The 143,435-nt window shown below is 38.1% G+C and overlaps 8 protein-coding genes across 11 annotated transcripts; 3 read left to right on the top strand and 5 right to left on the bottom strand.

Annotated features, from left to right (window-relative positions):
- Positions 1-1,720: 1,720 nt before the first annotated feature.
- On the bottom strand, positions 1,721-7,654 carry dnal1 (dynein, axonemal, light chain 1). Its single transcript, XM_028450516.1, has 8 exons — positions 7,634-7,654; positions 7,280-7,318; positions 5,975-6,084; positions 5,648-5,703; positions 4,143-4,198; positions 3,908-4,034; positions 3,641-3,781; positions 1,721-1,755 (listed from the first exon to the last, which is right to left on the bottom strand). Exons 1-8 carry the CDS (start codon positions 7,634-7,636, stop codon positions 1,721-1,723), a joined length of 567 nt encoding a protein of 188 aa, XP_028306317.1. The 5' UTR covers positions 7,637-7,654.
- Positions 7,655-11,181: 3,527 nt separating this feature from the next.
- mapk11 (mitogen-activated protein kinase 11) lies at positions 11,182-33,266 on the bottom strand. 2 transcript variants are annotated; one of them, XM_028449259.1, is made up of 12 exons: positions 33,063-33,266; positions 21,191-21,320; positions 21,043-21,101; positions 20,702-20,813; positions 19,192-19,221; positions 17,418-17,465; positions 17,220-17,334; positions 16,637-16,708; positions 16,189-16,268; positions 15,956-16,034; positions 15,573-15,746; positions 11,182-11,806 (listed from the first exon to the last, which is right to left on the bottom strand). In XM_028449259.1, exons 1-12 carry the CDS (start codon positions 33,173-33,175, stop codon positions 11,733-11,735), a joined length of 1,086 nt encoding a protein of 361 aa, XP_028305060.1. In that variant the 5' UTR covers positions 33,176-33,266; the 3' UTR covers positions 11,182-11,732. The 2 variants fall into 2 exon arrangements, with proteins under 2 accessions (XP_028305060.1, XP_028305062.1); XM_028449261.1 differs by having other exon boundaries at positions 21,191-21,416; positions 33,063-33,180.
- Positions 33,267-42,300: 9,034 nt separating this feature from the next.
- Positions 42,301-44,026, bottom strand: LOC114464872 (E3 ubiquitin-protein ligase TRIM16-like). The gene has a single exon (XM_028449507.1). It carries the CDS (start codon positions 44,002-44,004, stop codon positions 42,337-42,339), a length of 1,668 nt encoding a protein of 555 aa, XP_028305308.1. The 5' UTR covers positions 44,005-44,026; the 3' UTR covers positions 42,301-42,336.
- A 4,933-nt stretch (positions 44,027-48,959) lies between these two features.
- LOC114466201 (FYVE, RhoGEF and PH domain-containing protein 4-like) lies at positions 48,960-61,955 on the top strand. Of its 3 annotated transcripts, none has more exons than XM_028451768.1 (16): positions 48,960-49,172; positions 53,335-53,463; positions 53,551-54,097; positions 54,206-54,635; positions 54,734-54,879; positions 55,794-55,950; positions 56,021-56,159; positions 56,258-56,316; positions 57,039-57,182; positions 58,069-58,241; positions 58,908-58,938; positions 59,026-59,109; positions 59,205-59,333; positions 59,415-59,555; positions 59,642-59,782; positions 61,339-61,951. In XM_028451768.1, exons 1-16 carry the CDS (start codon positions 49,049-49,051, stop codon positions 61,579-61,581), a joined length of 2,817 nt encoding a protein of 938 aa, XP_028307569.1. In that variant the 5' UTR covers positions 48,960-49,048; the 3' UTR covers positions 61,582-61,951. The 3 variants fall into 3 exon arrangements, with proteins under 3 accessions (XP_028307569.1, XP_028307571.1, XP_028307570.1); XM_028451769.1 differs by lacking the exon at positions 48,960-49,172 and adding an exon at positions 50,960-51,022 and having other exon boundaries at positions 61,339-61,955; XM_028451770.1 differs by lacking the exons at positions 56,021-56,159; positions 56,258-56,316.
- Positions 61,956-61,957: 2 nt separating this feature from the next.
- LOC114466202 (protein LCHN-like) lies at positions 61,958-75,331 on the bottom strand. The gene is made up of 9 exons (XM_028451772.1): positions 74,883-75,331; positions 71,642-71,741; positions 71,334-71,492; positions 66,323-66,479; positions 65,062-65,200; positions 64,821-64,952; positions 64,587-64,737; positions 63,405-63,473; positions 61,958-63,326 (listed from the first exon to the last, which is right to left on the bottom strand). Exons 1-9 carry the CDS (start codon positions 75,238-75,240, stop codon positions 63,131-63,133), a joined length of 1,461 nt encoding a protein of 486 aa, XP_028307573.1. The 5' UTR covers positions 75,241-75,331; the 3' UTR covers positions 61,958-63,130.
- A 929-nt stretch (positions 75,332-76,260) lies between these two features.
- Positions 76,261-80,986, top strand: arl1 (ADP-ribosylation factor-like 1). Its single transcript, XM_028451773.1, has 6 exons — positions 76,261-76,352; positions 77,910-78,044; positions 78,722-78,803; positions 79,018-79,129; positions 80,435-80,613; positions 80,693-80,986. The coding sequence occupies exons 1-6, from the start codon at positions 76,349-76,351 to the stop codon at positions 80,721-80,723; spliced, it is 543 nt and encodes a 180-aa protein (XP_028307574.1). The 5' UTR covers positions 76,261-76,348; the 3' UTR covers positions 80,724-80,986.
- Positions 80,987-81,149: 163 nt separating this feature from the next.
- utp20 (UTP20 small subunit processome component) lies at positions 81,150-121,778 on the bottom strand. Its single transcript, XM_028451767.1, has 61 exons — positions 121,590-121,778; positions 121,296-121,376; positions 121,134-121,200; positions 120,913-121,045; positions 119,447-119,635; positions 118,176-118,257; positions 117,941-118,078; positions 116,840-116,995; positions 116,609-116,761; positions 116,382-116,516; positions 115,509-115,586; positions 115,272-115,441; positions 115,078-115,203; positions 114,847-114,935; positions 113,564-113,669; positions 113,327-113,477; positions 113,175-113,237; positions 112,023-112,190; positions 110,525-110,601; positions 110,362-110,441; positions 108,140-108,404; positions 107,890-108,069; positions 106,051-106,141; positions 105,692-105,777; positions 105,177-105,302; positions 104,138-104,304; positions 103,771-103,979; positions 103,219-103,362; positions 101,551-101,630; positions 101,225-101,460; positions 100,997-101,141; positions 100,121-100,208; positions 99,741-99,884; positions 98,959-99,012; positions 98,650-98,802; positions 98,411-98,566; positions 98,189-98,329; positions 97,954-98,091; positions 97,728-97,867; positions 96,866-96,948; positions 96,424-96,746; positions 96,214-96,353; positions 95,985-96,141; positions 94,933-95,031; positions 94,681-94,848; positions 94,054-94,220; positions 93,811-93,958; positions 92,664-92,780; positions 92,410-92,580; positions 92,203-92,334; positions 89,509-89,619; positions 89,276-89,425; positions 87,685-87,867; positions 87,468-87,599; positions 86,491-86,623; positions 86,222-86,406; positions 84,469-84,540; positions 84,113-84,376; positions 83,913-84,039; positions 81,946-82,091; positions 81,150-81,859 (listed from the first exon to the last, which is right to left on the bottom strand). Exons 1-61 carry the CDS (start codon positions 121,638-121,640, stop codon positions 81,704-81,706), a joined length of 8,400 nt encoding a protein of 2,799 aa, XP_028307568.1. The 5' UTR covers positions 121,641-121,778; the 3' UTR covers positions 81,150-81,703.
- An 845-nt stretch (positions 121,779-122,623) lies between these two features.
- LOC114464867 (sodium-coupled monocarboxylate transporter 1-like) lies at positions 122,624-140,836 on the top strand. Its single transcript, XM_028449495.1, has 17 exons — positions 122,624-123,003; positions 123,097-123,216; positions 124,146-124,211; positions 124,306-124,357; positions 124,463-124,530; positions 124,607-124,640; positions 124,744-124,864; positions 126,113-126,253; positions 134,603-134,732; positions 135,887-135,975; positions 136,053-136,162; positions 137,334-137,401; positions 137,494-137,580; positions 137,681-137,901; positions 138,117-138,214; positions 138,301-138,389; positions 140,096-140,836. Exons 1-17 carry the CDS (start codon positions 122,734-122,736, stop codon positions 140,204-140,206), a joined length of 1,875 nt encoding a protein of 624 aa, XP_028305296.1. The 5' UTR covers positions 122,624-122,733; the 3' UTR covers positions 140,207-140,836.
- Positions 140,837-143,435: the final 2,599 nt, after the last annotated feature.

The raw sequence follows: 143,435 nt of genomic DNA, 5'->3' as shown, positions 1-143,435 counted from the left end.
AAAGCCCAACATAAAACACAATTAAGTACACAAAAACACACAGATATTACAAAAATACACACAGTGATTCACAAGACACTGCAAAAATACAGAAAGTGACCCCAAAAATGCACAAATCGACAGACAACATACACAAAATTACACTATAAACGCACAAAAACACACAAATCGGCAGCAAAATGCACGAAGTAAACAAAAAAATACATGCACACAATGACATAAACATAAAATGACAGTGAAAACAGACACAACAACCACTTAAACAAACAAAATGACTAAAAAAACACACAAAACAAGCAACACATTACAGAATAGCTCCAAGGACACACAAAAATACACAAACTGACAGGAAAATACAGAAAACAACAACAAAAATACAGAAAGTGACCCACAAAACACACAAATCGACAACAAATACTGGAGAAAATGAGAAACAAATTACACAAAATTACATTAAGAAAACAAAAAATAACAAAAACACACACAACTCCAAAAACACACAAATCGGCAGCAAAATGCACAAAGTACGCAAAAAGTACACAAAATGACTCGTGAAACATAAAATGCAAAACGTGACCCCAAAAATGCACAAATCGACAACAGAAATCCAGAAAAATACACAAAATTACACTAACCACAAAAAATAACAAAATGACAAAAAAAAACTGACAAAACATCAAAACCACATGCAGACAAAGACCAACAAAAAAAGACAAAACACTTTCCCCCCTGTATTAATGCTAAGAATAGTCATTATTAAATGCTGACATGAATATTGATCATGTGGCCCCAGGATCAGATACAACCACATGTTTGTGGCCCCTGCTGTGATAGAGTGGCCCATCCCTGCACTATGGTGTTGTCTGACACCTAAATATTCTGTCCAACTGCATTTCTTCGAGTTAAAAAAAAAAAGGTTTAAATGTATAAAAAGATGCAAAATATGTAACTAATATAGTAATTTAGTATATGCACTCACTTTATTTTTTTAATACAACCTACTATATTACCTCTATAATTTATTCTGTTAATCAAAGTGTCAAAATATCATGTGGTGTGACTGTCTGGCCATGACGCTGTTTTGAAAAAAATCATTAAAATTACTCTAAATCTATTCAAATGTATTTTCTGTCCTATTTTAGTTATATTATATTCCTGTATAAGATTTTTAAGGTATTTCTATTTTTTTATTTTTATCATTGGGCAAACTTTGACCAGTGATGACCATTTTATGAGATATCATGCAGTGCAATCGTCATTGACCCATAAACTGTTCATGCTGCACTATACCTCACAGCAACATATAGCTGATGATACACTGATATCACAATACAATATATGAAATTGGTTTTCAGGATTGATATGATATAATATTGTGCAAAAAAAAACCACCAAAAAATTATAAATTTTTTCAAAAATTTGTGTTTATTATTACAATCAAATTTATTAAATTTAAATGTATTTGACTTTGAACTCAATGAGCTTTTCAAGTTTCAAACAGAATATAAATATAAAATACACGAACATAATAATAATAATAAAAATAATACATTTGATTTATAAGTTATTTTCAAAAACTCAAAGACACTTTACAGTTGTTAAAACAAATGCACACAAGTCAAAAAGGTGTGTATATATAGTATTTATTCAAATTATACATTTACAATGAGACTTTTTCACAAAAAAATAAAATAAAAAATCCAAAGTTTAATCTTGGAAATTATTCCTCCTCTTCTTGTTTGATGACAGGAGTTCCTAAAAAATAACAGAGTTTATTTCAATAAAATACATACAGTATTTAGTTCCACTAATTAAATATCAACCATGAAACCAAAGAGCATAAAAAAAGCTATTTCTACACGTGGGATTGGACAGTAAGCGTTTATCATTTAGTAAAAAATAATATACTAGAATAAATAAATGATGCGCTGTAAACAGTCATTTCATATTTAATGTTTCCTGTTTTAATGACTAATTACTATTTTATTCAAACAGTGTTAATTTTGACAGCAAATTTGGATTCAGTTTTAGTCATAGTCTTTTGACTAAAATACAATGTAGTTTTAGTCAAAAATTAATCATCAGAACTTTTTCAGTTATAGTAAAAAAAAAAAATTAAATGCGTAAAACCACATGATCACATGAGTTCTGATTGGATTTCAACCCAAGTGACGAATTTATAGTTTTATTTTTATTAGTCCATGAAAATATAAATATGTTTTAATATGGTTTTTATTATATAGTTGTCTTTTAAATTGGACATAGTTTAGCTGTTACTTAAAAATTTAGTCAACGAAAACTTTCAGTCGACAAAATTAACACTGATTTTAAAATAAGAACGTCTTTATCCTTATTTTTGGCTGAATGTGCTGATTTGTTGATTTGCTGTGAATTTTTAATGATATTGATGATGATTTAGATCACTGTCTGTCATTAATTTAAATAGCTACAAACCCTGTTTTATTATAATTGGATAACTTGTATATAACTCAAAGATTAGTGGTATGGGGCGCCGATTGTAAAGTTGCGCATGCTAAAATAAACAGCAACTTTTTGCAACATTTAACAACAAACCACGTTTGAAAAACTTATGTTCATTTTTTAATGTTACTTTTGACCAGATTTACAGCAATATTTGGGAAATTTGTGACATTTTTTTACTCGTAAAAATATAATGTTAATGTTAAATCTAAATGTTAAATATTAAATCTAAATGTTACATTTAAATCTAAATGTTACATTTAAATCTAAATGTTAAATCTAAATCTATGCTAAATATTAAATCTAAATGTCAATGTTGAATGTAAATGTTAAATGTTAAATGTTAAATGTTAAATGTTAAATCTAAATCTAAATGCAAAATGCTAAATGTTAAATGTTAAATCTAAATGTTAACAATTAAATAAAAATGTTAAATCTAAATGCTAAATATTAAATCTAAATCTAAATAATAAATGTTATATCTAAATGCAAAATGCTAAATATTAAATCCAAATATTAAATGTTAAATCTAAAAGCGAAATGCTAAATGTTAAATGTTAAATCTAAATGCTAAATATTAAATCTAAATCTAAATAATAAATGTTATATCTAAATGCTAAATGTTAAATCTAAAAGCAAAATGCTAAATGTTAAATCTAAAAGTTAACAATTAAATAAAAATGTTACATTTAAACATAAATGTTAAATATAAATGCTAAATTTTAAATGTTTCATCGAAATTGAAATGTTAACTGTTTCATCTAAATCTAAATGTTAAATCTAAATGTTAAATCTAAATGTTAAATCTAAATGTTAAATCTAAATGTTAAATCTAAATGTTAAATCTAAATTTTAACAAGATTTTATTTTGGTACTTTCAGTGAATTTGCATATTAGCTTAATATTTAGTTTCACTCGTGACATTCCGATTTAAATTTTAACATTTAGATTTAACATTGACTTTATATTTTTACGAGAAAAAGTATCATAAATTTCACGAATATTGCTGTAAATCTGGTCATAAGTAACATTAAAAAAATTCACATCAGTTTTTTTTAAAGGTGGTTTGTTGCTAAATGTTTCAAAAAGTTGTTGTTTATTTTAGCATGTGCAGCTTTACAATGGGCGCCCCATAGAGTTTGTGTTCTTTAATACTTACCGTCTAACTTCCTCAGATTAGGGAGCCTTTTCGTGGCTTCATCCATCCACGTTCCTTCTGTTGAACACTTTTCCTCCAGAGGGTTTCCAACAAACACCAGATCTACAAGGCATGGTAGGTCAGCCAGCCTCATGAACTCACCTACACAACATGAATACAAACACACACACATTTAGTTCTCACTGCTGACAAACCAACAACACGAAACACTAGACGAGAGGTTCTCAAACGTCTCATCAGCAAAGACTGGTAACAGGAAGTCCCTACCCCAGTCTTTGACCAGATTATGGGCCATATAGAGAACTTTCAGGTTCTTCATATAATTGACTCCTTTTAGTTTCTCAATCAGGTTATAGGAGATCCACAGTTCTTCTAATGTATCTCCTACTGCCTCCTGGAAACACGCAAACACATGTACAAAAATGAGGAACATTGCAGATACACGCTGTAACCACAAAGATGATGGTCACTGGACGTATCAAAAGGTTCATGACTATCTCACCAGACCAGCTAGTGACCTGATATTATTTCTTCCCACCGACAAAATCCTCAAGTTCTCTGGACAGAAAAAGAGACACATTAAAGTTATTTAACCACATACCGTAACTCACATCTTTAAAACCGTAACTGGACGTCATCCAAAAGTTGTACTCAAAAACAAATGTTGAATGTAGAAAATTGGTGCTCGAAAGTTGTTTTTTTTCTGGACTCCATCATAAACAATCCATTTGTTGCCAAATGATCACATGACTTGGACTTGGGAAAGCTTTGTGCATTGCATTATGGGATATTGGAGTCCTGTAGAGCAGTGGTTCCCAACCTTTCTTGTCTTGTGTACCCCTTGAGTCTTTTTGTCATACCATGAGTACCCCCTCACTCATACGTGTTCATGATTCTCCAAAAGTAGAACATAACACAACTGAATATTCAACGCAAGTCATTTTATTTCATCTTCATACATTGAACAATTAATGTTCATTATCTTCTTATTTAACACAAATTAAACATAAAATGATGTTGCCTTCAAGGCAATAAAAATGATAAATATAAGAAATAATATTATAGTAATCTTGTGTATTATTAATACTGTATTATTAATACTAATATATTATGATTACATTGTTATTAAAGAAAATTAATAAAGTTGAAATTAGAAAAAAATAAATAAATAAAAAGTAATATAAATAAATAAATACAAATCAAATAATTAAACTACCTGTGTTATATATAACTTTTATGACATTTACCACAATAGGAGCTTCTTTGAATCTGTCCCCTTTAAACAGGCATTTAAACTTTAAAAACAAGTCATAGCGCACACGTACCATTTTATTGACGGACTTATGAAATGACAATATTTTTTATCTTGGAAATAAATTCTTAATTTTTCCACGTACCCCCTGCAATGTACCCCTGGTTGGGAAACACTGCTGTAGAAGAATTAAAAGTTGGCACCCAAGCGGAAAACTTCCTTTAAGTCGTGTTTTTACTTCATTCCTCATGTTTATTTCTCACCAGACAGCGATTCACTTGAAACTGTTTTTGGTCTTGCTTCGTTTATCGTGTTCAGCGTGATATGACGTCACAAAAAATCCGCCTTTGTTTCGTCAACAACTTTCAATCCATGAAAACCCCAGGAATGTCACTTTGGCAGTGCTTTTGGATCATCAGCAGTGGATGACATACAGGTACGGTTTAAAAAAAAGAAAGTGTCTATTTGTACGGTTACGGAAGTACAAGTACATAGCTTCTTAGGGTTAAGTTTAGGTTATAACCCTATATTGCAACCATTTTTAGGGTTAGGGGTTAGGTTTAGTCTTAGTCACGTGACCTAAACTGGCCAAATAGGGGCGCTGCATATGGATAGAATGTTGGTATATTGATACGGCAACCGTATGGATAACCACTGGCTTAAAAAAATGTGATTCATGCGCTTAAGCAGATTTAGGTTTATTAGATTGCAAACTTGAGGTTGTGTTCACATGCATTAATGCAGTAGGTACTCACTCAGGCCATTCAGATTGGAAATTTTCTCAATGCAGTTGGTGGACAGAGACAGTTGTCTGTGGAGGAGGGGTGCACAAATCAACTATCAGAGATGGACAGATTTCACAGTAATCTTCAATAATTCTGTGCACATATCTGAGATCACGCAATAAATTGTATAATGTAATGAATATACAGTAGTATAGAAACAGCAGCTTAAAAGCTAAAGGTGTGTGGAGAAAAAAAACTGTGTGTTAGCTCCTGTGCTCAAAGCACAGGAATCATGAAGAAGTTGTGTGTTATTTTTTCAAACGTGTTGATTCCAGATGAATCCACAGGAGGACTCACTCGCAGTTGGTGAGCGTGGACAGAGCAGCGTCCATCTTTTCCAGTGGAGGAATCTGAGCGTATATTTTCACCTCCTTGGCCTCACTGGCTTTCTCTCCTGATTGCTCCTCCTGGCAAACAAACACACCCCATGATACACATACATCAGTAACTAAACCCTTAGGTTTCGGCTGGGAATTCAAAAAATTTATTGATTGTGGGCGTGGCTCCTGAAGCGGTTAAGACACGCCCAGTCTGTACGATAAAATGTCCAAACACCAATCTATGCTATGCTATGCTAACTACCTACTTAATACTCACTATACCTCTCTATTCACAATTCTCTCAATCCAACAGATTGCAGTCCACATTTTCATAGGAGAGGCGGAGCTAACGGTGCCTGTTAGTGATGTAAGAAGCCACCAAAATGTCACAAACTACCATTCTCACCCAATAGAAACATGAGTTTGTAATAGCTGGGTTTTTACCCTTAGAGGGCAGTAACTCTCACATTATTACAACAATATATCAAATTTAAATACTTTGACTGAATATAACAGTGTCATTTACTGTCTACTGTTTGTTTAAGTAATATACTTGCACAAAGTTTGTTATTTAAATGATCTAAATGTATTATGTGGAAGGTTTGATTTTTATTTTTTTCCGACAAATGTACTATAGAGGAATAAATCAAAAACACAACTTCATAACAATAGAGGTAGATTTAAAAAAAATAATAATAATAACTTAAAGAAAAAAAAAAAACTTTTCAATCAAAAATAAAGAATTTCAATCAAAGGAAAAAAGTGTTTAATGCAACAACAAAAAAAACAAAACAAAAAAAAAACAACCCTTTTTTACTTTAAATGAAAATGTTTATTTATTTATTTTAATTTTGAATAATAAAGACACAAATATACCTCCATACATAACCAAATACATTTGCTTTCAGCAGAAGAAAAAAAAAGTTTTGGAGATTTAGTTTCTCTTAAATTTAAATTAGACTATTTTTACTTTTATTGGAGTAGTTTTTGACAAGGACTATCTGTACTTATTCTAAAATAATTAAGTTGGTTACTTTGTCTACCTCTGACTACTATAAACATTTAACAGATTGTGCATCATTGTTCGCAATTATTATGATTATGAAAATTATGTTGGAGATTTTTAATTACTTTCCATTCAATTATGCTGTGTGTGTGTGTGTGTGTGTGTGTGTGTGTGTGTGTGTGTGTGTGTGTGTGTGTGTGTGTGTGTGTGTGTGTGTGTGTGCGTGTGTGTGTGTGTCTGTGTGTGTGTGTGTGTGTGTGTGTGTGTGCCTCTCACCCATTTGACCAGAGCTTCCTTCACAGTCGTTGCTTTAGACTGAAAACAGACAGACAAACAGACAGACAGACAGACAAACAGACAGACAGACAGACAGACAGACGCTAGATTACATAGTTAGTAGTAACAGTAGGGACATGTTCACAGTATATGATGATTTATCTGCTTTTTTCCATTCTGCAAGTGCACAAACATCTTAAAACCTCGCGATAACAAACATCATCATTAAACTTTACCAATCTTTTAAATATATCACACAACAAGCTCCTACATAAACACAATACAGTTACAGTAAAAGTCACCAAATAAAAACAAAACAAAACACTGTCACACCAAAAAAAGACAAACACTCACCATGTTGGAGTATACAGCTGGTTGCCACGGCAACGACAGCAGCTTGCTGCGCATGCGCAGTGTGACGCCGATTTTTTTTTTTTTTTTTTTTAATGCGAGAAAGGGATTTTGATATTAAGGGTTTCCCTTCATTTTTTGATGATAATTATTTTGATTTCTATTTATTTATTGTAGGTCAATCCTATTTAAACATTTCAGGGTTTTGTTTTTAATTGCAGAGCAGGTTTTTTTTTTTTTTTTTTTTTTTTTACCTCGGGGTCGGGACCTCATGTGGGGTCACCTGGAATTAAACTTAATTAAACTCACTTAACTAAAATGTCTAGTACTTAGTTAAAAAAAAAATTGATATTGAAATTAAGTTTATTATTATTATTCAAATTAAAACATCACACACACAATATCAAACAACTGTATTATATACTTAAAGTTTCTCAAATATAAATGTAGTTAAAAAAAAAATGCTGTGTAAAAATATATTGTCACTTTGTGCACTATTTCTGGCTACTCTGTATTTAACACACTTTAATAAACATGATTCAAAAAAACTCATTCTAGGAAGAAAAAAATGTCTTTGGGCTGGCCAGAAATTTGTATATAATATTATAATATAATGTGTGTATATATATATATATATATAGGTACAGTTAATAATAAAAATAAATATAAAATCATCTTGATTTTATTCGGTTGAAGAAATGTAAAAATGAATGTGAATTATTATCAATTTATATTGCCTTTTTAAGATGTTCCTTAATGTTTCATTTTCTATAGATTACTACACCATATATTCTTACGGTAACACTTTACAATAAGGGTCCCTTAATTATTGCTAGTTAAAGCATTATTTAACAGTTTATTAATATGTTATAAATCATTATAATCTATTCATTAACACATACGTTAATGCATTAATAAGCTGACATAAACCTTAATAGATGCATAAGAGTGCCTCATAAGTGTTAGTTAACCATCAGTAATTGCTTTTAGGTTCCTAATGTTACTTAACACCTTATGTAATAAACACCATACGTAAATGATTAACGTTATTACGTTTCACTAATATATTAATTAATGCATATTAAATATGCATACATAAGGATGAATAATTACATGATGTAACTTTTATTCATGCTTAATAATTTTGTGCAGTAAACATTAATGAACAGCTTATTAATGCATGAACAGATATGTTCATTAATATTAGGTAATACATTAGAATGAGTAATAACTTATTATTAAATTGTAAATTAATGATTTGCAATGTATTAACTAACGTTAATTAAGGGACCATTACTGTAAAGTGTTACCAGTATTGCGTCATATACCATATTTATATGTAATAACTTGAATTGAATGTGTTAATCAAAGCTTTATGAAGCAACCAATCACATGATGCCATTCCTTTCCTATAGTACAACATGTGACACAGAGAGCTCAGTGGCAAAAAGAAAAGCGGTTTACTGTGTGGAACTCACGTTATCGTTGGATAAACGAGGACAATCGACTGAACCCAACGCAAAGTCACAGGTCATATTCATTGTAGGGATTGATTTCATCTACTGCTGAGATACATGCCAACATGTATTAGAAAGTCACGTCTACTTGTCACATACATAGAGCTTACATATACATTCAGTTTGCAGTTCATATTCAAATCAGTCACATGTACAATATCCAAATAATCACTTAACACGTTTTCAGAGCTCGAACACACAGACACAGCGACTGGATTAATCCAACATTTTCCATCCAGTGTTTGCACAAAGGCTACCTGCAGAACTCACAGGTCAGGGCAGATTAGAACAGTCAAAAAATAAAATAAAAAATAAACTACAACAGAGTTTGTTTTACCCATTTTACACATGGCAAGCATTCAATTATTAGTAAGGCTCCTCTAGTCATACTGAATGTCCTTTTCTGGTATGTTAAACAAACTTCAGCATCATAGTGGTTTGACTTTACATGAGATTTCAATCATTTTCATTTATCCTTATGTGCTGTGTCATTTACAAAAAAAACAAACTATGAACTGCAGCATCGCTGAAACCCTGGAGTTGATGAGCCCTACAGTGCTTTCATACTAATGTCCTAACGTGTTGCTAAAACAGTCTGTAAAGCTTTCCTTTTGTAGTTATCTACTTCAAGGCGTAAACAAAGAAGAAGCTTGGCTAGAGTTGAAGATGAATAATGAGCCACCTATTGCTGCGAGTTGCCAAATGTGGCTGCTTGTATGGCTCAACAGACTAAGATGAAGCTGATAAATAAATAACAGGGTTTTTTTTCTCAGCTTTGTTGCCCCCATCTGGACACTGTTTGGCTGTGGACAACATATTTGGAGGATTGATTATTGTAAACACTGTAAAAGACTCAGCAGAGGAGCTCGGAAACCTGACAGTTTGCATCCAACAGTGAAACAACCACCGGTAGAGACTGTAGATCAATGGGATGTTGCACTGTAAACACTGGAGGCCACTCCTGCTTTGGCATGTATTAACTACACCATGGTTAATAATAACACATGTAGGTTGTGTTAACTGCTCTACAAGCGATGTTAGTAATATTTAAAGCCATAGAGGAAGAGTCACTTTTGTGTCATTGAGAATGAAAGTTGGTCATACTGGCGTTAATGGCGGCAGCAGACGTACTGAACGATGATAATAACAATACAGTACCTGTAATTGTGCAGTGCACACAAGTCATGCATTAGTAAATTGCAAGCAGGCAACAGTAAGGCAGTTGAATGACTTATAGATTTTATATGATAGTATGGACCAGGGGTGGACTGGGACAAAAATTCCTCCCTGGCATTTTCTGTCCAGACCAGCCCACTACATTATGAGGACACTATGTTGGAGTCGTTATTAAAGGGGGCGTATTAAGTAAAATCGACTCTTTCAAGATTTATATCATGTTACTATGTCATTCCCTCATTAAAAAACATGTCTGGAGTGTTGCCTTGGCTCATTCATGTATGTTTGAAAAATCTTTAAAAACTCTGACGGCAGCCATTTTAGGTGTAAATACACCTGAGTCCTCCTAGGAACGCCCCCACCTCCAAGAGACACCTCTGACCTTTCGTCAAGTTACCGCCCACCGCAAAGCCCCTCCCCCTTCTATGTTCTCTTCCTTAGTTCAGCAAAAAGCACCCACCTCCGCATATATAGCTTTTCATTTACTTATTTTAAATACAAGTTTTTTTTAAATATTTGCTGCATTTTCCTAAAAAGTTTGGGTAGCATAGTTATTTGAGTGTGCTACAGAATAGTACTACACCCCCTCCCCCTTTAAGTCAGTGATGCTTAACATGTAGCTCATTGTGTCCTAATTTCTAATAAAGTATTATTCCCGCAGAAAACCTTAAAAACAAGAAACTTTTTAACCCCTTTTTACCTATTTTCTTTGGCCTTTGCCCTTTTTCAAAAAGTTCTGACACTTTTTCAGACTTTAGCTACTTCTTGCCAATAAATATCCCCTTTTCCTTATTTTTTGTCCATTTTTGCAAGTTCTTTTTGACACTTGTCCAATTTTTTTGGCCAAGTTTCATCCAAATAAGCTAGCTTTGCTTTTCCTTTTTACACTACATTTTGCCTCTTTTTGTTCCACATTTTTGCCCTTTTTGACTATTGTTTACCACATTTTGCATACCACCTGCTTCCTCTTTATTTGCCAAGGTTTTGGCAACTCTTGACCTGCTTTTGGCCAAATTTAGTCATTTTACACTCTTTTCTTGCCACGCTTTGCCACTTTTAGCAAAGTGACGATGCCCAGTCCACCTCTGGTATAGACTGTGATGTTGATTTGAATGAAGAAAAGATAAAGTTCCTATTGTTGCTTTGGAAATCCTAGTGTGCATTGTCTTTTCCCGTGACAGACCCTCACTTGAGTAGCAAAAGCAGGACTGTTACTTAAAGTCCTGTTGTTTTCTGTGTTCCCTGATGTAACAAAGGTTCCAAGTTTGACTCTCAGATAGAAAAAAAAGAGCAACATTCATCACAGGAGGGAGTTCTTTCGTTTGGACCCCCCTGTATTTGCAATGTGTGGGTCTCCTCCAACACAATTCAGTTAAGTCTTTGGAGGATGAGGTGGAGCAGGAGCAGCATTACTGCTCCACCTGAAGGCTGTTCTTCTTACTGCCAGAAGCTGTGAAGCTGTTGACCTCTTCAAATACCAGCTCTGAGGAGAAATTAGAAAAGGAAACAAAGATTATGAGCACAGGGTGTACGGAAGAGGCTCAGGGCCACTTAAAAAAAAAATATAAAAAAAAACAGAGCCAGTAGTGGATGAAAAAAATTAGTGAAAAGAAAAAAAAAAAAAAACAGGGACAAGAAAGAAGAAGAAAAAAAACAGAGCGAGTAGTGGAAGTAATTTTATTTATTTATTTATTTTTTTAAATAATTAATTTTTTTTAGTCTTGATGTTTTTATTTTTTAGTCCTGTTTTTTTTTTTGTTGTTTTTTATATTGGGACGCTTGCAAGCTCCTCCCACATAAAAAAACAGGTGGAGACGGGCAGTGTGTTTCTGAGTGGCTGGAGGAAGAAAATGAGTGAAAAAGACCAAATTTTCGGATTTCCAGAGGAATGTACGAACCCCTCGCTCATGGAGAAAATCCGAAAATTTGGTCATTTTCACTCGTTTTCTTCAAAAAAAAAAAAATCAAGTCTAAAAATAACAATATTAATAATAATAAAATTAAAAAAAAGATTACTTCCACAACTCAACCTACTTCTCTCGTCTCCTTTTTCGGCATGTACAAAAAAAAAAAAAAAAGAGAGAAAAAGAAAACTTCTGTGAATGCAACCATCTCGGAAATAAACTGAATAAATAAAATTAAAAAAAATACTCGCTCGGTTTTTGTTCCTGTTTTTTTTTCACTACTGGCTGTTTTTTTTTTAGTTTTTTTTTTAGTGGACCTAATCCTCTTCCGTACAGGGTGAGATAAAAAAAGTAGAAATGTACAATAGTATTGTCAGCCATTCCACTGATATGTTATATTATATTATATACTGATAATAGAGTTTTGTTTGCTCTATGACTCACATTTCCCATTGAGACACATGGAAAAATGAAGTGTTTTGATGATTGCTATAATGTGGTTTAGTGAGTTTTGAAATCTTCATCATTGCCTAATCCAAAATGTGTTGCTAGCGGAAGAAAGTGTTCCTGCTTTCACTTCCTTTAATTTGAATTCAGGGCGTTAACAGTTTAATAGATGTAACATCTGAACACATTGAGTCTCCATACATCCTTTAGAGAAATAAAGAAAAAAAAAACAATTTATTTTTTTGTGTTACTGCCTCTTCGCAACAGAAATGTAGAATTCATGAAAATATTGCTATTACATATTTAAATATAATTTAAATTCAATGACATATCCACGTCAGTGAAAAACCAAATGGTTTTGCTGAAGATTATCCTACAGACACTCCAACTAATAAATAAATACATCAATAAATAAATGAATAAAAACAAATACCAAATCCTTGAAAATTGAGATTCTTAATGTTTAACTTTAATGCCAGATATATTCTATTTAGAAAAACGTATAACTACCTTAAAATAACAATATTGTAATGTTTGTTTTTCATTGACATTTTTCTGGGATCTACATTTAGTCTCAGCACCAAAACTTTTTAACTCATGAGATGTCACGGAAACAACCAGCTTATGTAATATTAAAAAGAAATAATAATCCATTGGATTTCATAGACACTCAAAGAACAACAAAAACAAACAAACAAATCTAAAACTAGAAATTATTATGTTGGAAAATGTTTGTTATTGAATATTTTGTAACACTTTACTTGAAGTTTTATGCATGAGGCTGCAGTTTTTAGATGAACTTTTTAGATCAGCAGCCAGCATGGATAGTAGATTCTTAAAGTTACCAGCCACAGAATAGATTGAAGCGTTGTTTTTTCTAATTTCGTTGATTGCGGAAATACATTAAAATGGTAAAAATATATACATTTAATTTAAAAACAATGTTGTAACAATGCCTAAAAGGTGCAATATGGAACTTTTGGTGTGTAGGAGAGCATTTTATAAAGTATATTCTCATAACTTAACAAACAAACTTAACTCAGATTAAAATTGAAGTAATCAGTACTAACTTCTTTTCAGATTCTCTTTTATCTTAATTTTCCCCTGTGTCGGCAGCAGCCTTCCTTTTTTGCAGTTTAGGATTTTCAACACCCGATAAATATATCCACGTGTTTGTTTGTTCCTAACTAATTTTACATCATCATTCCGTCTGACTTCTCTGATAACAAACCATAACAGTCACGCTAACGTAAGCACGTAGCCAATTGTTGTCTGACACGTCACAACATAGTGTTCATGGGAAATGTAGGATTAGTACAACCAGCAGTGTTGCCAGATATACATTACGTTTTAAAGTCTAAACACACACATTTCTTGGTGGAAAACAGCCCAATCTGCTAAAAATGTTGCAACATTGTTTCTGCAGCCTGTCGATTCAAACTTCACCAGCCAAAATGGCTAGTAACGCTACAATGCTACCCGCCAAAGTTCATTTTTACCCGCATTTGGCGGGTGTTCATTTAAAGCCCTGGCTGTCTTTATCTGTCATTAGCATGAATAAAGTGTCCTGAAGGCTGTAATTGTCGTTGGCTAAATTATGATAAAATGATGGGATCTAGTGGGGTTAGGTACGGTTAGGGTTAGTGTAACGAGGGGTTAGTAGAACCTTATAAAATCCGCGTTAACGGAATCGAGGACGGAATCGACCAATGAAAACGGTTAAATGCGGAAATGGACAAAATCAGCATGAAACGGCGTCACCGTGGGGCAAGGAACATTTTTTTTATGAGGAAATGTTTCCGGGTACTGCTGATTAGGTGTCCCTCTTTCTGTCCTGGTTGCATTAAACTCATATTAAACCACCCCAAACACCCTCTGAAACAACGCGAATCATCACTGACTCCTAAATAAAGAGTCACCATTGCCCGTTTAACTTTGCTGCGCCCGTAAAGCAGCGGTGCTCGTGAAAACGTGATCAGCTTTAATCATCTTCCCCTGCTCAGTGTTTGAACTGTTGTGTCTGGCTAACTAAGAATAACTCAGTCCGTGCGATCCTTTAGTTCTTTTTATTCCAGCTTTTTGTCCGTGCCTTGTAGCTACACAACCGTTTCAGTGGGAACTTCCGGCTTTACAAAATAAAAGTCTGTTGGAGCAACGTTATTAGAATGTTACATTCTAACAACATCTCATCAGAGCTACAGAAGTTAGTATAATTTAAATTAGTTTGATTTAAACTAAGTTGATCAAAACTTAATCATTAAACCTGATCAGATTCAGTCAACCATTGATTCCTGAGAGGAAATATGGTGACATTAATGCTCTTCTCATACATCTTTAAGTGACATATAAATAATTCAAAAGGAGCAGTCAGAATAATCCATGTCACGACAACTTTTATCTACATTTTATTTGTATCTAACTTTAGTTTTTACATACATTTTTGTTTAATTATGAGTTTTTTTTTTAATTTATTTTGTTTCCTCACGGGAGTTAAAAACTAATATTTTCTTAAAAAAATTATAAAATATTTCTAAAAAAAATGGAATTAAAAAAATTAAAGTGGAAAAAACGGAATTTGGGAAAAATAAAATGGATTTTATAGAGCCTTATATTAGGGGTTAGAGTAATGAAAGGTTAGGGTAACTAACAACACTTAATGACAGCCTTCATCACATCTTATTCATGCTAATGACAGGTCTCATGTCATAATAATGACAGCGTAATGTCAGCCTTTATGTATAAAACTTCAACTTAAGTGTTACCAAATATATTACACAAGATAAGATTTGGGGAAATAATTTGGTTGGGGGGGGGGGTGGGGGGTTTGTCCCAAAGAAGTCATTATAACTTCAAGGATTTTCAGGGGCATAAGAAGGTAATGGTTGACATCAGTTTTACCTTTCCATTCTTCCAGAGTTCTGTCTTTGCTCTCCAGTGTTTGGTCGTAGGGTGGGGCCTCTGGCTCATCATCGGGATCATGATACTGTGAGAAGTACGGGTGGGAGAGAGCCTCACTGGCAGAGATCCTCTCATCACAGTCTAGGACCAGCATACGCTTCAGTAGATCAACAGCTGACATGAAGGCAGAAGCCCATAGAAGGATCATTAAATGAGCTCAGCAAAGAGAGGAGACTTAATGATATGTTTGCTCATAAAACGGTAAAACTCTACGTGAATTTCAATTTGACACTATGAAGAGAGCAACTCGAGCCTTGGCAGATCATCGATGTTGCCTTATTGAATTTTCCATTGTATAATCCAATCTGTGGTGCACCACCCACCTAGTGGATTTGCTCCTCTGAAGATCTTTTCCAGGTCTTGTTGAGGCATGAAGGGCAGAGATTGGATGTATTTCTGTGCCTGCACAAAGATACCACCATTCATTCCATCTATTAGCATGTGTCAGATAACTGTAGTCATCATTCAATCGCCCTCACACTCACACAATGTCCAGGAAACACTGACTAATCACAAAGGCTTCTTTCAACACAAACACTGTTCATTATTTCCTCACATGCTCAGAGCAGATCTTCTTTAACAGATCTGGTGTTGGCGTCCCAACAACCTCCATGATTCTCTTCAGCTGGTCAATATCTGGGAGCAGCACCAGTCAAGGACCCGTTAACCAGTTAAGAGAATAAAAGTGTTATTTAATATCATCCGATTACAGAAAGTCAGCAGTTTTTTTCCTCTAAACGTCCAAAGATCAGTTAATCAAATTAGATGTCGAGTTGCTTTTAGACCCTCAATACAACCACAGAGTTAATTCAGCCTTTAGAGACCACTTCCATCCACTCCTGAAAGCCTGTCTCAGATAATACAAGTCCCTCTCCAACCAGTCTAGCATTGGGATCTACTCTATTTCGGGGTAATGCAAAAACACTTTAGAGCAGCAAAGGGAAGTTTACCACAGAGAGAAGAACATGTTGTAAAACTGGACTCATGCAATGATGGAAGGATACAGTCAGTCCCAGGAAACAGGACTTTCCCTTTCAGCAGCTCTCCCATTATGCATCCCACTGACCAAATATCAACTGTAACAGAAACACCACAAGAGGAATCAGAAGATGTGAAAAACTCAACATTAATATCAACAGTTTGACTATATTTCCTAGAGTGTCCCAATCCAATATCGATATCCGTCCGATATCAGCCTGAAAACAAATATCGGATTCAAGTTTCAGATTTTTTCCAATTCATTTTTAATTTATTGTATTCAATTGCAGAATACTGTAGATATTATGTTGAAGGTTGAAATGTATGTAACAAATTGGTTAATAATAAATGGGTCAGTTTTTCTCATACCCACTGTTGCTGACTATTGTTCTCTGTTTGAGTGACATCACATGATCAAGTCTTTTCTAACATTCCACACTACAAAATAAGTCATTATTATTATTTTTCTATAAAAGGAAAAAAAAAGTAATAAAAGTATGTATGATTCATGCTGATATCCGATCAATATCGGCCGATTCGCAAGGTTGCAATATTGGCATCGTATCGGAAATGAAAAAGTTGTATCAGGACATCCCTAATATTTCCCACCGTTCTGATTGTAGTGCATCCAGTTCAGCATGATCTCTGGTGCCCGATACCAGCGAGTCGCCACATATCCCGTCATCTCATCGTCTGTCTGTCGGGCCAGGCCAAAGTCAAGTATCTGGGGGGGAGGAGTCAATGTCTAAGTAATGTTTCCAGGAAAATATAACTTTGCACATGAATAGAATGAACTTCTGTATTTACCCTTAACTCACAGTCTTCATTCACTGCAACGTTACTTGGTTTGAGATCCTGGAAGAAGTCAACCAAACGCATGTCCCAACAAAGTAATTACTGTTTATTTTCTACATTTTTAGGGTTAGCATGAGGGTTGGGGTCAATTATACTTGTAATTGCGGAATTGATAATTAATTACAAGTGTGGCGCAATTACAATTTAACAAATCTGTTGCTGTCGTATTTGTAATTAAATTGTAATTGAGTTCAGAAAATTGACTTTACAATTGTTAATGCCATGACAATTCATTAAAAACTCTCAATTATAATTTAACGCAAAACCGGGGAACCATGTTACAGTTCTATGTACAGTTCTACACATGTGTAGCTAACAATTATTAAAATATGTTTCATATCAAGCTTTCCCACATTTTACCATTTAAAAAAAAATTGAAATCGAGGGGTATAGTGACACAAAGAAGGCTCAGACGCCCAAACAAAAAATATTAAAGCCTATATTTTCATTGATTAGGAAACCTAACAAGGTAACCAATAGATAGGAAAGAATCAAGATCATAGATATTTGTTTTTAGTGTGTTTTACAGCTGATTTAGGACCTGCTATCATAACAGATGTTAACAGAAAGCTAACACAAGAGAAAGGTTAACTTTTATTAGGTTATTTATTTCACGCTCAGTAATTGTAATTGAACTTTAGTAATTAAGAACGTGATTGTAATTGAGGATAAAAAAATATTGTAATTTATTGTAATTGGAAAATATGCTTGTCGCTGTAATTGTAATTGAATTATAATCAAACATGGATAATTAAAAACATAATAGCAACTGAAAAATGTAATTGACCCCAACCCTGGTTAGCATCACTTAAAGGTGCAGTCTGCAACACTTAGAAAAGTGACTTTTTGTCATATTTGCTAAAGCTGTCTCTATGTGAGGACAGCTTTACATGAAACTAGTAGTTTGTGTGATAAAAACAGACTCATTGAGCCCCGCCCCACCGCTGCTCCTGCTGCCTTTGGCAGATTGCCAGAATGCACCACGACCGAGCAAAAAAAACCAATCAGAACCAGGATTGTGTTTGATGGGCTGTCTGACAACTGTTGCTTACAGGCCCCGCCCCTTTCCCGGAGCTAGAGCACCATCTTTTTTACAGTGTATGGTCTGGAGGAGTAGAAGATGGAATTGGTGACTTTTCTGCTTGAAAGTTAATTACTGCTGCTTGATTTACAACATGTTTGATTTGTAATTGTTACACTAGAACTCTGTGGTGCATGTGTTGTTTATGTGCACGCAGCAGCCTCCGTGTGGGCTGCTGTAAGTGACACTGTGTTGTTGCTGCTGCTGCTGAGGTGTGTGCACATTGAGAGAGAGAGAGAGAAGTGCTGCAGTAATATGCTTTTAACAGAGCATGTTATATTACTGTGATGTTGCTGTCTGGCTAACGTTAGCTTTTTAGCTCCTCTGGGGGAGGGACTTTGGAAAGTTTGGAGGCAGGGCAAGAGAGCAGCGGGGAAGGAGGGAGAGAGAGGGATCTGAAAGTTGCGGACTGCACCTTTAATGGACTATTCTTGTTTAATGTATTCTTTGTTCTTTTTTTTACCATTACTAAATATACAGTACAAATGAGAAAACACATTCATGGACTAAAGACATTCTCCTCATAAAGCAACGGGAAACCACAATACATTTTAGCATTTTTGCATTTTTGCACTTTGTATATTAGATGTAGTTTGTATTTTTGTTATCAGAGGTCAGTGGAACATAAAGAGACACTGGACTCACTCTGTGGATCAATCCAGCTGAATGGATGTACTGTGGAACAGGCCATAGTATGGTGGGACAGGAGAGTGCGGGGAGGAGAGAGAGAGGACAGAGGTCAACAGAGCAGTTCACCACATTAGCTCCTGATTACAAAGAGAGGCTGCTTTGGTTACATCCATGGTAACCATGGCGGGCCGATCAGCCAAGCTGTTAAACTGTGGAGGAGTCAGCTGGTGATCTCATGGAGCGATTTGTGTCATAGAGAAATTCTGCCAGACAATTATTATTCAGCAACATGTATGTTTGCTTAATTTTGATGAGACAGACTTCATTAAGAAACAACAAAAAAAACACAGATGAAGCAGCAACTATCCACAATTAAAATATCATGAAATAAAAATAAATAAATAATAGAAGTAATAGTAATAGAAGTAGAATCAAAATCAAGGTATTCTGAAAAACCTAATCACTAGTATAATAAAATAAAGAAATATAAGAATACTGCACTATAAACCAAATTAAAATTATACTAAATAACACAGATTGTGTGTTTACATCATATGTTTTTTATTAATGTTCTAAACCAGCAATTCTCAACTGGTGGGTCGGGACCCAAAAGTGGGTCGCAGACCTGTACTGGGTGGGTCTCCAACAGCTGGTCAAAAATGAATAAATACTTAATGCCTCTCATGTTGGACTTGCCTTTTATTTTGAAATAAACTTTTCTTTCGACAGGCATGCTGTGAACGGCATGTTGCACAGGAAAATATATAGATTCATGATTTAAAAAAGACTGTACATGTGTTTTCAACAGCTATATTTCAAACACTAAATTTTGTTGCTTGAATTCTAAAAAAAAAAGTGGGTCACAATTTAATGACCGTGGAAAAATGTGGGTCCCAGGGTGAAACCAGTTGAGAACCCCTGTTCTAAACCACAGGTCCCCAAACCCCTGGCCGTGGACCAGTACTGGTTGTTGGACGATTTGGCCGCAAAAAAGAATAAAAAAATTATTTTAAAAAATGAAATGCATTTTATTTTCATTAGTGTTCCGGTTGTTTTATTTTGGGAAAAAAAAAAATGCCACTACAGTTTTTGCGAGCATCACTCCTTCGCTCATTGTCCTTGTGCAGTGGGATCGTGGTAGTTTTTGGGTGCAGGGTACGTAGAATAAATGTTAATAACATGAAGCTATTGGGAACTACTAAAAAAAACAACATCTGCTTCATAAATAATCTGTTTAATTAAATCTTGACTGCGGCTTGCTCTCAGTCAAAGATCAAGTGAAAATACACAACTAAATAAAAAACTAAAATGTACTTAATCCCTATTTCATTAATAGTCTTTTATTTAATTGTGTACACTACATTTTATTTTTTATTTTATTTCTTTTCTATGTTATAGTGTTTCTTCTTTTCATTCATCTGTAAAAAAAAAAAATTGCTATTTCCCCTGGGATAAATAAAGTATAACTGATTCTGATACGTTTGAGACATGTAGTAAACACACAGAAGGGCTGATTGTGATTTACCTTAAGGCCGCGGAGAAGCTGGTAAATTAAAAACTGCACGTGTTCGTCAGACAGCCTCTGGAATTTAACAATGTTGTTGAGGTCTGCACCCATCAGGTTAGTCACCAGGTAGCTGGAAAAAAAACAAAAGTGCAATTCAGTTGAAGTAAAAAGGGATGGGGGATGATAATATATTGCTGCCATGGCAACCATTGCACATCTCAACCAGCATGTAATCCCCCCCAGGATCCTCTCCAAAGCCATCACCATCTTATTAAGGACAAATTATTATTTTCTTGTGGAAAAAAAAACAAACTGTTGGTGAGAGCAAGGTAAGTGAAAGAAAGTAAATATATACTCACAGTTCGTTGAAGTTTTCTAAGGTAGCAGCGGGTGAGAAAACATCCAGCAGTCCAATTACCTGCAGAGACAAAGATCAATAAGAGAACAGAAACATGCAGAGAGCTGCGTCTCACTGTCTCTGGGAGTTTATAGTTTGCCAGCACTAACATTCTCATGTTTCATGTGCTTGAGCAGCCTCAGCTCTCGGTACGAGCGACGACTATGAATCAGAGCCTGGAAAGGCCTGGAAAGTTTCTTCACCGCAACCTTTTGCCGTAAGACGACATCGTAGGCCGAACTGTGGAGAGATAACAGACGGGAAGAAACAAAAACACCAAGATGAGACGTGCAGCTGAGCTCCTTTATAAATGAATATCAGCTCGCTGTGAGGATTCTGTATCACAAGGAGAGAAAAGAGAGAGAGAGAGATTTTTTTGATTTTACAAAAACACTTTATTTTCACAGGTTTAGTTTTCACAATTCAATCCAATAAAAGTGCTAATGCATTAAAAACCCAGTATGTTTTTTGGTTTTGTTTTTTAAAAAAAAGACAGTTTAAGCCATAAAAACATGCGGAAAAGCCAACTCATCATCAACAACTGAACAAACATTATTGTTAAAACACCATCGCTGTTTAAAAGCGTCCAAGTCTCCAATGTGTTTATAAAATCTCAAATCTAGCCAGATTCTCGCCCTTATATTGACCAGCCATATTGCCTCAGCCTCTTGTCCTTCTCTGTTCTCTACCCTGTTCTTTCTGCTTATATAAATGGCCATTTTAGCTTCACCTGAGAGGTAATTGAGGAGCTGCCACTTTTCTTTTTGTTCTTTTTTGTACTTAGTTCCCATGATAAAAACCCTCTCAGTAAAAACCACATCAAAGAGACTAAAAACCAATGTTAAAAGAGAGAAGAAACTCGTGAGTCTCTTACACTCTGTAAAAACATGGTAAACAGTCTCTCGAAGGCAACAAAAAGGACAGGTATTAAGAACAGCAGAATTAAAAACAGAAATAAAAGCATTGGAGGCATTGGAAGATCCCGCCACAGGGGGGGGGGTACCCCCCGGTCAGGCGGAGCTGGATCCCCCCGCCTCGGACAGGCATTCACGGTGTGTCCCTCCTCATTACAACCGAAACATTTCATAGCCGATGAGGTGGCAAATATCACGTAGTCATAATCATCTACTTTAACACGGAAGCAGAGGTTGAGGTCCGCATCCCAGTTGTTAAGTATCACAAACAGCTGTCTACGGTGAGACACTACGTGTTTCAGCAGTGGAGATCTACATCCAGACAGAATCTTTTTGATGGGTGACACCACCTTCCCATGTCTGGAGAGCTCTCTGCTCAGAAACTCATCGGTTATGAAAGGAGGGACGTTTGACAGGATGACCCTGGTGGACGGCTGTGTCAGCGGGGCCACCTGTACAAACATTTCATTCACCGTGATGCCTGACTCGACTACGCGGTTCACCTTCTCCACCTGATCCAGGAAGATGACCACGGCACTGTTCATCCGAGCGGCCGACCTCACACTGTCGTGCCCAACCTTCTCTTCCACAGCAAGCCCAATGTCCTCCACACTACACGGAAAGCTGGTGTTGATTTTAATGCCATGCTTTCGCGTGAGGTGGGTAAACGTGACTCCATTTACCATGGCGTCTTTAAACGCCGACCGGTAAAACCCCGGCAGGAGAGAAAAGAAAAGCAAACACACACACTAACAATAAACTTAAAGTGACAACTACAAACAATAAACCACATTAAATTTAAACTATATTAAACACACTCACTCAGCGTCTCACTCCACGCCACTCACTCACTCATGCATGCGCACAGAGAGAGAGAGAGACTGAAGAGAAAGTAATGGAACAAGGAAGGATAGGATGTCTGGGCCTGAAAAAGGAGCCGCTGTTCTTTATCAGCTGCCTCTTTTGAAATGGAAATGTCACTTTTAGTTTTTACAGTGAACAGTGAGTACTGCTGCTGCTGCTGCTGCTGTTATTACTCAGTGGTCCTACTTTCATTGCAGCTGTGCAAGTCCCCTACTAACAACAACCAACACATAATATCAATAATCATTAATAGATCAGCAATGCATTGGTGGAACAGGAAGTCAACAATAAAAACCCGACTTATTACATTCTATTTATCGCGAGGTTTCGTTCAGCGGTATGCTATCGATTCACTGGCGCCAAATATTGATTTTTTTTTTCTTTTCCCCTTATTACACAAGTTAAGTATAGGGCCCTATAAAATCCATGTTAAAGGGGGGTATCATGTTTTTTTTTCAGGCACATAGTACCATTTCATAGCATACTCAAATAACTATGCTACCCACATTTTTTGGGAGAATGCAGCAAATATTTTTTAAAAATCTTAAAAAAAAAAAAATTCACCTCTGTCTCTTTAAGAACCTCCAAGCTTGTCTGATGCATCCATGAACACTCCTTCAGTACTCATAAAAACACGCATGGATGTTGTTTACTTCTGTTTTTCTGTGCGCTGTATCTGGCTACTTTCTACATTTTTGAATGGTTATGAAAGTGAGGAATGCTAACATACGGTCGGAGGAAAAGTGATCTCTCCCCTGCCACTGGTGCATCTTTGGAATGTAGTTCATTCCAAAGATGAACTACAACCATTGTTGACCAATTGTTTCATCCAAAAGAGGGCTGTTTTCTTCTAATCAACACGCAGTTATCTCTCAGCTGTTTGCTGTGACTGCAGCTGTTTTTGACTGAGCTGGAAGCGGGAAGGGGTGCAAGCTTAATTTACATTTTTATTTCATTTTTTATTTCAATGCGTGCATTAATGAGTACAGACAACATAAGCCTAGGGTTTCTTACAAAAGTATTTAAAATAAGTAAATCAAAAGCTAAATCTGCAGAGGCGGGTGCTGTGGGCTGAACTAAGGAAGTGAACTTAGGAGGGGCCTCGTCCCCAAGGCGGAGCCTCGTCCCTCAAGCAAAACAGCAGGAAAATGGCTGCAGGCAGGAGATTTAAAGATTACTCAAAAAATATGTGAATCAATCTGAGAAACAATGGAGGTATGTTTTTCAGAAGGGAATGACACTAAAATGCTTGAAAAAGTGTTTTTTACGATACCATCCTTTAACGGAATCATGCACTGAATCAAATGGACAGAGTCGGCATGAAATGCATCACCGTGAGACAAGATTTTTTTTTTTATGGGGTAATTTTTCTGGGGAGGGCTTTCCAGGGTGCACCACCCTCCCTCTCCCATCTTAGCTGCATTAAATACCACCTAAACCACCTGAAACACCATTTAAATTGCCAAAAAACTACACAAATCATCACTGACTCCTAGATACTGTAGTATATTGTATTCCTACTGAAGTGTACACAGAGGAGGTGATGGAGGAAATGTAGGAGGTCATGGAGGTGAAAAATGAAGCTGTTCGAAAATAAATAAGAGGAAATACAGGAAAAAATACAAGTGAAACAGTGAGGAAAGGAGTGCAAAGGTTGCAAACAGATAAAAGAAGAAACATTAGTGGATATAAACGATTTCATACTATTCATGGTAGATGTAATAAACTGCTCTGCTTAAACTGAAAAGATCAAAATAATCATAAAGCCAGCAGAAAAATTCTTGGGATTTAAGAGTTTAGGGTTTGCAAGAAGTAGGGGAATCATTACATGGAGGAGTGATGAGTGTCCAGTCTCAGTCTGTGACTGAGGAGCGCTCTTTGTGGTCATAGTTAAAACTCAAGGCACAGAACTGGGATAGCACAGCGTAAACAGCACATAGATATAGACTACATGAGGGGAAACACAGGACCTGTGGAGGGCAGCAATACTCCTTTGATGCGTCTGCCGACCAGTGCCTGCTTAACTTTGCTGTGTCTGTAAAACTCCATCCGTTTCTCGTCAAGAGCAGCGACGCTCTGGGCAGCTTCACCTGCTTTTGATCCACATCTCATCAGAGCTACCCAGACAGCATGCATACGTCTCACTGATATCGGCCTCAGATCCTGCGTCAGCATTCTACTCCTAATGCGTCATTGCGTGTGTTTTTTTCCCCCCAAATTGGTGATACCACTTATAAAATAGTAGAACTGTAAAATGTCACTTCCATGAAGTGACATTGCTATGCTGCTGAAAATACATTTATGATCATGAACTGTGTTTCTCTTTATTTTGTCCACACATAATAAGCTATTTAGTATATTGTTTTTGTTGTTGTTGTTGTTGTGATATTGCCATATTCCTATCAGATTTAAGTAAATACTCGACTATGGATATGGAGATATTTATACTAATTGAATGAGCCGAGCTAAATAAAGGTTAATATAAGCTGTAGAGAGGCCGCACTGAGCATCTTTAATCCATCGTCCAAACGCTGATGTCTCCGCGACGTCTGCCCAATAAACAAACGCTCTCCATAATACGTCTCGATGATGCAACTTCATTCATCGTGCCGACGTCGGCGAGATGTATGTGTGATATCAGGGTACAGAAGATCCGTGGGAAAGGTTGCTTGTCATTGTGGACGAGGCCATCGATACCAGGGTAATGCACTGACTGAAATGTTTATTTTTCATATGCAGTGAAATTATCCAGTTTTCATAAAACAAGTTCATTCAGCATTGATATGTGTCCATGTTTACAGATAAGTTGATAATACTAGCACTGAAATTAGTTTTTTTCTGCATTCATTTTGTTTCGAATGATTTAATGCTAATTTGCACAAACATCATTAAGAATATTTTGGTGAAACATTATTTTGTATCAGAAAGACTTAAACATAACACCAGGACATTGGACTAGTTGTGGTCAGTGTTAAGAAGAGCCACTGTACAGTATACACTTTGTTTTACTTGGCTGTCATTCCTGTGAAATGGATTCAGTGCAGTCAATAAAATCTGAATTCCTTCAGTGACACAGATATCGTAATGTATCGTGGATGAATTTTCCCTGTGATATATTGTATCGTGATAATATCTTTATCATGGGCAAAAATATTGCGATATATCGTATCGTGAGGTACCTGGCGATACCCAGCCCTACTATTGACAAATAACTACTAATGAGTATTTGCTATTGAATCATTAGCCTGTAAATCATGCACTCAGCAATCTCCATAGTAACACTTGACTATTCTTTAGTATGCAGTGCTTTCAACAAATAGTACCACAAGCTATTTGGGTGCAAACAAAGAAACAGCATTACACTGTCGGGGGTTATGATATAAGAACTGATCAACATAACTCTCATACCTTTATTAGTGAACTCTCAGTTGTTATTTAATTGTTCTCAAGCTAAGGACAAAATATTATAAGTGGATTTGTTCAGGGTTTCGCAAGTTATAATGAAATGGTCATAGTTTAACTGTATTCAAGAAAATACTTAAATTAATATTAGAGCTCGACTTTTAAAAAAAGTGATAACTGATCTGATACATTTCCCGATACATGAAATAAGAACATTGACATACTGATATTAAAATATTTATATAACATACACAGTATATACTGTACATCAACACAAATTATTATAATACCCAAAATATGATTCAAGTCAAAACTACTCAATTAAAACACGATACTTTAATTACTGTTAACAAAAGGACTGTAAATCCACTGATAAGAAAAGGCAAATATGCAAAGTTAATCGTGCAAAGAGCCCAAATCATTGGCTGCACTGATTCATCAGCTGGGCTCTAGTTAATATATATTTATATACATCATATATCCAAATAACTATTTAAGGTTTATTGTGTTCTGCATCTGTCGTTAAATAATCAACAAACAAAAAAATACTGATAATGTTTTGATCGTGGAGCGTTCAGAGATCTTGAGCTGAACGTTTTGTAAACGTTTTGTTCTCTTTTCAAGTATGTCGACTTCCTCTATGAATTATCTTTACTTCTAACAGCGTAAAGCCATGTAGTTTTTTTTCTTTATTTAAATAAACCTATACAATTTATTATTCTTATGTCTGTGATTGTCCTTGTCTGAGGTTTATACAGTAACTCTGACACCAAGATTGGATGGATGGATGGATGGATGGATGGATGGATGGATGGATGGATGGATGGATACCAACAGCTACTGAATAACTGGTGACATGCTGCATGCTGTGCCGTCCCTTCAATTAAAGTGACTGCAGCAGGAATAAAAGGACTCAGAAAGTCTCACCAACACAACCCACTATTACGCAACCTTGTTACAAAACCAGTCTGAAAGAGACTTTTTAAAAAGCCATTATGAATGTGTGTGAGCACTGAGTACATGTTGTTCTTCAGACACCTGGTAGCTTCAAAATGTGCTACATTTTGTTTCCAACAACACAAAAACTCGGACAATGCTTGACTTCAGATGGAAAAAAAAAAAAAAAGAAACCAAAGTGCAAAACAAACGATGGACGAATCCTGTTAACCAACCATAAATATTATGGTAACACTGGCGACATGTAATGCTCACATGCTTGAGTAAGTTGCACTCTGGCAGAGTTGAGTGCATCCACATGGCCTGGGTTCTGAAATCACCTGCTGCCTGTCCACATGTCCCTGCTGGGCTTCAGCCAGCTCCCTGTAGGCGACCTAAAGCAGGCTTCAGTGCCTCAGCCAGATCATCTACCATACGCACTGCTATCACTTCTCACAGCCAATAGGACATTGATTTCTCACATCTCCTTCGCCTCAGTTTCTATGCAGTTGATAAATGATCTCCATGCAGCCAGAGTTTAAAAAAGAAGTTATAAAGTAGAGCTGTACAATTAATAACGATTTTGATTAAATTAACCTGATTGTCTTTGATTTTTATATTCAAAATGTAAAAGCCTTTTCTTTATACGCTGTATCTGTTTTAGTAGTTGCACTCAGAGTCTGTAACAGTGTATTTATATAGTTAGCCCATAGGAAATTTTACATTATTGGGTACATTTTTATTTATTTTTTTTGTATTTATTATTATTCTCGTTTAAAGCTTTTATTTTGCAGTCTAAACTGTTCACATATTTTGGGGTCAAAGGTACTAGCAGATGTTTTCCCTAACCATGATGAATAATTGCGATTAATAATCGTGACTACAATACTGATCCAAATAATCGCGAATATCATTTTGGCCATAATCGCGCAGCTCTAATATACATTGTGTTTATACCTGATTAACCAAATTAAACTAGGGTTGTCCCGATCCGATATCAACATCGGATATCGGCCCGATATCAGACTGAAAACGAATATCGGATATCGGATTCAAAATTTCAGATTTGTTTTTTTTTTTTTTTTGCAATTCATTTTTTATATATTTTATTCAATTGTAGAATACTGTAGATATTATGTTGAAGGTTAAAATGTATGTAACCAATTGGTTAATAATAAATGGGTCAGTTTTTCTCATCCCTATTTCTCATGACTATTGTTCTCTGGTTTTAAATACCTACAAATTCCCAACAAAAAAAAGTCATAGATCTCTTAGTTTTTAATTCATCTCTTTGTTTCAAAATCAAATTCCACTCTAAAAAAAGAGTCCTGAGCCCACGGATGTCTCGTGATAACCCTGGTGCGTACAAATACAATCAGCTCAGGGCGCTATCAACATCCCTTCATCCTATTTCCAATCGAAATCTCTGAAAAGAGACTCAATATTTGAAACGGGAGAAAATGAAGCAGCGTGTCATGTTTTATTCATAGCTATCATAGCAAATGAGAGGCTTCATGCCAAAGTTGTGTTTAAGTGAACAGATGCTATGCTACATATGCTGACATGAGATGAAAGCAAGCTTGATCAGCGTAAAACACGTCCTCTCTCCAGATGTTGTTTCAGCCAAACAACATTAAGTTGGCCCAGTTCAGAATGGGGGAAAAAAAGATGGTTTACAGTTCGATTTGGACTTTATAAGCCCTTCAAAATTTGTCTTTTGAGTAAAAGTCATGAGAAGTGCCTGTTCAATTATTAAATTAGGTTCTGTACTCAGATGCTAAATGCTCCAGTGTCTGCACTTTGCCTCTTCATTCTCTAATAGCTGCTATACACTTACGCCTAATGTGCTAGTCCTTTTCCTGATCTTCACCCTGCCCATAATAGATGGCATGAGCTTGTAAAAACCTTGATACAATGTCCCTTGAAATTGTGTTTGGGAAAACAAGCTGCTCAAGAGTGAGGTTTATTGTGAATCCCAGGGGATATAACAGATTTCAGGACTAACCTAACCCCCCATTTCCAATCTAAAGACAACCCTTACAGATGTCACACACTTGACACCCATCCCCCTAACCATGAGAAAGTCACACAAAGGCTGGAGATCAAAAATAACAATGCAAGGCGGCACTCGATGGGGTCCATAGGAATTCTGTTGGTGTATAATTTTGTTAACTCTAGGGCTGTAGTCAACCAAGAAAATGATTGGTCGACCAAGACTATGGCACACGTCGCAATTAGTCGACCAAAAAAAAAAAAAATTGGAGAATGAATGATCAGGTGCAGAGGAGGACGAGGAGAAAGAAAAAGAGAGACAAATATTTAGTTTTGTCTTTTTGTGGTGGTGATTTCCTTTAAACACAGACCATTTATGATGTGAACCTTATTCAAGCTTTGACCAGAATCCAACAAAGCAAAAGTGAAACCTACAGTTCTGACAGACATTAAGTATTTATATCAGAGCCCGACCTGAAACTGACAATTAAAACCTATTTTTTCCTCATACAAATGACATATTTATGTTTTTTTTAGTGGTAAACCTGCGCAACACTCACTCACACAGCTGTGTCTGGACATAGAATCAATTTTAGGAATTAAATAAAATATATTTGATATTTAATCCTTATCACCTATATAAGCGCATTGCATTGCACGGTATTGAAACTGATAATGTTGCTGGTCGACCAATGAAAATCTTAGTCGACCACGACGGCATCGACCAATTAGTCGACTAAATGACCAAAGTTTGCATCCCTTGTTAACTCTATCTTTTTTTATCTGTATTTATTGAGAGATTATTTCATAAATTAAATGCAAAGAAGAAAATAAGAAGAAATTAATTGAATAAAAACCTAAACGTAAAACAAAGTAGTAATGTGCCCTTCACATAAAGGTGAGACAGTGTTAAATATAAACAAAAACGTAAGGTAGTATTTTGTAGTAATAAATATATACAATATTGATGCAATACATGCCTTTTGAAAGGATCTTTACCTCCATCAATGAGGTCATATTTTCGACAGTGTTTATTTCTTTGTTAGTTAGTAAGCAGGGTTATGTCAAATAGGAGTATGACGATATCGCAATACGGCGATATATCGCGATATTTTTTTGCACGATCGATTATCGATATGCTTGCACTAAGTATGGATTTATTTATTTTTTTCACTAAAATGTGCAGGTAGGTCTTCACAGAAATGTTGTCACTGTTTGTTGAAGGAACCAATATATTGTTTACTGGAATATTGCACTATAGTGGTGTCACTGGTAAGAAAGACCCTATTTTTTGTTTACAGAAAGAACTATTGGAGATACCTATTCATTTACATTGGTATGTTGACACTTATTTACAGAAATGTTGCACTTAAATAGTGTCACTGTTCATAGGACACTTTTTCAATTTGTTGTCTTTCAGAGATATTAAATAAAAATTGCATCTTTTAACTTAATCTGTTTTTTTTTTCTTGTTATGTCATATATTATTGTAGATTGATTTCTAACCAATATATCGACAATCGTGGTACCGTCATATTGTGAGATAATCGTTATCGTGAGCTTTGTATCGCGTATCATATCGTATCGTGAGGTACCCAGAGGTTCCCACCCCTAATGTCAAAGTGATTATGATCTATACACTGACTCTGGATCAGTTTAAAAAATCTCTTATCATTGGCGAAATTTCCAAACTTCAAGTCTCGGTTTGTATTGACTGATCTTAATGAAATTTAACTCAGTTATTGGGTTGGTTCCTCAATTACCCAATCAAGTTTCATCCAGATCAGATCCGGATTGCTCAATTAATCATGATTTTTCTGGAACAAAATGGGTGTGTCCATACATTTGGACCTGCTGTATCGTTATTAATGGGGAATAGACATTTCTTCCAAGCCTTTAAAGTGTGAATGATCACTGAACCATAATCCGGATCACTGATCCAGATAACTGCAAATATCTAGCAAATAGGTTATTTGTGCTTGGCGGAGATTTGCGCTCTCAAACTGGTGAGTTCCTGATTCTTTCTAATACTTACTTCCTTAATAATGCCTCAAAATAGGAAACGTCCCTTTCCAACAATGACTTTATTAAGTAGAATTTTTTTCTCTTTAAATAGACTCATGTCAAAATGTTATGTTAATATCTAATTACTTAATTATTACACTTTTATACACTTTTCATTTGTACTGGGAGATCTTTTCACTCAATTTCATGTCACTGGGTGCTGTTTTGTATTTGTTGCTGAGACATTATGGTCTCTTGAGTGTTTCACAATGAATAATTCTCCTGTAGATATGATTATGGTTACAGCTTCCTGTGTGAGTAAGTGAGTAAGTGCCAAATTAATAATGACTCTAGTACTTTCTCAAATACAGTTGTAGAACCAAGGCTCCTTGTTCTTAATCTATGTAGTGACAGGAAGTTGCAACCCAAATAGAGGAAGTAGCATTCTTAAGAATAAGATGGAGAAAAACAAGATGAGTTCTCGCCACTGAAGGGCCAAACAACTGGTATTTTAGAAAGACTGCTGACTCAGCTGCTGTCTAGCAGTATGTTGACCGCTCCTTTTAAAGTGCATTTACACAGTTCTACAAACTAAGCATCCCTCCATTAATCCTTTTATTATAAGGATGCATGTCCTAACAAGGGGGAGAGAGTTTCTACCTTGCTTTTATGAGCTCCACAACGCTAAAAATAAACCATTTAGTTATAAAACAGAATGTACAGTATATTATCCAACTATATGTGCCAAACTCTATAGGTTTCACTAATGAGCATTGCTCAGTTTACATGAAATCCAACGGTACATTAAAAACTGGTATGTCCACGCTCATAGAAATGAGTGTAAAACAAGTTTTCCTCAACAGATTTGAAATATTCTTAGTAAACGTGAGCAGAGGTGTCCACAGTGGGCTTAAAGGACAGTGTAGTATTGATTCCAGGATCAGTGCAGATTATCTTAAACCTAGCTTTGACAAAGACTCATTAAAGAGGCCATGTTATGATGGGGATGCACTCATCATGGTTTGTGAGATTTATTTTTTTTAATTTGGTATATTGTGGTAGAAGACAATTATGTTTAATTTACACTGTATTATTCTCACTGACAACATCCAATTTAGCTTCACCATTGCAATCATGTTCTTGAAATTTTGACGAGCCCCATGGGAATTGTCGCACAAACCATCCATTGTCTTGTGTAATCATCAGCTTGCCATTAACAGCTTAATTAATATTGTTAGAGTGTCAGAAGAGGTTATCCCCCCACCCCCCAGCCCCCCATGACACGTTGCCATGGCAATGACATCCTGCCTTTAATGCGCTTGCAACAAAACTGTACAGGCTTGCATGCAATGAAGTAGGGGGGGTCATTTCTGAATGCATGGCATAATTAGACAGGAAGTAGACTGTGGGCGAAGGCGTGAGTTGTCTCTGCAGAATTGAGAGAAAGTCTCAAAGTTCTAGTGAGGTTGATAGCAGCAGATGAGGACAAACATCAGGGGCCAGGGCTCAGATACACAGAACATGACTGTTGTTGAGAAATGCCTTCTTTTTTTGACCAGGTCTTGTTCTTAGATTCCCTGACACACATAGTGTAGCTGTAGAGCAGCACAAGATGAAAACCAGCTCTGTCATCCTACACCAGTTCTCTCTTTATTAAACAATGACATGAAGGCAGCAGATCACATGATGTTTATAGGATGAAAGGCTTCATCCTGCACTTCATACAAGCTCAGTGCAACACTAATGCACATGTGATGCATCATGGACAGCGTTAGGTATAGATGTTAGTGGCTGTGCAGTGTGCAGCCTCGCCCCTCTACACACACGCGCACACACACACACACACACACACACGCGCACACGTACTCACCATACTGATCCATAAGCTCCCGAGCCCACCGGCGTCAGGTTCTGGTACCGCTCAGGGACCTCCCACACAGTCTTGTTCAGCTCCTGCCGGTAAAATCCCGGTCTAGCAGACATGTTCCTCCTCTACAGCAGCAGGAAACAAAGAGAAGAAGAGAGAGAAGGAAGGTTTGGAGACGGAGAATGTTCAGCTGTGTGCTGTCTGAGACTGCTGCACTACTACTACTCTCTCTCTCTCTCTCTCTCTCTCTCTCTCTCTCTCTCTCTCTCTCTCTCTTTCTCTCTCTTCTCAATTCAAAACAGCTTTATTGGTATGAGAAACAAGTTTACTTTGCCAAAGCAAATGTGACATAGAACGATGTAGACACAAAGAGATTAAGTGTAAAAATAAAAATAAAAATAGGCTTTCTCTATATATATGTAGAACAAAATTTACAATTAAGTAGAGCTGGGCGATTTTGCCTAAAAAAAAAAAAATTTTTGATTTTTTTTTTTTTTTTTAAAGAAAAATTCGAGTTTCGATTTTTTTATTATTTTTTTTTTTCTTCAATGCACTTAAAGCTGCTATCCGGTGTTTCTGAGAGAACATCTCGATATCCCGCCCTAAACAGCTCCACTTCCTCCCACTGCCTCTGCCAATCTACCAGAAGCCACGCTTCTACTTTTCCGCACACGCATCGCGGAACATAACAAGGTCGCATCGGGTCACATTGATATATGTCTATGGATCATATTTACCTATTTGCTGTTGTGACGCGCGACCTTGTTTCCGTGCACAGTTCCACATTCACTTTGATTGACAGTCTCAAAAACACGAAGTCGAAGCCTATTGGCTGGGCGATCGTTTCCATTTGTATAGGGGTCTATAGGACGAAGGAGGATCAAAGAGTAGATCAAAGTAAAAGACTTGTTAGGTATTTTTATGAACTCAAAAGAATCATACATGAACATAGAATTCTCAGAAACTCCAGATTTCAGCTTTAAAAATGACTGCTGACATCACATACATCTCGCCAACGTCGGCACGATGAATGAAGTTGCATTGGCGAGACGTATTATGGAGAGCGTTTGCTCATTGGGTAGACGTCGCGGAGACAGCTTCACGGAAGTGACATTTTACAGTTCTACAATTTTATAAGCGATATCACCAATTTGGGGGTGGGAAACACACAAAATGACGCATTAGGAGTAGAATGCTGATGCACGATCTGAGGCCGACATCAGCGAGACTTACAGTATGCGTGCTATCTTAGAATGAGGCTCCGTCATTCAACAATATCAAGCTTTAACCCAGGTTTAAGCAAAAGTGCAACAGCAACTTCACAGTAGCTTCAGTTTTCTGATTAAGAAATCAGATAACTACATATTCTATAACATAACATTACGATTAAAAAAATAATAAACTCTTCCCGTAGCATCTCAGCATAGATAAATAAAACATGCCTGTGGCACACATATAGCCTACTCAAAGGGTAAACACATGTAAACAAAGAGAGGGCTGGCTCACATCACGCTACGGTAACCCACAAGGACAGAACTCAAAAAAGTCTGAAAAAACTGTGGTGGAAAAAAATTAAAAGAAATTGTTATTTTATTTTATTTTTTTACTCGAATTTTCAAATTAAAAATAGTTTTTTATCTACAAATTCTGATGTTGTCCAGATGTTTGCTTCGTAGATCCTGGTTAAGCTCCTTTCCTCTGATAACTTTTGACTTTGTTCTCCCTGATTTCTTATAACTTTGGGCAGTCTATAAAACTCCAAATGTTTTTCACGGTCTGACCGATTGGTACAGCCAAAAACATGTCAATATTTCACCATTCACATTCTTTCGACGTTAGGGTTCTGCTTGGATCTGCATTTTGTTTCCCTGCTGAGTACCTCCAATATGGTGACTTCCAGTTTGATGACATGCCGTGAAAACCCTCTATAGGGTCTAAGGGGGCTGGGGGTTGTCAGAGTTCCTTTTCCTGTCACAGCAGTCAATGAATGTTGCTGCCATGTTTGCACATTGCTGGATTTCCCCGAGAAGGTAGGGGAGTTTTTGGACGTCAGACAGGTTCTGAAAGTCTTTGTGGGTGTGTGTGATCAAGGGGAAGTAAATGTCTCTGAGGTCCTGGTAGCGGGGGCGGGAGGTCAGGAAGTGCAGCTCGGTCATAAGGTGCTCATAAAATTTGATCGCTCTTTTCTGGATTTGAATAATTACAGGTTATTGTCCTAATTCTGCTCTGCATGCATTGTTTGGTGTTTTCTGCTGGACATGGCGGATGGATTTGCTCAATTCTGCATGCAGAGTCTCAATTTGGTGTTTATCCCATTTGTTAAAGTCTTGGTTAGCGAGTGGACCCCAGACTTCGCAACCATAGAGAGAAATGGGTTCTATAACAGAGTTTAATATTTTAATCCAAATTTTAATTTAATGTTCTTTTTGATAGCGTAGAACACTCTTCTGGCCTTGTCCCTCAGGTCTTTCACAGCTTTGTTGAAGTTCCCTGTGGAGCTGATGTTCTGGTGTCCTTTTTGGAATATCATTATTTAGTTTTCTCTCTTAAATGTAGATGTAAATCTAATTATTAAAAGTAAATCTAAATTGAATCTAAAGCTAAATGTTAAATTGGTCGCCAAGTGTAATGCTAAATGTTTAGAAATGATACAAAGTGGGCTGGTCAGCGCCTGTCGATCACGAGGCCCCGCCCAGTGTGTGGAGTGCAGCTTTACACTTGGCGACCGATTATAATTTAGATTTAAATTTTACATTTACACTTTTATATTTATATTTATATTTAACATTTACATTCAGATTGATTTTTCATGTTTACACAGATATATAACATGCTGTTTTACATAAATGTGTCTTCAATTAAAGAAAAATGTGCTAAATGTGAGGAAAGTGAGTTAAATGCTCAAAATATGTTGGCTATGAAACAGTGACCAAGTTTTTACATTTGGCACCCTATACTCTGTATGTGTATGTGTGCATGTGCTTGTGCAGCATATTGGACATGTATATGTGTGTTTGTTCTATTCCTATAAGAAGTCTGAACTATTCAATCCTGTTGTAAACAATTTTTTTTAGTTCCTCTGTAGAACTAAAACAGGTAGCAAGTAAGACTCACCACTTCTCTCTTAAACTTCAAAATAAAAAAATGTGCACAAAATATAAAATGTCACGTAATGCAGGGTTCTCAACCTTGAGGTCGCGAGACACTGGGAGGCAGTCACCAGATGCCTTGAAAAAACTAAGAATATTTTTTGAACAATTTGAGCCAGTTTATACGAATTGTTCCTACTTTTTTCTGCTACTTTAAAGCAATTTATATTGACACTTTTTTACCACTTTTTCTGTCTCTTTTTAGCCACTCTAATTTTCAACTTTTAACCAATTCCTGTGGTTTTCAGTCCCATTTCACCACCTTTTCCACAATTTTTTGGTCACTTTTAACCCATTTTCTTTCTGATTAAAACAGGGATTTACATATTTAAGATGACTATATACTATGGCCTAAATAATAAACTAATATTTTGAATAAATATTTTGCTGACTTCATGGATGGGCCCCAAATAGCTCTCCCCTTTATTCCCCCTTATAGATGGCCCTGTCTCCACATTACTGTTCTTCAATGTTCATGTCTGTGTTCAATCACCTTCAGGTGCAGTGGGGGTCCCTGCTTGGTCTCTGGAACTTTTATTTTGGGGGTCGTGGGCTTGAGGTTGAGAACCACTCAGTTTAATGGTGTGCCTTAGCCTCCTGGTGGACAGCAGTAAAACTGCAGTACATAAAATGCAAGAATAAAGATTTCCTTTAAGGACTGATTAAAAGCTGTTGGCCCTGTACCATAAATATTCAATGGCACTGTTTATAATGAATGCCCTAGTTAAATTTTCTGTGCAGGTTTGTTAAACTGCCCATTTGTATTGAAGGAACCGAGGAGCAGTATTACAAATCATTCCTTCCTGCTGCTGACTGTCAGACTATTCAACATACAGAGCCACACACACACACACACACACACACACACACACACTATGGTTGCCACTATTATGTCGACTATTAAACAGTCAACGCGTTGGGTTTTTTTTTTTTGTTTTTCTGTCAAAACTGCTGTGGCACCAGACACACACACTGAACTATTTAAGGAGTGGTGGCCTAGTGGTCAGTGAAGACAGCATGGAGGACCAAAGGGTCCACGTTCAATTGCAGCAGAGAACAAACATGGGTCCCTGAGCAAGACCCTTTACTCCCAAGCACCCACAATGCTGTGGCAGCCCACTGCTACAAGGGAAATGAGTGAAATGCAGAGGAAATAATTTCACTGTGTTGTAATCAATATTATTTTCATTATTACGAGTCTTCTATGTGGTAAAACACAAATGTTTAAAAACCAGTTTAAGTAGGTGAAAACTAGCATTGTGTCTACAATTTGCACTGGACCCTTCATGTGATGTAAAACACCTTTTTTTCCTGAAGCAAAGTCAGTTTTCTAATCCCTCATGGTAGCAAATGGAGCACCATGCTGTCCTCCAGTCTTACTGAGCTGCTGAATCTCAACAAAACGCCTGGTTTTTAGTTGTCAGCGGGGAGCAAAGTGCTAATTTAACAAATCAGATGCTGTGATTAAAATGCAGCACAAAGCTGAACTTCAAGTCTGGTGAAAATATTGAGCTTTAGAGACATTTAAAAGTTTAGCTTTAACCTGTTTTAACTGTAGGGTTAGTGAGAAGAAATACTGATAATACTGAATACTAATACTGAGAAGATGAAAAAATGTATGGAAGGAAAGTGTAACAGTAATATATTTGTTAAGGACAATATTCTTACAATATTTATAAACAGGAAGTATAACTTCATTGTGTTTTTAGGGAGCTTTTATTTTACATCTTTATTTTTTCAATGTTATTTTCATAGATCTATAGATAAATCACCTGTATTGTCACATATGCACATACATGAAAAGTGTTCTATGCATTTAACCCATCGCTGAGGAGCAGTGAACAGCCACAGTGTAGCGCCCAGGTGAGATTCGAACCGGTGACCCTCCGATTGCAAGCCTGCGTGACGCCTGATTTTGGCCCATGTAGATTTGATTTAGATCTGGCTTTGTACTTTTGTGTTTTGTAATTTCTGTACTATAAGACTAATAATATATAGATTTATATAAAAAATATCACCCATATTTTTGTCCCATATTTGTATGACAGACTGACAGCAAGTCATTTAGGGGAGTACTGGTGCTTTTTCCCCCATTTAAAGCACTGAACAAGATTATTATTTGATTTAAATTCCTTTAAGGTATACAGCTATGCTCCTACTTTGGCTTTTTTTTATGACAAAAGGAGAGTACATGAAACCAAATATTTGGTATGTGTGTGAGTTTTATTGTTTGGTTGTAGTTACATTATCTAAACCTGCATCTTTATGTGTGTGTTTTGTTTTGGTTTTTTCCTTTTATATCATGATATTCTAACTTTTTTCTGATTGCTGTTGCCTATCATGGCATAACCTCATGTGTATAGATCTAAATCTCTCTCTCTCTCTATATATATATATATATATATTTTTTTTTTTAAACTTTGCATTATTAAACAAATTATATAGCCAGATACACTATGAACAAATAAAGTATTTCCCTGTCCGTCCATCCGTTCTCTGATTCCTTCTCCTTCTATTGTCACATATTGTAACATGGTGTAATGTTGTGCTCCAGCTTTATATACACTGGCTAGTTTTATGTTTATGAGATGAATCTTTAAGCTTTTTAAGAAAAGTGGTTGATCATTGGTTGATAGATAATCAGACTACAATGTTTAATACTATATGTTAATAATAAATATACTGTTTTACCTAACATATCAGTTAATGTATTAAGAAACAGTTAATTAATGTCTATGGGACAGAGTTAATTAAAACATTATTAAGCATTAAAGTTGCATAATGTAATTAGTTATCCTTGTATATGCATTACTTATTATTAATTAATGAATTAGTGAAATGTAATAACATCTCTAGTAATCCTTTACTTATGGTGTTTAATAAGTACGGTGTTACATATATAAAATATATAAATATATTTACTTAACCATGAGTGATACAGCGTTTCCTTCAGATTAACAAATGATACCTTTGAATGTTAATTATGCAGCACATTGTTTCTTATTCATTGTTTGGAAAATCTCTGATATCAGATATTGAAGCGCTGAGCTTTGCTGTGACTGAAGTGAAACCTGAAAGTTGTTTGAATGTTTGATTCTTCATCAGTATGAGCCATTTAATCAGTGGGATGTAGGAAACAGGAGAACGCTGTTCGTCTGTGTCCTTTATGTGTTCAAGTGAGTTACAAAGTGTGAAATCAGATTTTAAGTTAAATATCAGAAATGAACAAAAGCCCATTATTTTTGAATGTCTACTTACAATATTTTAAAACAACAAACTACCTTGCATGCATTTACATGTTTATGTACATATATTTACAATATAAGATGCAGGGGACATAGAAGTCAGCATCTACTCCTCCCTAGTGGACCACGGCTCATCCCATTGTGCATGGATGTTGAAATGTTGTCTGTAAAACACCAACATGCTAACTTTGGCTCTGCAGAAGATCTTGCAAGGAGCTGATTTGTTTCTGAAGTGGGTTTATTTGAGCCTGGGAGTCCATATAGACATTGTTGTTCTCTGAAACCTGCACCTGCTTCTTCAAAGCTCCCATCCTTCTGCTCCATTGCCCATTACAGTCAGCCATCTTTAATTGAGCAGATGTTTTTAACTGGTCAATCATCTTGTCCCGGTCCTGAAGCTGTTTTGATGCTTCTGCAGCATCTTTCTGCTGGACGTGTAGGGCACTGTTTCTCAGTCATGTTCTTCTCCGATTCAACGTTCTTGTCACTGAGGGCTTGGTCGGCCTTTTTTAAAGTGAGGATTTCACTGTCCTTCTCTTCCTGATCCATCAAATCCCCCCAATCCATCTTCATCTCCATGATGTTGAGGTCAGTGAGCCTACTGGTTTCTTGAAAGAACATGTTTATTTTTGAAAACCAACGTTCATGGTGTTTAAAGTTACTTTTATGAAATAAATGAATAAAATAAAATAAAATAATACAGATACACAGAAAAGCCTTCTAACGCACATATAAACAGCTTTATTCAGCTGTGTATGTTTAGACTACAAGAGAAAAAAAAAGTTAAATAATGAACCACATTAACACAGTGTCACATAGTCATTTATTAACCAAATATCTACATTTTAAGTTTGGTCATTAAGCTTAGAGATCCCATACAGTAACAGCATTATTTGGTAATAAGGGAGCAGAGAGAGGTATAACGTAACTATTTTTTTCTCTAAATATAATAAATATCTAAATAATTATAGTGAATTATACATTGAATACTGTAATGGTATGAAAAAGTTACAAAATATATTATTTTTAACTTTTAGTATTTTTTTTATTGTGATCTTAACATGATTTTACAAAGTAAAAGTGAAAGGGAAAAACTTTATCATCATGTAAAACACAATATTTTAAACATCAGAGAATTGTTCATAATCATTTGCATGGATGTAGCAAAACATTTGAAACTTTTTCCTCTTTTTTTTTTTTTTTTTTTTAAAAAAATGAGAAACAGCTTTTTTAATCTGCACAAGTGACACAATGATATGAAGATTGAACAAGTAGTTTTGATGATTTTAATTTTGATCTGATAAATGCACCAACACGACTAATAAAAACTGTAGAAGCATCTTGTGTTTACAGTATGTTTGTATAGCGGAAAGTAGTGAATAAGTTGTGTACTACTTTGTCCACAGGGTGGCAGTATGGTCATCATGCAGAGTTTATCCTTCCACTCCATCTAGTCAAAGCACTCACATTTATTAGGAAGTGTAGGACAAATACATCAGTAACACGTGCCTGATCATCAGGTCACAGTCACACATCTGCATAAACTAATCATAAGAATGTGGATAATAAATATGCTTTTGGATATTCTTGTGCATTTTACACCACCATAAACCCTGTTCAAGCTAAGTGGGCTTTTGAATCAATAGTGCATTGTGTTAAGTTAGCTTTACATTAATAATCCTTTCAGTAATTGATCTGCTGGGTAGAGATCTATACAGCATATTTACGAACTTATATTTCCATTTATTATTTTGCTCATTTTAATATTTACCCTCACATTCTACCTTTAATGACCAAATTCTGAATGGTGGACTCTTATAGTAAGGGTGTCCCATCCTGATGCAACATTGTTATGGTATTGGAAGTGAATGAGTTGTAACCTTGAGTATTGGCTTATTTTGTCGTGTGGAATGTTAGAAAAGCCTTGATCAAGTGATATTACTCAAACAGAGAACAATAGTCAGCAACAGTAATAATAATAATAATAATAATAATAATAATACATCAATTTTATATAGCGCTTTTTTTAAACTCAAAGTCGCTTTACAGAATTAAGGGATTATTCTTTCACTCCACACTTAGTAGGTATGAGTAAAACTGACCAGTTTATTAGAAGTTCTGAACCAGAGTCTGGAATGGACTGCTTACATCACAATGCTTGTATCAACAATTTAAAATACAAGCCAATCTTATCCGATACTTGTTTTTTGTTTTTGTTTTTGCTGATATCGGACCGATATCTGACGTCAGGACATCCCTATCTTATATGCATATGTACATATGTTGTTCTAGTTATGTTCTTGGTATAAATTTCATTGTGTTTTGACATAACTGTAATATTGTTAACAAAGTAAATTGATATTAAAAAAAAAAAAAATCTAATGTAAATTGTATTGTTTTGGTACACCTGAAAAAGAAGTTGACGCATTGAAATAAGAAAACAAGAGTGCTCTATATTTGCTTCACTGGATTATGTAATAGGTCAGGTCCCATAACTGAATTTAACTAAATATATTGTTGCCTTCCCTTTTTCTATTTGGCATAATGAATTACTGTCTGATCCTTGACTGCATGAAATGGCCTATAAGAAATGATTTCCTCTGCTTTCCTTTCTCGTCTGTACTATCAGGTGTAAGATAAGATAAAATAAGATACAACTTTATTCATCTCACAGTATAGAAATCTGATTTGTACAGCAGCAGAAGAATAAGGAAAAGCAACGTTACACAATGGAAATAAATACAAAAAAAATTAATAGGATAATTTACATTATATATATATATACAACTAATATATATGTATATAATATATTTATACATACAGTATATATAAATGAAGAATGTCGACATAGATAGTTTTGTGTGTGTGTGTGTGTTTATAAAATTATTTCAGTGTGCAGAGTAGAGCACTATCTCCATACCAATAAACAAAAACTCCAGTGTGTAGCGGCTCAGTGAAGGTGGTGTGGACTCTATGAAGGAGAGTTATTGTGTCAGAGACGCTGTAGAAGGACAGAATACCTGCTGTGTGATCCACGTACACTCCTATTATGGAGGACTGAGGACCTGACACTGGAGACTTGATGTTGTTGTGATAAAATGTGTAACTGTTTGGAGACCAGCTTAACCTCCATGATTTGTCATTAAATCCAAATACACAATCCTTCCCTCCCCCTGCTCTGGCGATACTCTTGTATGCAACTGATACACCAACTACTTTCCCTCTCACCTCCACCTCCCAGTAACAACGACCCGTCAGACTCTCTCTGCTCAGGACCTGAACGCATCCAGTGAACCTGTCTGGATGATCAGGATGATGTTGATCTCCTTTCATTCTTGTTACTTTTCTGTTTCCTTCTGATAATCCGAGGTATGTGTGAGCTGTGTTTGGATCCAGAGTGATTTCCTGTGAATACTTTAAGAATCCATCTCTGCTCGTCGGCTCTGATGGTAAAACATCCACTCTCTCCACAGTGTGACAGACTTTGGTCCAGTCCTCCATCAGGACTTTGTGGAGATGTTCTCTGAGCACTGACACAGCTGCTGTCACCTCCTCAATGCAGCTCCCAGGACCTCTGTGGGTGACAGAGGAGTGTGTGGACACACTGAGCGCTGACAGGGAGCTGTAGCTGAGGACAAACTGGATGTTGTCCTCAGTGGTGGAGATCTGCTGCAGCTCAGCGTCTCTCTTCTTGAGCTCACTAATCTCCTGCTCCAGCTTCTCCTGAAGAGCTCTGATTGCACTCACTTCAGTCTGCTGCTTGGATCTGACCTCCTTCTCCTGCTCAGAGCTTCTTCTGTGGAGGAGACTGATCAGCTCAGTGAAGACCTGCTTGCTGTGCTCCACTGTCTGATCAGCGGAGAAGTTGATGGTTTGCTCCTGCTCTTTAAGCAGCTCCACATCTTTCTCTCTGTCCTGGATGTTCTTGTGGATGTCAGCTCGACTCTCCTGCAGCTCTCTCTGTTTGTCGGTCCTTTCTGTTGCAGCTGAAACCGTGTCGTGGTCTTTATGTTCCTCCATGGAGCAGAGAAAACAGATACACTGCTGATCAGTGCGGCAGAACATCTTCATCACCTCATCATGACGAGAGCAGATCATCTCCTGGATCTTCGTGGAGGGATCCACCAGTTCGTGTCTCTTGAATACAGCAGATACATGATGAGGCTGAAGGTGTTTTTCACAATAAGAGGCCACACAGTTCAAACAGGACTTGAAGGCTTTCAGTTTTTTCCCAGTGCAGAAATCACAGGCCACGTCTTCTGCTGCGGCAAATCTTTGATCATCAGGATCTTCTTGAAGTCTGTTGTTCTTCAGCTCCTCCACTAACTCTGCTAACATGATGTTTTTCCCCAGAGCAGGCCTCCTTATGAACGTCTCTCTGCACTGAGGACAGGTGTAGATGCGCTTCTCCTCCTCTGCATCCCAGTGGTTGCTGATACACGTCCTGCAGTAGCTGTGTCCACAGGAAGTGGTCACCGGCTCCTTCAGGAGGTCCAGACAAATGGAACAGGACAAGGTTTCTGTCTGTAGCTCAGCTCTTTGCTGCTCCATTTCAGCAGTGTGTCACTGTCACTCCCTGAAACCAGTCTGAGTGCAGAGGTACTTTACAGCATGTGTCAGCGCTCAGCACTTCCTTGTTACACCCACGCACACACTGTAGGTCTGAAAGAGGAACAAAGAGCTGTGAGCTCAGAGCCAAGGAATCCAGGAGGTGAACACATACACACAAACACCTGCACTGACATGAGAACACACACACACACACACACACACACACACACACGCACACGCACACGCACAAAACACCATGACTATCTATGTCGACACTCTTCATATATATATATATATATATATATATATATAAATATATTTACATATATATATTTAAATATATATATATTTTGCTGTACAATCAGATTTCTATACTTTGAGATGTCAAAACACAATGAAATTTATATCAAAAACATAAATAGAACAACATATGTACATATGCATATAAGATTGTCCTGATTCAATATTGATATCAGATATTGGTCCGATATCAACAAAACCAAAAACAAAAAACAAGCATTGGATAAGATTGACCTGTATTTTAAATTTTAAATTTTAAACAAGCGTTTTGATATACTGTAAGCAGTCCATTCCAGACTCTTGTCCAGAACTTCTAATAAATTGGTCAGTTTTACTCATACCTACTAAGTGTGGAGTGAAATAATAATTCTGTAAAGCGACTTTGAGTTCAAAAAAAGTGCTATATAAAATTGATGTATCATTATTAGGGGGCCAAGCCCGCGTGGCCAGGGAACCGCGTATGTGAGCATACGCGGTTCCTAGGACCACTATATTATTATATATATTATTATATTTATTATGTTTCCCTCGGTAAAAGTAGTGCTGCAGGCTAAACCGTGCAAGGTAGGGCGGAGCCCTTTAAGGGTTGGGTCCAGACCACCCCGTGTACCTTGGACGCAAAAATTCACATATGTCCGCCAGCAGGTGGCACTATAACAAAGGTCAAGGCGTTTTGGCCAATATCTCCCACACCGTTTGTTGCAAATTTTAAAACTTCATATCCACAGATTCCTTGAATAGCACTGAATCACCTGGGCTAGGCCACGCCCATTTCCGCCTAAACTTTTCTCGGAGCAAAATCGCAAAAACTGGAAAACCTACTTTTTCGAACTCCTCCTTGGGGTTTTGTCCAATCAGCGTGAAACTTGGCACGTAGAGTCTTCAGTTGGACGTAATCTCCAGTTAACCCTATGAGTTTGTTTGGGTAAATTATGCACAAATTATTAGCGAGTAAAGTTTTCTAGCTAGCTATAAAAATGCAAACTGGTGCATATCTCGGTCAAAATAAATGCTAACAACACCAAATCTGAGATCCTTAGTTGGCATGTGACTGTGAGTGTATGCGCCAAATTTGAATAATGTAGGCCACTAGGGGGCGCTACAAATAACGAATATTTATATCTCTTATTATATCCCTTGAGTATGAAATGCGCTATATAAATAAATTTGCCTTGCCTTGCCTTGCCTTGCCTTGCCTCTTAATTGGCACAACCAATTGTTACCAAATTTGGAGGGTATGATGTTGGGTCCCTCCTGAGGCGATATCTCAAAGCAATTCACGATTGGTCAAAGTGGGCGTGGCTAATGACATAATAACTCATAAATAAACAAACAATTATTTCTGCTGAATTATTATGTTGAGGGCTGTAAAATTTACAGGGTAGATATAGAAAACCACACAGACCACCCATACCAAAAATTGCCCCACTAGGTCGCGCTGTAATTGCAAAAAACATTTTGGCCTTTACCTTTCACAATTTAATTCACATCTTTAAAAACTTCATATCCACATGTTCCCTACATAAAGTCGCATCTTCTGACATAGGCCACGCCCACTCCCACAGCACATTGCTCTTTGTAAGTCACGACATATCAAAATCCTACTTTTTCAAATTACTCCTTGGGGTTTTGTCTAATCGGCATGAAACTTGGCACGTAGAGTCTTCAGTTGGACCTGATTCAAAGTTGATAAAATAATTTTGTTGGCTCAAAATATGCGCGAATAATTACTGAGTACATTTTTCTAGCTAGCTATAAAAATGCATAACTGTTGCATATCTCGGTCAAAATAAATGCTAACAACACCAAATCTGAGATCCTTGGTTGGCATGTGACTGTAAGGGTATAAGCAAAATCTTACTAATTTACGCCACTAGGGGGCGCTGCAAATATGGGAAATGTATATCTCATAAATGGCAAGACCGATTTTTACCAAATTTGGTGGATATGACCTTGGTACGCTCCTGGGACCGTATCTCAAAGTGAATCGCGATTGGTTAAAGTGGGCGTGTCTTATTACTACATAACTTATAAATAAACCTTTGTTTCAGCTGAAGTGATTTGTTGAGGGATGTGAAATTTACAGGGTAATTATAGAGGAGCACACAGATCACCCATACCAAAAAGTGTACCACTAGGTGGCGCTATAATGGGTGCAAACGCATTTTGGTCTGAAACTTTCACACTTTTAATCACATCTTCCAAAACTTCACATCCACCTGTTCACAGCAAATGGCACGTTGGCTTGTGTCCTGACGCTCGCCACGAGCCCGTCATCCTTCGTGACGTATTTCCACGGGCTCCGCGAAACCCACGGGCCGAGTCGCGCTGGAAGGCTTGGCCCCCTTTCATAACTGCTTGCAGTTCTAGTTATTATTATTATTATTATTATTATTATTATTATTATTATTATTATTATTACTGTTGCTGACTATTGTTCTCTGTTTGAGTAATATCACTTGATCAAGGCTTTTCTAACATTCCACACGACAAAATAAGCCAATACTCAAGGTTGCAAAATTGTTATGGTTTTGGAAGTAAGTTGTATCAGGATGGGACACCCCTAATATAAGAGTCCACCATTCAGAATTTGGTCATTAAAGGTAGAATGTGAGGGTAAATATTAAAATGAGCAAAATAATAAATGGAAATATAAGTTAATATAAGTAAATATGCTAAATAAATCTCTACCCAGCAGATCAATTATTGAAAGGATTATTAATGTAAAGCTAACTTAACACAATGCACTATTGATTCAAAAGCCCACTTAGCTTGAACAGGGTTTATGGTGGTGTAAAATGCACAAGAATATCCAAAAGCATATTTATTATCCACATTCTTATGATTAGTTTATGCAGATGTGTGACTGTGACCTGGTGATCAGGCACGTGTTACTGATGTATTTGTCCTACACTTCCTAATAAATGTGAGTGCTTTGACTATGGAGTGGAAGGATAAACTCTACATGATGACCATACTGCCACCCTGTGGACAAAGTAGTACACAACTTACTCACTACTTTCCGCTATACAAATATACTGTAAACACAAGATGCTTTTACAGTTTTTATTAGTCGTGTTGGTGCATTTATCAGATCAAAATTAAAATCATCAAAACTACTTGTTCAATTTTCATATCATTGTGTCACTTGTGCAGATTAAAAAAACTGTTTCTCATTTCTAAAAATAAAAAAAAAGAGGAAAAAGTTTCAAATGTTTTGCTACATCCATGCAAATGATTATGAACAATTCTCTGATGTTTCCTACATTATTTGTATATAATTTATTGTCATTTTGATCAAATATTTATTATGAACAATGTGATATATGATTCTCACTCTCCACAACATTTGGGCATTAGATCATCTCATCAATTACATGCAAAATGTTTGAACATGTCATAATATTTCAAGCATTATTCTATAAATTTCCATCAGACTTTTTTCTAAATCTGTCCTGAAGTGATAATTTGCTCTAAGGTGAATATTGACTTCTTCTAACAAAGGGAAATGTGTGAAACATTAGTTTTAAATCAAAACTCATCCAAAGTGAAAAGTATTTAGTAACATTTATTGGGATTGAAATATTGTGTTTTACATGATGATAAAGTTTTTCCCTTTCACTTTTACTTTGTAAAATCATGTTAAGATCACAATAAAAAAATACTAAAAGTTAAAAATAATATATTTTTAACTTTTTGAACAATATATTTTTAACTTTTTCATACCGTTACAGTTTTCAATGTATAATTCACCATTATTATTTAGATATTTATTATATTTAGAGAAAAAAAAGTTACTTTATACCTCTCTCTGCTCCCTTATTACCAAATAATGCTGTTACTGTATAGGATTTCTAAGCTTAATGATCAAACTTAAAATGTAGATATTTGGTTAATAAATGTATCAGGATTCAGAATTTGATCATTAAAGGTAAAATGTGAGGGTAAATATTAAAATTAGCACAATAATATATGGAAATATCTGAAGGGAAATACAGTTCAAAAGATACATTTGTTGTGTTTTTATCATTAAATTATTCTAAAAAAATAAATAAAAAATTGTTGAGAAAGTATTACATTTTGTACTTTAATTTAAAAATGTGGGAAGCTTTGGATTTGTGGATTTTTAAGGTTAATAACAAACAATTAATTAACATTGAAAAAAAATATTAACTTCAGTTTTTCAATAACGATATCATAACTGTTAACATAAATTTTCAAATCTTTCGTATCGTTTGTAGGAAAAATAAATTTCTATCATCAGAAAAATGTAACAAGTAGAAACTAATTAGACACTGTGTGAATCTTTCTCGAAACATCCTGAACATTAGCATAACAGTAAACAATTTTTACAAATAAAAAAACATCCTGGATCACTGGAAAAAGCCAGACTCTGTATTGTGTTGTGATCAGTCTTTGTGTATGTTCTTAATTATTATTATTATTATTATTATTATTATTATTATTATTATTATTATTATTATTATTATTATTATTATTATTTTTACAAAAAAGAATAATAGTAATGTGTGTATATATATATATATATATTTGTATATTTTTTAAAATAAATAAATAAATAATATGCCCACAGAGGCTAGAAGTGACGTAATGTAGCGCTGGATGCTGATTGGTGCGTTCAGTCTGCGCGTGAGAGCAGCTGCTTAGTTGTTAATGAGCAGCTGATGAAGGAGTCAGTGACAGAAAGTGAAGTCCACTGGATTCAAACTGCTACTGTGCAGAAATGTTTGACTTAAAGAAGAGAAACAGTCTAACTTTGAAAAGCAGCCGAGAGTCGGAGGAGTTCAGACGTGTTGCTGTGAGACGGAAAGTCGTGAGTGTGGTCGGAGACTGCAGCCAAGCCTCAGGTAATGCTAATGTGGTTTTAATTAGCTTAGCATTAAGACACCTACAATAATTAGGTTTTTGAGGGGATAGAAAACTTTTGAGCAAAATTCTTACATTTGGGATGCATGATGAAATGATCTTTAATGTTATGAACATAAATAACAGCCTGTGAGCCAACCAAACCACCTAATTTATGGCAAAATCAAAAATATTACAAATAGACATTGCTGATTAATTTGGTAAAGCTCTGTTATTATAATTTCCTCTTTTGCAAATTGTGTGCATTTCTAAAAAAGACATTTTTCCCCCATTGCAGCATTTGGTATAGGCTGTAACACACAAATCATCATCAGTTGTGAACTGAATTAATGCACATTTAGTTAAAGCAAAACAATTAAAGCCATTGACTTTTTGGATATAAATAAAATTGGCCGTGGCTATTGATAAAAATATATAAATAGACTGCCAGTCTATTCATACACATCGCTCCTCATTGGCCAGTTTAGGTGACGTGATAGATGCACCACGTGACTTAAAGTTCCGTCAGTTTTATTGTAGCTTATATTTATTTTTAGCTACCCTGCTAACCATTTTATTCTAACCCTATCCCTAACCCAGAAAATACCCTAAAATGTTTATTTCTTTCGTAGATGTATTTTTAACCCTATCCCTACCCCAGGAAAAAAACCCTAAATTGTTTAATTTCTTTGGATATGTATTTTTAAAGGTGGAATTTGCCATCTTAAATATGTTAAAATGAAAAATAAATAAATGGCAAAAGTGGGATTTGAACTCATGGCAGCGGAAGGAAGAATCCTTGAGTCAGGTGCCTATTAGACCACTTAGCCATCCTGACACAGTGAAAAAGCACAGGCACATTATGCTTATGTAGAAAAGGTCCAGAAAACATACCCTATTGATGTGTTTTTGTATCAGTAGACACTTCCTAAAATGTTTTGTCTAAAACCTCCAAACTAAAGACATTCACAGCACTCCTACTTTAGGACTTTTTAAGTCATTGTTTTTATAAAAAAAAGGAAGATAAACATTTTGAAAATGTTTGGCTCTCAACTCAAACTAATCATCTAACAGTTCTGTAGTTTACGCTCTGATATTTTCACCTTAAGAGTACATACTCTCTACCTAATGTGATTTTGTGATTTAACAAATAAAAAAGACTTGATTTTCTTTTTTTTAAATCTCAGTTCGATTATGGTAAACTACACCGTAAATTTTGAGGTTCACAGATTCCAAGGCTAATGTTGCGTTCATGCCATTTACAGTAGCTTCTGCAGGCCTGTGGAATGAATACCCTGTCTCTTTTCCTGAGCCTGGCTGTGCATTCACTGGAATTTATTAGAGCATTTTAGCTTGTTGGATTAGGGAAATCTCTTTTCACAGATTTCGTGTGGACTTTGAGTGTCTTGGGAACGTTGGCCAATTCCTCACACTCACAGACATAAAGCCTCACTGTTTCCTTACTGAAGTAGGGAGATTTGTGTTGGTAGTATTTGTGCCCCAATGGTACCGACAGCTGCAGTATGCAAACACTCAAATAGTATTTACATATAGGACCAAATGTACAGTTTTTTGTTTTGTTCACCATTTTTGTTTTTCTTTACAAGATGCATGCAAAACTTCTGTGTCATTTTAGACAATCGCTAAATGTGAATTTTGCAAACTTGGAATAGAGACAAAGGTTTATCTCTATTGGGAAATAAAGTGAAGAGAAAAAAGAGAAGTATTACACAGAGGAGAATAGGCTTTAGTTCTCTAGTCCACGTGACCTAAAAATCTGTCACACAGCACAAATCTGAGATTGGAATGGAAAGTTTTACAACGCGCAAATGTAAGCAAGGGCTAATCTTAGGTAAGTCTGAGAAAAGATGACTAATTATTACACAGTTTGATACTAAAAAGCTGCTGTTATGGACCAATAATTCATGCTATTCAGAGCACATTACTCCAGTTTTAAAGTCTTTACACTGGCTCCCAGTCAGCCTCAGAATAGACTTTAAAGTTTTGCTGCTGGTGTATAAATCTGTGAATGGGTTTGGTCCAGAATACATCAGTGACATGTTAGTCAGGTATGAACCCAGCAGGTCTCTCAGATCTATGGACACAGATCAGATAGTGGAGCCCAGAGTTCACAGTAAACATGGTGATGCTGCTTTTAGTTGTTATGCTGCAAAGAAGTGGAACAAACTGCCAGCGGAGCTGAAGTCAGCATCCAATGTGAACATTTTTAAATCAAAGTTAAAGGCACTTTTTTTCTCTACTGCATATGATTGAGAGAGAGATTTTTTGTCATGTTGTTGATGTAATGATGATTTTACTGATGATTTTAATTGATTTTACTGATGATTTTAATTGATTTTACAGATGATTTTAATTGATTTTACTGATGATTTTAATTGTTCTTATTGATTTAAATGTTCTTATTGATTTTAAACAATTGAATGTTTTATCATGTAAAGCACATTGAGTTGCCTTGAGTATGAAATGCGCTATATAAATAAATTTGCCTTGCCTTGCCTTGCCTATTGTATTAATCAGCAAATAATACTCCTATGATTGGTGGAGCTTTTTCTTTGTAATATCATATGAAAACAATGTTTGATGTATTGGTTTGTAGGCAGGCACTGGTTTCAAGAAAGAGTTGATGGTTTTTGGTCCTGGTATTAACTATGAGAGTAAATAAATACAACTAACCTGTGCACATTTTATCATAATGAAAAGTGTGATAATGTTAAATGGTTAATTCTTTCTGAGGATTCATGGATTAACCAATGAAATCAGTCTGTCAGTGTTGCAAAACAGTTGGATAAGGGTATTCAAACATTTTCAACCTGAACCTTAGAAAAAACATTTATGATGAGGTTTTAATGAATTATTGGGCCAATTACCAACAAATATACTCCAAAACATACATACATACATATATATATGTATGTATGTATGTGGCCTGGGGGACACTTGACCCTTGCTCTAATTTTATACAAATATACAAAATGTACTCCAACAACACAAAACAGCAAAAATACACAGAGTGGCAGAAAAATATACAAAATCACGACAAAAATGCACACAGACTTATTGTTCTTTCTTGTGAATATGTTCTGATTCGTCATCGTTTTACATGCTTACATGAATATTGATAATGTGGCCCTTGGATCATACAATCACATTTTTGCGGCTTCTGTTGTGACAAGCTGCCTGTCTCTGCTATAGAGTGAGAGGATAGATTTAACCCATTGAGTCACAGGAAAAGGAACAGAATCCTTTCATCAGCCTTTGAATGACTCAGTCAGGTCTTGTGCACTTTCCAATGGTTCAGCAAAATGTCTTTTTGAGCAAGTTCTGCTCCGACTTTGTTCCTTGAAACTAGGGATGTAATGTATCACTCAACTCCTGATACAATTCGATTCACGATACTGGGTTCACGATACGATTCTCTCGCGATATATTTTACAAAATAAGACTGTAGACAAATGATGACTGAAAATGAAAATACTCTACTATTTTCTTTTGTCTTTCATTGTCAAAAGAATCCCTTGATAAACTATGCAAAACAATGCAATTTAATTAAAAATAAATCCTGAATGAAATAAATAAAGAAATAATACAAATGAAGAGGAAGCCTGTTCATTTAAATTCTGGTTCTATAGTAAACTATGCAAAACTGCATAATAGTTCCTTTTTCTTTTTAAAAGTGAAACTGAAAATGTATTTTGTGCCTTAACAATTGGACTTTAAAACAAATCACATATCAAATCTCCCTTTCTCCTCTGTGCCCCGCTTACCTTGGATTTCACATGTTCTTTCTTTCTTGCTTCTTTCATTTTGTCTAGGGGAAGCCAAAATGCTTCCACACTTGATTTAAAACACGGTGGTAGCCCCCTCTGTTAAAAAAAAAAATATATATATATATATATATATATATATATATATATATATATATATATATATATATATATATATATATATTTAAAGTACTGCGATTCAATTTCAGTATCAATATGAACCGTGACACCTTTGAATCGATTTTTAACTGCCTCACGTTTAATGTTTACATCCCTCCTTGAAACACATGGTGTATTATTTTACATATATGTGTATTAAGTTTATTATTAGGTGTTGCTGTTGAGTGTGTGTTAATATACTGTATATACTCCTTTTTAGATATGATCTGTGGAGTGGGTGGCTCATACAACTATCGACATACTTGTGATAGACTCTCTGGATCAGAAACAAACTCCAACTTTAACAAAGATAAAAGCCCCTCAAAGAGGTCACCATTCAAACCTCAAGGTAAACTACATTCTACAAAGCCCCGAAAAAACACAACATTGATAAATTCAGTCATACTGAATGTAATGTAACTCTATTTTCACTCAGTGCCTCCTAAACCTGCTCATCTACAAAGCCCTCTGACGATTGGACACAACCAAACTTTAATTACTACTGTAGGAAATGATCAGCCTCCTTTTGTTAGAAAAAGTCTGGATCAGACTCCTAACCTTCGCCCAGTTCAGAGTTTTCAAGATTCCCACAGTTCGGTTAAAGAAATAAGAAGGCATTTTTTGAATGGAGAATCTGACGTCCACTGCAGCCCCCGCAGACCACCGCAGGAGATTCAAAAGCTCACAGGCAGTCCACGTTTGGGTTCCCCAAGTTTAGGGAAAAGGATCATTCAGAGCTGTAACCCACAAAGAGGAGGAGGCCAAAGCCCGACAAAGTTGTCTCCCAGAAACCCCAGTCCGCTCATGGGCAAAGCACAAAGCCCGAGTCCTGTTCAGAGGAGAATGCGCAGTTACAGCCCTGCCAAGAACTCCAAGTCCTGGCTGGGACTGCATCAAGTCCTTTATGACAAGGAGAGGCAGGAAAAGAGTGCAGCTAAGTCCTGTAGTGTGCCTGACCTGGTTATATACATGGATGAGAGCAGGTAGGACTGGTTTAGTTTTGTACTCTTGTAGCCTTTATTTGTGCTCAGTGGAATAACAAATACATTAGCGTTTAAATTTCTGTGATTTTGATTACTTTGTCTCTTCAGGAGTCCTGGTGAAAACGTTCAACGCTGTCCTTTAAGACCTTTACAATCACCAAACTGTAATGGCTCTCCTATCTTCAAAGCTGAACAACAAATGTACCATAACCGAAATGAAGGCAACATGTTGAGTATTAGCAAAGAGCTTTTTCCACAACACTTGACTGGTATGGGTGACAGAAATGAATTGGATGGCGTTAAAAAAGAAGGTGGCACTCCCACATGGCGTGCCTCTAGGTTTTCCTGCTCCTGGACTAAAGAAGTTGCAAAAGATGAGCACTTTAGCCAAGAGTGTAAGGAGGAACCAACTGAAGAAGAAAAGGGACCATCACAGCCAAAAGCTGAAGAAAAGTCAGAGCAAAAATTGTATCAGATAGCCAGTGAAATCCTGCAGACGGAGAGAGCCTACGTAGCACGCCTCTACCTGCTGGACCAGGTTAGCGCGCTCATTTCAAAGAAATAATCCATTAGCATCCTGCCTTATGGTTGCTGTCAAAAAAAAGCCCATTCTGCATTTCTAACTCTGTTCTTCAGGTGTTCTTTTCTCGTCTAACAGAGGAGGCAGGACGAGGCTCATTTCCTCTGGATGTGATCAGAAACATCTTCTCCAACGTGTCTTCAATCTACTCTTTTCACAGCCAGTTCCTGCTGCCTGATCTGGAAAACTGTATCTGTCACTGGTGGGTTTAGAAAAATGAGTGTTATGAACACGAAAGCTCTGTCTGATACACTTTTTAAGTTGTGTGTTAGGGGTTGAACAGACTAGTCAACTTTAGTGTTGTCTCGCGACTGTCTACTTGACGGCGACTAGTCGCAGTACCTGACTTTTGCCCAAGATGGCAGCGCAACACAGCAAACGAGGGTCCTAGTACCCCTGCACGGCAAGGCAGCACAACATCAAGCATTTTTTGTTTCTTCCTGGTTTGTGCTCAAACTGCAGCTGGTAGCCAGATACCACGGCTAATATACATGCTAATGTTAGCTGTAGTGGTAACGTGTATTAACCACATATTTTTTCGGGTGAAGGAATCCAAAGCTACCGTTAAAAAAAAAAAAAGCCCAAACAAAGTCTAAACTCTGAGGAAGCCCCGGGGCTTAACAGTTACCGTAGACTGACGGTAGACGAACCAGCAGTATTCCTGGGTTTATTTTTTTTTTATAGCGTGTCCCAGGTGCTTGCGGTGTTATGCCAAAATCTGTGACCGCTGCGGCTTCTCGGCGGTAGAGAAGAAGAGTGCTACGTCAACTGCATAAACCTCTTCGTAGCTATTTACTCCCCCTTAAACAAGTAAATTCGACGTCGACTCAACTAGTATGCACATTAAGTCGACCTATAAAATTATGAAGTCGTTCAACGCCTACTATGTGTGTGTTTCTGTATTTTCTTGAAAACTTTACTGCATTTCAAATACAATCTTTAGTGTCTCTTCTCATCATTGAAAACTTCTCTTCCGTCTTTGGTCTGATTTATTTCTAATTCCGGCTCAAAGATATTTTCTACTTTCTTAATATCATTTTTGTTATGAATATCTTAATATTTACTCTTTCTAGTTACTGCAGTTAATCAGCTGACCCATGTCATGATTACTTTCAGGAGTGAGAGTCCAGCTTTGGGTAAAGTTCTCCTCCAACACGCGCCCTTTCTGAGAATGTATGCCGACTATGTCAAAAACTTTGACCAAGCCATGGATCTGGTGAGGATGTGGACTGAGCGCTCCTCAGTCTTCAGGAATATAATCCAGGAAATACAGGTGCTCAACCCTCAGGGAGATTGTTACTGAAGAAAGATCAGTTTTACATTGTTTACCCATTGTCTTGTAGAGTCAGGAGATGTGTGGCAACCTTGCTTTGGAGCATCACATGCTTGAACCTGTACAGAGGGTTCCACGTTATGAGATGCTACTGAAGGATTACTTGAGGAAGCTGCCAGAGGACAACCCAGACTATGATTTTGCTCAGAGTAAAGAGTTCAATTTGAGCTTAATGATGATTGTGCTGTTTTTTTTTTTCTATTTTAAGTAACAATGACTAAACACAAATCTCTTTACTCTTCTACAGAATCTTTGCGGTCTATTTCCATGGCAGCTTCACACTCAAACAGCGCCATCCAAAAAGCAGTATGTTGCTATGAATCATTTCATTTTTCCTATATTTAAAAGTGTTCACCTCATAGATCACACATGTTAAACTCAAGGCCCGGGGGCCAAATCCGGCACTTTAGAGCACCCATTGTGGCCCGAAGGAGAAAGTAAAAATGAATCACGGTGTAAATTACCAGATAATTCAGTTGTAGATACCTCAGCCTCTCCAAATACACACATGAATTTGTGTATTTGGAGAGGAAAATAAAGTCAATGAAACTCCAGAATAGTTGCAGGCTCACAGTTTTCCCATAGCTTAAATCACATGATGGCAGTCATTTTTAATTTGAACTTGTTTAATGAACTCTCAATTTTTCCAAAATCCGGTCATGTGTCTTAATTTGTTTAACAAAATTTCCCCAAATTAAAAAGGATTCATCACAAAATGTGCATTAGATAAGTCACAAAACATTTATATTTGGAAGTGAAAACTGTGGCCCACTTGAGATCAAACTGGTCTGTATTTGGCCCCTGAACTAAAATGAGTTTGATGGTCCTTTTATAGATGATAGCCTTTTTGTCTCTGGTCTTGTTTTCTGGATATATCCTACTTAACACACCTAACTGCATTGAGTAATCTGTTTTCAGGCCTTCTGTGGTCTTCTGTTAATTTAAGAGATATTTATCTGATTTCTCAGTCAGTTCATTTATCCTGCTGTAATTCAGTGTGTGCTTTTTTAACCTTTATTTTGATGCAGGAGAGTCTAAAGCGGCTGCTGGCGATTTATGAGATGGTAGGAGAGGAGGAAGTGGTCAACCCAACCAACGAGTTCCTCAGAGAAGGTCGTCTGCTGAAGCTTGCTGCCAGGAACGCCTCGGCCATGGAGAGACACTTGTTTCTGGTCAGAAACCTGACACAGACTTACCCGGGGTTTCCACTGGATACGTCTCTGCTGCGCCACGGCACCGATCCGGTATTTCACCGCTGTCCGCCGTCCGGTAATTCACACCGGTTGCGTTTTGAGTGCGCCGCGGTGCGCTCCGGTTGAGCGAGTGTGACGTCACGAGACAGAGCAGTTCTCACAATATTTATATAATCGCGCGAGAACGCGGTTAAATGTATGTGTTATAAACACAACAATAAACAGATAAACAGGTCAGTGTTCCTAACGAAGGAGAACAAGAAGGTTGGACTCTCTGGATTTGTCATAGACACATTTTTTATCAACAGCCAACAGAGAAGAGATAAAACTGCACCAGTAAAACATGAACTAAATCAAAGTTGCTGCAGTTTACAGTGTCGTTACAGTATGAGAGGAATCAATATAGTGGATGTGAATTTGTTTTTACACATTGACGTTTTGGTGATGTATTTACTTGAAATATTATCTGAAGTGTTTTATTTTGAAAAGTAACCCGATATTTTATTGCGGAGTACGTGCTTAATTTCCTGTTTAGCGTCATTTGCTCTGTGCTGATTGATGCGTCGTGCTCCGGTGTCCCCCAGAAATAGAAGCCCTGCGTATATCTGGCGCAGGGCACTGGACTACCGCATCTGGGAAGGAGCTGACACGCACCGCAGCGGACCCGGTGGAAATTAACACATTGACTAAAATGGAAACCTATCAGCTCTGGTGACGCGGCGGTGACGTTCCGCAGCGGAGCCGCATCCAGTGGAAATTGGGGGTTAGACCAGACTTCAGTAGTCACTTAAAACAATAAAAAGACAAATTCAATAAAGGTTATTTTCACAAATTGTTTGTGTTAATGCAAACTTTTTCTTCAAAGTTCAACAACTTCCTGATGTGCTGCTCTCCGAGGTTCAGCCTGGTCGGGCAGCGTTACACCATGCGTTGCAGGATCGGAGTGGATGGCATGCAGGTGCATCAGACTACCAATGAGGATCACCTGTACACGTTTCAGATCTCAGGAAAAGAGAGGACCCTGGAGCTGCAGGCCAGGTGCACGTGCAATGTTAAACATGCTGTGAAAAAAAACTCTTATTTTCACACAAATCTGGTTCTCCTAACCTCAACTAGAAGAAATATTCTACCAATAGCAAAGGCAGATCAGCAGAATAGGTTTTAGTTGTAAAGCACTTAACATTGAACGCAATCTCAAAGTGCAACAGGTAAATAAAATAAAAACAAGTTCATTTTGTCTTCTTTTTGAATATGTTAAGGTTTAATTTATTCAGACAAACTTTTTCCAGGAAATTTACTTTGATCTCCTGACATGTTTTGACTGTCAACTGTTAGTCTTCATGGCTGAACGATCAGCAGACGCCTTTGAAGAAGACTGGCAGTTGACAGTCAAAACATGTTGGGAGATCAAAGTAAATTTTCTGGAAAACAATGTTTGTCTGAATTAATTAAACCTTAACGTATTCAAAATGAAGACACTTGTTTTTATTTTATTTACCTGTTGCACTTTGAGATTGCGTTCAATGTTAAGTGCTTAACAACTAAAACCTATTCTGCTGATCTGCCTTTGCTATTGGTAGAATATTTCTTCTAGTTGAGGTTAGGAGAACCAGATTTGTGTGAAAATAAGAGTTAACTGATTAGAATTCTCATTAATTTGATATTGATTTTGTGTGAGAATATTAACCTATGCTTACATTCCAGTTCTGAAGAAGACAGAGATGAATGGATAAAGGTGGGAAAACCTGACTGATACCGTACACTAGTGTTGGAGCATGTCTCGTCTGCACATGGTTTTATCTGAGGTGCGTTTTCTCCTCAGGTGATTCAGGAAGCAATCAATGTTTTTCAGAAGAAAAATAAAACCTTCAAATTAGCTTCGAAGGAGATAAATGGTGCAGAACAAGTAAGTGGTATCATCATTGCAGAGGACAAAATAAGGAAGTTGTAGTTATTCAGAAAATACAGTAATGTCCTAAAACATTGAAACCATGAGTTTAGCAGATGGAGGAGCTTGGTCGGCGAGCACCGCGCTGGATCAGGGACAACGAGGTGACCCTGTGCATGTCCTGCATGGAGCCTTTCAATGCTCTGACCAGGAGACGCCATCACTGCAGAGCCTGTGGATACGTGAGTGCTTCCACCCACACATAACAGCTAGATATTAGTGACAACGTGTCAAATGATTGCTGTGTCTGTCTGCTCCTTCAGGTGGTATGCTGGAGGTGTTCAGACTATAAAGTGGCTTTAGAATATGACGGTAACAAGTTAAACAAGGTGTGTAAAGCCTGTTACACCATCCTGAATGACCAGAAATCACAGCAGGCGGAGGCAAGGAAAACAACACACCAGGTGAGTTTCAATTTGGCTTAGTTTTGATTTCCTTTTTCCTAAATTGCTGTAATTCACCCAACATTACCACTGCTTTGTCATCCCAGCGTGAGGCTCCATTAGGATTGACTGACGGCGTAATGAGTGGCTTCCTGCAGTATGGGGACAATCATGTGACGTGGCAAAGGCGGTGGTCTGTGTTCACACGGACTCACCCTCCTGTTCTCTGTTTGTATGCAGCTCCCATGGTGAGGCTATGGTCCTTATTATTATTATTGTAGGGTCTCATGTTCTCAGGGGCAGAAAATATAACATGAGTTGATAGAAAAGAGCTGTGAAGAAACAAAAGGTTAAGATGGTAATATGAAATAGTTTTTAGATTGGCATCCCTGGAATTTTTCCAGAATATACACCATTTCTACCATAAATTGTTGCAATTACAAATGTTTTTGGTATACATGTGTTTATTTCCTTAATGTACATTGAAACAAGAAAGCACAAGAAAATCAAAAAGCTCTATCTTAGTCTCATTTATTGACAAAACATTCTCCCAGAAGGATGAAGGCTTACCCAGGTATACTTGTGCATTTTCATGTCTCGTCAGCAGTGGGTTCTCCTCGTTCTCCTGCCATAGCGCTGCTTCTCATTCAGATAACGACGTATGGTCCAAGCTGACATTCTTGCAGGACAGCCTGAATTTGAATAACTAAGGATGTTTATCCCCCATTCTAACTGTTCTATTCTTCCATCAATTTTTCTCTTGCATCCCTGTCCAGGCAGATTAGCCACAGTTCATGGATTATAAACTTCTTGATATTACGTCTCGTAACATTGAGATTGTTTATATTTTTTTCCGCAAATTTTGCTCCTGAAATCCTCAAACAGTTTTGGCTTCTTTATCTTCTCTGTGCTTGGTCTGACGCACACAACACAACTTTTACACATCGTAACTGGCTTCAGGTGTGATTTCTATATTGTCAGCACTAGGAGTGTGACAATATCTCGATGCGGTGATATATCGCAATATTTTTTTCGCACGATCGATTATCGATATGCTGGCACTAAGTATTGGTTTTTTTTTTTTGTTTTTTTTAATTAAGATGTATTTTATTATTTTCAACAATGTTCTGCTTTTTGTCACTGTTTGTTGAAGGAACCAATATATTGTATAATGGAATATTGCACTATAATGCATTATAGTGTCACTGGTAAGAAAGACCCTATTTTTTGTTTACAGAAAGCACTGTTGGAGATACTTATTTGTTTACATTGGTATGTTGACACTTATTTACAGAAATGTTGCACTAAAATAGTGTCACTGTTCATAGGACACTTTTTCAATTTATTGTCTTTCAGATACAAAATAAAAATTGTATTTTTCACTTAATCTTTTTTTTCTTATGTCATAGATTATCGTAGATCAATTTCTGACCGATATATCGATAATTGCAGTATTGTCATATCGTGAGATAATCGTTATCGTGTATCTTGAGGTACCCAGAGGTTTACACCCCTAGTCACCACCTGTTACTATCACATACTTGAAATAAAATGATTTACAGTTTTAAAAGGGTGCCAACAATTTTGTCCAGTACATATGTTAAAAATTTTCAATGCACATAAAGGAAATAAACACGTGTCTAAAAAAAAAATTTGTAATTGCAGCAGATTCTGGGAGAAAATTGTGTATTTTCTGGAAAAATTCCAGTAGTGCCAAAACTTTAGTCCATGACTGTATGTTGGTTTTGTTTACTGGTGAATTTCCAATGGGATTTTAAAAGCAGCTTTTTATCTTTTGCTGTAGGATCTAAAGCCCTTGTTGACCATTTCTTTGCTGGACTGCCACATTGAGGTTTCCCCTCAGGAGCTCCAGGGTCGACCCTGTTTCTGTCTGATCCAGTCCAAAACCACCCACACGTTCTCCTGTGACAGTGCGGAGCTCAGGCGGACCTGGCTGACTGCTCTGAAAACCGCGCTGATGAGCAGGAGGTCTGCCTGTTCCCTGACTGACAGTGGACCCACACCAGCATCCCATGAAGAAATCTGACATCAGGATTAACAAGGAAAATCATTCCTAAACTTGAAAATATACATAAACGCACCACACTTTTGTAATTAAGAGTTTAATCAAAGGTGAAATATAGGGACTTAAAGGCAGTTTAGCCACGTGTTGATAGTGTGAACATTTTTATTTTATTATTTACAAATGGTTGTGCACTTTATTTTGAGATGGTTTACAGCAGTAAATAAAGGTGTTTTAATGGGATTTGAAATATCGCTTATTCTCCAACATTGCCCGCCTAAGTTTGACACAGGTTGTCAATAAGGTGCGATGTGGTGGGTAAAAGTAATGTTCAAACTGTCAGAAATAAACGTCTCAAACGACGTGTGGGAATATAAATGGCTTTTAAAAGCCTCCCAGCTTTCACATTTAACAGCACATTGGTATTTACACTCAGCAGTTTACAGCTTAAGGACATAAATACTAATCAATAAAAGTATAAACATTTAGTTGTACATCATGGTGTGTGTCTCTAGAGCATTGTGCGCAGCTTTGCATATATCACACTTTAATATGTGATGACTGACTTGCAGAAAAGCTTTTACATTTTTAAATTAATCTAATTTCTGATCAACTCCACATAATCTGCAGTGATCAGCCTAAACATGAGCATTCTATTGCTTTCCTTTGATATACTATTATAGATTTTAGTGATTCTGTGTAAGATAATTTATGGGTTTTTTTTTTTTACAATACATATGACATAATTTTAAAAATATTAGATATTGCTCCATCAGTTTTTTGTTTTTGCTCCTGCAAAAAGCACCATTGCATCAATCCACTGCTACCGTTTGCACACAGAATAGTGTTCAAACCCAGTTCTTCTGATAGATCACTTCCAAAAGCATAAACATTGGATTTAAATGAGCTGAAATAAAAAGGGTTATAATATTTGTATGTGCAAATTAGCCATCCTAATGTGCCTCTGTTCAAAAAGACAACATTTTTGCTGTATTTGCTTCACCCATTACAAAATGGTGCTACATAGTGGGCTGCACTGCTTACTCACATGGCTTTAGAGATGAAGGCATTTGGACCAAAAATGCAAACAAAGCAGATCCTGAAGTGTAGCCACTGAATGTTTGCATCCAGAACTTTAGACAAGGAGCACAAAAGTTTCAGGATCGGACATAAAATAGCATACGTAAAATTAAGTTATTTACAAAATGTATTCTTCACATGTTTTTTTTTTAGAGTCTGAAGGTGAGCAATGCTCCAGCATTAGTCTCTCTAATGTGGTCAATACATATTCAACACAGAAATGACACAGTCGTGGCCGAACCACTGATTCATGTTGGCCAAGCCTACATATTGTTGCATTCCTAAAACTCTTTAGCAGGTCACTGTCTGTGTTCCCATGATGCTCACACTCAGCTGGTAAAGGAGCAGAATCACAGAGCAAATAAATGGACGGTGACATTTTTTCCTCAGCTTGAACAGAAATACTGTTAAAGCCAGAGGTGCAGCACTCGCAGTTGACTGAAGGCAAAAAACCAGCAGGAATTCAAAAGCTGAAAGGTCACCATGAGTCATCTCAGCTGCAGCAGAGCTGCTCTGACACCAGCAGAGTGTCATAGCCATAGGTCTCCAGCAGGTGAAGCAGGAACAGTCTGTCTCCATGAGGATCCAGACCCATGGCTCTCACACTCTCCTGGGTCACCATGGGGTCAGGACTACCTGCCACCTCACTTAATGTCTGGAAGATCCTGTTGTTCTGCTCCAGAAAAAACCTTGGAAAAGTAAAAAAAAATAAATAAAATACAACTTCAGACATTCCTTAAAATGTAAAAGAAACCGTTGGTACTCACAGAATGAAGAGGTCTTCTTCACTGGACACACAGTCTCCACTTTCCTCCTGAGAGTACAGCAACATTTGCCTGTGCACACAAATATATTTAGGGTAGTAGGAAGTTTTTCATCTTTCCCCAACTTTACCTCACAGAGCTTTTAGTACCATATACACCTTAAGATCCTTTTTTTTTTTTCAATTTTTTTTTGACGAGCAAGTGGAGGCAGACCTGGTAATGGGTGGCCAAAAATGGTCCAAAAGTAGCAAAAACATGGCAAGAAAAAAAGTGTAAAGTAACTAAAATGGGCCAAAAACTGCCAAGAGTGGCCAAAAAATGGGCAAATAAAGAGGAGCCAGTTGGTATTTAATGGCAAAGGATAGCTTTAATGGGCAATTTGTGGTAATAGTGAAAAAGTGTGAAACAAGTGGTATTTATTGATATTCATAGCTTATTTGGATGAAAAGTGGCCAAAAAAAATTGAGAACAAAAATGTCAAAAAGAACTTGCAAAAATGGACAAAAAAATTGATAAAAGTGTCAAAAATAACTAAAATATAGGCAAAAAGGGTTATCTATTGGCAAAAGGTAGTTAAAATCTGAAAAAAGTGTCAGAACTTGTTGAAAAAGGGAGAAAGGCAAAGTGGCCAAAGAGGTTAAAAAGTTTTCTTGGGGAATAATAATTAAAATTAAGACATAACCCCACCCTTCCTATTAAAGCTGTAGCGATTTGTATTTCACAGTTTCAGGGTGATAAATATGTTGTATTACTGCTATATGTTCAATCAACAAATGTTTGGTAGATTTACTTTTCCCAAACAAAAAAGATGCCAGTAGACTAACTGATTGAATAAGATGTTTTATTGTGTGTTTACAGATTATTATTATTCTTTTTTAATTAAATATTATTCCTCAGCAGGATGGGTAAAATTCTGATTCATGTCTGAAGGGGTACGGGAGTGTGAGAAGTTTGGGAACCACTGCCATATCCCAAATCCATCCCTCAAGGATCAATAAATCCTTTGAAACACCTGCTTTATGTGAACTTTCAATCAAGTCAGGCTTTTCCACAAATTTTAAATCTTATGTGCATAAAACAGTGGTTTGATTTACAATAGCTGGAACCTAAAACACAAAGTAATCAGTCATTCCATCCCCAAACAATTCTTTATTTTACCATCATTTTATAATAGCTGTTACTGACCTTTGTTCTGTCAGCTTACGATACTTCTCCTTGTCTGCGTTACTGAGGCGTAGCAGTGGCTTCAAACCTTCCCTGTAGGTCTTCACATTCTGATTATCTACATATACATCATATAGATCCTTCTTCTCCTCAAAGATCTTCTCAGTCGTACCTAAAACACAAAGAAAATGATCACGATACATCTTTGCAGACGTTTAAAAGTTGAAGCTCTTCATTCGTAACCTATTGCCTCACAAGCTACATAGGACAACTCATTTTCCAGGGCACTGATGTCGGCAACGTTGACGTAGAAGAAGGGCCGGAATTCAGGCACGGCCACGCCCACTCCAGGGATGGAGATGTTGGCTAAGCAACAGCAGCAGTACACTGATGGAGAAATCAGAAAAATCAAGGTTGGAGAAAAGCTTAAAAGAATAATTTTGTCTAATTTTTTTTAAATACATTTCATGCAGTGGTTTTCTGGAAGTTCCCCCACCCCTGTAGCAGACCACACCCACAGGTGGTGGAGAGAAGATGAGGATACGTCGGCGAAGGAGGGCCAGTTTCCACAGCACCATGATCTGCTCCCCAAAGAAGCGGATGAACTGAGACATGCAGCCAGCCGGGTGTGTGATCTGCCTCAGACAGGTTCCAAAACAGAGACGCAAAGCAACTGGACATGACACAAGTCAACCATAAACTAGAGATGCACGATATTATCGGCACAGTACCGGCCGATATTGGCTTCAAAATGAAGCTTTTAAATAATTAAACCATAAAATAACAGGCTTTGCTTCCTTGATCGACCCATAGACATCATATACATAGATGTCTCATTGCCCGTAGACGAGTGACTAAGTGCTACCATCTTGTGTGTGGCGAGCAGACTGCAGGAGTGTTTGTCGATCAATCAGGCACTCACTAATGTAAAAGTAGAATTATTCACCATTTAGAAACAGTTCATATTTTCACCTCATATATATAGCTCTGATACGGAATGTGTAAAACATGAAAAATATAGTTTTTACTGCTCAAATACAACATTTAAGTAGGTAATAACTGTTAATTAGGATAGGCTACAATTATCTCACTCATTTTGTTTAAGAACAAGTGTCATGATTAAATGGGACATGTTTTACACAACATAAGATGTATTTTTCTTATTTTGCACAAAGAATGATGACTGGTGTTGTGTCATCTTCAGCTTAGTTGTATGTCTATATTTGCCAGTGGGTCAACATGATCAAATAAAATAATATCTACAGAAACTAGATGATTTCTGCAATTACTTGAGGGGAAAATATTGGTTATCGGGAAAGTGAGATGTAAATCAAAAAACAGTACATTATACATAATACAAGAAAAGTGAGGTTGTTTGTGTTTAATCATCAGCAGCTGTAGTTTAGATGTACAATCTTCTCTTACGTGATTACACGCTACAACACAATAAGCACAATATGCAGAACTATAATATCACATTGCAAGCTCAACTTCAAAAAGTCGACTCCTCCCCCACCCCTTCCATTGTCCTACCCTGACTCCCTCTTCCCTGTTCCCTTCTCCCTTACGGAGGCGTAACACTGACCTCTCTTTTTATATCCTCCCGACAATAAAGTGTGTCTTTCCCTTCCTTGGGGAGGGCTGGTGATGGTAAATAAATGTATTTATTCATTTACAATAATAAAACATACATGTAGTGTTGACCTGTGACAGCATGTGCAGACAAGATTAAAAAAAAGAAGAATCTTCTCTCCCACCTTCATCTCCGGGTGCATGCAGTGATTGATTGCAGCTCCCCAGGCATTTGTTGGACATGCTGTGACCACATCTATTCCACTAGGGGGCAGAAAAGCCCTTTTGTCCTCATAGAAGGCCTCCAGGGGAGAGTAATGGCCTGGGGAATGAAGCTGAAGCCTGTGAAAGCAAGAATTTTAACAAAATCTGTAAAAAAAACAACAAAAAAATACACTAAAGTTTCATATTTATTTATAAATTCTAAAGAAAACCATTGTTAAAATAGTTTGTTTTTTTTTAATCATCCTACCCTGCTGATATAATCCTAATCAAACCAGCCTAATTGGTGTTAATTACAATCTGAATTTATCGTACAATAAATGCACAATCATAGCAGTCCGTGGTTGTAATTAATATGCAATCAGTTGAACAAGTGAAACAGTGAACCTTCAGCACACACACAGCGTGCGTGATGTAACACGTGTAAATGAGTCTGAGGATGAATCATCCTGGTGTTGATGCAGCTGCTGCTCAGACATGACGACAACCGCTTCATCACGTCTACGCAAAATGACTATAAAATCCAGTTCATGTGTCAATCATGGGACATTTGGACTCAAGGATGAAGAAACAACTGATTACTGCTGATTGAAGTAAACAATGGACTGGAGCACTTTACTACAATAATGGAAGTGCTGTTTCCTGGGAGTCTGTGCAGTATGTGGTGATGATGATACAGAGCACAGGAAGTGGACACCTCGTCTTCTAAAGAAAGTTAGAAATTCAGACAAACTTAAAGGTCCCATGCAATTTTTCACCCATCTCCATTTGTTCTAAGAACCCCAAAAACATAGTAATTGAGGTTTATTTTCCCAAACTCGCCTGTTTTCCTGAGTTTTAGCCTCTGAAAAGTCACTTTCTGATTAACTCTACACAAACAGGCTGATTTGCGGCCTACTATGCAAATTCATGAGTGGGTGTGTCTATAGACGGGACACTGACTTCCTCCTCCCCGCACGGTGACGTAGGGCCAGAGGACGGCCCGCCTTCCTCGCACCCACTCCGTAGTCCAACTCTATATACTCGCTTTATAAACACGAGAGAGTGTGGGGGCGGGGCGTTCGCTGGTACATACGTAGACTGCAGAAAATACATACATAGCACTGCGCGAAGGACGCTGAAATGTTCACCTTCGTGGGCGTGTCTGTTTACATGTCAATCACGGCAGAGAGCTTCCTGGAGGCGTGTCTTCTCCAGCTCAGTGCTGCGTCAAATTCATCATCAAAGTGGGAATGCGTCATCATCAAAGTGGAGCTTTAGGCATGTGTATGAAGCCCAAATAGCACATTTATCATGTTTAAAGCACAGAACAGTTGATTTAGCTTAACATGGACCCTTTAAGGGTGTTTTGTTGTTGCTTGTAATGCAAGGTATCATTTACACAACAGGAGGTCGTATTTTCACTGGCATTTATTTGTTTGCAGGTTTGTTTGTCTGTTAGCAGAATTACGTCAAAGGTTTTGACAAAATTTGAACCAAAAATAGACCTTATGCCATGGAAGCTTCCATTACATTTTAGAGGGGATCCAGATCAATATAGTGATTCTGGATCAGTTTCAAAAATAGAAAAATCTCCATCTCTCATCATTGGTGAAGTTTCTCAAATTCATATCTTGGTTCATAATTGACAGATTTTTATGAAATTTGACTCAGTTATGTGTATGTATCTATGTGTACTGTATGCATATGTATTTAGGTTCCTCCATTAGCCCACTGAGTTCCATCCACATCTGGATAGAACATTTATCATGATTTTTCAAATAAAAAGTGTGGGTGCCCATACAGTTAGTCCTACTGTATTGTTAATTAATAATGATAGAAATGTCTTCCAGGACTTTAAAGCAGTGGTTCCCAACCTTTTTTGGGTCGTGACCCTATTTTTATATCGCTAATTTCTGGGGACCCCAGAGACATTTATTTTTTTAACTAGAAATATATTTGAGAAAGTGAAAGTTTACAATATTTTTGTTTGAGATTGCGTGGTAAAGAATAATTCAATAACAATAACTAACAATAATGATAATAATAATAATAATAATAATAATAATACAAAAATGTAATTAATTATCAGTGAAAATTTTTTTTTTTTTACCAATTACTAGACATTTTAATTCCTGGTGACCCCACATGGGGTCACAACCCCAAGGTCGAAAAAAAAAAAAACTGCTTTAAAGTGTGAATGATCATGAGACCATAATCACTGATCCAGATACAGTAACTGATGCTGAACAATAAAGTAAAATGTACATTTTGGGCTGGTTTGCTTTTGACAACTGGCAAATGTTTTATATTCTAACATTAGGCTCTCAGTCATATTTTGACATAAAATAAAAAAGTATATTGCACTCGGATAACTTTACCTTCTTTATCTCCAGGGTTTAGTTCAGAATTGGAGCTTTTGCTGTTTTTTCCTCAGGGTTTAGTGTTGATGGGAATGTTTCTTCTAAAAGCACATTTATGAGGTCAGGCTGGGATGTTAAACCTCTGTTTACTCCAATACATCTCAAAGATGTATTACTGGATTAGGATCAGAAGCTGAAGGAAATTCACGTTACACGTCTCTACACCAGGCATGTCAAAGCCAAAGCCTGGAGGCCAATGCTAAGAAAAGTTTAGTTATGTTCCTTTTTAATTATTGCTGTTTTTTTCTCAGCATATGTTGATTTCATGTGAATTTGCACTTTCATATTTGATCTTGTGTACGGATGCAGGGGTCGGTTCAGTTGGTGCCTCTCTCTTATATTTTCATTAAGAAATCATTTTACAAAAAAAAAAAAAAAAAATACAGGAAGTCAGTGACTTTAAGTTTTTAGGGATAAATTTAGACCCAAAACTTAAAGGTGCAGTCTGCAACTCTTATAAAAGTAATTTCTTTGTCATATTTGCTCAAGCTATCACTATGTCAGGACAGTTGACATCATAATAGTAAAAAATAGGCTCATTTAGTCCCCACCTGCTGCTCCTGCAGCCTTTGGCAGATTGCCAGAATGCACCGCGAAAAAATAACCAATCAGAGCCAGGATTGTGTTTGATGGACTGTCTGACAGCTGCTGCTAACAGTCCCGCCCCCGGGACTTTGGAAACTTTGGAGGCAGGGCAAGAGAGCAGCGGGGAGGGAGGGGGAGAGAGGGACCTGAGAGTTGCGGACTGCACCTTTAAATTTGATAAACACAAAGTAAATGTGGTGATTGTGTGTGTATATGGTGTTGTTTTAGTATATTTACATTTTATGGCAATGATTATAATATCTTATGTTAAAAAAATCCCAACTAGGGACAAGAGTTGGAATTTAGTAATAGCTATAAACTCTCTGTACAAAACATCAGTTACTTTCACAGTATTATTGTATAAATAAATTATTATACCTGTTTAAATAAAATTCTATTCTATCCCAACTCTAACTCTTCTAACCTTTACCACCTGTATGGGTGTGAACATTCACTAACAGGTAGTGGATATTTTAATCATTAACTACATATGGGTAAGCCATAGATCTGGGACATGGTTCCTAAGTTTTGCATTAAATAAAATTATATATAGCAGATTTTATGGAATTTTCATGTCAATTCCAATTACAAAGTATCAATTACATTCAATTATGACTACAATGGCAGCAGATTTCTGAAATTACAATTATAATTACACCATAATTCTCATTAATTATCTAATTACCGGCTCTAACTAACAACGAGAACATGCAAACTCCACATAGAAATGGAAGGAATCCAACCCAAGGCCTTCTAGCTGTAAGTCCAAGTGTTTTGAAATCTATGTTGTAATTTTCAGAACATAATTCAGCTGAACAATAAGAACAACTAATAACCAACACAACGAAGGCTTTCTTTATGTCCCCCTGAACTGTTGTGGGTGATAGATGTAGCTTACCCCCCCCAATTCTTATATTTTCTAATAATGAGACAGCTACCTAAATTTAGGCCACTATTTGGCATGTCATTCTTTTTGTTGTGCTTGAGGCTGATTCTTTGTTTTTGTTTTAAAGGGTGTGATTAATTCAAGCGTAGCAGAAAGAAACTAATCATTCCTCTAATTAGTGTAGAAACTAATGGGCTCTTCAGGCTAAAAACCACAAAGGGGAAACACAAGGACTTTAAAAAATAATAAAACCAGACAGAAAAAAGATGAGTAAAGCCAAAGGTAAATGTTTTAGTAATTCCTCTTCCACTTAATCACCTTGTGACACAACAACGGGGCTCTTTCTTTGGGAACACACGACGTAGCGCAGCGGTCAGCAGATGGAGAGAAGGTGGAGCAATGTTACAAGAGCGATGATGAGTACGGAGCGTGACCGATGCATGACTGGAAGCCAGGGCAGACAGAGTGTGGGAACTGTGGGGGGGGGGGGGGGGGGGGGGGGTGGAGCTAAAGCTGTGTTTACAAAGCCACTGTGGAGTTATGGTGTCAGCTCTAATGGATGATGACTTAATAACTCCCAAACTAGCGGTAATCATTCCATCAGCTCCGACTGCAAGTACAGCATGCTGGCGTTGGTGTGCTAGATGTCGGTGCGTATTTCTCTAAGACAGTGTTTCTCAAATGGGGGTACGTGTACCCCTAGGGGTAGGCGATGGCACTACAGGGGGTACTTGAGAAAGAGAAAGAGAGAGAATGGAAAATAACAAATAAAGTGTCAGTCTTGGTCCCACCCCAGGCGTGAGATGACCAGAAATGATGAAAAAAAATATAGAAATAAACCTATTCAGTCGCCACTAAATCAGTGTTTTTCACCCTTGGGGTCGGGACCCCATGTGGGGTCGCCTGAAATTTCTGAAATATTAAAACAGACCTTCAAAATGTTTTCAGTCATTATTGTTAAACAAACATTATTGGAAGGGGACGCGGCATATGAGTCAGTTTTAAAAAATGACGACAGTGACGTAATGAGAATAGGAAAAGCTAATTTACAGAGAAAAGGACAAACAATCCATGGCTGTGCACACACGAGGAGCTCCTTACCTGACCTGGTGCTCCAGGAAGCTCATGTAGCGATAGAGCAGGGTGTATGACGTGGACAGGATCCCTACTGACTTCATCCTCGCTCCCCTCTCCACGGCGCTCTCCACCGCCATGTTGGCAAAGCAGGCCAGTCCAAAGTAACAGCCCTTCCTGAAGTATCTGTGGACGCAGAGGGCTACAGATGAAGCGTGAGTCATGAGGAGCAGAGGACGGGCCAGAGGGTGGGCCAGAGGGCAGGCCAGATGGCTGCTTCTTCATTTCGCTCCCTTAGCTCCATCAAAAAGGTGAACTATGTGTTATACACTTACATGAAGTCTGTGCTGACTCTGTGGGAACCACTGGCAATGGCTTTGAACTCCACTCCATCCAGGTCCATGTCTTTGGGCAGGCACCACTCCAACATGTTCCCTATCACAGCAAAGAAAGCTACACATTAGAAAACTACAGGGAACTCGGAGCATTTAGCAGCATGCATATGGAGCCTGCACTGGCCCAATGTGTTCACTCCTAAACTCACCATAAGCAGTTAGAGTCAGAGGGGAGCAGGAAAACAAAGGAGGCCACTCAGCCATTGTGGTTTTAGGAGCGATTGGACAAAATATGAGCCGGTGTGTAATTAAGCTGAGGCTGCAGGTAAACAGCCATCCACAGGGCTTTCAACACCTGCATAGATCCATTCACACTGCACTGCCACTGCAATAGCTCTATATTAAAGCGTCCAAATCACAGATGGGCAACTTTTATCACAGCAAGGGCCACAAAAATGTGCTTATTATCTGATCTGAGGGCCACATTATTAGAATCTGAGCATTAACAGAACAAAAACAAAGGTTTGTGTGTGTTTTATTTAGTTTCTGGCATATTTTTTCTCTTTTTTGTGTATTTTTTGAGTCATTTTGGGCTTTTTAATATTGTTTTGTACCTGGGTTTTTTTTCCAGCTTCATTTAATGTGTTTTTGTTGTCATTCTGTGTGTTTATGGAGTCATTAAGAGTATTTTTTGTTGTCATATTGCATTTCTGTGGTCATTTTGTGTATTTTTCTTAGCAGCGTGAGTTTTTTTCTTGATTGTGTGTTCTCTGCGTAATTTTGTGTATTTCTGTCTTTTTTGTGAATATTTGTCTGTAGTTTTTTCTATGTTGTAGTCTTCTTGCGTGTTTTGTGAGAACTTTTATGCATTTTTGTTGTCATTTTGTGCATGTGGATTTTTTTTTTTTTCACTTTTTGTCATAGTGTGTATTTTTGGAGTTGTTTTGTGTATTTTCCTGTCATTTTGAGTGTTTTTGAGGTCTTTTTTTTTGTTGCATTAACCAATTTATCATATCGGCTCAAAATATAGGAAATAATATAGTTGTCGACATTCAGGATGCTTTATATTTAATAATAAAAACACCATTACATGCACGTGCTCATAATCGATCTCAGTACGATGTAAACTCAGACCGTGACACCGGTGTAACCCCACGATGATTTCAAAATAAAATGTAAATAAACGTTTTGAAAAGTAATCACCAAATAAGTCCAAATTAACGGATGCACACCATGGGGCCATGCGCAAGCTGGTCAGAAAGTTTCAGGTCAAACAGACACCGCGTCGGGGAGAAATTTGCTCCTTTCTCCCCACAAACACACACACACACACAAACACACACACAGGCACGCAGAACTTCCTTGCTTTTATAGAGATAGAGATGGTTTCAGGCCTTGTCTACGTAAACTGGGAGATACTGTATGTAGAGAAAGTTATTTCCTCAAGGTTAAAAACATTTGACATTTGGAGTTACTAAAACTGAGATTTATCTTTATAATATTTCTTACAATCGTGTCTATGAGAGTTTTGAAAAGCCATTTAACAGTTTTTTTTTTTCCATGTGGACTGGGATAAAAATATACTTTTATGAGATTGACGTCAAAGTTTGAAAGACTGAATGAAAAAAAAAAAAAAAGTCTGTTCAGTTTAGCCGAAGCAATGTGTTCAGCTTTAGTAAGTGGATTTAGCATTTTCTCCTTCATTACATCCAGGCTTTCTCTGAACTTACCAGTTTTCACTGACACATCAATGCAAGTTTTAGGGCGTGTCTGAAAATAAGAATCATTTTCAGCCTGATTAGGGACTTACAGAGAACATATCCGTTTTATTCCTTTTGGCTGCTACTTCCTGATTATGGGTGGAACCTCCTGCAGTATCCTTTCACAGTAAGAGCACCCACAATAACCAGATAATTACTATATATCAACTATGACAAAAACAGATTACACAATTGTTTTGAAAACCGAATGACCACAATCTAACCATTTTTATAGAACATCTATGTACATATGCTTTAAAATGAAGTTAGATTGTGTTACCATGGTAATGGTGCACAGCTGGAAAATAAATGCATACAAATACTGAATCTATACTTCAACAGTTCATCTGTTTTGTTTCACTGTCTGAACCCTTTATATGAAAGTAAACTCAGTGTCAGCTGTTTAATAAATGTGATTCTTTCTGTAACCTTGTGCATGCATTTGCTCCACAATAGTCAATGGAATATTAATCTTGGCCCTGCATCCCTGCCTTTCTCCATGCTGCACTTAGACTTTGCAACCAAGTGCAATAAAAGGGTCTTTTTGCTGATTGCATCTACATACCTGTAAGAATATAAAGGAGAACTGGGATTACTGGGATGGTCTTACTTCTTGCTTTACTCGATGGCATTGGCTCACTACTGCAAAACCACAAAAAATAGCCCCCAGTGGGATAATTAAATGCTTATCTGCACTAAAACCACTTCCTTTAAAATCACTCTTGGCTGTAAATAATATTACGATGTGGGACAGTAGATAATTGGTGCAAATATGTCCAGTGTTAATGGTCATTAAATGGGGCAAGACTATAAATGCACATGGTGATAAATGATAGTGAGAACATGGTTTTTATTTATGTCTTAGAGAAACATTAGCCAAAGAAGAGCTCATTAGTGATCTGGAAATCCATGGTAACAGCATCGACTAGACAAAACAATAAAAATGTAGATAATCTGCACAAAACTCATTCTGTCCCAGTATGATTTATTGGGGAAAAAAGAAGGAAAAAAAGTATTTATAAGGGTGAAACAGGATCTGATCATCCCTCTCCTTTCTTCTCTCACCATCCTGCTGCAAAACCATAAAGTGATGGGCTCCACCCTTGGAGGAACCCTCCCAACCACAGCACTGGAAGCAGGTTTCCTCCATCATAATGAAACCTTAAATCTTATGTTTTCCAGTGAAATGAGTCCTCTGAGTGAATAACCTGCACAGCTAATAAGGACACCCACTGTGTGTGACATTAAAAATGCATGTGCAGGCTGTGCAAACCAGTAGCTGATTGATCCATCCCATCCCAGGCTCATCCTGGCTTTGTGTCATCATGTCTGCTCTGTGATCACCTCTCAAAACTTAACATCCACTCAGGGCCACACCTGTAACTGGAGGCTGTGCACATCTGCTGCAAACTTCACTTATATATATATATAGTGAACATCAGACCAAATGTTCGAACCAAGCATTGAAAGTGATGGCTCACCTGATCTGGTGTTGAACGTAACCACAAAGACAGACACAATCTGGTCCTTTTCCTCCCACTTCAGCATCCTGTCCTCCAGCGACACCTCCCCCGGTCCTGTGCCCGACACAAGCTCCTCAGGTTCGGGATGCAGGACATCATCCGTGCCCACCTGGGAGCCGGAGCTGTCTGGGCTGGAGATGGACTTGTCGGGAGCGCTCCGCCCTAACCCGGGCGCGGAGCATCCCAACGAGGCTCGGCTGTTGGAGGGGCTCGACACTCGCTCTTTGACCGGTGCCGGTGTTTCTCCTCCGGGCTTCTCCGTGGACGGAGCCTCCTCCCAGTCCAGCAGAGGCGCTCGGTCCGACCGCTCCACCATTCTGTCGGGGCTCCCGCCTCGGCAGTCTCCCCGCAGATTGTAAATGACGTCTCAGACGACCGGGGCTCAGAGCGTTATTAGTGTTTCGCTCTAAATGGTGACCAATTTAAGTGGTGTCTCACTTCCGGTTATGTCGCTGGATTAACCAATCTTTGAGCTGCATGTTCAGCCCTGTTTTAGTATATAGTAGCTGGGAAATAAATAAATAAATAAATAATATTCATACTATGCATTATATTATCACATAGATGTACCTATACAACATTGATAATAATTAAAAAAAAAAAAAAAAATCTCCTGTTGCTATTAGCAACGCAACCGGAATTCCGCCACCAGGTAAAAACAATAACCAGTTGACTTACTACACCAATTCTAATATTTTAACACCAATATTTAAATTTTACTGCTGGTTTAAAGCAAGACAAATTATGTACAACATTGTTGATTTATTATTATTATTTTTATTATTTAGGGGTGTTTTGTATCTGCGTGTCTGATTTGTTGGATGAGTTTATAAGAGGGTTGTTTAATGTGTACTCAGTTTCTTAATGTTGCCCTTGTGATGGTCATTGTTTTTCCAACACTGTATAATTCATTGATTTGTAATAAACCTATTTGATAGTAGAAATGTGGACGCTGTTGAGGGAACAGCCCCTTCTATCTAACGCAAGTTTAAAACTTGATGGCTAATGTACTTGTTTGGAACTCTCATTACAATCACTATTGAACAGGGATTCACAGGATCAGCCTTAATGCTTAAATGTGCGCAATTAACATCTCAGAATATAATGAAAACAACGTTGAAAATACAAATAGCTGACAGCGACAAAATAAACATTTGATTCATGTGCAGCACTTTCGACAAAATAAATAATTAAAACAAACCTCTCTTTTTAACATGTACATTTGTATTTCATGGTTTAAATTGAGTTAGTGTATTCTCTGATTGTGATATTTATTTTTTATATTCTGTAAAACATCTATTTGTTTTTTGGCGAATGTTATGCAGCAGAATGTTAAGATACACGACAACGTTGGGCAGCGACACGTCAACAGGACGGAACAAGCAGCCTGACGCTGTGCTGGATAAAAGCACTATTTAAATAAAATGGGTAAGTCATTTAGTTATAATATTTTAAAAAAAACATGACACTATTCTAATTACCTACGTGTACAACGATATGCTGCTGAAATATTCCGCGAGGCGTTAACATTGATTGAGACAACGTCAATACAACTGCTTCTAGCTAGCATGTAGGCTAACTACAGCTCTTTACAACGTGACGTTGTCATCTATGTGTTAATTCTAGACCCACTAACTCTGTGGGTTTTGTGCGATAAGTACAGGTTATTGAAGTTGGATGTGATTAAAGAATGGATGTTTTTTTTAATGTAGTATGGTTCCTGCGTTTTGCTAAGCCAGCACTAGTTCGATGACCATTGATCGCACAGGTGAATTGATTAACACAGTCTGGAAAATGATAGCATCTGTGTAAGAGCAAACTAAGTGGAGAAAGTCTAGATTATTTGTAACCTATGCTTTAAATGTTTTTTCTTTTTAAAGCTGTGTCCTTTGCCCTTAAATTCTGTTCCACATAGCTGTCAAATTATTTGTGTTTTAAAGTTACAGTAGTAGTTTTATTCCATATATGGAAAAGACAAATACATATATCAGCAAATGAACATATAGACAAAATGTAAGAAAAAAAACAACTTGCATAACAAAAGAAACAGGAAGGAATGATAAAATTAAATATAAAAAATAAAAACTAATACTGATGGTAAATACTTACGGAGTGGGAAGAAGTGTGCTGTAATTGCTGTTATTTAAAGATGACATTTAATCATAAATTATAATTGGCTATTAATAAATTGGCTTCCTGATAACTACCAGTCAATTCAATTCCATAGTAAATTTTTATGATGTAATACAAATAAACACTCCAACTAATGTATATATGTACATAATGTTTGTTAATAATAATAATTATTAGTGTTATTATTGATACACTGAGGACTGAAATTCATATTGTGCCCAATTTTCTTCATTTTATATTTTTTTTTTATATTTCAGAAATGATCCATGAAATGTATAGAGATGTCCCGATAAAACTTTTTCACTTCCGATACGATACCGATATTACAGCCTTGAGTAGTGGCTGATATGAACCATACATTCTTTTATTACTTATTTTGTAGTGTGGAATGTTAGAAAAGGCATGATCAAGTGATGTTACAATAATCAGCAACAGTAGGTATGAGGAAAAACTGACACATTTATTACTAACCAATTGGTTACATACATTTTAACATTCAACATAATATCTACAGTATTCCACAATTGAATACATATAATATATATAGATTGGAGATTTTAGTTGCGGTCCGATAAAATTCGATATTCATTTTCTGGCTGATATCAGACAGATATCAATTTCGGATCGGGACACCCCTAGAAATGTATTGTATGTCATAATACTCACAGTTGTTTATCAAAGCTTAGGTTTACTGTGCAAACAGCCTGGGGAAAAATAATAATCAGTGCTTTCTTCATTCCTCCAGAATAAGATTGTTGTTTAAATGAGTGACATTAATCAGTTGACACATGGTGTTTAATTTGTACGTACCGGTAATCATTGTCTGTTATTGTGTGTGTGTCTGATCTGCAGGGAGTTTTTTTAGTATGTTCCACAGCCTCTTTGGCACCAGGGAGATGAGGATTTTGATCCTGGGTTTGGATGGCGCTGGAAAAACCACCATTCTGTACAGGCTGCAAGTTGGAGAGGTGGTCACCACAATTCCCAGTATGTAATCATGTTTGCTTTTTCTTTAAAAAAAAAAAAAAAAAAACATCATTGTTGCACTCTACCTTGTTAGCTCATGGGGTGTATTTGCATTATATGCAACAAAGACTGTAATTACATTGTAAAGTCAATCTGCACATTTACAGAAATGTTCCTTGAATTAGTCAAAAAAAAAAAAAAGATCATGACAGAAGAAACCAGTTGCTAAGACAGGAAAGAAAATGAAATACTTTGATTCTGTTGAAAGAATCTCCATTTCTAGGTGAAAGAAGCTTCACTGGTTTTTAATCCGTTTAGTCCACATTGTTTCTAGACTGGTTTGACTGAAGAGCAGCAAAGCTGGTTGGGGCAAAAAACCAGTTCAACCAGCTGTTGACATTTTAAATAACTAAGCTGAGCAGACGTGATGGCATTTCTCTAAGGCAGTAGTTTTGTAATTCTTTGAATTGAATTTACCACATATTTGTTTTAACTTGCAGTGTTGTTATTATTATTGATAAAGAAGTAGACAAATTATGTTTGTATTTTACTAAGTTTAATTAGCCGGTTTCCTTCTATATCAAGAGAGCGCAGACGTGTTAGCTGCTGCTTTTTCTTCTAGCAAAGTATATATTGATGTTAGTTTTAGCATCTGCAGTGATGAAGGCTAACACATCTTAATCTAATTCTCTCCACAGCGATTGGCTTTAACGTTGAGACCGTCACCTATAAGAACCTCAAGTTCCAGGTGTGGGACCTGGGAGGACAGACCAGCATTAGGTCAGTGAACATGGCACAATGAGCGATGATGCCTTCAAAGACAAGCTGTTGCTAAATCAGTAACTTTGAGATTTGAAAAGTATTCAAATATTGACACTAAACATACTTGTTTAACGAGGCATCAGTGGCATTCCTTAGTCTGTCTGTCAGCCTTTGTGTGAACATGTTGCTCCTCCCACTCACTCACATCAGCCAACACTCCTTTCCTCCCCAGGCCGTACTGGAGGTGTTATTACTCCAACACAGACGCAGTCATCTATGTGGTGGACAGCAGCGACAGGGACAGGATGGGCATCTCCAAGTCTGAGCTGGTTGCCATGTTGGAGGTAAACCTGCTGTCATCTGAAGCATAGCAGCCAGAGCATCATCTTAGCTGGTGATGTTGTGACATGGAACGTTTGAGGTGCAGAGTGCAATATTTAAAAAATGATTATAGCTGCTGCGTAGCAAAGATCGGGCGATATTAGGGAAAAATGGAAATGTTGCATAAGCAAATGTTTGAACGCTTAATCTGCAACACAATAACATCCTTTGTCATTGGTTCTCAACCTGTGACCCCCAAAATAAAGGCCCCGGGGACCACCACTGTATCTGAAGGTGGTTGAACACAGACATGAACATTGAAGAATAGTCATGTGGAGGGTGAAAAACTCAAATTGGTTAAAAGTTGCAAATAAAAGTGGCCAAAATCAGACAGAAAAAGTGGTAAAAAGGGTTAAAAGTGGCAAAGTTGGCTTGTGTGGTGGAAAAAAGTTGGAAAAATTAGTTCAAACTGACAAATAATGGGCATGACAAATTGTAAATGTGGCTAAAATGGCAAAAATTATGGTGAAAAGAGGTCAAAAGTGACAATAATGGGTCAACATATGTGACATTAGGTGGAAAAAGTGTTGAAAAGGGTTTATAAGTGCTGAAAATGGAAAAAAAATTACAATATGGCAAGTTTGGTGTAGTTGCAGAAAAAATGAGCAGAAATGGGCTCAAATTGTTGAGAAAATATTTAGTTTCTTAAAGCCATCTGGTGACCTCCAATAGGGTCCCAACACTAAGGTTGAGAACCCCTGCTCCATGTCATTGAGTTAAAAATTCAGTTACTAAGACAATAACCTGAAAATACACATATTGCATCTATACAGCATGGAGATGTTAGAAATTAGTTTTTAACAGATTCATTGTCTTCATAAGTGAAAAATTGATTTTTTTTTTAAATGCCTTTTTTTGCATTGATCAAGGGTTTTTTTGGTGTTGGGGCTAAAAACAATTTGTGAAAGTTGTAAATCCGCAGCACATATGGTTGATTTGTTGTGAATTTTTAACTATCTGAACTTCATGCATGGGAAGTATATCATCTGGAGAAGAAGCAGTCTGTTCCCTAATAAACCTCATTTTGATCATAAAAGCACAAAGCTTGTGATTTATAGATTTAAAATGGTGTTTGAATACTATTGAGTGCATTTCACTGCTTTTTAGAATTTGGGAATGCAAAGTTTTCCAGAATGTCATAAAATAATAGCATGATTGTTATTTAGATGCTGAAATGGTTTAGTACATGCAACAGAAACCATTTTTAAACCATATTGTGAAAGAAATCCTATATGTAATAATTGAAGGTGATCCGTTTGTGTGTTCAGGAAGAGGAGCTGAAGAAGGCGATCCTGGTGGTATTTGCTAACAAACAGGACATGGAGCAGGCTATGACGCCCACTGAGGTGGCCACCGCTCTGGGCCTCCCTGCACTCAAAGACAGGAAGTGGCAGATCTTTAAGACGTCAGCCCTGAAGGGTCATGGCTTGGATGAAGGAATGGAGTGGTAGGATAATTTCCTACTTCCATCTACTAAACTAATAGTAATAGTTTAATGTCCTTACTGTATTTGTTCTGTCTCACAGGTTGGTCGAGTCCCTTAAGAGCAGACAGTAAAAGCCACACCCCTTTTGCACATACTCCTGACCTTTGACCCCGCCTGTCTCCATGTGCCACTTCCTTTGGACAAAAAAATATCACTCTTTTATTCAACCCGTCTGAATCCTTGGCCAACTCCTCAATGCCTTTCAAGCCTAGGACTAAGAAACGACAGCTGCAGTAACACCTGGGAGGACATGAAGAAGCTGAAGACTGCACTGACCCATGGGCAACACTGTGTACCACGTAGTTGAACCATAAAGATTTTCTGAATTTAAAAACCAGTATAAACAAGTGTCATGGATTAGAAGGTTTTAAGATGGCGTAGTCAGGGTTTGCCGAATGTTGCATCATTTACAAATGATTTTTTAGATACAGTAAACGGTGTTAAAGGTTGCTAAATGCAATTATAATTTCTGTTAAGACTCGTCAATGCAAGGTTAAGGATTCATTGGTGTATTTTTTTTTTTTTTAAAGGAATTCTAGCACTTAAGTTTCCATCTTCTCTTTTTGGACCAAGTGTTGTTGCAGCCTGGGCTCTTCTTACTGTGTGCTTTGTTTCTTTCTGTTGATTTGCATTGGATAATAATTTGGTGGTAGTTTTTTTTTTTTGTCTTTTCTCCCCCCCGCCCCCATATGCTCAAAGCGTTGTTTAATGACTTTGTTACTGAACTCTAAAAATGCTATGAATTGTTTGCATATTTATATCTGCGTATACAGTGGAAATTATCCTAAGTAAAGATATCGGTGATTGCACGGATGGACTTGGTTTGATTTTCACACTGGCAGACAGTAAAGGGTCAGTAAGTGTTTTAGATATTTTTAGTTACAAAAATGTTGTACAAGTCATTTAACTGCACATGGTAGAAATCTCTACGCAGTGCTAAAAATAATTCACAGAGAAAACTCCTGCTTGCTGTGTGAACAGTGTCACAGGACAGGAGTGGACCATCTCCCTGCAATAGAAGTCCTTTATAAACAGATTAATAGCTAATATATCACTGAACCATAGCCAGGTCTTTGAGTGCGTGGCTGCGGTGCTTCTTGGCTTTGTACGCCGGCCGTAAAAACTCAATCTTTCTCTTCTTGGCTTCGATTTTATTCTTGTGCTTCTTGAGTTTCTTCTTGGCTGCGATGTCAGGATTAGCCACGGCCTGGAGGAGCAGAGCACAAACACCGTGTGATGACCCACGCCCATCGCTGCGTCTCCATGTGTGGGTGTTTCTGCTGTCCGTCCTACCTGCATGACCCTGTGTCGTTTACGTGCTGCTCGCCTCTGAGAAAACTCCTTCTGCACAGCAGAGAACGCCAACGAGAACGTCTCCAGTCCAACTTGTTTCTTCAGAAGCTCGATCAGCTCCTGGGCCAAATTCTTCAAAGTAGGATCTACACCAGGAAACCAACAGAGATGGATAATCACATTTCTACTACAGTATTCTCCATTATTAAACAATAAAAGGTTGAATTTTATGGTAAAGGAAATTAAAATGGATTAGCAAAATGAAACAAAACATTGAATCATTAAATTCCATTGAATCACAGCTAAAATGTATAGTAGTTAGGGATGTCCCGATACAATGCCGATACTGCAGCCCTGAGTGTTGTCCGATATCGATCCGATATCAGCATGAATCATACATACTTTTATTACTTATTTTGTAGTGTGGAATGTTAGAAACTACTTGATCAAATGATGTTACTCAAACAGAGAACAATAGTCAGCAATTCAAGTTCACTTCAGTTATTTTTACTGTCCGCATGGTGGGAACAACTGAGGGCGGGGCAAAAAACAACTTATCAAAGCGCATATATCAGATTTTAGATGCAGTTCGAGAAAATACGATATTCGTTTTCTGGCTGATATCGGACCGATATCAATATCGGATCGGGACACACCTAGTAGAGGTACACACTTTGCAGATTTCATTGACCTTAAAAGCCACTTACACTACAATTGATGATCAAGCTATTTTTGATCAACCTTTAAACCAGTGATTCTCAACTGGTGGGTCACGGACCTGTACTGGGTGGGTTGGAAACAGCTGGTCAAAAATAAATACCTAATGTCTCATAATGGATTTTGACTGGCACATGTTGCACAGAAAAATATATGGCCGATATCGATCCGATCTGATATCAGCACAAATCATACATTCTTTTATTAATTATTTTGTAGTGTGGAATGTTAGAAAAGGTTTGATCAAATGATGTTACTCAAACAGAACAATAGTCAACAACAGTAGGTTTGAGAAAAACTGACCCATTATTAAACAATTGGTTCCATACATTTTAACCTTCAATATAATATCTACAGTATTCTACAATTGAATAAATATATATTTTAGATGCAATCCGTTATTTGTTTTCTGGCTGATATCGGATTGGGACACCTCTACCATCAGTAGTACATTAGTATGACATTTTGAACACAGCCAATGTTTGCTTCCATAGAAGCCCTTTGTGATGTAATGGGTCTGTTTTCAGCCATTAGTGTCGTTCTATTTGACTGTAGCACACGTTCCATTGTGTAAATTAAAGGTAAGGTAGGCCGGCTTCAGAAGCTAGCATGATTTTGAATGTAGCCTCCCCTCTGTGCTCCGTCTCACTCACATGCATGAGCACAGCTGCTGCAGAAGAGGAGCTCAGCTCGTCGCTTGTATTGTGTAGAAACTTCGTTATCTCATGTCTCATTCAGCAGTAAGTAAACAAACTATCATTATATATGTTAAACATGACATAAAATTTTCTCTGCGATGACGCGCTTTTCGTGTGAGCTCGTGCATGCGAGAGATCGAGAATGAGCAGAGAGACAGAGAGAAACGTGATTGGTTAAAAAAAAAAGGGTTCGTTTTCTTCCATTGGTTGAAGTTATTACAGATTTACAGCTGCTACAGATGATGGATTTTCTTTGTTCTTAGATCTTAATTTCTGTCAGGACAGACAATTTCAACCAAAAACTTAAAAAGTGTATCTGGAGAAAATCGCCTACCCTAGCTTTAAGTCTTGATTCGAGCAGCACCTTCAATATTGTATAGTGTAATTAAGATATCAGGAATCATCTGGTTTTTATTATAATTTGAACAATTTAATAATTGTTTTTTTTTTTAAATGTATGAATGATTCATAATAATCGTCAATAATAAAATCACAATTATTTGCGTATCGATCTAATGTGCAACGACTACTGTAACAAACAGCGTTGCTTACCTTGTTCTGCATATGTGCTGTCCAGCTCTCTGTACAGAGGAGTGATGATGACAGCTAAATAGGGGCGGAGCCTCTCCTTTCCGAGGTCCATGGCGATTGCACCAAGAAATTTAAACACACATGTCCTCTGGGGGAGGCGGGGTCACGTGATCAGTATGTAAAGTGATCAATGATGGAGTCATAAAAAAGTGTTTTTGTACCTTCAGAGGAACTTTAGGAGAATACGCTGCTTCTCTTTTTGCCATGAGAGACAATTTTTTCACCAGCCATAGAAGTGAAGGTGGTCGGTCATCCTGGTTCTTCTCCTCTTCTTCATCCTCCTCTTCTTTCTCTACTTTCTCCTCACCTTCATCCTCACTCTGCTGCTCCTCTTCATTATTCTCCTCTTCGTCAGGGGGAGGGACATCAGACTCGGGGGATATGAGATAGATCACCTTTCCCACAAACAGCAGGTTCTTGATCACCTGTGTGTTAAGCAGAGAGCATTAGGCGATCAATACATTCGGGGAGCAATGGGAGCCGTTAGAGGATGAGTTAATGGGTGGGATTAAAGCACCTGCTCTCCAGACGCTGCGTCCAGGTACTTGGACTGCAGCTGGTGACAGAACGATAACGCCAGCTCTCGCATCTACAAGTCACAGCCACAGGAGGAATAAGAAAGTCATTAAGATGACGTTACACAGAGCTTTCTGATGTTTGTGTGTAGTCTTTCAATCACTGAGTATTTTATATTTCATTATTTTGTATATTTACAGAATTATACATTATCACACAAGAGATGGATAAACAGTGCAGGAAAAGGCAGCTTATTTGAAGCCTTCATAGTAAAATTATAGAACTTAAACATAAATACGTATACGTTAAAAAACGAAAGATAACCCAAGATAAATGGTTAAAATGACTAAACATACAATAAGATGAAAATATACTCAAAAACAAGTGATTTGTTAATTAGTTGTTAATACCTCAGTGTAAAATCATTGAAACAGAACAAAATACAAAGCTAGTCACATGCAACCAAAAACTTCTTAAGACATCTCTTGTAGCATTTCAAAATCTTGTGGTTTTTTGCAAGGTGTGAATAATTATTCCATAATTTAGTGCACCTATATTTTATTACGTGGGCTTCTGCTTAATAGACATTTAGGAGGATTAGATCAAGAGCTTGACGAGTTGAATAAGAATGAATCTGTGAGTTTATTTTAAAGAGATTTCTAAAGTGCTCATGAATTTCATTTTTTGTATAATACGCAATAGATAATAATGCATACTTTAGACATATTTATATTATGTACAGTGTGTTCAGAATGTGTAGTTCATGAAATAAAGGAAGAGACGAGATGCACCGATCTGAGTGTGTTACCATCCTGACAAAGCAGAGTTTTCTGGAGTGCTGAAGGGAAAGTACTGGCCCAAAGTAAATTACAGATCAGATAAATCAGGCCCTAATAAAAAGTAAGGAGACATCTAGAATTGACAAGATGGGTAATCTTTTTAATTATACCCAACGATTTGTTAGTCTTTGAAAACAAATCAGTAAGTGTGCATGTGACATATGCTGTGTTCACACCAAATGGATCTTCTGCGGCACCGGACGCATCTTCCGCACAAAACGTACCGCAGGGTCCGCAGGATCAAATAATGTCCCCATTCGCTTCATATGCGCGTTTAAAGCGAAGCCCCGCCCACCAGCGACACATCCAACTCGGTGAGTTTCACTGCTTGTTGAAGTGAGGAGCTGCACTCCTTTTTCTCCTCTCATAAACATAAACCACCAGTGAAAAAAGCTGGTGTGATTAGCAGCTAATGCTATCCTAGCTCAGTGCTACAGAGATAACTTTTACCTGCTACTACCACCTCCTCGCTGATTCTCCTCCATGCCTAATCCTTCCTCGTCTGGTCCTGGTTATAAAGGCTGTGTCATACAGCTCCAGGTGGTCACACACAGCTTCTACTCTATGGTTGAATGGGTGAACAGACCGGTGTCTGTGTTGACGGCCTGGCTTTCGTCATGCGATACAGTCACAAGAGTTCAATATTTTAAACTCTTGCGAAATGTTGAAAAATTGGGAGCGTGCTCGCACGGCCAACGTTCTTAACATGCGTATCTGATCTATCCATTGACTTTGTATGTAATCTGGATGCAGGAACATTTTGTGACACATCCGGTGTGAACGCAGCATAAGGAGACATCTAGTGTTGACAAAACAGGTCATCTTTTTTTAATTCTACCCAAAAATTTGTTTATCTTTGAAAACACATCAGTAAGTGTGCATGTGACTAAGGTGTGATGTATGAGTGAGTTGTACCCGTTTGTCCAGGTTGCTGGTGATGAAGCTGATGGCCGTGGGCTGAGATGAAGCCCCGTCCCCCTCTCCTTTCCACATGGCGACCAGCTGCTCAGCCTGCTTAGCTGCAAACAGCTGCCCAAACAGCTGTGAGGCAGTGAGCCACACCCAGCAGTGAGGGTACCTCAGGTAGGCCTCGATGTAACCTGAAGAAGGTAAAGTCAACCATTAGAACCATTAGAACCAAGACCTGCAGGAAGAGTCTGTGGGATCATGTGTTGGATTTCTACCCCAGATGTGCTCCAGTGTTTGAGGAGGCTTGCTGAGTTCCAGCAGGCTGCAGTGTTTGCACAGTTTGGTGATCAAGGTGAGGTATCCGAACAGTAGCCGGTCGGCAGCCTGCTCCTCATGTTCCTCCTCAATCTGACACAGAACATCGTCATTAAACTGCTCCATAACACATCAAATTCTTGGAGGTAGTTTAAGTGGAAAACAATATGGAGATTTTTTCAAACAACAGAAATTGTCACTAAAAAGGGATCAACATACTCAAAAAAATGTTGAAGAAACTGTGGCAACCATACCATACTCACATTTTCTAGACATGTACAAAACTGGGACAATTTTGGGACAAGGTTTTTGAACCTCTTGAAAATATATTCCATCAAAATCTAGCTAAAGATCCTACAGTGGCAATGATGGGCTTAATAACCAGCAGGCATTGGTGGAAAATCTAGAAAATATCTCTTATAAATAATGACAACAGCAGCAATTAAATGCATTATAATGAATTGGCTAAAACCAAACCCCCCAACATACAATATGTGGACTGAGAAACTTATATACTAAAATACCACATGGAGATAATTACATATTCATTAAGTTATCTGACCCACCCACATATAACCACTTACTACAAACCAATCTTGTCAATCCCACATATCTGGGTCTTGTTTTGTTTGCGTTTTTATGCCCTTTCTTTTCCTTTTTCTTTGATTTATCTACACCTGGTTGCCTTCATGAATAACATCGCTTAATTAAAGTTATGTATTTGTGTCTGAAATATGTTAAAATCTGATTGTTACAATCTGTCAATCACAACACAATACAAATACAGCTGAAAGAATTTTAGAAAATGGAATAAATTTGAAAATTGTGTTTGAAAATGTACCACTTGTCTACTTCGAAATTAAAAAGTAAAAAAAACACAAAAACAAAAAAAAACTGCTTCATCTCCGTTCTTGGTGCCTTCAATGAGTTCACTCACGTCCTCGTAGTTTTCAGGGTTGATCCCTCGCTCCAGCAGAGGCAATAGGTCGTCAAGGCGACGGGTAAACGCATCCTCCTCCACTTCCACGAATAGCCCACTTATCTGAGCACCGAGACGGCGAAGTGAGGTCTGAGGAAGAATCAGACTGGGATGAGGACACAAAATGGTGAAAACCCTGAAATCCACAATGAATACTCATCAGCGTAATAAGGACCTTCTCTGAATGCAGCCAGGTGTTAACCAGAGCAAACAAAGAGTTCTGATGGTTCACATCCAGATGGGAAAGCAGGGTCTTGATGGTCATGGCGGCCATTTTTTTACAGCGTGCTGAGTCATCGTTTACCACGACGAGAGCCAGTGGGGCAAAGAAAAGGGTGCAGTGTTTTAACAGCAGCTTCTAGAAGACAGAAAAACACAAAAATAGACTCTGTTTAATAACTGAGTCAGTGCTCAAATAATGAGGTTCACTGTACACAAGATATTAGTCCAACTTCAGAGAACGTTCAATCATCACTTTAACCTGACAGCTTTTTTTCTTCTTGTATAGATCTGTATTATATTTAAATATTTGTATTATTAATACTTTTATCTTAATTTTTCTGCTGTAATATGTGCACTTGTATTTAATTAACAGTATTTTACTTAATTATGTACATTTTCTTTCTTTTTTTTTCCCAACAATGTCTATTATTTTTTGCTTTACAACACACAACAACAGTACAACCTCCCAGACACACACCCGTGCTTCTGCTTCTTCAAAAAGAATGTCATGTTACTGGAGTGTACAGAGACATCCATATTTCCAAGAAAAACAAAAACAAAATGAATATAAAACTCAAAAGGTATAGTCCCAAGTCCGATTAGTCTCATGAGTCCTCATTACGATCCTCGGATAGATTCTAACGTTCCACGTAGGTGATAAATGGCCTCCATATGGATTCAAACAAGTCACTTTTCCCTTTCAGAAGATATGTAATCCGTTCCAGTGGTAGAATTGTCAACATCTGTTTGGCCCATTGACCAATACTGGGAGCCCTACAGCTTTTCCAGTTCAGTGCAATCAGAAGCTTGGCTTGTAGTAAACCAATGTCAATAAGAATCCGTTCACATTTAGCGTATTTAGGATAGTTTGGAAAAATTCCCAAAATGAAAAAAGCAGGTTCTTGAGTTAAGCTTTTTGAGATGATGTCTTTTAAAGTTTGTGTAACTGCATTCCAAAAAGACTGAATTACCCTACATTCCCAAATGCAGTGAAAAAGTGTACCTTTTTCTTCATACATTTTCTTTCCTTCTTTGTTTAGGGTTTATTATCCCCGCCACATAGTGTGAAGGGAAATATACGTTATAGGTTTGAGCCCCGTCCTTCTGAGTTAAAGAGGACAGCTTTTCTCAGAAACTGTTTAAGATAGGATAACCAAATATGGTCTGTGGCTTCAGGGTATCAATACCTTGATGGAGTTCGAAAATGAGAAGTGCGCAATTATTTTTTCCGGAGTTATTGCCCGTTTTTTACTCTATTCGACGTATCTTCAAAGGGGACAGCTTTTCTCAGAAACTGCTTAAGATAGTTAGTCATTTTATATTCTGATGTGATCATATTTTCTTATGTATACATTTAACGTCTTAGATTTAGGACATTGAGGAAAAGGTTGTGAGTTATAATGACAAACTGTCTGGCGGGGGACGTTGATGACTATGTCTTCTTGTTCTTATTGTTATTTGTAATATTTCTGGAGTCTCTGTGACAAAAGTCATTTCCCCCTGGGATAATAAAGTAGTTCTGGTTGTGATTCTGAATCTCTCACCTTTGGGAACGTCTGGAAGATGTACGCCAGCATCTCCAGAGCCGACTCCCGGCCCGTGTCGTGCTCGTACTGCAGCTGGCTCACCACAAAGTCCAGGTTCTCTCGGAGCTTGCTCCCCAGAGGGTAGTCCAGCAGGTACTTCAGATAAATCTGAAACACACACATCAGCGTTCTGTCCCCAGCTGGACCCTGAACCCAGCTTTAGAAACAAGAGAGGAACGACGAGGGCTCACCTGTCGGCAGTGAGTTCTGATCATGCTGTTGCTGCCGGTGATGGACAGCTTGGCCACTTTCTTCATCACCTGCTCCATCTCAGGGACCACCAGCTTCCTGGATAGAATCGCCTGAAGGATGCACACAAGGGTTGGGCTCAATTACATTTTTACATTTCAACTATACTTTCAATTATCCATGTTTCATTTCAATTAAATTAAGACTATTTTTTTAAACCCCTGAAAGTCATTTACGTTCTAATACAATTAATCACAAATGCTGAGTCTATTTAACTTGATAAAATCTGTTTTTCCTCTTGTGTTAGCATCTCTGATGAAAAGTGGTCGCTTTTGACCCATGTCTTAAATCAGCTTTAAAATACACTAAAAACTATTATCTACCATCTAATTTGTTGATCAACTAATAATTAACTACGTATGTGTAAGCCAGTGGTTCCCAAACTGGGGTACGTGTACCCCTAGGGGTACTTGAACACCTCTCAGGAGGTACACAGATTTATTTTCTAACGTTATAAATTTTTTTACATGCACACTAGGGATGTAACAATTCCCTCAACTCCCGATACGATTCGATTCACGATACTGGGTTCACGATATGATTCTCTCACGATTTATTTTACAAAATGGGACTGTATATAAATGACTGAAAAATATTCCTTTATTTTTTTTGGGAAAATACTGTACAATTTTTCATTGTCAAAAGAATCCCTTGATAAACTATTCAAAACAATGCAATTTAACTAAAAGTAAATCTTGAATGAAATAAATAAAGGAATAATACAAATGAAGAAGAAGCTTATTATTTAAATTCTGGTTCTATAGTAAACAATACAAAACTGCATAATAGTTCTTTTTCTTTTTAAAAGTGCAACTGAAAATGTATTTTGTGCCTTAACAATTGGACTTACAAAAAAAAAAGTCATTTTACTGTATTTAGGTCAAATATTTGTTTGAACCAGCAGAGGGCGCTGGTAACCCAGTGGTTGGTTGGCATGCAGATATCTTGCAGTGAAGAAGAGATGCTATGCTAGCAGACAGAGCTAATAGAAAAACGTGACTTTTACAGAGATATTCGTGTAATATTACAGAACTTCTTTCGGTGCTAAAGGGGTAAGTAATCATTTATGAATATGTTTAAGAGTAGAAGGCGGCCAGAAAGAAAGTATTAGCAGATTTTTCCCGCCGCCAACACTCGCCCTCTGCTGGTTAAAAAAAGTACTGCGATTCATTTTTCACAGCATCGATGTGAACCTTGATACCTATGAATCGATTTTTAACTGCCTTACGATTAATCGTTACATACCTAATGCACACAGACTTTTTTTTTCATCTATCAATAATAAATTGTGGCACAACTCTTTAAAATACACCTAAAGGTGAAGTTCAAATTGTTAAACGAGCAAAACATCAGAAATAAATGAATAAAAAGGCCTAGATTTAAGGTTATTGTTGAACGAGACACAGGAAAGAGTTTAGACGAGCCTGCAGACACATAAATCACGTGTAACATGAGCTAAGGGGTACTTGTGATAAGAAATAAAAACTAAGGGGTACATGGGGAAATAAAGTTTGGGAAACTGTGGTGTAAGCCACAGAACTGTAACATGATTTCCCAATTTTGCATTTAATTAAATTATACTTGACAGTTTTTATTGAATTTTCACACCAATTACAATTACAAAGTCAATTTTCTGCACTCGGTTACAATTCAATTACGATTACAACAGCCACAGATTTTTTCAGTTACAATTACGTAATGATTGTAATTAATCATCAATTACGAGATTGCAGTTATAACTGACCCCAACCCTGATGCACACACAAGCAATGCAACATTTGGACCCAAACTAGGGCTGGGAAATATATCAAGATACAAGATATATTCAATTTTCTATTTTGGGGAAATAAAAAAGTACAATATCACCTACATTAATATCTATCTTTTTTTCATAGCTTACATATATATATATATAGCTTGTATTAAAATACTCATTTTGGATTTCTGAGTGTGCCTTACAGACACTACAGAACTCACTCACACATGCTGTCCCATACAGGAGAAAAATCCCAAAGTGTCATATTATGCAGCTGTTTGTTAATAAATGTCCCATTGCGTATTTTTTTTTTTACTCCTTTTGTGTATTTTGTTGTCTTAAGAATTTTTCTTTTTCTGTATATTTTTTTTAAGTCGTCTTGTATATTTTTTGGTATGCATGTTGTTCTTGGATTTTTACTGTCCCATTGTGTATTTTTCCTCCATCGAGTCTTTTGGTTTTTTTTTTTGTTTTTTTAATGTATTTCTGTTGTCCCATTGTGCATTTTGTGTCCTTTTGTGTGTGTTTGTTGCTCTTTTGTGTGTATTCCTCAGTTTGTTTATATAATCTTGTAGGGTTTTTTGTGTGTATTTTTGTTCTTTTTTGTATTTTTGTTGTCCCATTGTGCATTTTTGTTTCTCCTTTTGTGTAATTAATTTGTTGTCCTACTGAGTATTTGCGTTAGTTGGCCATGTTTGTGATACACGCACATTTTTATTTTTTTTACCAATCTTAAAGCACTTGTATTTTCTTTCTGGTAAAACTTTATTTGAATTAAAATGATAAAGTTTTATATCGTATATCACATTTTAGAGAAAAAATATTGAGAGATGAATGTTGGTCCATATCGCCCAGCCCTAACTCAAACTCCTCTGCCTACCTTTAGGAGCCCAAAAGCTGTGGCCTGACGTGACTGGTCATAGATGTCCTCCTCGGCGTATCCCAGCAGCACTTGCAGCTGAGTTTCGGAGATCTTGTTGCTTTTGATGTTCTTCACCATAATGGAGATGGCCTGAGAGACAGAGGTTTACATCCTCAGAGAAACAAACACACACATTCCTCACTTATTATCTGCACTCGATGGTACCTTGAAGCAGTTCTGCACCAGCTGATAGTTCTCCCCACGTGCTGCACCCGCCTTGGAGTAATCCTTCAGCAGGACGAAGAGCTGCTTGGTCAGCTGGCTGGCATTCTGCTCCACCGCTGGCAGAGGAAATTTCAGCAGGCAGGTGAAGGCCACCAGAGCCTCAGTGATCACCTGGGAGACAAAACACAGTAAAAAAGGGATGGTGGAGGTGAAGTGACGAAGCTACGTTCATCTGGAAACTCAGGTGTTCGTACTTTGACGTGCATGGAATCGAGGCAGTCGAGCAGCAGCAGTATGAATGGATCCAGCATCTCCAGAGCGGACTCCTCCGATGACGTGACTTTGTGTTTCTTCAGGCTCTGATGAAGCAGCTGAAAGCAATCAGACCAAAGTCAGATAAGTGTGTAAAACTCCAAGTCATGGCGTCTCAAAGGCTACTTTCACACAGTGGCAAATGCAACCCATATTTGATCTTTTTGCCCATATGTGACCTGTATCGATCTGTTTAACAGTCTGAACAACAACTCCAATTTTTTCAACTCAGGTCATTTTCATATGTGGTCTTAAATCTGATACGTATCTGATATTTTGCAATGCGACTGCAGTCTGGACGGCCGAGATGCTTTCTATCCGACACCTACGTTATCACCACTTGAAAACGTCATAATTCTGAGCAGGGAAAAAAGCTGCGTGGAAAACCAACAGCCATGGCGGAGGATGCAGCATAGAGTGGACAATGTGATGACTTCTGTTGGAACGTTTCTCAGCGTGGCACACAGTCCTACACTGGACACTTCCATATTTACTTCCATATACACCATACGTGAATGCGTGGTCATGTTAGGACCTCTTCTGCGCATGTGGGTCAATTCTGGGTCGCTTTCCGTTCATACTCCAAAGTGATTCAAAGACGCATTTAATAATCTGGTTTTTTGAAGAAAAAAAAAAAAAAAATCAAAGTTGTGCATTAAGACCTGAGAAAGAAACCTAAAAAGCAGATTAGAGCAAGTTGTGTGTGAACGGTATTACAATAGCTATTAAAAAGACCTTTTATGATGATGGTCGCCAGGGCAACCAAAGGATAAATTGTTTCTGAAAGTTTTTGGAAAAGAAATGTTTCTAATTCTCAAATTTGTTCACAACAAAGATTTGCAGTCTCATCTCGTGATGATATTTTTTTGTACTTTCAAATGATAGAAGGCAATAAAGTGAATATTAACAAAAAGTAAGAGGCAGTATAAATCCAACAACACAAGATAACAAAAAAGGGCATTTTATAATTGCAAAAAAATATATCAATGTACCTTCCTTTAAATAATATTACGTATAAAGTAATGCAGCACTTTTTGGCCTCCGATTGTTAAATAAGATGAGTGAATCAGGTGTGGTTCTTGTTGGTACCTTGAGGCCAGCGTCCACCAGGATGTGCATGTTGGTCCTAATGCTGACTGGAGCTCTGTGGCCTCCTCTCTTTGGGGTTGGTGGCAGCAGCAGGCAGCTGGGGGGAGGCAGGCGGGGGTCGGGGGGAGGCTGAGCTGATGCTTTTGCTCTAAACACACACACACAGACAGAGAGAGAGAGAGAGGATGAGGAGGAACATCCAGCCTGTGCAGGTGACTTTCTCCTCCTGTGGGCGGGGCTTACTTGTCCCTCTTGGTGAGCAGAGGCAGGCTCTGGCTGACCAGGCCGTGGCTGAGCAGCAGGACGTCCTGTGAGCCCATACCGCTGTTATTCAGCAGACCCAGGACCAGACGCCGCAGCACCGCAGAAACACGGTTACACACTTTATAGCTGGAGGAGGTCTCCAAGATCTGCGGGGAAAAATAAACACAATTAAAACTATAAAACAAACAAACAGAAAAACAACAGACAAAGGGAGTGTTTTGTAACAACTCAAACCATTCAATTCAAACTTTATCATATTTCATATTAATAATTTAGGAACTCTATAACATTAAGGACTAGGTAATATATCTTAGGTCTATGATGACATGTCTATACACACACTTTATGTAAGATCTCTAAAATATATTTAAATCCAAATGAGTCAAATCAATTAAACAGTATTTGCATATTATAAATAATTAATATCTTTACACAATGTTTATTCCTGCACACATTTTAGTTCCAAGAAATAAAAATGATCTGTTTACAACAAAATGTAGAATATATATATTTTAACCCTTACATTTTTTACATTATCAATAATTTTCTTTTCTATCAGTAGTAATAGGTAGTATTTATTTAGAGCAGCTATTAGTATCCTCTCACCTCCTTCAGTGGCAGGATGAGCTTTGTGATGCTCTCCTTGCTGCAGAACTGGGCCAGCAGCTCGTATGAGTCCATGCTCTTACTGTGTCTGGCCTCCATCAGCTTAGACACGATGCCCTTCACTTCCTTCTCCTCAGCGACGGCTCCGAACAGCTCGTTGTTGAAGATCTGACCAACGCAGGGGCCCAAAGACAGAGGAGAGGGTTAAAGGTGAACAATGATGAAGATTTTAACACCTGAAATGTGACTTACATCGATGAGCATGTTCATGCAGGGGTCCAGGTCTCCGCTCTTCAGGCTGGGACTGAGGACTGTTAGCAGTTGGTACACTGTGAACGTCAACACATGGACCTGATGGGAAGATACAAGAAACTCTTCAAACGAAATACATTTCTTTTTTTTTTGTTAGATTGAATTTTATGTCCCCAACTTTGTGAAAAAACTCCTGAGTGAGAGCACCTGGACAAGTAACTTTTTTATTTATTAACTTTATTTATCAGATAAAGATATGGTTTCACACATTGCATTGTGGGATGTGGAGTCCTGCAGACTGATGCATAGAAGTGTTTTTACTTCATTCTTACAGTTATTTCTTGTGTTTCGTTGCTAGACAAGGAGAGTACGGTAATACTCTTAACACCATTTATGTTCTAGTTTGTTCCCAGTATTCCCAGTGATATCACCTCACTCCATGAGAAATTCAACTTCAGACAGATTCAGGTATTTCCCTGTAAGCCCCAAAAGAAACATTCACCATTGTTTTTTCACAACTTTCTGTTCTTCAAAACACCAGAAGTGTGTTGGGAAGCCACTTTGGTAGATTTTTGGGGGCAGACACAATAATTCACAGTAAGAATGAAGTAAAAACATGTTTATGTGTCTGTGGGACTCCGCATCCCACAATGCAATATGAAAAACTTTTATGACAATGTCAACAAATGTGTTTAAATTGGAAATGAAAACAAACAAAGCAGCATTTTAAACTTTTTACATCTTTTTCGAGCAACGCTTTAAGTCTTCATCTGATTAAAAATGTCTTGTCCAGCAGCTTTAAGTATGGAGACACTATAAACCACACCCAACATCACTGCCTGATCTAAAAAATGCATTTCTAGAAGAATGGCCATCAATTTTCCAAAAGAGATGAAACATAAGTACAAAGCACCTCTACATTACACTAATTAAAATGAGCAGTGAACAAAGTAGATGCAAGACAACCAGCAACCCTGTCTGTTGTAACCCATGTCTGAATAGTGCACCAGAACCATTTACATGCACGTGTGCTGGTTTGCGTTGCTTCTTACCTGGTAGCCTTTAACCAGAATCCCCTGCATCTCTTTGAGCAGGAACTGTAGATACCTGCAGCCCAACGTCTCAATGATCTTCACCAGTGTTCCTCTGGCCACGTCGCGGATCTCCTGGAACCGGTTCCTCAGATGCACACAAACCTTGATCACAATCCTGGAACACACAGAGTGACATCATTTCCAAGTGCACAGTTAAATCTGCAGTTTCACCCATGAAGTGACATACCCAGGGAGGTTGACCTCCATGATGTGAGGGGGCAACGTCTGCATTAGTTTGACCATAGCAAAAGCTATGGGGACCCTCAGCACCTCCTCCTCCTTCACATCCTTAGACTTTACCGCTTTGTGCTCTTCATCCCGTGTCACCTACAGGAGCATCACACTCACCATCAGCTGATGTTAGAGTGCTGTGTTGTGCGTGTGCGTGTTGTCGTACCTTTGCAGTGAGACACTTGTGCAGACGAGGCAGCACGCTGTCATTGACCGTCTGATGGATGGCTTTGATCAGAGACTCCAGCTCCTCGCTGCTCTGAGGCAGACCACTGGACACCACCAGTTTAGGAGTCGCTGGTTTTGGTGTTTTAACGTTAGCGTTCTCTTTAGTCTCGTCTTTTTCTCCACCCGTTTGATCGGCTTCCATAAAAACTTCAGTCGAATCAACATTCTTCTCGATCTCCATTGGCTCCTCATCCTCACTGGCATCTACATCTTCATCCAAAGGTTCGTCACCATTGTCTAAGTCTGTCACAGCTCCCCCAGCTGCTCAAAGACACATGATATTTACTGACTTTTGGCCCACGGTATGTTTTTTCAGAATGGAGGAAACCAAAAATATGTCCTAAAATCTTTATAGTGAGCAGAACGTATGAGCGACTCACCTTCTCTGGCCTTGGCAGCCTCCATCTCTCTGCTGAGCGTCTGATGGTCAAAGTGGAACGCCTCGAGGACATTGACCAACAGACTGGGAAGAGCAAAAGTAAATTTTCATTTGATATAGCACAAAATTCTGTCAAGCGCCAACAATCTCTTTGTCACATATTTGCAAATACATGAAAATAAATTTCTATCTCATTAATAATAAAATTCTAACTGGAATGTATGGACACCCCCATTTTATTTTTATTAAATGTCACAATGAAATGCACAATCTGGATTCGATCAGAATGAAACTCAGGGGAATAATTGATTAAACAATTCCATAAAGATCCATTTCAAATTGAGATATGAGTTTTTTTTTATTTTACCAATGATGAGTCATAGGGATTTTTTTATTTTATTTAAACTGATCTAGAATTAGTATATTGTTCTGAATCCCCTCCAAAATTTAAATGAATCTTCTATAGCGTAAAGTCAAAGTTAGGTTAAAGTTTTGTCAAAATCCGTTAAGTCATTTTGACGTAATCCTACAAAAAGACAAACAAAAAAAAACTAAATTAAATAAATAATCCATGGTGGAGGTAATGAAGTGGAGAAAAAAAAAGAAACTAACATCACAGACCACAGAGTAATTACATAAATTCATATTTATTCATTTATATTTTTCTTTATCTTTTCCATTTTAAGGTATCATCAAATCATAACCACATTGACACTTTTGATACACTTGATACCATCAAATTTGACTGTATAATTTTTAGTGGACAACTTTAAATACAATATTCTAGAAAAAAAAAGCTATCTAATAAATATTTGGAATTAAGAGGAAATTCCATTATTGTAATTGTAACAAATGAACCCTACCTGACAGCCAGTTTCTGTTCGGCCTGTGCTGTCTGTAGGATGTGGACGAAGTGCTTCAGGTAGTAAAGGTATTTAGACCAAGTCAGCCGGCGGCACACAGCTCCAACCACCTCCACGCACGCTGACGTCATGCTTTCATGCTGCAGTATCAGCAAAAAAAACAAAACAAGAGTCAGACACAAAATAAAACACATGCTAAATAACAACACTAGGGTTGACCTCTAACCTTCAGCATCTTCTCATCCAGCAGTGCAGTGGTGGCATAGGGCATGATGTAATTCTGCAGGGAGCGCGGGGTCAGCATGACCGTGCCCTCAGTCAGCTGCTTGGCTAACCTCCTTAGAGCACGACCACGACGATGGATCTATACACACACACACACACACACACACACACACACACACACACACACGTGTCAAACCATCACAAAGAAGAGTAAAATGTTCCGTCTTCTCTCCTACCTGGATGTGCTTCATGTGCTCAAAGAAGTCAGACTCTGGGTCGTTGTAGTCAGTCAGCTGCACCAGATCTCTGAACTCTTTCTTGGAGGGGAAAGTCTTCACCAGGCAGGCCAGTACAGTGGTGTACTCGTGCTGCACACTCTGGTAGAAGGAGGAGTTAGAATACTTAGTATTCAGCAGTAAAATAGGCTTCAAATTAAGCATTTCATGGTGTAGTTGTACTTCTGTCTTGCTGCGGAGCCCCTTGTGTACAGCATCCAGGATTGTGTGCTGCACCACATCTTTATAAACCTGCTCTGAAGCTCCCACTGCTGCCAGCTGGGTTATAACAGCAGACAGACACACGGTGGCGTTGTCCCCCAGCGACATGTCACCAATCTGCCAAGAAAATGACATAAAGGATGAGTCACTGAGAGTTTTAGGTTGTAGTTTGTGCTTAATCACAGAGTGGCTCTCCTGACCTCATAGGTATGAAAACAGTTGTACATGACGGTGTTGATGTAGTCCAAGTCCAAAGTCTGCATGTCTTTGACTCGCCGAGAGGCTTCTTGGAACGCTGTCAGACGCACGTCAAAGTAGACCTCATCCAAGTGTCGACTGTCAAACGCGTTGAGCTGAAAGCACCAGGAAGACAAACTGTTCAATGTAGCCATTAGCTAAATATTACACACAACAAAAATTAGGCCATGTTCAGCCTTTGGTCTGAATATAATGTCTGATAACTGCCAAAAAAAATGCTGAATCAGCGTTCCGACAGGTAATGGTCTCACCTTTGCTGCTAAATCAGTGATGTAGGTGAGCGAGGGCTCCAGTTCCGACAGAGTCTGACCACAGAGAAGCACAAAGGATCAATTAAAACTATAATGCACTTTGATTGATTAACAGGACTAATCAAGTATTGTCTGCAGGATAGTACACATAGTTTAGCTCAATAGGAGGATTTTAACAATAAATAAAACGGTAGCACATTATAATAAGGGTCCCTTAATTTACATTATTTAATGTATTATTAAGCAGTAATTAACAATTTAATAATCTATATAATTTATTTATAGTACGAGTTATTACATTATCAAACATTAATAAAAGTTACATAATGTAATCACTTATCCTTATGTATGTATTACTTTTTATCAATTAATATATTAGTAAAACATAATGTCTAGTAATCATTTACTTATGGTGTTTATGAAGTAAGATGTTATCAGCATTACTTAACCATAGTTAATGCTTTTTGGACATTGTCAATGCTTAATCATAATGCTTTAATGAACTGCTTATTAATGCATTAACTGATATGTTAATTAATGTTAGGTAATACATTATATTGATTAATAACATTTTATTAAACTGTTAATTAATGCATTAACTCATGTTAATTGAGGGACCCTTATTGTAAAGTGTTACCGAATGAATTAAATATTTGAATTTTGAAAGACAAAAATAGATAATATGACATATAATCCATTATTTATAACTTTTGATTATGAACAGAAGAGGAGAACGTAGTGAGACCGTCTCTGTTACACACAGCTAAAGTCTGAGGCTGTACCTGAAAGACGTTGGTGAGAGCCTGGCGAGGCATCTTGCTGTGAATAATAGAAAAGAGTTTGCTGAGCGGCCGCAGGAAGGCAGACGGCTGCACGCACTGTCGCAGCAGGTTCTGTACGGTGGCCAGGATGTCTAACTCTGTTTCCTGAAACACACACAGATCTCTAATGAGCGAGTAATTTAACCAGAGTAATAATGCACCAAGATGTGTACAATTCTAGTTCTATAGTTCTATCTATATCTAGTTCTAGTTTAAGTGACAAATTTATCTTCCAACATTTTCGGAACCTTTGCTTTAAGCTAAAGGTTCCCCATTCTGCACTACTCAGGGAAATATAACGTGATGAACGTAATAGGCATGGTTAAAAAGATGAAATGTACCTGTGGATTGTTGGCTTTCTGGAGATAAGGAAGTAGAAGGCTGATGAGGATGGAACTCTGCTCCTTGTCGCTCACAAATCGACTCACCCTGAAGCATCAAAGATTTGGTAAAACTTTATTAGATTCAAATCTTAAAGATGTTGGAGACGGTCATTTTTGAAAATCAGATAAATACACAGTGTAGGCCTCATAGATCAATAAATCAAAGATGATTTTCTTGAAAAAAGGTTGAAGATGCTCCAAAGTTTGTTTTCATCACCACCTTAAATACTCTGAGTTTTGCGCATTGAATTGTGGGATGTGGGGTCCCGTAGATAGATGGACAGAAGTGTTTACTTACCGTGGTTTCTTGCATAATCCCTCAAAAATGCTGCAAAAGTGTCTTCTTAACACATTTTCGATGTTTTCATAGATTTAAAGTTGTGTCAAATCGATGGTGGATGTTTATTGTGGTGCTTATATAAAAAGATTTGAATCCGTTCAAAACTGATCATCTGTGTGAGATGATAAAACACCGGGAACAAACTAGAACAAAGATGGTATCAAGAAAATCACTGTCCTCTGTTACCAAGTTTCCCTGCATTTCTTTGCCAAACTATGAAGTAAAAACACTTCCATGCATCCGTTTATGTGACTCCACATCCCACAATGCAATGCATGACACATTTCCGACAATGTCCATAAGAGAGTTTACAATGGAGATCAAAAAAAACTTTCGAGCATCAATTTCAACCATTCCTGTTGAGCAAATGGTATTTGATTTATTGATCGATGAGGCCTAAACTATGCCTTTATCTGATGAAAAGATGATGATGGAGGTCTAAATGATGTTGGCTGTGACTTCATATTTTCCATCCAAAGCTAACATGAACTTACTTGGAGAGGATATTGAGCTCTTTGGTAACCTGTGCTCTGAACTTCCTCTTCCTGAGTCGGTCTGAGTTGCGTACGACTCCGCTGAGGTAGTGCAGCAGGGTGGAGATGTGAGGCAGCAGCAGACGGGAGCCCTCGGTCAGCGAGTCTGGATGGGATGAAGCAGCACATTCACCTTTATGGACCAACCCAGAGCTCATTGTCAGACATACGAGTCTTTGATCTACTGACCTGAAGTTACGAGAGCGCCCTCCTCAGGCTGAGGGTCCGCAATGTCACTGAAGCCGATCTTCGTCTCATTTTCTGACTCGACAAAGTCTTCTGCTGTGGCGAGAGACTCGGCTATATCCATTACCATGGCAATGGTTGCCGGGGAAGCTTTCTTAGCCGAGAGGAGGGCAAAGACGTTTTGAAGGACGCCGCTCTCCGGGTGGCCCAATCTCTGCTTGGCAAGGAGCGGAAAATACCTGCATGGAACAGGACAAAAATCTATCTAATTCTATATAAACGTACACATATGAAAGGATGACGATGCATTAAATGAGAAGAATGCAAACCTGGCATTTTTGCACCAAACGTAAATGAGTTTGAGCAGCGGTGTAGGGGAATACTGGCTCTCTATGGATAGACGGCACACCTGCATGGCAAAATGAACACGTGTGTAAAACCAAACAATGAAAAAGTTTTAACGTAGATATGTTGCAAAATAGGAGAGCTTGTAGAATGTGATGTGAAAACTTGAAGGGAAAAAAAAAGTTAACTTGTATGTAAAAATGTTTACTTGCATCATAAATCTACACACACGTCATAAAATGACATCTCGTAATCCAACATTTACTCACATGTATTTATCCTTTACAACCACAACTCTGTGGTTATAAATTCTCCAATCTGCTGATACAGATGCACAAACCACTTTCCTCGCATGAATCTGCGCTGCTTGACTTTTGCAACACATTTCGGCGAGATGTCTGTAGCAAAACAGATTTGTACCTGTAGAAATCCCCTCCCTGCTCTCCTGTGTGTGTGTATGTGTGTGTGTGTATGTGTGTGTGTGTGTGTGTGTGTGTGTGTGTGTGTGTGGAGGGTAAGGGTGCAACGATTAGTTGACATTGTATTTATGTTAACAAAAATACTAATGTCACTATTCAGCTGTCCCAACTTGTGAAACGCAATATATTTAATTATATTTCACGTGTTCACAGACAAAACTGATCCCATTAGACAGTAATGTAACTATTGTTATTATTACACCTAAATATCTTGAATGATTAAAATCATCAGCTTGATCTGGTTTAATTAAAGTAAATCAGTGAGATTATTATCAACCATAACTTTATGTAACTCATTAGATATAAACAAACTAGATTCAGCTGCAATGGTTTATATTAAACAGTAAATACACGAATTTGGTTATTTTTGCTTTTCATGTGCTTTTTGTTTTTTTTTTAGAAAATAATTTTGTTATTAATGAGGAAATAAAATAATTATATACAATAACATTAATGGAATGACCAAAATGCACAAACTTCTTAATGTGTAAATGCTATTACTGAAGGAGATTCTAGTGTTAATGTATTCAGTTTATTTTGTATTTGTAAAGAACCTGTTTACACTTTAAGTTGGGAATTGTTGTATTTATTTATTTATTGTTTTTATTTGTCGTAATTTGCCCCAAGCCAAATTTTAAAAGATTGTAGCAACATAGAGCAAATAAATGTACGATTTGTCATCGGATTAGTAGATTAATCGTTTCAATAATCGATGACTAGTCGACTAATAAAATAGTCGTTAGTTGCAGCCCTACTGTAGGGGGGATTGACCAATCAGAAAGGTTTCTACAGATATGAACTACAAAACTGTGGTTGTAAAGGATTATAGGCACGAGTAATAAAACAAACGTGCGTAAATGTTGGATTACAAGTCTGCAGATATCATTTTATTTGTGCAAATATCAGTATATGCATTTGTGAACATTTCTTCTGTGACTTGACATTCAGATGTGTCAATATTTTCTTTGGGTTTCCATTTTTTCCCACCATTTGTGACATGAAATTCATTTCACGTGTGTGGATTTATTAAATAAGTAAACATTTTTACATACAAGTTCACTTTTTTTCCCCTTTCAAGTTCTCACACCACATTCTACAAACTCTCCTATTTAGCAACAAATCTACCTTCACAAAAAGTGACAAAAAAAGACCTTTAAAGCTTCTAGATCGTACCTGAGGCCAGACAACAGCAGGGAACACAGCCTCACACTCAGATGGGCTGAAGCTGTAAGAGTCGAAGCTTTCAAAGAAGTCCTGAATCCGCAGGATGCCGAGTCGACGCAGGTTCTTCAGTGGATTGATGCAACCAGGTCGAAGCTGATGGAAAATAGAGGTTTTCAATTAATGTCTAGCAAGAAACTGAAGATCTCATCAATGCAAAGGTCTTTATCTTAAGTCTTTGAGGGATGTAGATTAGAAGGCGTCGCCATGTGGCTCTGCAGAAAGCTGGATTAATAGATGCTCTTAAAGACAAATACTTCACAGTCTTTCTAAATTAACTTTTTCCTCCAAATTGTAGCAAGTATTTTTTGCATCCTAACATCTGTCAACTTACTGCCAATTTTTGCTAAGAAATGTTTGGAGACATTACAGATGCAAACAATCACTGTCTTGGTTTGACATCCCTATAGTTGGCATTTTAATAATAGACACACTAAGATTGTAAATGACTGATTTAAATGAAAAACATTATATTTGAATTTGCTTCACATTGATGTAGATTACCTGATCTCTCTTCTCTAAGACAGCAGAGACAGAGGCGGTGAGGCAGAGAAGGATCTGCAGCACTTTGGGCAGGTACTTCAGGATGAGGTGACCCAGTTTATTGATGACTACGTTGATGAGGTTGATGAGGCTGTGCTGGCGGCCCAGAGGCAGAACAGCACCCAGGTTTGTTTCTGCTACTGCCTGATTTACTGTAGCCAGACAGTCTCCTGTGGACACGGAGGAGGCGTTTCAGGTTTAAAATGAACTACAGGATGAATGGGATTCTCAATTGTTCAACAGGTGGGGGTGGGGGGGGACCCCTCTTTTAAATAAAGATAAAACTAGATTCAGCAAAGATTTGTATTTATGTATATGTCAGTGCTACCTTGACTGTAATGGCTCACTGGCTCCAGTAGCAGGTCGATGAACATTCCCAGCTCCTCCTCCTGGCAGCCTGCCAGGAAGCGCAGGATGATGGAGGAGCGGGAGGCGGCGGAGGACTTCCCCTGGAACTTACTGCCAGCTTTGGTGCGCAGACGGCCAAACAGGATCCTGTCAGGGACGACACAGTTTTAGAAGCTGTTTAGAGTACTCTAAATGTGTGGTGTCATTTCATAATGGCTTGATAATGATCTACATAAATAAAAATATGCACATATGCTGCATCATATGATGACAGAATCTCAGATGCTCGACTTATATTCTGAGTCGTGACCATAAGTGATAAAAGAGATGCAGAATGATCCAAACTCAGCACTGCCTTAAACCCCAAAGCACGAGAAACTTCAGCAATAACTCTGAAAGATCATTTAAAAATTAGATAATTATATTAGTAATAGCTTAAGCTCAGTAGTAAATGAAATAAAATAAATTATAAAAAGTGCATTTTCTCTCAAGTGTGCAGTTGGCTGTGTATGATGAAGCAAATAGAGATGCTGAGCTTCCATCTTGTCCATTTAAACCACAAACAGAAGAAAGAAGGCTTTTTTCATGAATGCGATTTAGCCCAGTGGTCCCCAACCACTAGGCTGTGGATCGGTATTGGTCCGTGTGGACCATTTGATGCCAGGCCGCTAAGAGAAAATAAAGTTTAAAATTGTATTTCTTTATTTTTTAAATAAATTATTTTTATGTATGTTGTATTCTGAATATTTTATTTAGAAAAAATGTCACTTCAGCTTTTGTGCTCACCTCTCCTTTACCTGACTACATTTGATTAGACTCTGAAGCAAGGCCTGCAAAAGCCACGAGGAAACGTATTTACTGTGCGACACAGGCACTTTAACAATTCTGGTTTAGCTCTAGCATTACAAATCAAAATATATCAAGGAAAAAACTTCATCAGTAATAATTAAATCTTCTTTTTCTGGAAATCAACATAAAATATTACAACAAAAAGCTCAACTCTCACACATGTGCAGTACCTCATGAGCACAGGGACAAGTTTGTCTCTGTGGGAAGCATCGACCACTCCCGTCTCATCCGAAATGTTAAAATGAACTATTTCTTCCTTGAAGTGTTTGTCATCCAGGATCCTCTCCAGATTCTCCCTGCACACACAAACACACACGGGTTAGGGACACGGTGACAAAAGCGCTTTGTCATGCTTCAGATTGGACGATCAGCTCATCTTCTCCCAAAATGCAGCCCTGATCAGGTGAACGGGATGTTAATGCTCATGTTGTGTGCAGAGTACAGTAGGTCAGTGTGACAGTGACCTGAGACAAAGCTCCATGTATGAAATGTAAAACTCTGCCCGGAAAGGAGCGTCTATCTGCAGCCAGGTGAAAGTGAGCTAAAGGGATAGCTTTGTAACAGACAGCAGAGGATGTAATGAGACACTGAGATCAGCATTCCTCCATTTGTAACCAAAGGAGGATGATAAAGAGGCCCTAAAATCATCCACAGTCAACCCAGTGAAGCAGACTACGGTACTTACTTATATGGGACTATGTTGGGGTCTTTGTAGGAGAAAACACACTCCAGAGCTACTCGCTGGATCTGCTGGTCCTGATGACAGAGCAACTGGAAGCAGAGAAGGTCAAATATGTCACAAAACAAAAGCTTTTGGAGGGACTGTGTTACATGCATTAAATAGAGGTCATTGTGTGTTCAATTTGGAAAAACATGAAGCCACATAAACACAGACACAAAGCAGTGAACAGCTACAGGTTAGCTAACAGCTGCATGTAAAAGGCAAGGATTGTGTCTGCAATAAAGCAGATAAAATGATGATAATCAGAAAAAATAGACAAGTGTGTGTGTGTGTGTGTGTGTGTGTGTGTGTGTGTGTTGTACCTGCTGATAGAGCTCGTAGAGGCTGCTCTCCATGTAAAGTGCTCGAGGGTTGGTGAATTTGGTAAATACCTGAAGGTGAGCAATAAGCTGCCTGGAAGAGAAAATAAGAACTAGAAGCAGCAGGAGGATGTTGACCTACAGTTAAACAGCATTTAGACACTCTTGTTTTTTTAAATTTATTTGATATATTTTGAAAGCACGCTTCTTATCCTTAAACCCTGAATATATACTGGCAGGCTTTTTCAGATACAATTTAGTTTGAAAGAAAGACTTATTAAAGCTGCAGTATGTAAGTTTATATGACATCATTTGGTCAAAAATCCACAATCATCTCTGAGCATATTGTACCGTAATCCAATGTGTTCTTTTCCTTCTCTTGACTCTGTATTCATTAGGGATGTAACGATTAATCGTAAGGCAGTTAAAAATCGATTCATAGGTACAACGATTCACATCAATGCTGTGAAAATTGAATCGCAGTACTTTTTTTAACCAGCAGAGGGCGCTACCCAGAAGTGTTGGCGGCGAGCGAAATCTGCTAATACTTTCTTTCTGGCCGCCTTCTACTCTTAAACATATTCATAAATGATTCATTACCCCTTTAGCACCAAAAGAATATCTGTAATATTACGTGAATATCTGTAAAAGTCAGGTTTTTCTATTAGCTCTGTCTGCTAGCATAGCATCTCTTCTTCACTGCAAAATATCTGCATGCCAACCGACCACTGGGTTACCAGTGCCCTCTGCTGGTTCAAACAAATATCTGACGTAAATACAGTAAAATGACTTTTGCTTGTTTTTTTGTTTTTTTAGTCCAATTGTTAGGGCACAAAATACATTTTCAGTTGCACTTTTAAAAAGAACTATTATGCAGTTTTGTATTGTTTATTATAGAACCAGAATTTAAATAATAAGCTTCTTCTTCATTTGTATTATTCCTTTTATTTATTTCATTCAAGATTTATTTTTAGTTAAATTGCATTGTTTTGAATAGTTTCTCAAGCGATTCTTTTGACAATGAAAAATAGTACAGTATTTTCCCAAAAAAAATAAAGGAATATTTTTCAGTCATTTATGTACAGTCCCATTTTGTAAAATAAATGGTGAGAGAATCGTATCGTGAACCCAGTATCGTGAATCGAATCGTATCGGGAGTTGAGTGAATCTTTACATCCCTAGTATTCATGCTTTAGAAATCTATGAGCATGACGCTGGATTTCAGCCAATCAAAGATCTTTCTACAAATAGAGTACTCCATGAACTGTTTTGGCTGTTAATATTGGCTACCAGACTGAAGTCATGGGCGTTCACGGACCATTAATGGTAAATGAGCAATGGCAGATGTACCAGTGAAAGTCCCAATCGCAGCGTAAAGCACAACAGTTACACGGCAAAGCACGCGGGAAAAAACAGACCGACGTGGGCTAAACAGACTCTGTCCGCACGCAGTCTGCCCCACATACAGAGTCTAAGGGAGAGTGAGAACAGATGGGATAAATCGCTTTTAAAATGAAGAGAAGCATGATTTGTTGGGTTTTTTACCTTTTATTGCGAATTATATATTTTGAAAGTGCTTTGAGATGATTTTTGTTGCAATTGGTGCTATATAAATAAAGTTGAATAGGATTCATAACAGGGAGGGGAGGGGGGAGTGTGGTTGTTTCTATACAATTCTACATACTGCAGCTTTAAAGGACATTTACTGCAGACAGAGTGACCCAATATTTGTTCAGCAGTCTCTTTGCAGACTTAAAAGAATAAAGCACAAAAACTACTAAAGTGACAATATAATATTATTGCTTTACATAATTTTCTTACAGAAAATATATGATCTCTTACTTGGCTGCACCTCTCCTTGAAAGTCCTTTTTTCTGTTGCCTGGTTTCTTGCTCATCCTCCTCCTCCTCCTCCTCCTTAGCAACCTCCATAGTCTCACCAGTCTCCTCTGGAGTCAAGTCACTCCTCTTCCTCAGGTCCTGTGTTGGTGCCACCAGCAGGTCGGTGGGATAAAACTCATTCCTGCCCACCATACAGCCGTTAGTATTTACATTTGACTTGAAACGATAAACGTAAATTTGTCTGCCTATACCTGATGAAGCGGAGCAGTAGCGGGCTGAGCTCACGGCTGCGCGGCTCCACCCTGTCAGCACACTGAGACATGGCGTTCCACAGCAGACTGCGGAAGTTTGGGAAGTCAGTCCTCTCGTTGGGGTTAAAGGTCGCCTTCAGCTGCTCTAGGAAGAGCACGCCGACGTCGCCGCTCTCAATGACGTCACAGCCAGGGTCACCATGGAGACCTGACGCTTCGGTATCATCATCATCGTCATCTGAATCGTCGTCCTGCACTTCCTTTTCTGTGGCAACCAAATAACACGCATACACATTATACATACATACCCATGTGTATATATATATACAGAATCTCAGATATATATATATATATATATATATATATATGGATGGGACAAAATCTCCCATGACAAGATCTCGCGATATTAAAACGTCACGACATGCCTCGTCGGGGGGTCATTTTTCCCCATTCACATTCTGACATGCTGACTCTCTCTACCCTCCACTGTTGTTCTTCTAGTCGACTAGATGCAGCAGAGGCATGTTGCTGCTGCCCCCACAGGTCAGCAAAAGAAGTGTGTGAGGAACATGAGCGGTCTAGAGTTTAGACCTGTGATTCCCAAACTTTTTTTGGCTCAAGTACACCCTTTTTCTTTTTTCTGAATCCATGTGCCCCCTTTGTCCGCCTACAACATTTTGCTCAGAATACTATGAAAAAATAACTATAGAGTATAATGATGGAATTAATGAGTGATAACACACATTTAAAATAATCTCATCTATCTATAAAGTAAGGAATCTCTGTCTCTCTCTCTGTGTGTGTGTCAGTCTGTGTGTGTGCCTGTCTGTGGCTCAAATATCTCTGCGGTTCAGGGACAGACAGAGAGCTCAGACTTTCAACATGGCTGCCTTTTGGTTCAAAGGTGTGCATTGTCAAATTCGTTTGAACTGCAATGGTACCATTGATTCATTATTTCATAAAATTGTCCACCTGAGCGAGTCACGTGTGCGCCAGAGCCAATCGCTGGAGAGTCCACCCCCACTTCCTGGTTTTGAACGGAGCAGCAATCCGCTGTGTATGTGTGTATAATTCTGAATACATTAGGAATTAAGTGTTTACAAGGTCAGTTTAAAGAGGATTTAACATTTATTCTGAATTGAAGAGGAATTAAAGCTCCCATGCAAACATGAGTGACTCAAAGTGTTTCTCCAGGCATAACTTCATGCTGGTGCGTTGCTTTTTCCAATGTATTCATTTAAATATACAGTATGAAAACACAATAGTTATCACTCTACACAACAAACCTAAATGTCTGACGTCTCACCTTCAAACTAAGGGCACTGCACTAGTTTTGTAAATAGGTGGAATTAAACAGTATCTAGTTACTCCTGAATAGATTTATTTCTATAGTTTTTATTATTTCCGGTCATCTCCCACACCCCGTATTTATAGTTCACGTTTTAATCAAGATTTTTCCATCATCATTATTATGATTATCATTTTTAACTAAAAATAAACATTATAAAACCCCATATTTGTAATGCTTTCATCTGTTAATTTTCCACTCCCTCTCTCTCTTTCATGTGCCATCGCGTACACATAGGGGTACACGCACCCCCATTTGAGAAACACTGGTTTAGACTGTGGATTTCTATTGAAGGACGTCATGATGATGGTGAGCATGTATTAGCTGCGTGCTTCTAGTTTCAGACTGGCAGGAATTATCAGTCTGACAGTTGCACTTTTAAAATAAAGTCTTATTCATGTTATTGTTTATTTATTTTAATAATCAGTTTGAAACTTGACAAGGTCATACAGCATTCAAAGTCAAATATTTTTTTATTTGATAAATATAATAATCATGAAACAAATAGAATAAGATACATTATTAGTATTTTGTCCCTTTTCAAAACATTATATTGTCTCATCCTGCAAAACAAACATTGTGTATCATCTCACAGCTCATTTTTATACCATAAATTAGCCGTTACAAACCGTTGTGAGTTCATTGTTACATTTATTTTTACACATATGGACCCTGTCCAAAAGATAGATCACTGTAGGCCTGTAGACTCCATGAATGTTATTTTTTTGTGCCAACTTTCTAATTGTGAATGCTAAACTGAAGTGTAAATACCTGTAATTAAAGACATAGGATTAGTCAGAGGTACATCTGAATTTTACTGTTTTACTTTCCCTCTCCTGTCTTTGACATAATACAACTAAGCTGGTGGTCTTACCAGCCAGCTCGGCAACCATCTCCAGATGCTCATGGTACACCTTCCAGAAGACCTTGTTGTCCATTCCTCTAGCATGAGTCCTGTAAATGATGATAGTTTAATTAAACTTGATGTAGGAGAAACCAATTTTCAACATACAGAGGTGGAAATGCCTTAAACTCACACAAGAAGTTCAGTGACTGGGTCCCACAGTGGCCTGAAGTTGACAAACAGCATAGCAATGAGGTACCTCAGAGGCACCTGGAATAAACACACACATCTTCTTTAATTTATTTTATTTTTTTTACTTTTTATTTTATGATTTTTCGAAGTTCAACATAGATCAAAACAAAAATAAATAAATAAATAAATAAATAAGTAAATAAATAAATAAATAAATAAATAAATAAATAAGTAAATACAGTCTGTGGGGTACTACAAAATAAAACTACAACTTGAAATTAGCTTTATAATGAGTCCACTTGAGCCAACATTTATTAAATTTACTAACTTTCAATCTCAGATGAAAGGTCATTTTTTCCATCACATAAATTTCCTCCACAATGTCTCTCCATTGATTCAGTGTCGGAGGGTGACTTTTTAACCAGGTTCTTGTTATAGCTTTCTTGCTAGCCATTAGCATTAATTTTAAACAAATATAAGTCCTCCTTTTGGACAGCACTCTCCGACATGTGATTTTATATGCAAAAACCTTTTCCATTTCGAGCACAACTTTTTGCCAGAAAGGTTGAATTTTTACACAATTCCAAAATACATGGGAATGATTGGCACTCCAACTGCCACAAAGTCTCCAGCACTGTTGAGGAATTTTCAATTGTTTACTTTTAATGTGTGGAGTGAGAAAGAATCTCATCAAGTTTTTCCATCCAAATTCTCTCCATTGTCTCGAACTGGTTGACGTGTGCTGTAATAGACATGCAGAATGCCAATCCTCCTCTGACAATTCAATTTTTAATTCCTTTTCCCATTTTTGTCTAACATACCACGAATTATTCTGGGGGGCATTTTGCAGGCATTTATACAGTTTAGAAACAATTTTAGAGGGTAAACATCTCTATGCTCCAATCATGATATCTATTATATCACTTCCCTCCTGTGAGATCTGATTTATAACTTCTGCATTAAAAAAATGTCTCAATTGGAAATATCTAAACAAGTCTGTTTTATCAAGATCAAATTCCCTCTGTAGTTTTTCCGAAGGGTTTAAAAACTTTTCCATCTGTTAGTGTACACATGGCTGTAATTCCTCTGTTAGTCCACTTTATAAATGTACTATCCAGTTGGCCACTTCTAAATTTTGGACTAAATGCTGGCCACACCAATAATTTACAGTCACCTTCAATTTTACGTTCACTCACTATTTTCCACCAGACTTTTAAAGTTGTTTCAATAATTACATTACCTTGATCACACGGTTTACTAGTTTTATCCCCCAATCTGGTCTGCGGGTGACATATTGAATAGTTCAGCTCAATACGTTTCCATTTGGAATCATATTCTGGTGAACACCATTGAACAATGTTTCTCAACTGGGCAGCTCAAAAATATTCTTTAAAATTAGGAAGAGTAAGCCATCTTCTTTATAAAGCAGCATCACAACTAACTCCATATTTGCTCCCATATGAAACAAATGCAGGCTGATGAGTCATTGTGTTTCCAACCTGCTGGAAGGTTCCAGGCAGGCCCAGAGGAAGGCTCCTGGGCACCAGGTCGTGTCTCAGCTTACGCAGGTGAAGGAGCTTCTCCCTGTAGTCCTGCACTGAGGCCGGAACCAGCTCCGCCTGCAGACAGATGGCAAACACCGGCTGCACCTCCACACTCTCCACACCCTACACCAAAAAAAGACACACGTACACACACAGCAGTGAGAAACAGTGTTGGTGTCAATTATCATTGTAATTACGTAATTGGGAATTGACTACAATTATGATGTAACTATAATTGTAATTGTCAAAAATATGTTGAAGTTGTAATTTTTTTTGGCACGATTTAATTAAACACAAAACTGGGGAAGCACGTTACAGTTCTGGCTTACACATACGCAGTTAATTATTAAAATATATTTCGTATCCAATTTACCCGTCAGTTCTCTTGAGGATAATTTCACCATTAAAACAATTGAAACAGACATATGTATATGTATACTGACAGAAAAAAGGCTGAGACGCCCATACCAAAATATTGATACCAATATTTGGTAACGTTTACATAGGGCGGACATTAAGCTGTCATTATTATGGCATGACACCTGTCAATAGCATGAATTATGTGTCAGGAATGCTGTCAATATGTGTCGCTAAGATACCCTAACCCCACAATCTAGTGGGGTTAGGGAACCTAAAGAATGCCAACATAGCTCCAAAGGTGTCATGACTTAGTGAACGACACTTAATGACAGCCTTCATGACACTTTATTCATGCTAATGACAGACTTATGTATAAAACTTCAAATAAAGTGTTATCAAATCATTCTGGATAAAGACGCCTAACAATGAAACTGAAATATGAGAAACAAACATTTTATTTTACGGCTGATTGGATCAAAACCCACATTATCATAACACAAGAGAAAGGTTACATTTTATGGGATTATTTATTAAAGGCTCAGTAATTGTGATTCACTGTAATTGAACTTTGGTAATTGAGAATTTAATTGCAATTGACTTTCAGGGGGAAAATAATAATCATAATTTTATTTGTAAATGGAAAAAATGTTGCTAATCGTAATGTATTTGTCACTGAACGTGGATAATTGAAGACGTAATTGTAATTTAAAAATGTAATTGACCCCAACCCTGTGTAGGAGTTGTTACCTCAGGCTGAGGAGGAAGCTCTGCCTCAAACTGCGAGAAGATCCTCAACGTAAGAAGTCGAATCTAAAAAGACGAATATTCTAAGTGAGAATCTGACACTCTTTTCAAGCTTGTTTTTAAGGAAGGTTTGTTTATGTGTCTTGAGGAAAAACCTTAGAAATGTTAGAGGAGAGGTTGGCGTGCAGTATCTTGAAGAGGTCCAGCAATGCACTGTGGGAAAGGTGTTCTGACACCCCACCAAGAGAAAGGCGGGTGTAGTACAAGTCTCCAAGAAGAAGGGCCGACAGGTCAGTGGGAAACTTCCTGCAACGATGACACAGACAATAACAAGCTCAGACACATCCTGCGTGAAGTCACTACACTGCAGAGAAAGGAGAGTCACAGCTTACTGCAGGATTGAGTTGATTTTATCAATGGTGACCATGAGGAAGATTTGGGCTGAGCCGTCTACAGCCAGCAGGCAGCTGAGTGCCTGTCGGGCTACGAACAGAGCAGCTGGAAAAAGGGAGGGGGGGGGTGGGGGGCAGAAGATAGAGGCTTTAGTTTAAATATCTGCTTTGAATACTACTCTAATACCCTATGTATCACTATGTACTCATTAGGTTTAGGGTCAATTATAATTACACCTTCAATTATTCATGTTCCATTCATTACAGGGGCTGCCATTTTTCTCAAATTTCAATTAAAATTGTGATTATTATTTTTCTTCTAAAATTTTCCTCTCAATTACATTACATTTTCAATTCCAATTATTCATAATTACTGATCCTTTAATTCATGGGTTCTCAACTGGTCTCACCCTGGGACACACAGTTTTCCGTGGTCATTAAATCGTGACCTACATTTTTTTTTTTTTAAAGAATTCAACCAACCAAATGTATTTTTTTTCAAAAATAGCTGTTGAAAATATACATACATAATCTTTTTTAAAACATTTATCTACATATTTTCCTGTGCAACATGTATTTCACAGCATAACTAACAAAAGAAAAGTTTCTTTCAAAATAAAAGATTAGTCTAACATGAGCAACATTATTTATTTATTATTAATAATAATAATAATAATAAGAATAATAATAATAATAATAATAATAATAATACATTTAATTTAAAATGCACTTTAAAAACACAAGATTTGACACTTAAAAGCTTTTCTAAATAAATATTTTAATAATTTATTTTTCACCAGCTGTCCGTGACCCACGCAGTACAGATCCGAGACCCACTTTTGGGTCCCAACCCACCAGTTGAGAATCGCTGCTTTAATAAATAACCCCATAACACTTAACCTTCCTCTTGTGCTAACTTTCTTTTAGCATCTGTTATGATTACGAGTCAGCTTTGAACCATGTCTTAAATCATCTGTAAAATACCATTTACAATTACAAAGTCAATTATCTGCACTCAATTACAAATGAATTACATTAACAACAGAAACCAATCATTTCAATTACACGATGACAATTATAATTGACCCCAACCCTGCCCACGACTATACACCTAAGGGAAGCTCCGATAGTGAACGTAAGAAAAATTTGATTTATCCATAAATCAAAGAAATGCACAAATACATAAAGTAATAAATAAATAAATAAGCTTTAAAATTGGTAACCTTTCTGTTTAGAAATAAAAAAGGAGTAAATGAACATTTGAAATGTTTATAATAACAAACCTTTGCCTTGTTTCTCCAACTCGATCTCATGGAGCAGATGGTTTAAGAAGGATGTCACAGCAGGAACGACACTGGTCACAGGTAAAGGTCTAGACAGATCAAAAAACAAACATAAAACAGATAAATAATCTACGTGTTGCACAAATATTAGCCTTCACTTAACAAAAATAGCAGAAATAAGTAAATAATAAAAAAACATGCATGTCAGTAGAGCGTATGAGTTGGTGGTACCTGAGGTGTGGCAGCAGTACGAGTGCGGCCCAGGGCAGCGACAGGTCAGTGTACGACTCCTTCACCTGGATCAGTGAGAGAACCAGTGGTGGCACGGCCTGTGGTTCTGATGACCCAGACTGATCACTGCAGGACGGACACACACTTTAGCTTCAACTGGGTCATCACAAAGCTGCAGAGGAGGAGTTTCTCACCATGAGGTGAAAAGCAACGGGTACGTCTCAAACGCCATGGATCCGTCTGTCGGGGGCGGGGCTTTGGCGAGGATCAGACTGACTAGTAACTCCAGGCTGCAGTGACGTGAGAGGGAATCACCGCTGGTGATCAGGGCAGAGAGGAAGTGAAGCAGGCTGGGCAGGAAGAGCTGGAGAGACAGAGGTCAGACGTCAAACTAAGAGGGAGACCCAAACATCACCTGGGAGAGAGCAAACCTGTTCAAAGTGTTTCATGGTGAACATTTCCTTGGTGAACTCCACAATCAGGTCTTCTTCCATTGAGCTGCTCAAAACCTGAGGAACAGAAGAAAAGGAACTCTACATGAGTATGGAATCACTAATTATTAAGTTCAAAGCACACACAACACACCAGGGTTATGATTGATCATGAATTACAATTATGATGTAAATATACTTGAAATCATCTGTTGCTGTTGTAATCATAATAGAATTGTAACTGAGTTTCAGATAATTGACTTTGTAATTGTTCTATAAAAACTGTCAATTACAATTTAATCAAACGCAAAACTGGTGAATCATGTTACAGTTCTATGGCTTATACATACTTAGTTAATAATTATTAAAATATGTTTCATATCAACTTCTCCCACCACCTGTCAGTTCTCTTGAGGGTCATTTTACCATTTAAACAAAATTGAAATGTAAGGGTGTAGTGACCAAAAAATGGCCCAAACTAAAAATATTAATACCAATAGTTTCATTGATTAGGAAGTCTAACAAGGTAACCAAGACATGAGAAACAAATTAGATGATAGATAATATGTTTTAGTGTATTTTACAGCTGATTTAAGATATGAGCCAAAACTGACCCGTTATAATCAGAGATGCTAACAGAAATAAGAATGGCCTTATTTATTAAAGGCCCAAATTGTGATTCATTGAATTTGAATTTTAGTAATTGAAAACATAATTGTAATTGACTTTCAGGGGGAAAATAGCAATTGTAATTTTATTTGTAATTGGAGAAAATGGCCATCACCGTAATCATAATTGAGTTGTAATTGAACATGGAAAATTGAAGATGAAATTGTAATAGAAACATGTAATTGAATCCACACACACTCAGACCTTTTGGATGATTTCCTGTATGAGGGCTTTGGGTAGACTGATGTTGTCCCCCAGGAGCAGAGAGGAGGTGATCTGAAGGATGAGACGCCCACAGGGAGCAGACAGAGACGAGCTCTGAATGAGGAGCGACATCATCTGAAAGCACAAACACAACATGTGACTCAAACCGTGTGATCCACGCTACCAGAGGAAGTCCAGCTTCATGTCAGAGGGAGTTTTCTCTTCACCTGACAGACGACTTCCGGCTTGGTGACCTTGTCTCCACCCTTGTGAGACACGAGGGTGTGAAGAATGTACAGCAACCTCTCCAATTGCTCCATGGCCAGGTTTGCACCTTCATCCTTCGCCTCTACGACGCTCAAGATCTGAGCCACAGCTGCCTGCATGATGCCACATAACCATTACACATGGAAACAACACACAGGTGACATCAGTGAAGAAACTGGCTGTAATTTTACCTGCAACGAATCCCATAAAACCAGGATGTGTTCTTTGTCCACGTTAGTCGCAGCAGCCTGGACCATGTGATCCAGAGCGTCTCTGACAGCGTCCCATGGTAAAGGGGGCCCTCGGCTGGTTGTGGGGCCGAGCTTTTGTAGAGCGACGGGAAAAGTCTGGAAAAATGGAGACAGAACCTCACACACACATCTTTCACTAGTGATGGTGAGATGAAGCCTCATAAGACATCATCGACAAATCGTTCATTTCTTGATGCGTCATGTGCCCACAAGACAACATGTATAACAGGCAGCTCGGATCTTAACCAGAACAAAGAGGTCAGAGCACATTACTCCAGTTTTAAAGTCTTTACACTGGCTCCCAGTCAGCCTCAGAATAGACTTTAAAGTTCTGCTGCTGTGTATAAATCTGTGAATGGGTTTGGTCCAGAATACATCAATGACATGTTAGTCAGGTATGAACCCAGCAGGTCTCTGAGATCTATGGACACAGGTCAGATAGTGGAGCCCAGAGCTCACAGTAAACATGGTGATGCTGCTTTTAGTTGTTATGCTGCAAAGAAATGGAACAAACTGCCAGCAGAGCTGAAGTCAGCATCTAATGTGAACATCTTTAAATCAAAGTTAAAGTCACTATTTTTCTCTACTGCGTATGATTGAGAAAGAGATTTTGGTCATGTTGTTGTTACTGTATGTGTTTGTTGATGATTTTAAATGATTTTACCAATGATGTAAAAAAAAAAAATTGTTTGTTTTTTTGCTGACTAATGTTCTTATAGATTTTAAGCTGTTGAATGTTTTCTGTTGCACTTTTGTAGGAAATGTGCTATACAAATAAATTGGCCTTGCCTTGCCTATATCAAAGCCACAAATGTGATTCATTTAAATTACTTTAGTTATGGCTCTTGGGAATGACTATAAATGACTAAAAATATATAGATAATATATTTATAATATATTTCTCTACATAAATAAATGTAAAATAAAAACAGTTTTGAACGTATTCTCAGTGAATACATTTTCCCAAAAGTGGCTCCCACTGGACTTCAAGAAAATTTGCTAGCAACATCCGTGATGAAGGGCTAAGGACGTGACACTCACTGCAGCAGCACAGGAGTGAAACATGTGTCGGACTCCTTTGCACATCTCAAACAGCAGCTGTCCGGCTCCCTCCGCCTTGTCCGGGTGCTCCTCCAGGTCTGAGAACACATGAGTCAGCACGGCATCCAGATCGGGCACCTGTGGGAGAGACAACAAGATAGCAGAAAAAAAGATGAGCAACCACTACTGCAGAAAACTGTTTACTTAATTAAACATCATATTTAATGGTGCAAACCTTTCTCATCAGAAACGAGAAACTCTCGGCTGCAAAATTGCGTATGTGTTCCTTTTTGTGTGCCAACAGTGTGCTGTATAAGCTGTAAAGAAAAAGAAGAAAAGACAAGAAAAATCAATGTAAAACATTTCACAGACATTTTACCTACAATGGTCAGGATGTTGGGCATACATTTAAGGGTGTTCCGATCGAATATTTGCATGTTTTTATTGGATTTGTTGAGGTCGTTTCTCATGGTTTTTCGTTTCTTCAATTATTTTATTTAATTGTAGAATATTCTTATGTTTAAGGTTAAAATTAGAGATGTAACGATTAATTGTAAGGCAGTTAAAAATGGATTCATAGGTATCACGGTTGATATTGATTTTCTGAAAATTGAATCGCAGTACTTTTTTTTAGCCAGCAGAGGGCGCTATCCACAAGTGTTGGCGGCGGGCGGAGTCTGCTAATACTTTCTTTCTGGCCGCCTTCTACTCTTAAATATGTTAATAAATGATTAATTACCCCTTTAGCACCAAAAGAATATCTGTAATATTACTTGAATATCTGTAAAAGTCACATTTTTCTATTAGCTCTGTCTGCTAGCATAGCATCTCTTCTTCACTGCAAGATATCTGCATGTCAACCGACCACTGTGTTACCAGCGCCCTCTGCTGGTCCAAACAAATATGACGTAAATCAGTGTAATGACGTTTTTTTTTTTTTTTTTAAAGTCCAATTGTTAAGGCACAAAATACATTTTCAGTTGCACTTTTAAAAGAAAAAGAACTATTATGCAGTTGTGCATTGTTTATTATAGAACCAGAATTTAAATTAATAGGCTTCATTTTCATTTGTATTATTCCTTCATTTATTTCATTCAAGATTTATTTTTAGTTAAATTGCATTGTTTTGAATTGTTTATCAAGGAATTCTTTTGACAATGAAAAATAAAATGAAAATAGTACAGTATTTCCATTTTGTAAAATAAATCGTGAGAGAATCGCATCGTGAACCCAGTATCGTGAATCGAATCGTATCGGGAGTTGAGTGAATCGTTACATCCCTAGTTAAAATGTATGTAACCCATTGGTTAATAATTAATGCGTCCGTTTTTCTCATATCTACTGTTGCAATATCACTGGATCAACTCTTTTCTAACAATTCACACAACAAAATAAGTAATAAAAGTAAAGTATGCATGACGCGTGCTGATATTGTATCAAATTGATAGTAAAAAGGTTTTATCGTGCTCATAAAAGGGAGAAAAAGTCCTTAATATGTGGACTCACGTGTAGATATTAGTCATGTCCTTGACCATGACCCTCCACAGGTACTTGTAGAGGTAGGACAAGCAGGTGAAGGCCCACTCTAGCAGCTCTGTGTCCTTAGAGTCCAGCAGCGAGGTGATCAGAAGGAAGAAGTCAGGGAAGTGAGGGTAGAAGTCAGTCTGCAGGTCTCTGGCCAGCTGCACCACCAGACTGAAACGTTAGACACAGTACACAAAGATTACCCAATGATGATTTATTTATCAAAGTGGCTATCCGTACGTAGATGTTACACGGACAACAGCCGGTCCTATTCGTACGTGGCCGATGACGTTACCGGAAGTCTTGAGACCATTGTGTACGAACAAAAAATGGCTGAACAAGCGATACACGTACGAATTCACTATGGCAAGAAATTCAAATCCACTTCAGAAAGTTAGGGTTAGTTAGTCCGTAACGTGATTTAGGTTTAGGGTTAGTTAGTCCGTAACGTGATTTAGGTTTAGGGTTAGTTAGTCGGTAACACGATTTAGATTTAGTTAGTCCGCAACGTGGTTTAGGTTTAGGGTTAGTCAGTCCGTAATGTGGTTTAGGTTTCGGGTTAGTTAGTCCGTAACGTGATTTAGGATTAGTTAGTCCGTAACGTAGTTTAGGTTTAGTTAGTCTGTAACGTAGTTTAAGGTTTAGGGTTAGTTAGTCCGTAACATGGTTTAGGTTTAGGGTTAGTTAGTCCGTCATATGGTATAGGTTTAAGGTTAGTTAGTCCGTAATGTGGTTTAGGTTTAGGGTTAGTTAGTCCGTAATGTAGTTTAGGTTTAGTTAGTCCGTAACGTAGTTTAGGTTTAGGGTTAGTTAGTCCGTAACGTAGTTTAGGTTTAGTTAGTCCGTAACGTAGTTTAGGTTTAGGGTTAGTTAGTCCGTAACGTAGTTTAGGTTTAGTTAGTCCGTAACGTAGTTTAGGGTTAGGTTTAGTTTGTCCGTAACGTAGTTTAGGGTTAGGGTTAGTTAGTCCGTAACGTAGTTTAGGTTTAGGGTTAGTTAGTCCGTAACATAGTTTAGGTTTAGGATTAAGGTTAGTTAGTCTGTAACATAGTTTAGGTTTAGGATTAAGGTTAGTTAGTCCGTAACGTAGTTTAGGTTTAGGGTTAGTTAGTCCGTAACATAGTTTAGGTTTAGGATTAAGGTTAGTTAGTCTGTAACATAGTTTAGGTTTAGGATTAGGGTTAGTTAGTCCGTAGCGTAGTTTAGGGTTAGTTAGTCCGTAATGTGGTTTAGGTTTAGTTAGTTCGTAGCGTACTTTAAGAATACGTATTAATAGCAAACAGAAGTACAAGTATGTAGCGTCTTGGTCACGTGACCTAAACTGGCCAATGAGGGGCGCTACGTACGGGTATAATGTCGGTATATTGATGCGTCTACGTGCGGATAGCCACTGCCTTTATTGATCTATCACACAGATTATTTACTCTATACATGTAGCAAACACTCACTCCAACAGAGGCTGATAGGCCAGACTGTCCTTCACAGCTAGGTGTGTTTTTAGACTTTCCACAATAGACTTCTGGTGGAAAACCAGCATGTTGAAGGACTGGCTCTTGTTGGACACCTCTTTTAAAAATGTAGCTGTAAAAGAAAACACATTGATAATTAAGCTGGTACTCCCATATATTGTTAATCACACTTAAAATGACTCATAATAAATGTGGCTTACTGAAGTGCTCTGTCAGGTTGAGATCTCTCCATTTTGTCAGACCTTCTGAAAAGTAGGTTTCTACCTCCTGCAATAGCAACAACAACAAAATGAAGTCTGCCTCCTCAATTAAAGGTGTGTTACTTATACAGATGTTTCTATGGAAACAGTAGAAACACAAACCTCATCATAAGATCCAGTCCTGTCAATCCTATGGATGACATCGATGTTGACGTTGGCAAGTCTTTCAACAAAAGTGAGAAACTGGGAGGAAAGAAAAAAAGTGACTTTAAAATCATCAGCTAAAGCTAAGACTTAAGACGGTCCTGTGCACAGTTTTCAAAATGTTCCTCTTATTTTACCTACATGTGATCGTTAACAGGTAAATAATTATCATATTTTAAGTAGTGAAGATGCTTTGGATCATATTCATTGTCTTTTTAACTCCATGCTGTCTGTGTGTGGATGTGGACTCACCCTGAACGTGTTCTCAGATTTGTGAAACGAAGACTTGGATTTTATCTTCATCTTCACCAAGTCGCTCAGTCAAAGGGTAAATTTAATCCAAATCGTTCATTCAAATAAAACCGCTCCTCAAAACGTTGTTTACTTTCTTTTCTCTGGTGTATTTACAGCTGTTTACACACACGCCGATCGACGGGCGCCGCCATGATGGATAGTGCATTGTGGGAATTTTTTTATCCGCGTGGAAACTAACAAAGATTGACGAAGTGAGAAGTTCCCGCTTGTACTTCCGGTTTTGCTTTTTTTTTTAGTCCGCTGAGAGAAAATTCATTGAAAAAACCCAAAGAAATAAAAACACTGACAGAGGTGCTTTATTAAAAAAATGTATTATTATTATTATTATTATTATTATTATTATTATTATTATTATTATTATTATTATTATTATTATTATTATTATAATACAGGCTTTGTAGCAGGAAGTTTCAGTAGCTAAATAGAAGAAAAAAACGAATAGAGCAGGTAAACTTAAATAAATTAAGACTTAATTTCATCAAAGGTAAGTTAGGTAACTAAATGCTTCAGTATTTATTCATTTATCACCCGTTTTTCAGCTAATGCAGGATCTTGTTGCTGAAAAGTACAACTGCTTAATATTGCACCACCTTTACTACCTACTCCCACAATTATTCAGCACAATTTGTCCTTTTTTAAATTGTCTAAAAAATAAAATAAAAAAATAAAAAACTTCACCCAGTAATTGGTAATAGTAAGTAGTAAAGTAGAACAATGGGATAAATCCCAGCTCGTTCCTCTTTTAAAACCTTTTACAGACGCTGAATCATCAACATCTCATTTTTTTCTTAGCATTCCTTATCTTTGACAAAAGTTACTGAGCTTATTGAAGTTCTGCAGTTTTGGGACAAATAGTACAGATATTTTCCCTCCCTTCTCTCCCTCCCTCACACACACACACACACACACACACACACACACACACACACACACACACACACACACACACACACACACACACACACACACACACACAAAAAAACAGAGTCAGTGGTCAGCTAAGCATTAGTAGAGCAGTTTATGTTGACCAGGATTCCCATTGATTCCCATTCATGATAGAACACTGTTTGATCCCTTTTTCATGAGTTTTATTTTATTCTCACCTATAACAAAGATGTCAGGTGACGCTCCTCTAAGAACCAGCTCCTTTGTGATGGCAGACTATGTGGTGTTTGCTCTCATGCTGGGGGTGTCTGCTGCTGTGGGGGTCTACTATGCCTGTGTGGACAAGAGCCCAGGAACCTCAGGAGAGTTTCTAACTGGGGGGCGCAGACTGACAGCTCTGCCTGTATCCCTGTCTCTGACTGCAAGCTTCATGTCAGCCATCACCGTGCTGTCCAACCCAGCAGAAGTAAGAACTTTTTTTTTTTTTCCATTTTAACTGATATTTTTGGATTTTGAAAAGCAACAAGTTAAAAAAAAAAGCCTCACTTTTCCACTATAGGTGTACCGCTATGGGGCCATCCTTGGATTTTATACTCTCTCCTATTTAGTGACAATGTTGGTCACATCTGAACTCTTTCTCCCAGTTTTCTACAAACTGGCCATCACCAGCACATATGAGGTACTATTATGTTTGTTTAACATCTGTATGGGAAACTACTTCTATCCCACTTTGTACATTAGCCAACATAATTATATTATTTACATGAATGTATTCACTGTGATATTTAGTGTATGTTCACAATTTACTTCATAGTACTACCAAATATCTTTTTATTATGGCAGCTTTTGCCCTCGACCTGATTTTCATTTTGTTTTTTTTAATTTTTTGCACAATTTTCTTTGTATCATATTTATTCTTTTTAAAATTCTTGTTGTTTGCACTGACTGAAGGGCTTGTGCAAATTTGTTGTACTTGGTGCAATGACGAAAAAAGTCTATTCTATTCAAATGAAAAGTTTTTGGTTAGTGGTACTGTATATTTTAATTGTATATTCAATAGTACTGTCATTGAAATTGAGCTGTTTGAATGTTGAATTAAAAATAGAGCTGGATAAATGCACATCTCATTCTTTATCTATGTGTAGGTAAGTGTTGATTATTATTATTATATTATTCTTGTATAAACAAATGTAGTAGGGGTGGGAAAATACACTGAGTTCACAATATGATTCGATGGATGATAATGGGCTCACGGTATCTGACCCCTTGCGAAACCACTTGTGCCGTCCTACCTTTAAAGCATTGAAGTATTATATTTACAAATATACTTTCTATATATACACAGTATAAATACATAACTTTATTTCAGACACACGATTGGTCCATAGATAAAAAAATAAAAAAGTATATCTATGAGCAGAGCTAACTTTCTGAATTCAATGGGACTAAAATGTGCTCTTACACAAAAAAAAAACACTAACATTTTTTATTTGCAAATGTAGAATATCGGGGACATAATGATGTTGCTTTGGTGCCCTAAACGTGTGTTTTTCTTCAGTATATCCCATGGTAAAATGCTATACCTTTCTCGTCTCTGTCTTGTTCAAGTATCTGGAGCTGCGCTTTAACAGGGCGACGCGTCTGCTGGGAACAATGCTCTTCATTGTTCAGACAGTGAGTAAAATGCACAAACACCAGCAGTATACTGTCATTTATCTGAGGTTAAACTACAGACATTTGGATGATTTCCACTATTTCCCCCTCAAAGATCCTCTACACTGGAATTGTCATCTACGCCCCTGCCCTCGCTTTAAACCAAGGTCTGTGGTCTCAGTCAGTTATTCCTGTAGGAGACACTTAAAGCCACTTGTTTCTGCTCAGTTGGTCGGACACATCTCTAAAGCTGGCCTGCTTTCTTACTACAGTGACTGGTATGAACCTGTGGGGAGCAGTCATTTCCACTGGTGTTGTTTGCACCTTTTACTGCACAGTGGTACGTCGTGTGTGTCTAAAACTATGTTTGATGAAGTTTGGCATCTGAGATTTGAGATTTGTGTTTGTGATGACAGGGTGGGCTGAAGGCAGTGGTGTGGACCGATGTGATTCAGGGGAGACACAAAAAAAACCCACAAAGAAAAACAATTCCAAGTGTTTGAATGACACATTATGACTGCAACAGGCCTTATTGTATGGTGATCTATGTGCTTACAGCTTGGTGTTATGATGGCAGGCTTCCTCTCTGTCATAGTGAGGTCTGTGGTCCTCCAGGGTGGAGTCATGCCCATTATTTCTGATTCTCAACGTGGAGGGAGACTTAACGTTTGGGAGTATGTATTACTCAAACACAATGACTCTTAAATAATGGGAAGGCAATACTCATTATCAGAATAAATGTCAACATTTAGAGTAATCACCAATCTGAGAATAAATACAGGAAAGAACAATGTTTTGAGTGTTTTTGTTTTGTGTGTTTATCTTATTTCATATTGGTTTTTTTAATAATCCTTTTGTGTGTTTTCTGTTACTTTGGTTGTTTTGTGTGTTACAGGGCATTTTGTGTATTTTTGTTGTTCTTCTATATTATAAAAATGTTTTTTTTATTTATTTGTTTGCTTGTCTGTTAGCAGGATTACGTCAAAAGTACTTAGGGATACACCTTCACTGAAGTGGATTTGTGTCTTTATTATTAAATTTAAAAAAACGTATCAATCAAAAAAGAAATCACTTCAATCAATGAAAAAAAATAAAAATTAACTCAAACAAAACATTTTTAATCAAAGAAAAAAAGTGTTCAAATGCAACTATTTGGGTCTCAAACACTTTTTTTTCTTTGATTGAAAATATTTATTTTTGATTGAAAAGGTTTTGTTTTGATTGAAATGATTTTTAAAGTTTATTTATTTATTTATTTATTTATTTATTTATTTATTTATTTATTTATTTATTCATTTCCATTCCATACACCTTTACACCATGTAAGATTCCATTAAATTTAGGAGGCATTTATATGTATTATTATTATATTTATATTGATTCTGGTTCATTTTCAAAAATATAAAAATCCCTCTATGTCATAAATTAACCGATCTTTATGAAAGTTACAGTATGTTGGCTTGGTTCATCAATTACCCCATTGAGTTTAATCCAGATTAGATATGGCTGCATATTCCATCACAATTAACAATAAATAAATAAAATAAAATAGGGGTACTTTACATTTGGATTTATTGTATAGTTATTAATGGGGATATACAGTATATGGCTAAGAAACCTTTAAAGTGTGAATGATTATTACACCATGGTCAGGATCATTGATCCAGATAACTGGCATTATCTGGCAAAGAAGATATTTTATTTACACTTGAATCAACCAATTTACATCGATCATGATTTATTCATTTATCCCACAAATAATATGTTGCTAAAAACTCTAAACCTGATTCCCCAGTTCATTCTGTAATCTGTTATAATGTCTATATCCTAAACAGGAGCTTCTTATACAGTATGTATAGATAGTGAAACATGAAACACTGAAAATAAAAAGTCAGACTAAAATGATGTTTCTGTCTCATCAGCTTTGATACCAATCCCCTGAGGAGACACACGTTTTGGACTGTGACCGTTGGTGGATCTTTTGTTTGGATCAGCATTTATGGGATTAACCAGGCCCAGGTTCAGAGATACATCTCCTGCAAGAGCCTCGCTCATGCCCGACTGTAAGTCTTTATTGTGGGATGTCGTTTCTCAGCTGAAAATATACCTGCATTCCTACAGAAAGCAGATACCAGTAGTGTAAAGCAAATGAGACTTTATCACCATGTGCTCGATCCTACTTAGAACATTGTGTTCTAGTGATAAGCAGCTCTAGTAACAGACATGCTAATAAATGTTTCAGCAGACATGAAATGAATCTGATTCTTGACATGTGACCTATCAGGGAAAGGCTTATTGTTAATTGTGCTCAGTGTTAGCCATGCGTTGACAAACATATCAGCAAAGAAAAGTCATTTACCCTGATTGTGTTCATTTCCCTACATGTTCTTTCTTTTTCTTTTTTTTTTTTTTTTTTTTTTTTTTTTTTTTTTTTTTTTTTTTTTTTTACCTTGTCTGCACATGCTTTCGAAGGTTAACACTACAAGAAGTGCAATCTTTTGACAGCAATGCATATTTTATTATTGCAATTAAATAAATTTATTTATTTCATTGCATAATTGTGACCGTCACCAGCCCTCCCTAGGGAAGGGTAAGAAATACTTTATTAAAGGGAGGATGTAAAAAAGAGAGGGCAGTGTTACACCAAGGTGAGGGGTTGGAGGGGGGTGGGGAAGTTAGCAGGGAAGAGGGATACAAGATAGGATATGGAATGGGTGAGGAATAGTTTTAAGTGATGCGATGTGAAATTGTGGTTGTGTATATTGTGTTTATTGTTGTGTTGTCAAGCCAGTTTGGTGACCAGTGTGTGGTTTAGGAATAATGGTGGTGGCTGTGAACAGAGGAAGAGGTGAGTGGAAATTCCATAAAACAGGTATTTGGGAACAACGTGTCTAAGGTTGAGCCCAGTATGAGTGTTATCCCACAGCCCAAGGCCAGTGCATCCATGACAAATGTATTTCCAAGTACCGCCACTGCAAAACCCAAGAGCCGCCCCCGGGCCCGAAGAAGCAGTCAGGCCAGCAGAAAGAGCAGGCAGCCTAAGGGCCCCCGGCGACCACCCCACGGCCAAGCAGTCCCCCGAACGCCCCCAAGATCCCAAGCCGAGAGGCAGCCATCGCCCCCCCATACACACCCGAGAAAGCCCCAAGGAGCCAAGGACCCAGCGCACCACGCCACCGATCCCACCCCCAACCCCCAGACCCCCCACCCCATCGACCCCCCCACCCCACCCCCGCGCCTAACCCCCCGAGGGGAGGGCCCAGAGAACTCCCTGCCCGAGGCCCCAGCGGAGGAGCCGAAGCCCACACCCAGCAGACGACCAGAACCGCGCCGAACAGGCAGCCAGTGGGCACCCGCCGGCGAGCCCAGAGCCAGCAGGGGCCCGACCCCAGGCCAGAAGGACCCGGAACGGATGCAGCACCAGGAGCAGCCCGCCCAGGGAGGACGACCACACCCCAAGCCGCATAAGGCACCAGGGGGCCGCTGGGAGTCTCCCCGCCGGCCCCCAGGCACCCCAACCTAGCCCCCCACGGCGCCCCAGATCACCCTTCACTGATGCCGCCCGCGCCACGAGCTTCAGTTCTTTTTTTTTTTTTTAAAGCCAGGGCCCCCTCCAAGGGCCAAGCCAGACCGCCCCGCCGGGATGTGGCCCCCTATTCCGGCCCCCGACACCCTACCTCACGGGGCACTGCCCAAGCAGGGGCCGTACCAGTAGGTACGCAAGGGCGCGGCACGCGCCACCCGCCCCGAAAGACCCCCGCCAGGACCGGCCCGGCCAGCAGGCCAAGCACCCCGGGCCCCAGGAGCACCCCCCGGGACCAGGACCCCCCAAGGGCAAGCCCCCGGGCCAAGCCCCCCGGGACGCATCCCCCACCCCCGCCCGGGACCCGGCCACGGCCCAGCAGGACCGCACAGCCCCGGACAGCCCACGGCCAGCAGCCCAGGGCCCGCCGCCCCCCGGACAGCGCCAGCCACGGAGCAGCGCCCCCCGCCGGCCCGCGAGCAACCGGCGATCCCCACCGCGGGGACGGAGGCACCCCAACGGCACACATCAAGTGCGGGACAGCAGCCCCCAGCCAAAGATGCCCCGGACCCACCCACCAGTCCGCAAACGGCAGGATAGACCCACCAGGCGGCCGACAGCAACCTCCACCACCGGAACAGCTAGCGCCGCCCCCCAGTAAACAGCATCACCCCGAGGCGCCAAGCAACCCCGCCCCAACCCCGGCGAGGACACCAACACCCCCCCAGCACACCCACCCCCCAAACCGGCGAGGCAGGCCGCCCCGGGCCCGCACACCGCGGGGCCCGCCCCCAGGGCCACCAGGAGACAAAGCAAGCACCAAGCCACACCCAAGGGGGAGAGGCACCCCCGCGCCCCACCCGGCCGACACAGCCCGGAAAGACCCCGCAAGGAGAGACCCCGGCAAAGCCCCCCCGAGACCCACCGCCACGCCCGACCGCACCATCTTGATGTGCTTTTGCTCTATGCAGTGGCCCAGCCACCAACAGAGGGGCCAGGCCCCCACCGGAGAGGCCCAAATATGTGTACCAACCCACCACCCTGTTATGGTGCCTCTCCATTCCCCAATGGAGAGGCACTTCCCGATCCCCTGTGTGAATGTGTGTGTTTGGTGAATGTATGGGGTGTAATTAAAAGAAGGGGGATGGAGGGGAGCGGTGCTCCCCCTCCAGCCTCTGTGGATTTATGTGTATGTGGTGTAATAGGCCGGAGGGTGTAAAAGATGATACACCCTCCGGGGGGTGACATGTTGAGATGCGATTAAAATTGGAGGGATTAGTAGGGCAACTAGAGGTGGGAGGGCCGCCCCCACGCCACTACATAGTAACACAGGTGGCGGCCCCCTCCACCCCCAGCCCCACCATCCAGCCCCCCAAGGGTTGGGTATTGGTGTGTGGTGCATTTTGTGAGTGAGCCAGACCAGCTGGGAGTGGGGTGAAGTGAACATGTAGGAGGCCTGTCCAGTGTGAGCCGGGCCCGTCCGCGTGGCGGGCCACGCGAGAGGGTAGATGGCGCAGACGGGCAAGTGGCACTGCGGGCCCCGGAACAGCACAGCCGGAGACCCCCCCCCACGGCACCCCCCAGACCGCGCCGGCCCCGCGGAGCACGGCGACACCCCCCACCCCCGGGCACAGCCAGGCACCAACAACATCCCCCGGCGCCCCAGGGGGCGACCCCCGCCGCCCGCCGGCCCGGAGCAACGCCACCCCGCCACCAAGGGGAGCGGCCGAGCGGGGGGGAGGCCCATGCCCGCACCAGGGCCAGCACAGGCCCACCCGGCGCCACGATACAACACTCTCCACCGGGAGGCGGCCCCGGCCCCCCCGACGAGAGAGGACGCCATCCACCGCCAAGCAGGGCCATCCCGCCAGCCACGGACCGGCAAGCCAGAGTACCGAAGCACCCCCAGCCCGGAACCGCCCCCCCACACCAACGGCGCCAGTAGAGCCCCCCCCCCCCCCCACGGAGGCAATCCCCGACGACCCACGCACCGGCACGAGACACCCCCCCGACGCCAGCACACCCCAAACAACAGCGGGCCCAAGGCCACCAGCCCCGCCCCGCCCAAGGCTGCGCAGCGCCGCCACGAGCCGCGGCCGGTCCCCGGGCAGATGGCCGGAGAGCACCTCCCCGGACACGTAGCCCAAGGATCCGCCCCCGGGGCACCCCCGCCCCGGAATCGCGCCCACGGCGCCCGGTGCACCCAGCCAGCAGACCAGCCAATCCCAACGCGGATCCACCGGGCCAGGAACCACGCGCCGCGCCCCCGCACACCCGCCCAATACGACCCCCGGGGAGGCCCCATAGCACCCCTCACCCCACCCCCTAGCCATAACGTCCACACCCCGGCCATTGCGGTCGTACAAAAAGCCCCCGAGGGGGCCCCGCCTAGCCCGTCGCGCAAGCGACATCCCTAGCAAAGGTGCGCCCCAGGGAGCCAAGCCAAGGACCCGCAAGGGCCGACGGAGCAACCCACAGCCACACCCCGCCACCCAGCAACCCAGGAGGCAATCGCCGACCCCGGGCAGCAGCCACCCCCAAAGCTACCCCCACCCCGGATCCCCCCGGACCGGAGCCAAGGACCCCACCACCCCAGGCCCCCCAACGAGACCACCCCCCAGCCAACCCACCCGGCACGGCACCGCCCGCCCCCCAGGCGGGAGCCACAGCCCCCCCACCAGCGCCCCAGGCCAACGGGAGCCCCCCAAACCCAACCCCACAGGATGGCGGGCGCAAGAGCAAAGGAGGAGGAGGGGGGGAGGACGAGACAGGGGGACAGGGAGCAAGGGGAAGGAGCGGCAGGGGAGCACGCAGGGCCCCAGCCCCAGAGACCAACCAGATGCGCATGCAAGGGGCAACGGCGCCAAATCAAACAGCCCCGGGACCCCGTGAACACCCAGAAGGAATGCACACCCGTGCTGAGGCAACAAGGCACCCCGGCAACCCACCCCAGCCATCCTGACCAAGACCACCCCAGAGGCCCAAGGCGGCCCCGGCCTACAGTTGGGCTAGTGCGTTAGTAAAGAGTGGTGCTGGCAGTCGCTTGCAGGCTAGATCATCAGGCTTTTAAAAATTTAGATTTAATGCAATTAAAAAAGGAGTCCAACGCTCCTCAAAGCACGTTATTTTTTTTTGTTTTCTGAGAGCAGACATCTTTTCCATGGAAATAAATTCTGTGAGGAGATTTTGCCATTGGTTTATGTTTAAGGATTTTTTGTCTTTCCAATTTAGTAATATTGTTTTTTTTGCTATGGCTAGTGCCGCAAGGATTGATTGTGATTGGTTTGCTGGAGGTTGAAGCATTGTCAGGTCTCCAATCAAACAAAGATTTGGAGATAAAGGAATTCTGTAGTCCAAAATGGAGGACAGTTTTTCAGTGATTAGAATCCAAAAGTGTTGAACTGGGGAGCAAAGCCATAAGGCATGTAAATAGGAATCCGCTGTATTCTGGGTGCACTGAGAGCAGATGTCTGTTGCTGAGAAGCCCATTTTATGCATTTTCTGTTGGGTAATGTGGGATCTGTGGAGGACCTTGTATTGAATTAGCTGAAGGTTTGTGTTTTTTGTCATCTTAAAAGTATTACAACAAATTTCTGCCCAGAAATCAGTGCTCGGGGTGATTGAGAGTTCGGCCTCCCACTTCGCGATTGGTAAGTAATTACAGTTAGTGTTCGAAAGCGCTCTGTATATTTTTGAGAGTTTTTTTGATTTTGTTGAGATTTTTTTCATATATATAGCCAGTTCTGGAGGTTGTAACGTAGTTAAGTCTAGTGGAGTGGTTTTCTTTATTGTCTCTGTTACTTGTAAGTACTGTAGAAAGTTACTTTTATTTATATCGAATGCTTGGGTTAGATTGTTATATGACCTGATCTTGTCATTTTCAAAAAGGTCTTGGAGATGAGTGATTCCACTCTCTTCCCATGTCTTCAGATAGAGTGGTGTTTTTTTATTTTTAAAGTCGGGGTTGTGCCAGATTGGAGAGAGTATACTAGTTTTTAATTGGCCATTTGTGATGTCCAGGGCTTTCCACCATGCAGTCAGTGTGGAGGCAATTAGTGGGTTTTTAAAGCAGTTGTGATGTTTGAGGGTCGCAGTGATAAAAGGGAGATCAGAGAGTTTAATGTGTTTGCAGTCTAACTGTTCTATTTCTAGCCAGGTGTTGTAGTATTCTTTTGGATTTAGCCATTCTGTTAAATATAGTATTTGGTTTGCTAAGTAATAATGCATGAAATTAGGGGCTTCTAAACCACCCTCGTCTTTGTTTTTTTGAAGGGTAGAAAGGCTTATTTTAGGTTTTTTATTTCTAGTATAGAATTTTGTAGTTGTAGAATCTAATCTTTGAAACCATTGTTTTGGTGGTTTTAGTGGTATCATTGAGAACAAGTAGTTTATTTTTGGTAAGATTTTCATTTTAACTGAGGCTATCCTGCCAAGTAGTGAGATGGGGAGATTGTTCCATCTCCGCAGATCTTCTGTGACTTTGTCCAACATCGGATCATGATTTAGTTTAATTAATTCATTTAAGTTTGGTGATATATTTAAGCCTAGATATTTAATTGTATTTGTGGTGGAGGGGTGTTGTGGATTTTGGTGTGCAGGATTCCAAGAGTTTTTTGTCAAAGGGAGGATTGATGATTTTGTCCAGTTAATGGAATAGTCTGATAATTTAGAGAAGCTGTTTATTAGATTAAATACTTCCTCTAAAGAGGATTGCGGTTCTTCCAAATAGAGTAAAATGTCATCCGCGTAGAGATTAATTTTGTGTTCTGAGATGGATGAATGGATTCCTTTAATAACAGAGTTCTGACGTACAGCTGCTGCGAGAGGTTCAACGAATATTGCAAAAAGCAAAGGTGAGAGTGGACAGCCTTGTCTGGTTCCCCTCTGCAGTGTGAAGCTTTGGGATGTTATTTTGTTTGTGGTTACTGAGGCCTTAGGTTTATTGTACAGGGTGGAGATCCATTGTATGAATGATTCTCCGAAGCCAAATTTGCCAAGGACAGTTAGGAGGAATGACCAGTTTACTCTATCAAATGCTTTTTCTGCATCGAGTGACAAGATTATTGTTTTCTTTTTAGAGTTCTGTGCCATGTTGATCACATTAAACAGTCTTCTCACATTGTCTGTGGAGTGTCTATTTTTAATAAAACCTGTCTGGTCTTGGTGTATAATTGACTGTACTACTTTCTCTAACCTGGATGTGAGTGCTTTGGAAATAATTTTTAAGTCTGTGTTAATAAGTGAGATGGGACGATAGCTTGAGGGTAATATGGGGTTTTTGTCTGGTTTAAGTAACAATTTAATGTTCGCTGTATTCATGTGACCTCCTACATGCCCTTTATTTTTGATCTCTGTTACTACTCTGAAAAATAGTGGAGCCAGCATTGACCAGAAATGTTTAAGGAATTCAGCAGGGAACCCATCTGGACCTGGTGCTTTGCCTGTTGACATGCTATCTAAAGCATTTTGTAATTCTTGTAAGGTTAATGGTGAGTCTAAGGTGGTTTTCTGATCTATAGTGAGCTGTGGTAGGTTTAGTTTATTAAGAAAGGTTTTAATATCTTCAGGGTCAGGGTTTAAATTTGATGAGTATAAGTTTTGATAATAATCATGAAAGATGTTATTAATGTCCTGAGGTAAGTTTAAAGTTTGACCTGCGTTATCAGAAATTGCTGCTATAAAGGAATTTTCTTTACTATGTTTGAGCTGATTTGCTAAATATTTGCCTGATTTATTATTGTAGTCAAAGTTTTTGTATCGTAATTGTTGCAAAATGAAGTCGGTTTTTTTAGATAAGATGATATTCAGATTAAGTTTTGTATTTTGGAGTTTTTCCCATAAAAGTTCAGAAGGGTTAGCTGCGTATTCTTCCGTAAGTTTTTTGATCTTTTCTTCAGTTGTTTTTTCTGTTATCTGTTCCTGTTTTTTCTTAAAAGAAGAGTATGATATAATCTTCCCTCTAATGACAGCCTTGCCAGTTTCCCAGAGTAAGGACGGTGATATTTCCGGGGAGTCGTTTGTCAATAGAAAGTCCTCCCATTCTTTTCTTATAATTTTTTCAAATTTACTGTCATTAAGTAATGAAGTGTTAAAGCGCCATAGAGAGGATACTTTCTGATTAGAGTCACACTGCAGGGTGAGGGATATTGGGGCATGATCGCTAATAATTATAGGATGTATTTTAGAGGACATCTTATGTACGATGGAATTATTTGAAAGAAAAAAGTCAATTCGGGAGAAGGATTTATGCACAGGGGAGAAGAAGGTATATTCTTTTTTAGTTGGGTTATTCAGTCTCCATACATCTCCTATTCCAAGGTCTTCCATGTAATCCATTAATACTTTAGCAGATCGAGATGGTTTTGTATTTGAGCACTTACTAGATCTGTCCAATGATGTGTTGAGCGCCAGATTGAAGTCACCTCCGATGATTAGAGACGAGTCTGCAGAAAGGTCTGAAAGCTCTGAGAAAATTCTATGGAAAAAATCAGGGTCATCATTATTGGGGGCATATAGATTAAGAATTGTGAAACATTTATTATAGATTACTACTTTGATAATAATATATCTACCCTCTGGGTCTATGACGGAGTTGATTATGTTAACGGGTAACCTTTTGTTGAGAAGAACCGAGACTCCTCTTTGTCTGGAATTAAAACATGAATTATATATCTTGTTAAAATTTGAATCTGTCAGGGATTTTTCTTCTGATTTAAGTAAGTGAGTTTCTTGAAAGAAGACAATGTCTGCATTTAATCTTGATACATAGTCAAATATCTTAATCTTTTTAGCCTGTGAGCGAATGCCACGCACATTCCAAGAAGTTACTGTAAACTGATACATAGAATGAGGTGAGTGTTAGTCCATACAGGTGTTCTTTCTTTTTCAGCTCCTTGTACATCAACCTGTTTGGTCTTTGGTCCATCCTGCTTTGTTCAGTGTTTGCAGGAATGTGTCTTTATTCAGTCTACAAGCACTGTGACCCATGGAGCTCAGGTCAGGTGTCTGCCTCTGATCAGGTAGGAACGAGTTTGCTGCACCCGAGCACAAGAGAAACAAGACATCACGGAACCGTCCGTGGCCTAATTTATATTTAGGTTTAATTGATGACTTTTTTTTTTTTTTTTTGAGCACGTAAAACGACAAAAGAACAACAACTTAGAAAACAAAAATGAAAAACGATGAATCGCAGCAGCAGAAATAGGCCATTGATATGATCCATCAACACTTAACCTTCTCAATTTAAAAGTGCGAAAATGAGCAGGAAGAAATGATGTAATCCTACCCCTTTAATAACTAGAAATTTAGCTTATTTAAGTACACATAATAATACAGTTAATTACCCAAACATCATTAAACAAACAATCTACATATTCACAAATAGTCTAATCATCAAAACAGAAAACAAAACACAACAACTGGTGATCATTTTCATTCCAGTAAAGTGAAAATAATTTCTTTATACCTGTTTTTAAACTGAATTACGTTTGAACATGGTTTTTGCTCCACACTCAATCTGCTCCATCATTTTACTCCACAAATTGACAAATAAGAACTTTTCAAAATTGTTCGGACACTTAAAATCTTTAAAATGAACTTAAGGTTAATTCATTTCTGAATTCAGTGTTTACAAGCTCAGTTTCAAGAGGATTTAACTTTTATTCTGAATTAAAGGGGAATTAAAGCTCTCACGTACATGTGGCTAGTGGCTTTTCAAAAAGTTGAGGAACGTTCCTCATGAGATCACCAGAGAAACACACAGAACCACTTCAGAGTTGAACGATCCTGCAGGTCCTGAAGACCACTGAACATTTCTAGATGACTCATCAGAATGAGTGGTCAGGCAGGTCATGACCAAGAAAGAGCAATAAAAACAAGTGTTTAACAACGCAATAAAAGTAACTGCTTTTATTGCTCATCAATGGTTAAAGATTGATGAGCAGAAATGAGTTCAGATTATAGTGTGAACATGTACGATGGGGGGGTCCAAACTTTAATCATCTATTATGCATAGTTCTATGCTGAGAAGCCTTTTCTTCATTCCTCCAATTTGCAGCAATATATACTTGAGGGGATCTAAACATACAGTATATGGTGCTTATGAAGATTAGACATCAGATTTGAATGATTTTTCATCCTTTTGTGTCAAACCAAAACATCTGCTCTTCTGTAGCTGATGCCATATTTGGTGATGGACATTTTTAGAGCCTACCCTGGGCTTCCTGGTCTGTTTGTGGCAGCAGCCTACAGTGGTTCTCTGAGGTACATAACTGACAGAACACTATTCCTATCTGTGGGATGTGAAGCCATCACTCACTGTGGCTTTGCTGTTGTTTCAGCACAGTGTCCTCCAGCATCAATGCACTGGCTGCAGTAACAGTGGAGGACCTCATCAGGCCATACATTAGACTGTCAGAGAAACAGCTGTCCTGGATCTCCAAAGGAATGAGTGCGTAAATAATGCAGCACCGTACCATACCTCATACCTACGGGGCACTGATTGTAATGTTGCACATGCTAAAATAAACAGCAACTTTTCACAACATTTAGCAACAAACCACGTTTAAAAAATGTATGGCAATTCTTTTTTTTTTTAAATGTTACTTTTGACCAGATTTACAGCAATAATTGTGAAAGTTAAATCTAAATGTTAAATCTAAATCTTAAATCTAAATGTTACATTTAAACATAAATGTTGGATCTAAATCTAAATACTAAATGTTAAATCTATATGTTAAATGGTAAATGTTGAATCTAAATGTTAAATGCTAAATCTAAACGCTGAATTTGCATATTTGCTAAATATTTAGTTTCACCCGTGACATTTAGATGAAACATTTAGATAAAACATTTAGATGAAACATTTAGAAAAAAAACATTTAGATTTCAATTTAACATTTAGATTTAGATTGAAAATTTATATTTCAAATTTTGATTTAACATTAACATTATATTTTTACAAGAAAAAAAAATCGCAATTTCACAAATATTGCTGTAAATCTGGTCAAAAAAATTCACAAACATTTTTTAAAACCTGGTTTGTTGCTAAATGTCGCAAAAGGTTGCCGTTCATTTTAGGATGCGCAACTTTACAATCAGCGCCCAATACATACCATACCATTATACCATAGATAACAAGATTCTATATACTTTCTCTTTATTTGTTTGATTGTTTGTACATTCACCACACTCAAGTCTGAAATTTGAATCATGTTACATTTAGTTAGTGGATAGCTGAATTGAAGGTTGTTGTTGTTTTCACTCAAAAATCACATTTACAATATAATAATTTTATCTTAAAATTAAAAAATTAAAAAATTAATTAATAAATAAAAATAGAAATAATAATAATAAAAAAAAAATGTGTATGTCCCACCAGAAAGAATTAGGTAAGGTTATTTATGACATCAAATTCTTTTAAAATCAGGATTGTTTATTAGGGTTCTCAGTCACCCAAGCCATGGTAATTCTACTGAACTCAGGAAAAATGACTTATTCACTTATGTGAAAAAAACGTCACCTTTCATCCAGGAATGAAGATTCAGAGAGAAATTAAACATGCTTGAGATAAGCCAATAAGTCTAGAAAGATCTCTGATTCTTTCCCGATGATGTCTGCAGGTCTCTTGTATGGGTTTCTATGCATTGCAATGGCAGGACTGGCCTCATTAATGGGAGGAATTCTACAGGTAAACATCTAGTTATATGTTACTGCAATTCAACTCTATTAGTTTGTTTTAAAAAATATATGTTGAGTCCTTTGGTGTTGTGCTCCCCACAGGCAGCCATCAGTATATTTGGCATTATCGGTGGCCCTCTACTTGGTCTGTTTACATTGGGCATCCTCTGTCCATGGGCTAACTCTAAAGTAAGAATAGTTTCATGAAAACAGTAGTAAATACCCCGAGAAGTGAAGATGTTTCCAGACAAGTGTGTTTAAAATCAATGGTCTCCTTCATGATCTCCAGGGAGCGTTGTCAGGTCTGGTTTCAGGTCTGGTTGTGTCCCTTTGGGTGGGCATCGGAGCCCAGATTTACCCTCCCCCTCCTGAAATGACCCGCCCTCTGCCACTGTCCACAACTGGATGTAGCTTTAACTCAAGCAACTCCTTCAACTGGACATCGTTGGTCTTCCCAACACTACCAGTGTCCACCATTACCACTGCAAGCTTTGGAGATGATGACATCAGGTAATACAGTGACTGGGGGATTGGTTGTTGTTTACTGAACAACAGCAACAACAACCGAGGGCTGTTGGAAGAAATAAGAATCAGCTATACTGTTTATTTTTTTTATATTTACAATTAGAAAATAACAAAAACTACTCACATTAAAGACCTCATTATCATTAAACAAGTATTCTCTATCAGTCATTAATAAAAGATGGGTTATCTTGTTCCATCAGTGTGCTGTCACCTTGGTACTCTCTGTCCTACCTGTACTTCAGCCCACTTGGAACACTGATTTCTATCTGCATAGGATTGCTGGTCAGCGTGTTCACAGGTACAAAACATTTATATTCGGGTCAGAAAAGCAGAATATTCCAACTCGATGTTTCCTAAGCATTTGATCCACGTTATCTTTATAAGGAGGCTGTAAGACGGAAGTGGAATCAAGACTCATGCTGATGAAAACCGACACAGCTGTTTACTATTTACTAAAGGTTCTCAAAGACAAAGTGAGTAGCCTCTAAACTCATACATGCATACATACATACATACATACATACATACATACATACATACATACAGTATGTACAATATGTACAGCATGTACTGTACATACATACATACATACATACATACATACATACATACATACATACATACATACATACATACACACATACAGTACATACATACATACATACATACATACATACATACACACATACAGTACATACATACATACATACATACATACATACAGTATGTACCATGAGCACCGTACATACATACATACATACGTACATAAGTACGTACTGTACATACATATGTACATAAGTACGTACTGTACATACATATTTACATAAGTACGTACTGTACATACATATGTACATAAGTACGTACTTTACATACATATGTATATAAGTACGTACTTTACATACATATGTACATAAGTACGTGCCGTACATACATAGTAAAAGTGGGATGAAATATAATATGACAATATATCAGAATATTAAAATGTCACATACCTTACTACATCTGTCCCAAGCAAGTGTGTCTTTTCATCTGCAGGAGACATAGTCAATGTCCAAATGTAAAAAGTTCATGCTCAGATAGGAATATTTATTTTTGAAGAATGTCATGATCATGACATGATTTGGTTTTATTTTTAGACATAGTCTCTGTTTTTGTGTTCTATTTACTCCGTGGCACTTTTTGCACTTCACATAAGTGGCTTTTATTTAAGTTATAGTTCATTTAAATTTTTGCATTCCTATTGAGTTGAAAAAGGTTTTAGTCATAGTAAGTATAAAATGCCCAGAGTTGAAGTCAAATAAAAGCATGGGTGTAACAGATCTGTGTGATGGTGGGTCACTCAGTGGACAGAGACTCGCAGGCAGCAGGAATGTTTGGTGGATCCTTTATTTTCTTAATCTACATTTACCAGTGACAGTACCTTCACACAGCTAAAATGAATGATGGACACTCCTCGTCACATCATCTAACTTGTCTCTGTTTGTGGCACTGCTGTCTCCCAGCCACTCACTGCATGTAAATACACAGATAGAATGATTGAACGCCTCACCATACCTGCTTTAAACTATTCACCTGAGCTATTCCCCTAAAACCCTCCCTTGTCTCTCTCTACCTGCCAACACCTCCACAATGCGCTTTGTTAATACTGCAATTTTTCAGGTATTTTTCCCTTTCCAAAATAATGTATCGTTATCGTGAGCCCGATATCACCTATCGTATTGTATAGTGAACTCAGTTTATCGTCCCAACAACATTATTTTTTTTTTTATATAGAAAAGTAAATATGTGATGACTTGTGCATGGCGACATGCCCTGCTTGTCTCTATCCTGAGGTCTTTCTAATCTGGGATAGAACACATGGTAAACCTGTGCCATACAGATGGTAGATACAGTAAGGGAATGGAACGCTACAGTGTCTTACTCAGATAAAGGCACTTTCTCTAGAGCGACAGCAGATGGAGTTAGATTCAAGAAGTAAATTCCCACAAACGTAGATAGAAAAACTTGCACTCAGACACTTGATTGTAATGTCTTAAGTTCTTAACCTTTAATCAGTCACATGACCAACTCACAGAAATGCTCTCCTTTGTACTTTGTAGGTGATGCATTAGTAGAATTAGTCACTCTACTATATGATTTTGGTACATTATGTTTCAAAGTCATTTTTTTCTCTATTTAGGTCATGAAACGAAGGGGAAAGCTTGACCTCACCAAAGACAGAGAGAAGAAATCAGGCAACACCAATGCTGCTTTCTGTGCTGTTGAATTGGATTTAACGAAAACCTCTTAAAAGGCAACAAATGTTATTTTGTATTGACTAGTGGAACACGCTTGTTACGGATAATCCTTGGATGTTGAGATGTTTTTATATTCAAAATGGTAATGAGTAAAGTGGTAAGCAGTGTCAAAGAAATTGTGATGAAATGCACCATCCAGATTTTGATAAATCTTGAGGAACCAAGCAGACACAACTGAGTCAAATTTCATAAAGATCGGTCAGTTACAAACCCAGATGAGAATTTTTGAAATTTGTGTCGTATTTACAGCTATGTATATTGCATTCCTCTCGTTTCCTCTTGCAGAGTGGATAAATACTGTTAATATAGTCGTTTAATGGAGCAGTGTTTGCCAGGTGTGATGGTTTACTGTGTTTTTAAGACTGAAAACACATCTGGCTCAATGGAAGTCAACGAGCTGATGGTTGTTGACATGTCGTAAAGGTTCATTAACAGATAACTTTAACTGACGTACTTAAATACACCACATTTAAAAAAAGAAAACAGGGTAGATTGTTTCAGAAAGAATGGAAAACCACTCGCTAACTGCTTCTTCTATCATACAGAATGACCATGTGCCATTATACTAAAGTATTACCAGTTCAAAAGATGTGATATTAAATAAAAGCCTGTGTTTAGATGAAGCAGATGTTTTGTGGGTCATTTCACACACGGTGCATACCGGGACCTTTTCGTGCCCACCTTTCTCAAACTTCCTGAATATTCAGGGCTCAATAAGATAAACCTACCAGACTAAAGAAGTGAAAAGGAAGCAGGTGGTGTACTACAGAAAAAACTCATTCAGCCTTCTATCAAGGATAAACACAGTCAGCTGTGTTCACTGTCCGCCTGAGTTATCGGTACTGTACTTAGTGTGTGTTATGCAGCTGGTTAGGGAGAGTCGCTCAGTGTGTTGCAAAGTGCATTTTTTTTTTTAAATTTTATTTCTTTATTTATTTAAGTAGGGACAGTACATATTAATGAACATTCAAAAAAATTTAAACATGCCAGATTGTAGCCAACGGCTAATTTCCATCTGTTGTCCCGAGACAGGCTGATGTAATAAAATGTTACACTTAACAATGAGACATGGCGAGACACAAAACAATATACAAAAGGATTACATACAGGACAAAGAACATAGGGATCATAAAATACAGTCACTTTTCATGTAAATGGAACACTGGGACCAGAACAACTACACTCATGAGAATAGACAGGATTCTGTAGGTCAAAGAAATGAAGAAATGGACAGGGGAAAGAAAAGCAGTTCACTTCCACATACTCAGAGTTGGTCAGTCACAGCAGTGCATACAATAAATTTACATTATCATAATCATTTATTGAAAGTGCCACTGTGCATTGCAAATAGCCCTGAATTGTCTTTTAATAATAAATAAATAAATAAATAAATAAATAAATAAAATAATAAAAGTGTACATATATATGTACGTATATATATGTATGTATGTATGTATATAGGTGCACAATAGCACTTTAAATATGTATATATATACATATATATATACAGTATATGCATATATGTGCATTGCAAATAGCCCTAACGTGCTTCTTTTTCCAATTTTGTTTATTTACAGTACTATAGCGCATTGCACATAGCCCTAATGTGCTTTGTCTCTGAATTTTTTTAATTTAAAGTGCTATAGTGCATTGCACACAGCCCTAAGGTGCTACTTTCTCTCATTTTTTAATTAGAGAAATTAAAAAAATATATTTTTTTTTTAATTTAAAGTGCTATAGTGTTTGAGGTCTGTGCCTGTTTTACTGACTTGACGTGACCTGCATGTGAACACTAGCATTGTTTTTTACATCTCAGGCAAGGTCCAACGCAGATAGCAAACACCTACTTCCATGGTGCAAAGTCCGTTTTCTGGAGAACACGGTGTTCTCCAATTGAACAGGGAATGCTCAATCTCTATACCATGTCTGATTTCTAAGGACATATAATCATATAATCAATTGCTTGTGAAGGATGCTCAGATGTTCAGAAGTCACAGTCCTGAGACATTGATTCACATGAGAAGAGTGAAATTCCTTTGTCACATTGCATTGCTTTGTTAGTTTATGTCTGTAGCTCCATCCTGAATCAACATTCACACTGTTTTATATTGTTTTGTGAGCAGCCAGCCAATTACCTGCTTTATTCTGGGTTCGGCAGTCGTCCAGCCAAAAATAAATCTGTACTGCCGGTTGAATTGGTAAAGTCTTCTTCTGCTACAGCCTGCGAGCTATGGCTCCAACATGATTTCCTTGGAGATTGTATACCAGAATTCTCGTTGCTTGAATGTGGCTCCATGACACTTTGAATTTAGTTAATGTAGAACTGATTTAAAACTGGCTTTGTTCTTCGTAATTTCTGTACTATTAAAAAAAAATCTTATATAGATTGATAAGATAGATCTATATATAAATATCAACCATGTTTTTGTCCCATATTTGGATGACAGACTGACAGCAAGTCATTAAGGGGAGCACCGGCACCTCATTTTTCCCACTTAAAGCACTCTCAAGTCTCACACATTGAGTGTGAGACACATGCAATTCAATAGACTAATAAATATAAAAAAGATTAGTAATCTATTAATGAGCAGACAGTAGAGGAGATACAAGCTGAAGAACAGACATTGGAGAAGACCTTAGAAAGACAAAGGCCTAGTCCCTCCTATCTCCTTTCCTATCCACTTTTCCTTAACCCCATGGATGACATCATAGGTTTTAGGAAAGGTGTTAGGAGACTAGGAGTTAGGGAAAGGCCATCACGTTGTTTTGACAATCAGACACAGTTTCACTAGGTAGCGTAATAATCCGACAGTGTCTAAGTTTACATCTGCTGTGGTGAAAACATTTATAACACTTTCTCCTGTGCCTCTAACTGCTGATATAGTCTCAAATATTACAAGGTTTGAATGCAAATCAAAGGAAAAGAGGCTACCAGGCTACGAAGAACATCACATTGAGAACGGTTGCTCACACTCACCTTCAACTCAGAAATCAACGTTTATCCAAAATAAGTATGATGATGTATGAAATTATTACATTTATGCAAGATACAGGCCTACATAAAGTTGTAGGCATACAAATGTACAGCCGCACAAAGCACTGCTAGATGAGAGAAATATTGAATAAAACATAATGTGGCTAAAAATGTCTCTGGTCCCTTTTTCTTGAACAACAGAGTACTCTGTTTTCATTCATTTTGAGTTTCCGTAAATGGATGAGCGG

Source organism: Gouania willdenowi, chromosome 6, assembly GCF_900634775.1.
Source record: "Gouania willdenowi chromosome 6, fGouWil2.1, whole genome shotgun sequence".
In the NCBI taxonomy this organism is placed as follows: Eukaryota; Metazoa; Chordata; class Actinopteri; order Blenniiformes; family Gobiesocidae; genus Gouania; species Gouania willdenowi.
The sequence above is the reverse complement of the archived record's forward strand: the minus strand, read 5'-3'. Positions and strand labels throughout refer to the sequence as shown.

Bases quoted from the DNA above. Each gene is read 5' to 3' on its own strand.
- arl1 (XM_028451773.1), top strand. The intron at 78,804-79,017 runs GTCAGTGAACAT...TTTCCTCCCCAG, and splicing joins GGAGGACAGACCAGCATTAG to GCCGTACTGGAGGTGTTATT. The intron at 79,130-80,434 runs GTAAACCTGCTG...TTGTGTGTTCAG, and splicing joins AGCTGGTTGCCATGTTGGAG to GAAGAGGAGCTGAAGAAGGC.
- LOC114466201 (XM_028451768.1), top strand. From the start codon at position 49,049: ATGTTTGACTTAAAGAAGAGAAACAGTCTAACTTTGAAAAGCAGCCGA. The intron at 54,636-54,733 runs GTTAGCGCGCTC...TCTGTTCTTCAG, and splicing joins GCCTCTACCTGCTGGACCAG to GTGTTCTTTTCTCGTCTAAC. The intron at 56,317-57,038 runs GTATGTTGCTAT...ATTTTGATGCAG, and splicing joins ACAGCGCCATCCAAAAAGCA to GAGAGTCTAAAGCGGCTGCT.
- LOC114466202 (XM_028451772.1), bottom strand. From the start codon at position 75,240: ATGGTGGAGCGGTCGGACCGAGCGCCTCTGCTGGACTGGGAGGAGGCT. The intron at 63,474-64,586 runs GTCAGTAACAGC...TTGTGTGCACAG, and splicing joins CGTAAGCTGACAGAACAAAG to GCAAATGTTGCTGTACTCTC. The intron at 63,327-63,404 runs GTGAGTACCAAC...TACTTTTCCAAG, and splicing joins GAAGAAGACCTCTTCATTCT to GTTTTTTCTGGAGCAGAACA.
- dnal1 (XM_028450516.1), bottom strand. The intron at 3,782-3,907 runs GTAGGGACTTCC...CATGTTGTGTAG, and splicing joins TAATCTGGTCAAAGACTGGG to GTGAGTTCATGAGGCTGGCT. The intron at 1,756-3,640 runs GTAAGTATTAAA...GTTATTTTTTAG, and splicing joins TAATCTGAGGAAGTTAGACG to GAACTCCTGTCATCAAACAA.
- LOC114464872 (XM_028449507.1), bottom strand. From the start codon at position 44,004: ATGGAGCAGCAAAGAGCTGAGCTACAGACAGAAACCTTGTCCTGTTCC.
- mapk11 (XM_028449259.1), bottom strand. From the start codon at position 33,175: ATGTCTGCTAGACCGGGATTTTACCGGCAGGAGCTGAACAAGACTGTG. The intron at 21,321-33,062 runs GTGAGTACGTGT...ATCTCTCCACAG, and splicing joins GGAGCTTATGGATCAGTATG to TTCGGCCTACGATGTCGTCT. The intron at 20,814-21,042 runs GTGAGTATATAT...TTTTTTTTCCAG, and splicing joins TTAGAAAACTTCAACGAACT to CTACCTGGTGACTAACCTGA.
- LOC114464867 (XM_028449495.1), top strand. From the start codon at position 122,734: ATGAGTTTTATTTTATTCTCACCTATAACAAAGATGTCAGGTGACGCT. The intron at 126,254-134,602 runs GTAAGTCTTTAT...TTTCTTTTTCAG, and splicing joins AGCCTCGCTCATGCCCGACT to CTCCTTGTACATCAACCTGT. The intron at 136,163-137,333 runs GTGCGTAAATAA...TGATGTCTGCAG, and splicing joins CTGGATCTCCAAAGGAATGA to GTCTCTTGTATGGGTTTCTA.
- utp20 (XM_028451767.1), bottom strand. From the start codon at position 121,640: ATGAAGATAAAATCCAAGTCTTCGTTTCACAAATCTGAGAACACGTTC. The intron at 121,377-121,589 runs GTGAGTCCACAT...CTTTCCTCCCAG, and splicing joins AATCTGAGAACACGTTCAGG to TTTCTCACTTTTGTTGAAAG. The intron at 104,305-105,176 runs GTACTGCACATG...CGTCCCTGACAG, and splicing joins CTTGTCCCTGTGCTCATGAG to GATCCTGTTTGGCCGTCTGC.